The following is a 144,179-nucleotide window of genomic DNA, read 5'->3' as shown; positions in this document are numbered from 1 at the left end:
AAACCCTTTCCATGGCTTGGCCATAAGTCCTTATGGATACTGGATTTGACCCCAGACCTATCAAGGTCACATATTGCCTATTCATCCTTTTGTGCCTTTTTGCCTTTGTTAATTGTCACATAGATGATAAATGTACTCCATCAAACTAGTTACAACTTGTATCAGTAAACTTTGGAGAATTTTAGGAGCTCTTATGGTTTGGGGGATTTTAGTACTTCCTAGAATGTGCATTAGCTATTGTATTACTGTTTTTTATAAAGCTGTTACCTAGTACAAAATTATGTACAGTCACACTGTGGATCATAGCCATGTTAAAAGGGAATAGATCTCCTTTTTGAGTGAGAAACCTTTGTGTTGTTCCTCTGCTTGACTAACACAGTGTCTCATGGAATGTGCATTATGAATTTTTGATTTTTAATTTTATTATTAGTTTTCCTTTTATGTACAATAGGATATTTGAATTTTCTTTCCTCTATTATTTTTTGTACTTGTAGTACAAGCAACCAATTTTAATGATTTTCTGATTTTGCACTAATAGAAGTTTACAATATCCATTAGCCCTAATGTTAATGCATACCCAAAAGTTTTAGATTATAGAAACCTGCCCTTGATTGTTTAATATTATGGGATTTTAAATAATAATTGTGTCTGATTTGAGAAGGGATCATAAAAGAGCTATTGTACAGTGCCAAGAATCACAAGGTCAAGGAGACAAATCAATCCCAGTGGGATTGATGAGAATTTGTGCCAAGACAGAGGATTTGTTTTGGAGTTCAAGGAATCGACTATTTGACAATGTGAGATGCAGGATTTCCCCATGCCAGATTCAAAGTACCTCAGTTTGGCTGCCATTTCTGGTCCCCTATTCCTGTGAGTGAAGGTAAAATCAGACCAGAGAATACTTTTTCCCTTTTCCTTCAAAGTCTAATACCTTGTCTCTCTTTCATAATATGGCAATTTTCTGTAGTCCTGACTGCTAATTGCTGCAATGGTCCTACAAGCCTATGGGACATAAATCACTTAATTTGGCCCTGATTCTAGACCTGTTATGGGCTTATTCTTGCTTACTCAGAATTTTTACATACTATTTAATTTTTATTTTTTTCTTTTCTTCTATATGTTTTTGACTTATTATTAGCAATTGTCTCTTGTACCTCATAACTCAGTCATGTATCCTGGGGTGATTTGGATGTTGGTCCTCCTCAGAGGGGATTGTATTATTGTCCTATAATGCAGGGTTTGATATCTTTTAGAGAAATTTTAGGATAAGAAACTTGTTAACTCCCCAAATCAAGAAAGTGAACTCTTTGGAGAATGTACCATGAAGATGTCTGCATAAACCACATGCTGCACCAAAAGATCCAGAAGGAACTTTGGGATGTAGTGAATTCAACTGTAGGGGGTTGAATACATTTATTTTGAATGTAAAATCTTATGCCAAAGGGGATTGTCCCCTAATTGAGTTTTTTGTCAGTGTGCCTACCAATCATTTTTTGCTCTCTTTTTCTTTTATTTCATTTTTTCCACAAATTGTTGTAATTTACCCTTAAAAGCACAATATTGTATGTGCCTCTAGTTAGAGATCTTTAGATATATAAGTTGGTTATGTGTAATGTTTCATTGGGGAGACTAGGCATGTAAATCTGGGAGATTTCTACATGCTTATTTCCCAATGGAATCATGGGAGGAATCATGGGATGGAATTTTGCTCCCCAGGACTCTCTTACCCAGTATCCAATTTGCATCCCATTGGAATAAGATGAAAGATATATATATTGCTAATTTTAGCTTAATGAATAAATAACTTGGAGTTTTGTCTCAGAAACTGCTGACGGATATGTGTAGCACCTTCTCTGGGATGTTGCAAAGTGAGGGGGATGAGAAACTGAAAAAGATCTCTGTCAGTTGTTCTCTGGAAGTTTGGGAGTGGCTGTCATCTTGGGTTCTCTCTACTCGCTGCTGTTGGTTTGAACTAAAAGAAGATAAAATCCTGAGCATCTCAGTATTTTCTCTTTTGCCAATCTGGGAAGCACTAAGAAATTTACTTAGTGATTTATTACTGCTGTTGAAAGACTGTTTATTTCAAGAACAACACAGAATATCCTGTTTTTCTCTAGACTCTGAGTAAACTCAGAGCCCTGGCTCAGTTTGACTTAAAATCAGTCAACTGGCCTTATTGCTTTTGTAATTTGAAGACAGCCTTTAAGGAATAGACATATAAATTTATATAAGGATTTAGTTATCTTATTTAAATAGGATTTGGGGGATTATAGTCAGAATTAGGGAGTGACAGTATACCTTGGGTGAATTCCCAAGATAAGAAGATTTTCACCTTGCAGTGAAAGAAGGTGGATGGCTTAGGTATTTTCCTCTTAGTGTGAAGGAATCCTTGTTGAATATCCTTATGTCCTTTGATACTGCATATATATATATGCAGGCCCAGGAAGAAGTTCAAAGCTGAACTCCTCCTTCACTGGTACAAACTGAAGGTACTTTGTGTACAAACTAGCAGAATATCTAATCAGGTTTGTCCATAATTTTACAGGATCAAATCCAATTTTTACAGTCTTCACACTGAATGCAAATGTGTGCATACATATATAAGATAAAGTTCTGGTTGACACCACCTCTCTCTCTCTCTCTTCACATGATAGTGGCTACAGAATCTGGCTTTTAACCAGGAAGGAGAATTTAGTCATGTAGACTTATTTTTGTTGGATAATTGGGTTTTTATACTTCTGTTTATTTTCTATTCCTTCTACTTTAAGTGATTATTAATAAACTTTATAAAATTAATATTTGGAGTTATTGATATTGATTTAAATCTTACAAAAAGAAGCGACCAGCATGGTCTTCATTCATTATTTTCCTGGCTTTTGGAGAGATTGAGTCTGGAGATTCCTGGCATGTGGAGTGAGTGGCTGAGATCCCTGCTTTGGCTTGGAGGAGACTTTTTCTCTGGATCCTGCATCAGCTAGCTGGGTGAGTGACTGTGATTCTTTTCCTGGCTTCTGGAGGAGGCTGCATTGGTGGAAATCTGGTTGAAGACACCACTGGAATATCTGGCTGAGGATTCCCAGGAAACCCACCTGGAGATCGAACTTGGAGACACCCTGCTTGGGCTGAGCCTGGCTTCTCAGGAGGACTGGTAGGCTTATTAGAATCTGTCTATCTACATTTTTCCACTTTTCATTCTTTCCACCTCTAAGTAAATAAAGCTGGTAAAAGTCATTTTGACTTAAGCTATAATATTTTTAAATTGGCATCCACAATATTAGTTTAGAATTTTCATATTTAACATAAAACCTAAATTTAAAATCTTATATTAATTGGTGACTCTTGTCATTCATCCTTCTTTACAAAAACCAATGACAGTCTTTCAATTTGCCTAGCACTGCCCAAAGGAGGAGGGAAGGCAGTCACCTTTGAAGATGTGAGCTTACTCTAGTAAGTGACTCATGAACTCTCATACTTAATGGTAAGTAGGGGTACTTTAAGTTCCTGATTTGATTAGCTAAAAATAGACAAGGGGAGAGTTAATCCTATCTTCAAAATCCTCCCTATGATTCTTTGGGAGACTAGTCTCCCCAATGAATCATTTAACATAACTAGCTCATACCTATAAAGATCTTCTAGCTCAGTGATGGGCAACTTTTTGAGCTTGGTGTGTCAAAATTCTCCAAAAAAACAAACATAACTTAAGTGATGTGTCACTTAGAGAAAAAAACATAATTTCATGATATTTATAGTTTAACTGTATTTAATAAACCAAAATAGGTAAATTAATATAGGTAGAATTGTCATCTATAGTGCACAGAGTGTCTACCCTACACTACAGCAAATGTTTCATATTCAGCATGCATCCCCATACTTTTCTGTATGCAGCTAAATGAGGCCTCGTGTCATTGAAAAGGGCTATGCATGTCATAGGTTTGCCATCACCATTCTAGCTAAAAGTGGATACAATATTGCACTTTCTAAGAGGAAACTACAAAAGTTGGAGATAAGAGGGAAACAGAAGAAAGAGAGCAAAGCCAATGTTTTCTAGGCACATTGACAAAAAGCCAATTAGGGGACAGTCCTCTTTGGCAAAACAGTTTACATTCAGAATAAATGTGTTCAACCCCCTTCAGTTCAAACAATTACATCCCAAAGTTCATTCTGTATCTTCTGGTACAGTGTAGGTTTATTTATGGCACTTTCTACAAACAGCTCACTTTCTTGATTTGAGGAGTTAGCAAGCTTTTTTTCATCAAATTTCTCTCAAAAAAAATTAAATCTTGGATTTTACAAAAACTACACAGCCTGAAGCCCTTATATATCTCTTAGGGGAAAATCTCCTATGCAGACTTAGAACCACAATATCTTTCTCTTCTGACAGCTTTTTATCTCTACAATTGCCTGAGGACTCCCTGTTTCTAGTTCTAGTCCTCATCCCTGGCAATCAGGAGGCAGTAGCCCATCTTTCTGAAATTCCAGCAAACATCCCTGAATCTCTTCGGGCCTCCTCCTCTGCTAATAGAGGCCTTCTTAAGTTTGCAATTCCTATTACTATCAGGACATGGGTTGGATCCCCACCTTCCATTCTTCCATTCTTCAGTATTCCTTATCCAAGAAAGATATTAAGGAATATCTCTGATAATTGATATCATGCAATCCCATAAAACTCACCAAAAAACCCAAGCTTGTTCTAGATAGGAAGTTTCTTTATCATTTTATGCAGGATTTGCATGCAATTAATGCATGTTATTTCTAGGCATCCAGGATTGCCAAACCCTACAACTATTATCTCCTCAATCCCTTGTGAGGCTATATATTTTCAGTGGTAGATCTCTGTTCTGCTTTCTTTTTTATTGCTATACATATTAATCCTAGGAAAATATTTTCTCTCATCTAAAGAGCTTTATAGTGGACATAGACTAACCTGCCTCAGGTTATTTAGATAGCTCAAGTTTATTTTCTCAAATTTCCCAGCAGGATTGAGCCACCATAGTTTTTTGTAAATGCTACCCTATTTCAATATGTAGAAAATCTGCTTTTAGCAGCACAAGAAGTAGAAACATGCCAAAAGATAGCATATATATCCTCCTACAACCCCACCTGAGGGGCCATAAGGCTCCAATCAAAAAGACAGGTGGAACATTTTTATTTTATTTTAGTTGCTAGAAACCACTCTATTTCTCCAAAATGCACCCAAACCACTCAGCAACTCTGTTCTGTCCTCAAAGAACAGCTGAGAGAAATCCTTGGAACCACTAGATTCTATAGACAATGAATCCCATAAATCCCATGGAGTCATAGTGCATGATCCTTGTGATATATTGCTGTAGTCTTATTCATATTTTATTTAAAATTTTTGTATCTGTATTCATTAATGAAATTGGCCTATAATTTTCTTTCTCTGTTTTTGTTCTTCCTGGCTTTTTTCCTTTGTTGATTTGGGAAATTTATATTTTTGTAAGTATTCATCCATATCACTTATATTGTCAGGATAATTGTTATATAATTTGACAAAATAATGCCTAATAAGTGTTTCAATTTCCTCTTCTTTGGTGGAAAATTCACCCCTTTGATTTTTTATATTAGTAATTTGATTTTCTTCAATCCTTTTTATAATCTAATGCTTTTTAAACCATTGGTCTATTTTATTTGTTGTTGTTGTTTTATAAAATTAACTCCTAGTCATTTATTATTAGTTCAATGGTTCTCTTACTTTCTGTTTTAGTAATTTCTCTTTTGATTTTTACTGTTTCCAATTTAGTCTTTAATTGGGTATTCTTAATTTGTTCTTTTTCTAGTTTTTTAGTTGTGTGCCTAATTTATTGATCTGTTTTTGCTCTGTTTTATTGATATAAGCATGTGGAGATAAAAATTTTCCCCAAAGTATTGCATTAGCTGTATCCCATAAATTTTTATGTCTTATCTCCTTATTGTCATCCTCTTTAATGAAATTATTTATTATTTCTATAATTTGTTCTTTGACACATCACTTTTTTAGAATTAGATTATTTATTTCCAATTAATTTTTTATTTCTATTTCCATGGACATTTATTTTAATTTTTATTGAATAATGATCTGAAAATGATGAATTCATTATTTTTGCTTTTCTTCATTTGGTTATAAAATTTTTATGTTTTACTACATGGTCGTTTTTGGTGTAAGTCTCATATACTGCTGGAAAGAAAACATATACCTTCCTATTCCTATTCAATTTCCCCCCAAATCTAACTTTTCTAAAATTTCATTCATTTCCTTCACTTCTTTCTTGTTTATTTTTTGGTTCAATTTATCTAGATTTGAAAGGGGGAAATTTAAGCCCCTCATGATTATAGTTTATTGTATATTTCCTCCTAAATCTTATTTGAATTTTCCTTTAAAATTTTGGAGGTTATACCTTCCACTTCTGATTCAGTCTTTCCCAGGAACTGCTGATGGCTTGCAGTGCTCAGAGCACTGTGAGCTAACTTGAACTGGAACTCAGGGCCTAACTTCAGGTTTGGACCAGGGCTTTAGGCCTCACTCTGAACTTGTACAGTCCAAGAACACTATGGGCTGACTTAGGTAGGGGCTTGGGCAGAAGTTCCAGGCCTCACTCTCGGCTTACATAGGCCTTATGAGCAGACTATACCAGCCAGGCACCCCAAGGAACTGCTTTGCACTAGGGCTTAGGGCTTCACTGAAGTCCTGAGCTAGGACTTGTATGGGTGTGGGGGTACCATTGGCTTAGACAAACTCTTAGCGTCTCAAAGTTAGTTTGGGCCCAGGTTCAGAACCTGGAGCTGTAGATGTGGGGTTGGAGGGGCTTGCTATTGACTTTTGATGGTACACTTTGGTGCAGCCTTGCTGAGAGCCATGATGTCTTACTAAAGGTTGTGCTCCCCTTTCACTCCAGTGATACATACCCATAGCCTACCCTCAGCTGTCAGTTTGGGGAAGGTCTGAGGGTCTTAGGGGCCACCTCCTGCATAGCTAATTATTAATTAGAAATGTCTTGGGATATTTAAGGGAGAAGCTAAATAATGGGCTTCCAAACATGCATATACTTACCTGAGCAAGAATTTCTTATTTGTCTTATGACGGTTGAGGGTCATTTGACCATAATAGTGATTTTCTGACTGGTCTAATAAATTGAGAAATGCTTCCTCTCAAAAGTTTCAGTCCTTACAAGGGGAATCTTTCATTCCTGTCTGAAGGTATCAGGTATTGGCCCTTTTATGTCTTTCCTATTTGCCATTATTTTATTTATTTGTAAGAGTTTTGTTCCCAAATGGGGAATGCCTCATAATAGCTCTCTATCATCCCATCAATCATTTTTGACATCATGTTGAAAAATACCCAAACATCATAACCTCCGTGTAATGTATAGTCATCCTAATCAGGGTGATTCATTGGAAAAATCAAGACCCAGTTTCTCCAAGAAGCAAGAGGATTGTGAGAATTTATTTTTTATATACTCTATTATACTCTATTATTCCTATAAATGTCCTGGACAATAAAAGATCAAAATCAATTCCATTATATTAAGAAGAATTCCTTAAGTGGCTCCATTCAGTCTATATATGTTTGCATTTTCTTTGTTCTTAGGAATGTGGTCCTTCCACAGATTTTATCTAACAGGAAAGTTCTATAATGATACTTTTATAGTGTGTGTGTGTGTGTGTGTGTGTGTGTGTGTGTGTGTGTGTGTGTACACACATATATGTGAAAGGGAATTCCTTATTCTCTGTCTATTTTGAGTTAATACTGTTTTACAGTAAGAGAATTCACAAGTCATTTAATTTGAGAGTTCTACCCTTCTAACCCAATCAGTCAGAAAATTGTGAATCCTTTGATAGGAGTTGACACCTTCAGAGGGTGAGAAGTAGATTCCACAGACACTGCCTCTCTGGGCAGTGCCAGGCAATTTGGAAGATTAATAAGTGAGTCACAGAGGCCTTATGCTGGTGATAAGGCTATCAGGAAGATACTGCTGATTGTAAGGAGGGAGTGTTTGTACCCAGGCTGGACTTGAAACTTTTTTATTAATGTGTCAAGGAACCAACCCAGGCAACTGAGTATCCAAAGAAACCTCATTGCTTGCCACTAGGCTCCTTTAAGATATCTGGTAACCAGCCCCTCCCTGCTGAGGAAGCAGCTCCCTATTGGTTAATGACAGGCTGGCAGGAAGTGGATGTTGAGCTTCCTGCCCCTGAGCAATGGAGTTTGTTCCAACCCAAACTGCTCAGAATCCCTTCCTGTTGCCTATTCTCCTTGGCCTGTGATGGTAGGCAAATGACCACAGAATTCTCTGGTAAGGCTAAGGGGTTTATTGAATAACTGAGTAAGGGAACAAGGCAGTAGTAAGAGGGTCAGGAAATACAGATACTGAGATCTGATGGTGAAAGATTATCTGACTAGAGATCCTGATTGGATGGTCTTTGGTGCCCCAGGGAAAGCGGCCCTAAGCCAGAGTTATGTGGTTTCTGGTTGATGAATAAAGCTGTTTCTTGGACTAAATCTTGCTGTTGATGATAATTATATTATAGAGTTGCTCTAGAAGATAGATCCTAAAACCCTACACTAACCTAGGCCTAACTACAGGTTCTCACTCTCACCACCCAGGGCCCAAGGAGGGCGGGGTGGTGGTAAGAGGTAAGTAAGTAGTGTTGTGAGGAAGATTAGTTAGTAATTAAGTATTAAGGTTGACCTAGCAGGAAAGCTGGAGCATTCTATGATGGAATGAAGGAGGAGGAAGTGTGTGTGCCCTGAGAGAGAGACTCCTTTAGTGGTGGGCAAAAACTGTTGCCAGCCCAGGGAGATCTCAGACCCTGCTTCCTGATTTCCTTGTGATCCTGAGTGGAGGTGGATTTCCAGCAGGAGGAGAAGACCTACAGCAAGAGGAGAAGTTAATAAATTCTAGTACAAGGCCCAGGCATTTTATTCATCCCACATCTAATACCCTCTACTCAACCCATCCCAATGGATTTGGGAAGAGACTTAAAGATAAAATGGAGTCATCTCTCTGAGTTATAGAATCTGAGGATCTTGTTATCAATGTAAATTCTTATAAAAGCAAATACTAGTAGTAATAAGTTCATCTTCTATATTTGTTTCTCTTATCTTTATCTGGAATCAGGACTCAGTCAAGCTGTGTACTTAACATTCCAGGGTTGATAACAGAAGCCCTTAAGTTAACACTACCCTTATCTATCATTAGGCTTATATACAGTGAATTAATAACTGGGTTTACTTTTTCTAACATCATAGTAACAGACATTACCTAAAGGATTATATAAGATCTATTGATTTATAATAAATGAGATAAGAGAAATAAAAACAAGTTAATTCTTTCACATATATTGGGAATTGATGCTACTACATAAAACCAACATGGATTTCTGTATTTATTAGTAGTTAAGGGATAAGAACAGTTTTAAAGGAAAAATGGCAAACTATAAATCATCACATAAAAGCATATTCGTCATCACTAATGATAAAAAAATATAAATTCAAACAATTTTGAATTTTCATCTAACACTCAGCAAATTGACAAGGATGACAAAGTAAATAGAGTCATTCTATATTGGAAGTGCTGTGAGAAAACACTAATGCAGTTTTTGGAGCTGGAGATGCTTCTGAATATCCTAGATAGCAATTTTTGAATTATTTTAGTCAAATAACTTTAAATTTAAATTTTTTCTATTTAATCCAATGGTTCCACTACTTTGCTTTACTCCCATTAAGTCAATGAATAGAAACAAAGGCCTAATTTTTTTAATGAATATTGCTTTCTCCTCTAAGCCTTGCAAAAATTGTAATAAACAAGACTCAAAAATTGAGATGTGCAAGCATCTCTCCCCATATAACTGCAGAGGCCAGGGGCCCAAGGGTTTGAAAAATTGCAAATGAAGAATTTTTCTTTATTAATTGATTCTGATGAACTTTCCTTTCTCTTTTTAATTTTTCTAAAATATTTTTGTTATCAATGATTGCTCTCTGAAGAGTAAAGATAGATACCTGGAGGGAAATTTAGGCAAAACAAAAGAGAACATCAAAAATTCATTTAAAAATCAAGCAACAAGCATGCATTGTCTTTAACTTGTTCTAGGAATTGTGCTAAGTTCTGTAGATTTACATAAAGATTACAGTATGGGTTCTGTCCTCAAGCAGCTCATATTCTAAATTATAAGCTAACAATTCACATGAGACCAAAAGGAAGCCACTGTGGACATACAAAAAATATTTAGAGAAAATGGGAGGTAATGTCAGAAAGATGGCACTAGCAATGGAAGGTAGGGCAGGGAGGCCTCCTATAGGAGGCAGGAGTCTTTAAGGCCGAAATGGAAACCAAGAAGAAGAGGTGAGGAGGGATAACCTTCCAAGGAAGGGAGACAGAAATGAAGGTCAAGAATCAGAAGATGCAGTGTCATGAGTAGGGAACATCAAGAAAGCCCATGTTGCTGGATCATCAAATACTTTCATGAGAATAAAGTATAAAATTATGGAATGATGGAAAGAAGTCAAGCTGTAAAACACTTTAAAACTTTGTCTTTCATTTTCAATGTATTAATTGTAAGCTCTAATTTGACTTTGCACCAAATGATATATTTTCTGAGATTTATCTGAAATAATTTCTATTGTAATTTAATAGAGCATAATAATATTCAATCATAACTATTCCAACTATTCTATTCCAATCATTACAGTTATATTATATCCATTCCCCAGTTAAAGGACATTTTTCTAACTTCCAAGTATTTACTACCAGAAAAAAGCTGTTCTAATTATTTTTGTATATATAGATTTTTTTCCCTTTTTTTCTCTGATCTCTTTGTTTTAAATATCAAGCTTTATTATTGTTGGTTCAAAAGGGAGGTCCACTTTACATGCCTTTTATTAGGGGTAGTTCCAACTTGTTTTCTAGCATGGCTGAATCAATTCACAACTCAAACAGTACATTAGTGTCACAATTTCTCTACATTCATACTACCATTTTTCTTTTATATCATGTTAAACATTATTATAAACATCAAATTGTACATTGAAATTGTTTAAATTTGCATTTATCTAATTGATTGTGATCCACAATATTTTTTCACATGGCCATAGATAGCTATAATTTCTTGTTCAAAGAACTGCTTATTTATAGCCTTTGACTAAATATAATTTCTATTATTTTTATTAATTTTTATTAGTTTCCTTTGTTTTTGAAAAATAAGGCATTTATCAGGGGAAAAAATTAATATAATTTCCTCCTATTTCCTTCTTTCTTTCTAATATAATCATTTGAATTCTTTTGGGAGGTGACAAATCTTTTTTTATTTAATTTCATGAAATTAATATTACATTTTATTACATTTGATTTTCTCGTTCTCTGAATTGATCATAAATTCTTCCCTTTTTATGGATACAGCATGTAAAGTTTTCAATATCACCTTAATTTGCTTACATCACCTTAATGTTGAAATCATATACTAATTTTGAACTTACTTTACATGGTATGAGTTACTGATATAGAGCTGGTCACTGCCAAACAGTTTTCCAGTTTGCCCAGGAATTTTTCTCAGCTAAGAAGAGATCTTATTTTTTTTAAACCCTTAACTTTTGTGTATTGGCTCCTAAGTAGAAGGTAAGGGTGGGCAATGGGGGTCAAGTGACTTGCCCAGGGTCACACAGCTGGGAAGCGTCATAGGCCAGATTTGAACTTAGGACCTCCCATCTCTAGGCCTGACTCTCAATCCACTGAGCTACCCAGCTGCCCCCTATAAAAGGATTTAATTTAAAAAAAGATTAATAATTCAAGTATGGTTCCAGACTTTGGGGACAGATAAGGGAAATGTCAGGATCAGAGCCAAGAAATGTTTTTTTTAACATTTATTAATATTCATTTTTTAGAAAAGTGAACATGGTTACATGATTCATGCTCCTACTTTCCCCTTCACCCATCGCCCTCCCCCTGCCCCTGGCTGATGCTCATTTCCACTGGTTTTAACATGTGTCATTGATCAAGACCTATTTCCAAATTATTGATAGTTGCATTGCTGTGGTAGTTTCAAATCAAAATTCCCAATCATGTCTGCCTCAACCCATGTGTTCAAGCAGCTGCTTTTCTTCTGTGTTTCCACTCCTGCAGTTCTTCCTCTGAATGTGGGTAGCTTTCTTTTCCATAAATCCCTCAGAATTGTCCTGGGTCATTGCAATGCTGTTAGTACAGAAGTCCATTACATTCTATTTTACCACAGTTTATTGGTCTCTGTGTATAATGTTCTTCTGGCTCTGCTCCTTTCACTCTGCAACAATTCCTGGAGGTCTTTCCAGTTCACATGGAATTCCTCCAGTTTATTATTCCTTTGAGCACAATAGTATTCCATCACCAACATACACCACAATTTGTTCAGCCATTCCCCAATTGAAGGACATACCCTTGTTTTCCAGTTTTTTGCCACCACAAAGAGGGTGGCTATAAATATTTTCATACAAGTCTGTTTATCTATGACCTCTTTGGGGTACAATGCCAGCAATGGTATGGCTGGATCAAAGGGCAGGCATTCTTTTATCGCTCTTTGGGCATAGTTCCAAATTGCCATCCAGAATGGTTGGATCAGTTCACAACTCCACCAGCAGTGCATTAATGTTCCAATTTTGCCACATGTCCTCCAACATTCATTACTCTCCCCTTCTTTCATTTTAGCCAATATGCTAGGTGTGAGGTGGTATCTCAGAGTTGTTTTGATTTTCATTTCTCTAATTATTAGAGATTTAAAACACTTTCTTATGTGCTTATTGATACTTTTGATTTCTTTATCTGAAAATTTCCTATTCATGTCTCTTGCCCATTTATCAATTGGGGAATGGCTTGATTTTTTATACAATTGATTTAACTCCTTGTATATTTGAATAATTAGACCCCTGTCAGAGTTTTTCGTTATAAAGTTTTTTTTTCCCCAATTTGTTGTTTCCCTTCTGATTTTGGCTGCATTGTTTTTGTTTGTACAAAAGCTTTTTACTTTAATATAATCAAAACCATTTAATTTACATTTTGTAATTTTCTCTAACTCTTGCTTGGTTTTAAAATCTTTCCTTTCCCAGAGATCTGACAAGTATACTATTCTGTGTCCACTTAACTTATTTATAGTTTCCCTCTTTATATTCAGGTCATTCACCCATTCTGAATTTATCTTGGTGTAGGGTGTGAGATGTTGATCTAAACCTAATCTCTCCCATATTGTTTTCTAAATTTCCCAGCAGTTTTTGTCAAATAGTGGATTCATGTCCCAAAAGTTGGGCTCCTTGGGTTTATCATACACTGTCTTGCTGATGTCATTAACCCCAAGTCTATTCCACTGATCCTCCCTTCTTCTTAGCCAGTACCATATTGTTTTTATGACTGCTGCTTTATAGTATAGTTTAATACCTGGTACTGCTAGGCCCCCTTCCTTCACATTTTTTTTTCACTATTTCCCTTGATATTCTTGATCTTTTGTTATTCCAAATGAACTTTGTTATAGTTTTTCCTAATTCAGTAAAAAAGGTTTTTGGTGGTTTGATAGGTATGGTGCTAAATAGGTAAATTAATTTGGGTAGAATGGTCATTTTTATTAAAGAAATGTTTTTGTTAAAGAATTAGAGAAGAAACCAATGTTATTTTATTGAAGAGGTTGTATAAGGGAGGAATGTGTAAGAAGAATTTAAATGTAGGAGGGAGCTTGACCATGAAGGGCTTTGAGAAGAGTACATTGTGTTTGTTCCTGGAGACAAAAGGAAGCTACAAGAGTAGGGCGAGTCACATGATCTGTTGGTGAAATTTTAGAACATCTCTTAAGTGGCTAACTGAAGGATTGTTTGGAATGGGGCAAGACTTGAGATGGAAAGACCCAACATCACACTACTGCATTAATCTAGGAATGAGTTGATGATGGTCTCCACTAGACAGGTGGAAGTTTGAAAGGAAAGAAGTAAATATATTAAATAGATGTGGTTTAGGGGAAATGAAAAAACCCTGACAAGAGATTCAATATGAGAGAGTTAGAGATCATCAGGAATGCATGATAATGTCTATATTTTGAGGATGAGAAACTAAGATAATATTGTCCTCTACAGTAATAGTGAAGGTAGAGGAGATTAAAAGTTTCATTAGGAAAATGAAAGCATTTCATTTTTGTACACTTTCAAAATAAAAAATCTACTGGCCAACCAATTTCAGATATCTGGAAAGCAGTTGAAGATTTGAGACAGGAGATCAGGAGATATACAAAATCAGGATGAAAAGATCGGAAAATCATTAGCATAGAGAAGGTAATTAAATCCATGGGGACTAAGGAGGTGTCCAAGTGAAGTAATTGATAGAAGAAGAGAACAGTGATCAGGACAGAATGCTGGGAGAATCTATATTTAGAGAATAAGATTTGGATCCGAGTCCTTTAAAGGAGTCAGAAAATGATCAGAGAGGTAAAAGGAAACCTATGACATGGCATCCTGAAAACTTAGAAGAGAGTACCAAGTTGGAGAGAATGAACAACAGTGTCAGAAACTCTAGGGAGCTAATTGAGAATGAAGACTGGGATAAATCTAGTGGATTTGCAAACTAAAAGATCATTCTGAATTTTGGAGAGAGCATTTTTGGTGGAATGATAATATTGGAAGGTAAGTTGTAAGGGGTTCAGAAGAGAGTGAGCAGAGAAACAGTGGGATTACCTAGGTTTTATCTTTAGTCTCAATACCTGCTTTTGATTATTGTCTGACCTGTGGCTCTTTTTGAATTTATACTTCAGATAATAGGCTTCAATATTTGTTCTTTTCAAGTAATTTGTCTCCTGTGAAATCCTAGGAGTTTTCCTTCTCATTATTCTCTGTATTTTCTCTCTATGGTATATAGCTTTGAGGATATGCATACACAATCTCCTTTGTCCCATATTCTTTTCCATTGAAAATGTCTTTAATAAGGTTTTCAATATGCTTTGCAAATATATTCTTATTGTATTTTTCATCTGAGGCTATTTACTGCAACATATTTGGGACCAACCCAGTCCTGGTTTAGTCCTCAATTCTCCACAGTTGTGGGCCATAAATTCTCTTTATTAGTTTATTTTATGAAAATCAAATGACAACATGAAACCTCATGATGAATATTTTATAAACCATTTTGATCTTCCCTTAATAATGAGAACAATTCCTGGAATGCAACTAGGTTATGCAGGGGATAGTGTGTTCTGCCTGGTTTAAGGCAGACTTCTGTTCCTGATTTCATAAGAGACCTCAGAAACTTCTTTGTTTTGTGACCCTGGATAAATCACTTAATTATGCTTATTTCTATTTCCTATTTTGTAAAATGAACTGGAGGAGGAAATGTTAAACTACTACAGTATCTTCATCTATAAAACCCCAAATGGGTTCCTAATTGAAAAAAAAAAAAAAAAAACAAGAAATAAAGTCCAGAAATTGAGAATGCTTATCCTATCTTACAAAGAGTGAGTTTCTACTTGACAACTTGATTCAGGAGATTAAATTACCAGGACTGCAAGAGAAAGTACCTCTTCCTAGAGAGGATTAGAGAACACTTGCATAGGCATAAACTGACATGATATCTTGAAAATAAGGCTTTTACTGGATAAATGAAATGGAGTAAAAAGTGTATTAGATTAGTATCACACAAGCTTAAGGAAATCTCACACTTTTATCCCCCCCCAAAAGGTTTGTTCTTTAGAGGTAAATTCAGATTCATTGGAATTTTTCATGATCTACCAAATATAGAAAGGACTTAAAACTGAGAAAATAATTGTCTCTTCATGATCAATTAATCCTGCTTCTAACTTTTAGGAATATTCCATGAGTGGCTTTGATGTTCTTCAATGTTCCTTCCATTTGAAACATTTCAAGTCTGTATGCCCATATAGTCATTCTCTTTGTATTTATACTTCAGGGAGATAGAGGTCTTATATCTTTTCAATCTTTCAGTGAAGTGTGAAAGGGAATTCTTTATTCTCTGCCTATTTTGAGTTAATCTAAGGAACCCCTCCTTGACTCCTACTTAACACTTTGTTAGCCATCAAGTAAGATTATTCATAAGTCACTTATTTGGAGAGCTCCACCCTTTTAATCCAATCAATGAGAAACTCATGAATCCTTTCATAAGGGTTGACACCTTCAGAGGATGTGAGCTGGATCTCATACACACCACACCCTTAGACAGTGCCAGGCAATTTGAAAGCTGTGATTGACCCCTGTTAAGAGGGAAAGGGACAGGAAGTGATATGGAAAAAGGACTATAAAAATTCCTGAACATCTTTGACTAGGGTCTTAGGCCTGAATCTTGGGCTTGGAGGATCTTGGACTAGGACTGTGGCTTGGAGCTACAACTTAGAACTTCAACCTGTGACTCTGGCTCTTGGACTGCTTCTGGTAAAAATGCTTCTGGATCTTCTTCTTTGGAGCTTCACTTGGGTGAGTCAGAAGCTGATCCTCCTTTCCTGGCTTCTGGAGAGGATTTCCCCTCTTAGAGGAGGCCACATGGGTAGAACCCCTGTTTAATTCACCACTGGGTCCTCTGGCTGAGGATTAACAATCCCTCTGGGCTGACCTGGGGACCAGAGCAACATTTAGGGTAATAGGCTAGACATCTTCTCTACCCTGTTTTATATTTCTCTATTTTTACTCCTTCCACCTTTTTGAAAATAAAATTGCCAAAAGTCATTTTGGCTTGAGCTATAATATTTTTAAACAGGTGTCCACAGTATTATCATTAAATTCTCATATATTTAGTCAAACCCTAAATTTTAATTCCTTACAGAGCACAAACCTGGGAATTTGTTTATCAACACTGATCAGAAGAAAAGGGCTGAGTGTTGGATATCCCAGAGAGAGAAAGACTGAGGTTTGTATAATCCAAGTGACTGAGTATTTAAAATAGGACATATACAGCATAAAAATGGGACTGAATACATTAAACAAAACAAAGGTGCTCACTAGAAGCACAATTGCTTGAGTGGCTCTGGTTTCAGTGGATATTTTTATCGATCGACTATTATTATGAATATGATTGACATGCCTCTTATGTCTGTACAGTATTATAACCATGTAGACACTAGAACAAGTCATGAAACACAGAAACAAAGAATCATGGACAAATGCAAAGATTCTAAGTTTTACATAATTCTCGTTATTTATATCTAGGATCCTATATCCAGTGTTGCATCCATATTTACTGTCTGTGCTATTTGGGGGGTTAATTTGGAGGAAAAATATCATCACATTTAGAAGTAGATTGAATACCCAAAATAGAAGAATGCACTGAGTGATACATTTTGGTGCTCTGATTTTGAGCTGTGCCCATCTGGAGTTGTTGGGACTAATAGTGATGGCCTGGAAGGCACTCAAGAGACAGGTGCTATCTAGGGAGAGACCTCGACCTATTATCTGCCAATATGTTATGATTCTAATTCCCAGCTCTTCCAGTAAACATTTGACCCTCAAAATCCTTGTTGCACTGGGTATTCCCCCAAAGAGAAGAAATATAGCATTGGAAAAGGCCAAATGGGTGATAATTAGGTTTTTAGGTTTTGTCCTATGAGTAATGAGGAAATTATAGATGTTTAGGAATAGAATGACGCAGTTCCATAGAAATCCAACTCCAGTAACTTGCATGTATATAATTCCCATTATTTCACCATAAGTCATCATTCTCTATCTGTCTTGTGAAAATGATTTGCTGTCAAATTCAGTGTGACCTATAGAGAAACACAGGATATTATCTTCATTATTTACTAAAATCCCATTGAAATTCACTTACCTTCTGATCTCTCATATGAGCACCAAAAAGCTTCTCCAAAAGAAAGTAAAGTTTTACTACTGAACCACAAATGTCTCCTCTTTGATACATTTTTTTTAAAAATATATCATTTCCTCTTTACCAATGTGTGAATGTCCATGGATATGTAGAGTAATGGATATGGAGTCAGTAGGACTTGAGTTTAAATCCAGCCTCATTCACTTAAATAGTTATATAACTGATCATGTCACTTAAACCTAATTACCTCATTTTCCTTATCTGTAAAATGAGATGCAGCTGGAAATATCAAACCACTCCAAAGTCATTGCCAAGAAAACCTCTAATCAAATCACAAAGATTTGGACAGAAGTATCACATTAAATAAATATTCATGACACTTAGCTCCTCTGCTCTACACCTTTCTTTTTCTTCTTTCTTTTTACCTACAACTTTTTTATTTCTATCATCACTTTTTGTCTTTCATATACCTATAATACCTTTACTTGAACCCAATATATTCATTAGCTATGATAATATAACTTTTTAAAAAATACATTAATTTATTTTTGTTTTTATCATCAAAATTCCCCCAATATTTCTCCCACTAGAGCCAACCTATATTACAAATGAGGGAAAAAATAGCATCCTAAATTATGAATAAAAATTTTCAATAGTTATAATAAAACACCTTTGAACTTCCCACTGCTACAAAAGGTTAGAAGTATTTTTTATACTTCTTTTTTTTAAACCCTTGTACTTTGGTGTATTGTCTCATTGGTGGAAGATTGGTAAGGGTGGGCAATGGGGGTCAAGTGACTTGCCCAGGGTCACACAGCTGGGAAGTGGCTGAGACCGGGTTTGAACCTAGGACCTCCTGTCTCTAGGCCTGACTCTCACTCCACTGAGCTACCCAGCTGCCCCCTTTTTTATACTTCTTGATAAGAGACATGCTTATTTTGTTTGTATACACTTGCCTTCTGTCATTTTTAAAATTATTCTAATTTTTAAAATTATACATGTATATATTTTGCCAATTAAATGTAATATCAAATTTCCAACAAGTTTTTAAAAGTTTTATATTGGAAATTGTCTCTCCCTCTTCTTCCCTCCTCCTTCCCTATGGAGCTGACAGGCAATTCAGTCCAGTTTACATATGCACTATTACACAAAACACTTTCCTGTTATTCATTTTTGTAAGTGAAAAATCTTATAAAACCAAAACCTCAAAACATACACCCAAATAAATATGTGAAACATCATTTACTTCATCTGCAGTGCTACTCCAAGAGGTCTTTCTCTGGAGGTAGATAGCATTCTTTCTCATAAGTCTCTCAGAATTGTCCTGGATCATTGTATTGCTGATGTCATGTAAGGGATAAAATTTGGATAAAGAATTGTTTCTTCTTTTTCACACATTTCTTTCTAAATGGCTGCTTGATTCACTTCCCACATGACTTCTCCTCAAGCTATTGTCTTCTGTCTCTTCTCCATTTTTTCCTAAATTTATAGGAAAAAATATCTACTTCAACAGCAACTACTTCAGCATCATCTCCTTTCCTCATCCTTTTGACATGTGACTTCTGACCTTATCATTTAATTGAGACCTTCAGATTCAGGCAGCTTTCAAAAAACATTCAGGTGCTCCACAGCCAATAGGATGCATGCTTCTAATATAAGGAATGTCTTTACAACTTTCTCTAAGATTTAATGGCATAACATCCTGATTGGTAATGATAAGAAAAGTTAAAACAGTAAGTGCTAGAGTATATTTCAGAAAATAAGCACACTAATGATAATGAATATAATCAAAGTTTCATCAAAGAACAAGACTGATGAATCTGATTATCATTAATTTCATCTTTTCCAAGACAATTTGCATTTTTCAGGGGAATCCTTATTTCAAGAAGGCCTGAGAGGTAGTGTTTCCCCTGTGAGCTTGGAAAAATTGCTGCAATAATATTTTTCACATTTAAAGAATCTTTTGCTATTTTGATTTCCTTTGGAAATCTTTCCATCAGTCATTCATGGTATCTTTAGCTCTGTGCTTCCCTCCCCCATATGACCTATTTTTTGTACCATTGGATCTAAGCATAGGCATATTTTAGAGATATTTATAGTAAAATTACCCTTAATTATTCTAATATGCAGTTATCACAGAAGTAGAGGGGACAGTATAGAGTTGAAACATTAATCAAAGTAGTTGAGATGGGGAGGGTAAGAGAATATAGGCAAAGATAGAAAGATTTTGAAAGCAACAAACAAACTCAACGACAAAATGGATATGTGGAAAGCCACTACCAGAATGTAATTCCTGTGACAGATTTAGAATGACTGAACAATAAAGGAGCACTAAACACTGAGAGGTGGTGATAGACTGTTATCCACACGTATTTTAACATCCTAATCTTATACAGGGAGTTATTGAGAATGGATGAAAGGATAAATATTCTGGGAAAGGGAATGCAGTTAAAAAGTATTATCACAAGAACATCAGGTCTCAAGAAGAGTGAACAATTGGAAGAAGTGGAAGAGCAAAAGATAAAGTAAAATAACGTCATTACCTCTAGAGAAAGGTTTCTAAAGAGCTCAGTGGAAAGGCTGGAAGGGCTGTTCTTTGACACGACATGAAATTAAAACTCTTTTAGTTGTGAGAGGAAACATTTCTCTAGAATACCGATTCTAGTCATTTGAAGGTATATTAACTCCAGCATTTCATTAGCTGAAAACAATCTTTAGATATCTTCATGGGATGATTGATTATCAAATCCATTGTAACCTGTGAAGAAAACAGAGGATTATGATTGCTCTAAGCTCATGAATTGCCATTTTGATGGCCAATGATGCATCTTTCAGTGGGAGAATATGTTTTAATATCCTAGTGGACAGATTCAAAAGTTTTAAAAAACTTTAGTTTTTTTTTAAAAGTACATACCTCATCAAATTGCAGTGCTTAACAAAACTGTGTGTGTACTGGGATTCACCTTATTTTCAGTGAAATTATATACCCAACAGCTATCATCCTCCTTTCTATTGCTAACTGACTGTTCTTGCTGACTAATATATTGGGGCCTGAGTAATCAAATTATTTCTTATAGAAAGGCATTAAGGTTCTTTTTTATGATGAGGAGTTCTTATGTTGTCTTGGAATATTTGCTTTCTTTAGGTCCCCTCTTTCCTTTCTTTTACATACTGCCATGTTGTCCAGTCTCATTTGAAGAGCTATATTGGAAATTCAAGAAGAAGAAATAATAGTACTGCTATTCGATAGTGCACCAGGAATCCGGTGCTTTTTCTCAAGGTGTTTGGTTTTAGGTCTCAAAGACAAATGTAAAGTCTTTGTATATAGCTGTTTTTTCTACATCTTTCCCCTTTTCTTGTATAGAGGAAGATGGGGAGACCTATAGGCACAAATGCTAATATAATGGACTCTCAGGACATAAACTGCCTTCCTAACAACTCCTTTACATCCCTATTCTGCTATGTATAGAAGACATCCACTGGCACTAAGTCCTCTTGAATAAAAATGAGTTCTCAGATATTGGAAAGCCACGTGTCTTAATTTGTGTAAAGGAAAGTCATACACCTCAAGATGTATATGGTGGAAATAGATTCCCCAGTGGAATCTCAGAAGAGGATATATGGAACCTCACAACCATATCCCTTGTGGCTGAATTTTAAGTTGAGAAAGCCTACTGAGTAAAACAAGTTCAGAAGAGCTCTGTTGCAAATGATAGAATATTTCTCAGAAATCTTAATGATAGCAACAAAATGAAATCTCATTTTTTCCACTCCATTCCTATGATTCAGATGATTCTGATATTACTGTCAATCCTTTTTTCAATCGTTGTTCCTATTGCTATCCCTATCCTCATTTCCTCCAACCTACAAATATTTCACTCTACAGTTAACCAACTATTTCAAACCTTCCATATTGCTCTTTATAAAGGCCTGCTGGTTAGGTAACAAATTTACTTTGATTTTTAGTCTTTTGCTTTCCCAATTTTTCCAAATGTTTCCTCTTATTGAGACCTTGTTTTTTGAGATTAATAGTTTTTACCTGCATTCCATTTCACAGAATGTTTATCCTTTCATCCATTCTCACTAACTCCCTGTTTAAGATTAGGATGTTGAAATACTTGTGGATAACAGTCTATCACCATCTCTCAGTGTTTATGCTCTTTTATAGCTTAGTCTTTCCTAATCTGTTACAGGAATTAAATTCTGGTATTGGTTTTCTACATATCCATTTTCTCATTGAGTTTGTTTGTTGACATCAAAATCTTTCTCTCCTTGCCCACATTCTCTTACCATTCCCATCTCAACCCCTTTGATTAATGTTTCAACTCTATACTGTCCCCTTTTATAAATTCCCTATTGCCCTTTTTTTTATCACAAATCTTGCTCTATAAAACCTCAGCCATGAGTGACTTGCATCATCTTTTGCCTTTGATCTTACTTTTCACTTTCTGAAGTTGGATAAAATAATTTATATATTTCCTGGATCTGTTATATTTTCTATATTGTCAGCTGAGTCCTCATAAGGCAGTCCTATCCATTTGTAGATTTCTAATTAAACAATTATGTGCTCACTATTGCTAATTTTCAAAATATTCCTTCTCAAACTCCCATGGCTCTCCAATGGCCACCTTCTCACCTCAGAACTATGGACCATATATTGTGGGAAGTCAATAAGAGAATAGATAAAAATCTGAGACTCATCTTTTGATCCCTTTTGTGATCCACACCCTTTCTTGTTGAAAAGTATTGTGGCCTTATTGAAAAGCTTTAAGCTCTCAGCAAAGCAACAGTCAAGAGGTTAACATTCTTCCCCTTTGGTCATACATGCACCCAAGGCTTAAACCTTAGTTTAGTTGGGGCATTTGCCCCTGAAAAAAGTATTCTCAGACTTAGCTTGCTGATAATCACACAGCTGAAAGTCCAGCCTGGATCTTATCTTCACCTTGAAGTTTTTGAGTTTCTGTGTGTTGTCTCAACTCATTGCAATGTCTATGGAACTGTAAAACTCTCTCTGTGCTTGTGGGTGAAAGGGAGTTTGAATTTTCATATATAATAAACTTGTGACTCAATGGCAGTTCAGAGAAGCAGCTATGAGTTAACAGTCAAGATCCTCTCCCTTGTCCCATTTCTTATTAACTTAGCAGTCCTTATCAGATTATCAGAGATGATAGATAGTTCTAGACAATTGGTTCCTGATAACAGGAACCTTGGAATGCTGGATACAGGTAAAAATTTGCCCTCCCCCTCAGACAACTCCCAAATTAAGATGGTTTAGTTTCTGCCCAAAGAAGGGCAAGAAATCCAGAGTTTTCAGAACTCTCCCCTTAAGAGAAGACATTAGAAGCAAAAGAATAGATTAACAGGATGAGACACAGTGAATCAAAGGAAAGAAATATTTGTATTGATATAACTAAGCAAACCCTCAGGAAATGGGGAGTAAAAATAAGTGAAGAACAGCTCGCTAAGTTTCTTAATCTTATTAAAATTGTAGCCCATGGATTCTCTTAGAATTCTGGCAATGATATGAAAAATTATTATACTGAGCACAGATCAGAACAAGTGCCAGTAAAAATTTCATTGGCTGCTGAAAAAACAACTTTGTTACCTGGTCAGAATGCAGAGAATGAAATCTTTAAGGTTTCAGTATTAGAATCAAAGGAGAAAGTGGCTCATAGTAAATCAAAATAAGGTTTTAAAATCCGAATGAAAAAGCCACCAGCAGAGGACCCTCCTCCTCCTAAAAACCTCTCTTCAACAAAGGAAAGAGAGATAAAAGCAGAGGATCTTCTGCTGCTTGAAACTCCAACTTCTTAGCCACAGCCCCAGAATATAGGTTTTAAAAGAGCCCTAAAAATGCTCAGAAGGATGGAGACATGTCATTCTGGTTCACAGTTATTTTTAGAGCAGATGAATTGGATGATGATAAAGTAGCTCCCACATGGGAGCCTCTTCCCTACAAAGTGTTAAAAGAAATTAAGACAGCTTGTGCTTCATATGGTCCTGCTTCTCCCATACACTTTAAATTTGGTGAAGATTTGGGGGGACTTTGGATAACCCCCTTTGATTGGAGTCACGCAACAAGATATTCCCTTTCTGGAGGGGACTACCTTTTTTGGAAATTAGAATTTGATGAATTGGCAAAACAGAAGGTGACCATTAATAAAAAGCACTATATCAGAGTTACTAAAGAAATGTTACTTGGAAAAGATGAATGGGAATTACATGCTGATCAGATTAATTTACCTAGAGAAGCTCTAATTCAATGTACAAAGTGTACCTTAGAGGCATGGAAAAGAATTTCTGTAACTAAGAAACTGTTCACAGGTTTGGCCAACAATAGACAATGCCCAGAGGAAAGATATTCAGATTTTATAGAAAGTTTAAATCAGGAAGTAAAAAAAATATACCATTGATGAATATGCAATTCAGATAATAGTAAAAAAAAAATTTGCCTAAAACAACACCAATGAGATGTGTCAGAGCATGCTTCAAAATGTTAAAAAATCTGGGACTATTAAGGACTATGTGAAAGCTTGTGAGGACTTTACTCCAGCTTATAGGCAGGATATAGCCATTGCAGCAGCCCTGAAAGGAAAAACATATTCTGAAATAATTAAGGGCTTAAAGGATATACAAAGCTCTTGTTCCAATGCCCCTAACTCTTTTTGTCCCAGATGTGAGAAAGGTTATCACTGGAAGAAAAATTGTAATTCCAAATTCCATCGAAATGGTTACAGATTACCTGATAAGAGATTTCAATAGAAGATGGAAAGGAGGCCAACCACCTGCTCCACCAATGACCAAATTTAATCTAAAAATTCATCCTAGCTTAGCCAGTAGTCCTTTGCTAGAGTTAACCAATTTTCTGAATAATAAACTTTCTTTTTTCTCCAGATTTCTTTAGCAATGAAAGATGTGATTTATTTATCTGTGGATAGGATGTCTTATATTTGTTAGAGTATTCATGAAATTCCTGAGAAATATGTCTTTGAACAGTCTGTGTGTCTATATGTTGTGTTTATGTGTTTCTGATCTATTTGTAATTTAAGTTTTATGGTTTTGTTTGTCTGTGATCACAATGGAATTTTGGAGAAAATAAATTTCTCTCTTTCTCATTCATTCTGGAGGAATGGGAAAGACAGACAGAGGAATTTTAGAAATTCAGAAAAATAACATCTCTAATGGACTTCTGAGTGTTTTAAAATCTAAGAGAATTTAATTGATTAAAAGAAATCATATTCTCTGCTCTCGTTAAGGAGAGAATCAAGAAGATAATTTGTTGACATTTCTTCTTCCATTTCTTACTGGACATAAGAAAGGGAACAAAGAAATCATAAGATAAAAACAGGGGACATATTTGATCCCACCACCAAATTCTATCAACAGGTTAAATTCTGAGATATATGTTTAATCAAAATTACCAAGGATTTTACATGCAATCCAAGAAAAAAACTTATTCAGACAGAAAAAGCAATGATTCTGAACTGTGTACTGAAGTACAAAAGTGCAATTTAAAACTTTCTTAGCTGATCAGAAACATCAGTTTTGAATAGGTACTGATGGAATAGTATAAATTTATTGACTACTATTTAGAAAATGGAATTTCAGTTAATTTAAATGTGCACAAAATTTATATTGGAAAAGTTATCTATTGAGACTTTCAGTGTGTAAAGTATGGATTTAAATAATCACATTTGCCAAAAATGCTTATCAAACTGAATTTGAGGATTTTAAATTATAAGTGCAAAGTATATAAGGATACTAGTCCGTGATTTAAAAGAAATGTTTAATCAGGTATGTAAAATTGTCTTAAGGTAAAAAGAGGCAAAACTACAAGTTTTATTTGGCTTTCAGTAGGAATCTGAAAGAATAATTGTTATATGTAGGAAACACTGATAAGAGATTTTAATCAGGGACAATTTGGATGTAGTGAAGTTTAAATTAATATTCATTTAGAAGTGATAAATCATCAAAGTTTTAAAATAATCATGCAAATTTTATAAATGCAATAACTAAAGAGTTAAAGAGTACAGCTGGATGAGAGAAGTGGCTGCAGTCTTGGACACATTACAAAAGTAATTTAACCCCTTCTACACATACGAAGGAGAGACTCTGACTATAATTATTTCCAGAAACAGGGAAGAATAGTGATTATTGTAGCAACTTAAATCTAAGCTTTAAGGTACTAGATTCTAGTCAAATTATGTCTCCTATGTTCACTATATCACTAGTATTTAAAGGTTAATTGAATAGATAGTATTCTCATAATATTTTTGATTTGTAGGAATGCATTCAAATCCAGAATATAAAATTATAATAAAATGCATAACCCTCATAATAATTTGGTTTCATAGTTAATATGTACTCGATTGTGATGGTATTAATATTATTATAAGTTCTTTTACTTTGTAGTGATGTTGATGCAATTATTACTAACTAACAAACTTGTTAATATTATAACAGTGTAATTGAAGAATGCATTTAACTTTAAAAATTGATCATCTCAGTAATCCAAAAGGATCTGAAATAAGACTCTTATTTGCAAATGTAGGAATATTCCAAGATACCTGGTTGCCAATTGTGAAGTTTTATATCAATATCTGTGAAGAATAATTTATATCAAGATCAAAGCATGTAAATCTTACAAGTACAATAATTTAACTAGTCATAGAGGATAAAAAAAACTGCTACTGAGAAAAGGAATTTTCCTTACTTCTAAAAATTTAGAACTTCTAACACACTTATTAACCCCTTCCTTACATTAAATTTAGAACCTAAAGGAATAATTAGTGGTCTCATTGAATTTTGATGTGATGTTGCAGGCAAAGCTGATACAAATATTGGGTTTTAACAAAATTGTTATTGAATGTTATCAAAACAGGAACCTTACTTTGTGAAAACTGAAAACATAAGTTTAACTGTAAACTATGTGTAAAAGCTATTTGTTTAAAAATTGATCATTCCTATTTACTATAAAATATGATTTGTATTATGAAATAAAAGTTTAAAGTAAATTGACTATCACAATGAGTTAAGTGAATAACCAGCCCCTGCCTTAAATGTTGATAATCAGGATAACCTTAATGAAAACTTAATTCCAAGCTAAGTTGTTAACTCTTTTTCTGTATTACTGGAAAGAATTGCCAGATAATTTTTACATTGAGAAATTGTTAAAAGAAAATTTGTTCATCATATTTTGTAACATTATAATTTTTTATTGTGTATGTAAATCTTGGAAACCTTTCAAATGCTATTGGCAATAATTACTGTTTAAGGTAAAAGTCATTGGATTTGCAACTAATATTACTTATTTGTGGATTATTGATTTGGATTCACTATTCAAAAGAAAGTTATCACTGATAAATAATCCCTGACTCTTAACTGAAGTTAAACAATATTATACTCCTTTCCCTCCTTTTGCTATAATCAAAGCAAAGTTTATAAGTTTATTTTCCCTACATTTTTGCACATAAGACTTTGATATTTTACATTGCATTCACAAGTTATTTTTTTCTCTCTTTTATTTGGATTTTAAAAATTTTTTAATTTCTTTTTGCCGATTGATTCACACAACCCTAAAACTCAACCATGTATTCTTAACTGATCTGGATGTTAGTCTTAACCCTCTTCAGGGGAGAATGTATGTTTATAATCTGTAATGTAAAGTTCAAATTCTTTTGTGACTAATTTCAGGATAATAAGTTTTCCATCCCCATAGAATCCAGACAATGAACCTTTTTGGAGAAGCTTGCATAAACCTATGCTGCATCTAGAAGATCCAAAATGAATTTTGGGTGCAGTTGATTGAACTATAGGGAGTTGAATGCATTTGTTTTGAATGTATACTCATGCCAAAGGGGACTGCCCTATAATTGGCTTTTTGTCAATATACCTAGCAATCATTCTATCATTGGTTTTGTCCTCTTTTCCTTTCATCCCAAAATTTGGGTAACTTAAAAGTTTCCCTTGGCCCTCCTAAGACAAATTCACAGAGCCCAACAGGTGGATGCCCTTTTCAATTTAAACAAAAAGAGTGAATATTCAAATTCAAATTCAGCTACAATCCCTGCATTTAAAAAAAAAGAAGTTTCTGAGTTTCTGCATGTTGTCAAAACTCATTGCAATGTCTATAGAGCTGTAAAACTCTCTCTGTGCTTGTGGGTGAAAGGGAGTTTGAATTTTCATATATAATAAACTTGTAACTCTATGGCACTTCAGAGAAGCAATTAACAGTCAAGATCATCTCCTGTTACTTCCTTATTAACTAAGCAGTCCTTATCAGATTATGTGGAGATGATAGATAGATCTCTACAATATATCACTAAAATTGACAAGAATTATACCCCTTCCCCTTCTCTCATTTCAATACTTTGCCTCCTGCAATGTCTCCCATTTCATTCCTATTTCCTGTAATCAGGTGACTTTCTACTTGCCAATTCCCCTATATGTACAAGTGATGCCATTATATCCCCTGTTCTCCAGAAAAAAACATCCTCTCTATACTCTCTGCTCTCACTTTGTCTACTGACTTTTTTCTCTATATGGTACAAATAGATCTATATCTCTCCCATTCTCACAAAACACTCATGTGACCAATCCATCTGCTAAATAACCATATCTTTCCTCCATTTTGAGGTTAAATTTCTTCAGAAAGGTTTCTATAAGGGTTGTCCCCACTGTTTCATCTTTCTTTCTTCTTAACTCTCCAGAGTTTTTTATTCCTCCAAACTCTTTTCTCTAAATATATTTATAATGTTCAAATTGCCTAATCTAAAAGCCTTTTCTTAGTCCCATTCTTCGGACTTATGCATAACTTTTGACACTACTTATTACTATCTCTTTGATACTCTTTATTCTCTTGATTTTTATGTCACTATTCTTCATTCTCCTCCTACCTATATGATTTTTATTCTTCAGTCTCCTATACTGTGTCTTTTTCTCCCTTACTGTTTTGGGTGGTTGACTTATGTCTGCCAGTTCCCTTTCATTGTCTCCTTTACTTCTTTTGTTATTACTTCACATCATTAAGTTTATATCAATTACATCAATTTAAGTATCAACTCTATGCTGACTCTAAAATCTCTTCATCCCAACCGAACTTTTTCTGGATTTCTATTTTTCCATCTACAACTGATTACTTGATATCTCAAAATAAGTGAAATGCAGTTGAATTAAACTTAATATTTCTAAAATGTGACTAATTATCTCCCTCTGCAAAAGTCTCCCCTCTTCCAAATTCCTCATTTCCCTTGAAAATTGCCAACATGTTCCCAGTCTCTAAGGCTTGAAACCTGGGTCATCTTTGACTTATTGCTTTCCTTCTGTGCACACAATCCTCATATTCATTTTTCCTATATTCTATCTATTTCCTCTTTTTCTCCTTTGTTCCAAATGCTTTCATCTTTCTGTATAGCTTGGACCCTGAGGCAGGTCATCATTTCTTCATAGCCAGACATTGTCATAGGCTGCTGGTTAGTTTCCCTGACTTCATTCTCTTTCCACTCCACTCTATGTGCCACTCATCTGTCAAACTGCTTTTTCTCATATGTGGTTCTAAGTATTTCAACAGCCCTAATAATAAACTACACTTACTTCTTATTAAATTCACAATTAAAAAAAGAAATATTTGCAATCAAGTCCTTCCTAACATGGCCCTTTCCAGCATTACCAATCTTCTTAAACCTTATTCCCCAAGATATATTCTCTGATACAGTTGTCTTTTCACTGTATTTAAAACAAAATGTCGAGTCACTGTGTGGAACCTAGAAAGAGTCAGAATTAAAAATCCTGACCCCTGTGTGACATTATGGGCCCGATCCTTATATGATATTATGGGGAAATAGAATTATCCACTGGAATCCCAACCTTGCAGACCCCCAGTCTCCAGGGACTGACCTTATCTACCTCCAGTCTCAGGGGACTGACCTTATCTACCCTGAAGACCTTACCCTTCTCCCTTTGATCTCTTCCCCTCAGGAATTCACCTTATCTACCTTAGGACATTCCCCTTATCTACAAGATGTCCTAACCTAAGGACATTCTTCTACCCTGTTCCATTCTGACTAGTACTCCATAAAAACTCTAGCCCAGGTGCAGCTCAGGGTCACTCACCAACTTTAGGTGGGAGACCCTAGCTTGAGCTAGACAATAAAGTCCCTTTGCATATTGCATTGTTGGTTCAAGACTCATTTATTGGGATACTTCTCCGGGCATAACATATGGGGGCTCGTCCGGGATCCCACAAAAATAATTGAGTTCTGACCAGCAGTGGGACTAATTGGGAATTCCCCTAGGATCCTTGCTGCCGAGGCTGCTCGGGTCTGGTGGGCTCCAATCCATGGCTTGTGGCAGGGACGGGGGAAGAGGTCTTGGAGGTTCGTGGTGTAAGGCTAACTGGCTGGCTTGCCCTATGCTGAGCCAGAACACAGACAGACCCTTTGAAAATGTTCCTGGTAAAGCTGAAGGGAGAGGGGAGCTCTGTCAGAGGGTCTTGTAGGTTCGTGGGGTAAGGAAAAGCCTATTGCCAATCCAGAACCCTAACAGGCTCTCCAAGCATGTTCCCTTCGAAGGAAGAGAAAGGAGCTCTGCCAGGCACGGGTGTCTCGATGGGGGGAGACCTACAACTTGACTGGCCAGAAATTTAAAAAGGTACCTTGTGGGGCTGGAGTCCCCAGTATAAGCTTTGCCCCAGGATAAGATCCCCGAGATTTAAGGAGGAACTTGCAGGGGTTGTAGGCTCTTGCCCAGGGATAGGATCCCCAAGATTTAAGGAGGAACTTGCAGGGGTTGGAGACCCTTGCCTGGGGATAGGATCCCCGAGATTTAAGGAGGAACTTGCAGGGGTTGGAGGTCCTTGCCCGGGGATAGGGTCCCTGAGATTTGAAAAGGAACTTTCTGGTGTTGGAGGCCCTGGACCAGGGTGCTGGAGGCCCCCGGACAGGTACCTGGTGGGTTTGGAACCCCAGCTTGGTGGGTCGAGAGACCCCCTGGCAAGTTGAAATTATACCAATGGACACACTGGGAAAGAAGGTAGGTGGAAGGGTGAGTGAATATACAGTTGGGTGTTTATCTTGATTGTCTTTTGTCCTAATTGTCTAGTCTGCTTTGGATGGTTTTTGTCCACTTCCCTGATTAAACAAAGGAAGGGGAAAGAGTGTCAGATGCTTCTTCACAAAGGGGAATTTCTTGGCTATTCTGCAATCTCCCCATCTACATTTCAAACCTCCCAGACCTTAGTACTGGAGAGGCTGTGCCTGCTTTGGCAGCAGACTTAAAATCTGAATAGGAAGGGGATTTAAAAGTTCTTTTCTTAAGAAATCCAATCAGTCTTATGACCAGCTCACCTCCAAACTCCCACTGGGAGAAGATAGCAATTTTGTCACTGCAAATATTTCTTTTTAATCATGGATCCTAAAGCACTGTTTTTTTCCTTGTCACAAAGTTGTATGTTTCTGTTTACTATTGTCCTTGTCACAGTCTTGTCTCTATGTATTCTTAAATTGGACATTAAAAAAAAAAAGAAAGAAAGAAAGAAAAGGGGGGAGTTTGAAGATTGAACTTCCCACAGTCAAAAATCCTCAGCAGAGGACAAAAGCAAGTATCTGTTCAGTGACTTTTTCCTCTTTCTTCCTTTGGATGGGCCCTCAAAGGTGCGAAAAAGCATTTTTCACTTAAAATTTGATTTTAAGGGTTGAAGATTGCTAATGATTTTGATATGGTACATGTAATTTTATTTATTGTGGTAACTGTCAGTCAAATGAGAAATATTAACCAGATTCTGTTGAGCACAAAAAATCATTCTGTTGAGCACATTGTTAAGCCTTGGTTTCTACTTTGTAAATGTAAAAGTCATTCAGATAAAGTTGTAATGTTATTATTGAGAACTTATTCTAGAATTTAAACTTGGGATTTTTCAAATGAGATGTTCTTTTAATGTATGTGCTATCAGAACTAGCAACAAGTAATCATAAGACACCCAAGAAGTTTTTGTTTTTTTTTAAATGGTTAATCTATGCATGGGTTTTAATAATACAGGTACTAAGAATTGGGTATTTTGCAAAACATGGAATTTCTAAACAGTGTTGTTTTGACTAAGAGTTGTATGAATTGTTTTTAAAAATGTATACAGGGAGGCAGCTGGGTAGCTCAGTGGATTGAGAGCCAGGCCTAGAGACTGGGAGGTCCTAGACTCAAATCTGGCCACAGACACTTCCCAGCTATGTGACCCTGGGCAAGTCACTTGACCCCCATTGCCTACCCTTACCACTCTTCTGCCTGAGAGCCAATACACAGTACTGACTCCAAAAGGGAAGGTAAGGGTTTTTGGTTTTTGGGTTTTTTGTTTTGTTTTGTTTTGTTTTTAATGCGTATAGTGTATAAGAAGGAATCTGTGATCTAGAGATTAACATATATGCAGACTCAAATTGCTAGAAAATAATGATGAATGAATACAAAATATGTATGCATTTGAACTATAAAGAGAATTAAGTTTTCCACCTGAATAGGTTAAGGATATATGATGTGCAAACTGTATGAAATTAGCAAGGGAAATTTGACCAGCCCAGGATCTAATAGGGTTTGATATAAGGATTCCTGTTTTAAACAGAGGTTTGAAAGGAATAAGAGTGAATGCTTTGCAATTCAGTTGTTTACATAGTGAAAGATTACTAAAGGACTTGAAGTTATTTAGAAGCTGTGGAGTTCAAACTAAAATTCATAGAGAATAATTTCTTATGAAAGCTTTGATACATTCAAAATTTTAAATTGTGGTGATCTCATTTGTTAAAGAGAGATAAGAGACAAGATTTAAGTCATAAAAACCTAAATCAAGCCAGGCAGCCTTAGGGTAAATTGCTCACAAGCAAACAGGAAGGAAAGAGAGAAATACTTTTAATTGTTCCACTTTGATACTTAGGAACTGATATAGCAACACAGTACATAAGTAAGATCTTAAAGAGTTTAAAGATGAGTATATTTTAATTGTATACTTAAGAAGGTTTAAGGAGATGTTCAAGCAAGTAAAAGTTGATGGAAAAGGCACGTATATCTTGTAAAACAGGGTTTTTTTATTTTTAGCAGTATAGTTGTTATAAAGATGCAAATGGTGAGCCCCTGGGTTGGGGGTGGCAGGGAGGCTCTTCTCTGGAATGAGAGGGCTCCAGGTTTAGTTTAGAAGTGAGAAAGATTTATTGCTAAGATGGGATTGGTGGCCAGAGGGATAGCATGGGTGGAGCAGCCCTGGGGGGTTGTCCTCTGTGGCATGGCATGACAGCATGAGTGAAGCAACTGTCAGGGTTGCCCCCCATTCCCCCTTTTCAAAAGTGTGGACGTGACTCCTTGCACTCGGGCATTAGGTGAGTGGAGGATCTGTCTGGGATCCTCTGGTCTTAGGCTATCAAGGTGTGGCCGAAGGTGTATCTCTTTTGTTACAGGGGAAGGGAGTTTCCCTGTCCCTGGCATGCCTGGGTTGGGGGGTGCAGGGTCTCTGCCATCTTTGCACAAAGCCCATGTTAATCTCAAGAAGACTGTTTTCCATCCTTATCTATCCTCCCATCATAAGAAGTTTAAAAATATAATAGGTTTAAGTGTTTAAATTGATCATAAATGGGGGTTTTTTGGGGGGGGTTAAAAAAATATCACAAATGTTTTTTCATCTCAGTATATTAAAGTTGACTAACTTTATTATTATATTTGACTTCCTGGTTTTAAAAATAGATAAGCAGCCTGCTTGTCAAAAGGCTTGCTTTAAGGTTTACAGTGCTTAAAAGGTTTCAAATCTTGGAAATAGACCCTGTAATACTATACATGCTTTGTGATATTCCTTTAAATATGATTTTTACATAAATTGTTGCTAAAACATGTATTTTAAGTATTGTTTGAATGTAAGCAAAAGCTCATTGTCAACCTGACTGTACCATAGGTTTTGTTCACTCCTCAGTGGTTACCTCAGTTTACCAATTTGTACTATGAACTGAATCTTATAATTGATGAGCACTATGCTAAAGGTGCAGTGTCTCAATTCTTGGGAGTTATTGATTAGCATTTGAAGGGATACCAAATGGTATGTTTATTTTTGTGATGGTTACAGAAAGTCAGAGAAAGTGAAGAGGTATGTTGTGTTGGAACACAGAAGAAAGAGAGACTTGAATGTCCTGAATATGCAGATTCCTTATGGGTAAATGGAAGTTGTGCTCTGCTTTTAAGCAGAGGGTTTGAGGGAAAAAGAGAGAGGAAGAAGGAGAGAGGAGAGATGAAAGAGAACAGATAGTGAGGTGAAAAAGAATAGATAGATGTTCTACTCTTATAATTGGAACCTTGATCTAGGAATAATTTCTAAAATTAGTGTATATGGTGTTGGGAAAATCACAAATGATTCTGGAATTCTCTTGAAAGTTACACTGAAGAGATTCCTGTCTGAGTTGTCTTAGTCTTTCAGATGATCCAGGTACAGGAGACGATAATAGCCCTGATTTATATTTACTGTGGAGCTACTCAATCCAGCACTCCTGTTCCTTAATTCAGGTTTTGTGACCAAACTGTGATATGTTAATTATTGCCAAAATATGTAAGAATAACTGATTGATCAGCCTGGTAGAGATGTGAAAGGCTTGTTTGAGGGTATGGAAATTGTTTCAAGACTGCTGCTTAGCAGAAATTCTCTGAGCTGTAATGGGAAAGATTTGTCTTTAAGGAAGGAGAAGGCTTCTGGGATCCAATGATGATATATTGCAAAAGACAGAGAATGTTCTGTGATGGTTAGAGAGGCAATTCTAGGGCTCGACCTGGACTGGACCTCTTCTGACCATCTAGGCTACTAATCCTTGAGTGACACAAGGATGGCATGAGCCAGTGACAGCTTTGGCCTGTACATGGAGCCCCTCACTATGTGTCCCTTGGGACATGAGGAAAAGTTTTCCCCTCTGCCTTACCTTTTTGGAGAAAGTTCCCATAATCAGCACTTAATGCAAGTTGTAAATTAATGTTTCCATCTCCCCAAACAACCTATTAGGTTAATAATTGAAAATTATCAAATTGTTAGGGAACATACTTTGAGAAGTAGGTGAAGTTTAGTGATAGATGACTTGTAGCTTGCAGCCTTAATTTACCACAACTGAAGTTTGGATTTTGACCCTGGAAATAACCCAGGGCTTTCTGGATTTCCTCCAGAATCTGGGATAAAGAAATTTATCTGTAAAGTGTTGTTATACAAGTATTTATAGATGCCATATTAATGTGGGTTTTGCAAAAGGGTATTCTTTAATAGAAACATCACATGCCAACTCTGCAAACAACTTAGGGATCAAATTTCCTAAAAGGTTCAATTCCTGTCAGAGGATGACTTCTGGGGATAAAATCTGTTGGCTAAGATACCCAAATGTTAGTGTTTAATATCAGTTTCTATTGTGCTAATTTTCTCTCTTTGTATCTGGTGTCCTAGTTTTTGCCCCAGTCCTAAGGTTCTATCCTTCTACCTTAGGAATGGATGCTCTCCCTTGTGACAAGTCTGCCAGTCTGGGGAAACAGTCCCTGTTCTCCGAGCCTTCAGGACCCTGGCATTTGCTGCAGAGACACCCCTGAAGACCTTGTGCCCACAGCTCCTCCTCCTCCTGCTCCCCCTCTCAGAGATTCTACGCCCCTTATCAGCTTGAAGCAGCTACAGAAGATTGAAACCATCAGCCCTCTTCCCTTAGATGTTCAGAAGGGGAGGAGAGGGGAGACGGCATGGGACATTGTGGGACATTGTGCCCGGGAGACAGCATAGAACATTGTACTCCCATAGTGAAAAGGTTTTCAGGCAAACTATAGGCAAGAAAATTCCTTTGCTTCCACTATGATGGACTAGTGACCTTTGTCATAGATCATATCAACACTGTATAGCTTATAGTCCTTCAGCAACAGTACTGAGCTATCTCTCTGATACCGTCGGATTGTAATGACATTTAAGAATGATTTCTTTATGATACAACTCCAGAAGTGGGGAATGTGGAACCTAGAAAGAGTCAGAATTAAAAATCCTGATCCCTCTATGACATTATGGGCCCGATCCTTATATGACATTATGGGGAAATAGAATTATCCACTGGAATCCCAACCTTGCAGACCCCTAGTCTCCCAGGACTGACCTTATCTACCCTGAAGACCTTACCCTTCTCCCTTTGATCTCTTCCCCTCAGGAATTCACCTTATCTACCTTAGGGCATTCCCCTTATCTACAAGATGTCCTAACCTAAGGACATTCCTCTACCCTGTTCCATTCTGACTAGTACTCCATAAAAACTCTAGCCCATGTGCAGCTCAGGGTCACTCACCAACTTTAGGTGGGAGACCCTAGCTTGAGCTAGACAATAAAGTCCCTTTGCATATTGCATTGTTGGTTCAAGACTCATTTATTGGGATACTTCTCTGGGCATAACAACTGTCATCCATTTATTTTTAGAACCTATCTCCATTAAAAGGAATACTCCCAATCTCCATCACTGGATTTCTACTTTCTGGCTCTTCTAGCCTCATTTAAATCCTCTTTTCTATGAGAAGCATTTCTACCTCCCCCTTTAATTGTGGCATCTTCTCTCTGTTGATATTACCAATTGATAATTACCAGTTGAATAAGCAACCATTCTTTATGTTTTTCAGGGACAGCACCACAGAATCTTGTCTACCTCAGTGGAAATATCAAGACATATATGCCATCAATTGTGGAAATGAATTTTGAGTTAGAACAAATCATTACTTTTTTTTTTCACTTTTTTTTTGTAGTATGAAACTGAAGCTTAAATAAAGAATGGAATTTGCCAAAAGTAACTTAGCGAGTAAGTAGCAGACCCAGAATCTGAGCCTTGATTCTCTAACTCCAAAATTAGTATTTTTTCCATAGTAACTTAATGCTATGGGGGACAGCCTTTATTTTAAGAAGAGGAGAAGGCATTTAATTACTTGTATGCATATTGTTAAATACAACTGAGAGTAGGGAGGATCTTCTGGTAAGTTAAATGGGACGGGGATATATAGGAGGTACTAATGAAGACTCTGAGATTAAAATCAGTGACCTCCCCAGTTTGCATATTCAAGCATTCTCAAATGAAAGTCTAGAATTTTAAAATAGTATTTTTGCTTCACTTATCTTTTACCCCCCAAACTTCTCAGCTTTTGGTCACATTCTTTCTGGATACAGAAGACAGTGCTGAGCCACACTGGGTCACATGATTTCTTAACCTTGAATCTCTCAAATTCTCACACTTTAAAAATTATTTCCTTATACCATCTCCTTTTCCCGTAACTTTTCCCTTTTTGGTCAAAACCATGCTTTCTGGATTACTTCTCAATTATAAAAAAAAACCTAAATATTTGTTCTCTGTTATTATGTTCAAGTCTCTGCCTCTCATTCTGTCTCTGTTTCTTTCTCTCTGGGTCTCTTTCTCTCTAGGTCTCTAGGTTTTTATTTTTATCTTTTTTTTATCTTTGCACATAGCTGTTTGGATATTCTCTATCCCATTAGACTTTGTTTTTTCCTTTCTTTGTCTCTCCATATCTTACACAGAGAGTGGTCAATAGTTATTTGCCTAATGTTCTTTCTCACCAACTGAGTCATTCATTAAGCATACAACCATCAAATTAAAATTACTCTCCTGTTCTACCAACCTCTGGTCTATGTCTCATACTAAGGCATAGTCAGTCACTTACCAAGCTGGTCTCAGTCAATAAAGTAGAAAGCACAACTGTACCAGTCATTGTTTGAGGCTCTCTCTCTCTATATATATATATATACATATACATATACATATATATATATATGCATGATCATCTATATAACCTGTAGGGAAGGTCCAGGGTTACAATGATAATGACTGCCCTGTCTGAGCTCATTTCTCTTCAGGGCCCTAATTATTATGTCATCTGCAGAGAACTTAAACTGTAAGGGCTACCTGGGACTTGTCTAAAAGAAGCTTAACTTTTATCTCAAGTGTTTATGAGTGTCAACACAGACTTGCCTATTTAGAATCTTTAATGCAGCATCAATGAGCAGGTGAGGAACAACTTTATCTTGTCTGTAGGAAAATAGAGGAAGAAGTCAAATAAATGTCAGGCGGACCTCAGGGAGATGTAATGAGGACATGAATCAGTGGATTGGGATTCCAGGTGAGGTACTCCTTTGGTTATAGCTCAGGGGCCCTCATCAAATTGACACAATTGTGTCTGCTTGTTATACCTCTCTTTTTAGTCTCTCTGTTTTGTATTCATTTTACTACAGAAGGGATTTAAGGCCATGGTCAGCCCCAGGACAAACTGGAGCTGATAATACATTAAGAGCTGATGACCAGGGAAACTGGGTAGCTCAGTGGATTGAGAGCCAGGTCTTGAAATGGAAGGGCCTAGCTTCAAATCTGGTGTCAGATTTACTTCCTAGCTGTGTGATCTTGAGCAAGTACTTGACTCCAATTGCCTATCCCTTAACACTCTTCTGCCTTAGAATCTATACACACTTTTTATTCTAAGAAGGAAGGTAAGGGTTTAAAAAAAAGAATTGATGACCAATCCCGCTCAAGATTTTCTCATCTTCCATCTCTTATATAGGAGACCCAAGAATTGGGATAAAAATCAGGAAATACACATCAGGTTTTAGAGGCTGAACCTGTTCAAAATTCTCCTTCTCTTAACTCATTTTCCTGTATTAAGAGATTTCAATTTATTGGTTTATATTCCTATAAGCTACCTACCTTCCTAATTTCTTAATCTCTTTACTTCCCCTGACCTACTCTTTCACCCACCTCATGAAGGGATATTCCTAATATTGGTTGTTCCATCACATGAGTGTTCCACCTCCATGATCAAGACTACTGAATTTCCTTTGCTGGCCTACACTTTTCACATTTTATTTCACATTTTCTCTTATACATCCCATGCAATCAATTAGCCTTTTATTAGGCCCTTACTAAGTGCCAGCATGGCAGCTTGATGGTGCAGTGGAGAGTGTGCTAAGCTTTGAATCAGGATGATTTATGGTCTTGGTTCCAAATCTGGGATCACATACCTACTCTGACCCTGGAGAAGTTACTTTCCCCTGTTTTTCTCAGTTCCTCATTTATAACTAGGCAGGAGAGGCAAATGGCAAACCTTTGCAGTATCTTCATTTATTTATTTATTTGTTTGTTTAAAAACCCTTACCTTCTGTCTTGGAGCCAATACTGTGTATTGGCTCCAAGGAAGAAGAGTGGTAAGGGTAGGCAATGGGTATTAAGTGATTTGCCCAGGGTCACACAGCTAGACAGTGTCTGAGGTGTGATAATTAGATTAAGTCTACACTGCCAATCTTTATATTTAATCACCAAAGGGGAAAACACCTCCAATTTTGGGAGGTCTATAACCCACATGTGCTAGAGTGGATGATGAATCAGAATCAACTGACTGCCCCCTATGCAGTCCTAAGAGAAGCATCTGTTGTGATTGGACATGCAAACTAGGAGAGAGGCACAGGAAGTGATGCATGTTACCCCTTTAAAAAGAGAGCTCAGTCAGCTGGGTTTAGTCTTCTAACTCTTCTGGTCCATGGAGTAGTGGTGGCTGGGACACTGAGACCTTGGTGAGACTTCTATTAATATCTTCTTAGAACTACACATGGTGAGTGAAGAAAGCTGACTTCTTTAACCTCCCAGGAGATATTAGCCTCTGGGAGGCTCCCTCGATTGGGAGAAGCCCTTGTGGCTAAAGCCCTTGTTAATTGACTTTTAGACTCTGGCTGAGCTTCTGGAATCCTGCCTGAGTAAAGCCCAGACTTGAATACAAATCTCTTATTCTACCCTCTTGTCATCTCTCTACTTCCACTCTCTCCTATACATTTGTAAATAAACTTCCATGAAAGTCATTTTAACCTGAGGTTATTCTTAATTGGGAATTGATAATTGTTCTTTCCCCTGGTGACCAATCTTTAATATATTCAAACCAAAATCCCTTTTTGCCCCTTACAGAGGTCATATTTGAACCTAGGACCTCCCGTCTCTAGGTCTGGCTCTCAATCCACTGAGCTACCCAGATACCCCCTCTATAGTATCTTTAGAGGAAAACTCTAACTGAGGTTAAAAGAATTTTACATGACTGAAACAGATGAATTATAAGAACCAAAAAATGTGTACAGAAATGAGCTGAGTGTTATTATGAACCAAAAAAATAAAAATAATTTCTAATCCAATTTACACTCTGTTGGTGGAAGGTGAGAGATGCAGTGCATCCTGATGTAAATATATAGAAATAATCATGTTTGAAGAACAAGAAGAGAAATACAAGGTAGTGAGTCTGGTGACTGTCAATGGAGAGATAAGAAAAAGTATCACATAGTTGGACATATTTGAGCTATATTTTTAGTCAATGACTTGTAATTGTAAAAATAAGATCCTGGGAGACTTTTCAGGGTAAAAATCTGGCTTTATTGTGACAAAGAAATCAAAGGGCCAGAGGTCTGCAGGTTTCTCCCCAGTACAAAATCTGAGCCCCACTCCATTGACACTGACAGTTCTTTCAAGGCAAAAAAGAGGAACTTACAGAGGGGAAGTAAAGATTTAAATACTTAAAGAGGGATCACTCTTGATGTAAGCAATAGTGACTTTTAAGTCATGGATAGGTTAGAAGTCCTTTGACCTGGACTTCTTTAAAGGTCATTTGATACAATACATCGCAACCCCTACAAAGTCCTCTAAGGGTCCTTGGCCCCCATTTCTACCTGTAGCAGTGATGATGAATGTATGGCATAGGTGCCAAAGATGGCAAGCAGACTACACTCTGTTGGCATGTGGCTGGCTCTTCCCCACCCCACCAATTACTAGAAAGGCAGAGGGATTCAGATGAAGAGGTTCCCTCTACCTCTCCACCAAGTCTGAAATTTTTTCACATCTCTGACTCCCAATGGGAGTGCACAAGCAGAAGGTGGATGGCTCACAGCTGGAAGAACTGTCATTACCCACATGTGCCACAATTTGTTCAGCTATTCCCCAATTGATGGATATTGCTTTAGTTTTAAATTTTTAGATACTCTGAAAAGAGTAGCTTTAAGTAGTTTTGTTCAAGCTGATCATTTACAATTTATAAAAATCTCTTTGGGATATAAATACATACATATATATAGAGAGAGAGAGCAAGATTTATATATTTTTTCTCCTTTATTTTTCTTATAACAAAGCTTTGTTATTATTCTGTACATTTGTTAAATTCTGTACTTTGTTATAGTTCAGATTATATAAGCATGATCATTTTTTCTACAGTCATATTAGTAATTTTCATAGCAAATTAATATTTCACTATTTTTAAGTTCTATAGAGTTTAGCTATTTTACAATTAAAGATTTCCTTTTTGATTCAAAACTCTTTCCTATCACATTAAGAGCATCTTAATGGATTTTTTGGCAAATTGGGACTTTATTTTGTTTTAAGGTATAAATTCACTGTCCATATTTTCTCACACTTTATTTTTATTAAAACCTTTACTTTCTCTCTTAAAATCAATATTATGTATGACATACTTGTTCTAAGGCAGAAGAGTGGTAAGAGTTGATGAGGGTTAAGTGACTTGCCCAGGGTAACACAGGAAGGAAGAATTTGAGGCCAGATTTGAACCCTGGCCCTGCCATCCCTAGGAATGATTCTCAATCCAGTGAGACCTCTGGCTGCACCATCTTGTCACCCTTTTAAACCCTCTGACACTCAACCTTGGACCTCATTGTTCCACTGAAGCCATTTTCTCTGAATTATCATTGATCCCTTACATGCTATTTGTAATTGTTTTATCCAAAAACTCCCTTGCTGTACTTCTGTTGTTGTGAGGAGGATTAGTTAATTATTATTTTGGGTATCTTCACAGCAGAGTCCTGACACACTCTAGCAATGTTGCAGCTCTTCCAGGAACACTAGCTGTACTCTTTCAGGTGGGTAGATTCTGAGAGCTAACCCAGACAGCCCAAGTTAACCTGCAACTCAGATTGGAATTAATAGTCTCTACCAAAAAATCACCCACAAGTAGATGTCAGTCTTCCTTCAGGATCCCAGGGAATCAGGGTGCAAACTCCACTTCCTATGAGGTCTCCCAGGGTCAGTTACAACTTGTCCCAACCACCATGGAGTCCGTCCCAGAGAGAGAGACACACTTCCTCCTTCCCCATTCCATTTAGAATTCTCTAGCCCTTCCTGTTAGGTGTCCTAAATAATAATTAAGTAATACTCTTCACGACAGCCCTTATTACCTTCATGGCAAATAGACATGTGCCTTATGCAACACCCAATAATTCATTGAATTCCAATTGGGTTATCAATTCAAAGATATAAAGAAATATTTTTTTTAAGTTGGAAAAAATTGAAATAATATCCTGATAGTGTAGGTGATGCGACTTTGATTTTCTTTGCTAGGTAATAAATAGGTGGTATTATTAGAAGCAAGGAACTTGATAATTTATATTAACCAGTATGAAGAACAGCAAAAACAATAATGTAATTGTAGAATCCAATATCTTTCTTACTGGTCTCACCATGATAGATATTGAGGCAGAAAGATAGCCCAGAGCTTAGAGCTCTTGACTTGGAGAAATGAATATCTGATGACATGTGACACTGGACAAATTGTTTAACACCTGTATGCCTCAGTTTCTCCCTTAATGAATTGGGAATAATAATTATCTCTATTTCCCAAGGATGCTGTGAGGACAGCATTATTGGAAATTATTAGCAATAAGATATTTGATCATGTATATTAACCAGTAAATATAACAACAAAATCATAATATAATTATATAGCCTGGTCTATCTCTTAGCAGCTTGCCTGTGGTAAATTTAGAAGCAGAAATATGACCCAGGTTATAGAGCTCTTGACTTGAAATCCTGAACATCTGATAATGTTTGGCCCTGGACAAATCACTTAACATCTATATGTCTCAGTTTTCTTTTCTGTTAAGTGGGAATAATAATAATATCTACTTCCCAAAGATGCTATATGAATAAAAATATATATTTAAAGCATTTTGCAACCCTTTAAGTGCTATATAAATATTTTATTACTATTATTATTTCTACTACTATTTCTAATTTGGTTACTATTGCATATCGAGATGATTAATTTTATGTCTTTATATAGTCAAAAATTTCAAAATCTTTAACAGAGATTCAGTTTTTCTCCATTTCTGTAGAGGATACCTTTGTGCAAAGCAGAACCATTTAATTAAATATTATGGTAAAATTATTTTCAAGAGAATGACCCATGAACTTAAGACATACTCTTCCTTCAGAATAAATACAATAAGAGGAGAATGTGGGAATGTATGGGACTAAAATGATGATTCTACAAATGGGACATCCATGTGGGAATTCAAATCTCTACATGTATTTCAGTGACATGATCACTCTCTTAATAGGGCATTTCTGGGAGCCCATGGTTCTGCTGGGATGAAACCATATAACAACTGGTTGGAAATAGTCTTTGTTAGCACTCTTCTCTCTCCATTATAGGGTCTTTGTTTATTTCCTGGGAACAGATCTGACTGTGTGATACTCTTACTCATGAAAATATATTAGATTTCTTGTCTTCTTTTTCTTCAATATAAAGTCTCTTTAAATCACCTTTAACTCTTTCCTTTTTTTCTCTAATCTTGGACAAAGGAGAGTTTCCTTTTTTAGCAAGGTCTGTCCTTCTAAAATTATGTTTGATCTGATTCCCACATGTCTTCTTTGCAAGCTATTTTTCTCTATCTCTTCTCCCCATTTTATCTAAATTGATAAGAAAAACAACACTCTACTTCAATAGCACCTACCTGAACTTCTCCTTTTCTCAAACTTTGAAATGTAATTTCTGATCTTATCATTCAATTGACACTTTTTTTTCCTACAGCAACTTCAGGTTCTACAGCACAGTTACCTCTAAATCAGTGATGGGCAAACTACGAGCCCATGGGCCAGGTGTGGCCCCCTGAAATGTTCTATCTAGCCTGAAGGACATTATTCCTAATCTGATGGATACAATGAGTAGGATACAATAAAATGAAACTTTGAAAGAGTTGCCTTAGAAACAGACTGACAGATGAGCATTTCCTTTCCTTTGGACCCCTCTTTAAAAAGTTAGCCCTTCACTGTTCTAAATGAATCTTGGACAAAGGAGAGTTTCCTTTTTGAGCAAGGTCTGTCCTAAACCTATGTTTGATCTGATTTCCATGTGTCTTCTTTTCAAGCTATTTTTCTCTCTCTCTTCTTCCCTTTTCATCTGAATTGATAGGAAAAACAACAATCTACTTCAATAGCACCTACCTGAGTTTCTTTTCTTTTCTCATCCTTTGAAATGTGATTTTGGACCTTATCATTCAACTGACACTTTTTTTCCTACAACAACTTCAGGTTCTACAGCATGTTACCCCTGAATGAATTAGATGGAAAATGGAAATTACTTAACCACTCTATGTGTTAGCCAGTGACAGAACCACAGAATCTTTCCTACCTCAGGGTAAAGATTAAGGCATTACATCAAGAGTGGAAAGAAACATTTGAACCTAACTGGTTCAAATTGTTAATTTTTTAAAAAAAAACTTTTTGAGGTGATAAAAATGAAGCTTAAAGGAAGAATGACATTTGATCAATGAATCATGGGCATCAATTCACAGAGACAGAATCAGAGTGCAATTTCTCTACTTCCAAAGTAAGTATTTTTTCTGGAATAATGTTATGCTGCATGGAAAGACATTATTTATTTATTTATTCATTCATTCATGGATTCTTTTATTCATCCATTTACTTATTTAAAATTAAAAATAAAACCTCTTACCTCCCATCTTAGAATTAATACTGTGCATTAGTTCCAAAGCAAGAGTGATAAGGGCTAGAAAATGGGGGTTAAATTATTTGCCTAGGGTCACACAACAAGGAAGTGTCTGAAGTTAAATTTGAACCCCAGACCTCCAATCTTTAAGCCTGGATCTCAATCCACTGAATCACCCAGCTGCCCCCAATATTTTTTATAAGAGGACAAAGACCCTGCTTACCTAATATAAAGAACTTTTTTTTTAATTTGAGAAGATAATAAATCATATGTATGAATGATTTTAAACACAACTGGAAGAAGAGAGCATATAGGGGAAATGAAATGGTGATACATAGAAGGTAGAAATGAAGACTCAGAGACTAACATCACTGACCTCTAAGTTTACATAGAAATTGAATTCTGAAATGATGGGATCTAGATTATTGAATGTAGATAGAGTATTTGCATCACTTTTCTTTTACCCTTAAAACCTCTCAGCCTTTGTACACTTTCTTTCTGAATACAGAAGACAGTACTGAGCCACACTGGGTGAGAGGGTTTGTTGACCCTGAGTCACTCATATTCCCATACTTTAAAAATTACTTCCTCATGAATGCCTCCTTTTCCCTTAGCTTCCTTCCCTATTTGTCCAAAACCATGCTTTCTAGATAAATTTCCAGTTTTCCAAAATCTATTTGTTTTCTGGTAGTATACTCCATTCTTTGTGCCTCTACCTTTCTCTGGCCTTCTCTATATATTTCTGTTCCTATCTCTCTTTCCTCTTTGCACATAGCTGTTTAAATGTCCTCTAGTCTATCCCATTAGTCTTTGTTCTTTTCTTTCTTTTTCTCCTCACATTTAGCACAGAGTGGTAAACAGATATTTGCCTAATATTCTTTCTCACCAACTGAGTCATTCATTAAGCATTCAGTCAGACCTTTTCCTGGGCTCTAGGTATATAACCATCAAGTTTAAATTACTCTCCTGTTCTACCAGCATCTGTGTCTCATACTTAGGCAGAGTCAGTCACTTACCAGGCTAGTCTCAATCAGTATAGTAGAAAGCACAACTGCTCCAGTCATTGATTGAGGATATATATATATATATATGTATGTATGATCATTCATGTAACCTATTATATTCTTATTATTCACTTTTTAGACATGTCCTAACCTGGAATTTTTCTAGGCAAACATTCTGGATTGGTTTGCCAATTCTTTCTCCAGCTCATTTTACAGATGAGAAAACTGATTCAAATTTGGTTGAGTAACTTACACAGGGCCACAGAGATAGCAATTGTCTGAAGACAAATTTAAACTAAGGAAAAGGAGTCTTCCTGATTTCAGACCCCTCACTTTATCCATTATGACACCTTGCTTTATTCCATATATACTCATCATTAAAAAAAGGCATCACAATCTTCCCAGTCCCTCTTGCTCAAAATGCAGGAGTTATCACAGATAATTCACTATCTCTCACTTTTTCATATCCAATTTTTTGTCAATGCCTGTTGATTTTGCCTTTAAAACATCTCTTGAATATATCCACTTCTTTCCTGTGATATTGCCAACACTCCTGTGTAGTCCCTCAACACATCATGCTGAGATTATTACAATAGCCTATGGGTGGCTCTGTCTCAAGTTTTTTCCATTCCAACCCATCCACTATTTAGTCATTAAAGTGATTTTACAAAATCCAAAGTTTGATCATGTGTTATGAGAGGTAAAGGATCACTAGGGGCCTTGAGCTGGAAAAAGCCTACCAGGAAGTTGGAGTTGATTATTATGAAGGAGTAAGCAAACTCAGTTGGGAATGAACTTGGTTTAAGTTCAAATCCAAACCCAGAAAGCTGAGTGCCCAGTAAACCTCACTGCTAGGTACTAGGCTCATTTAAGAAGTCAGGCAGCTGGCCCCTCCCGGCTGAGGAATCTGCCTCTTATTGGATGATGGCAGGAAGAGGATGCTTGAGCTTCCTGCCCTCAGCAATGGAGTTTAGTTCAACCTTAACAGTTCAGAATTCCCTTCTTGTTGCCTGTCTTCCATAAGCTTTGGTAGTAAAGGAAATAACCACAGGATTCTCTGGTTAAAGGCTATGGGATTTATTGATAACTGGGGAAGGGACAAGGCAAAGGTAAGAGGGCTTAGTTTTGCTAAACTATTGGTATGGTTTGGCTGGCTGAAGCTGGCAAAGGTTCTAAGAAGGTCTTGGCTGCCTGAGGGCTGACAGCTCTCGGTCAGACCTAAGTGGTCTCTGGTCAAGAAATTGATCAGATCTACTGGCTAATTTAGTTGATGTTTATAATAGATATTGTTAAGCTGGTGTGAAGATTGGTCCTAAAACCCTACTCTAACCTATCCTAAAATTCCCACAATCCACCACCCTTCAACCAGGGTCCCAGGGAAAGGGGGGATAGTTGAGTGATCAGGATGAAGTCAGGGGAAAACAGAACCCAGGCTTGGGTTTCCAGAGGCTTTTATACTCTCAGTTCAACTGCCAGTTGGCACCTGGCACATGGCGCATGCCACCATCAACATTCTATCCAGGGCAACTAGCAGGATTGCCTAAGCCAAACATGGCAATGCTAAAACCTGCATTACACATGTCACTCTCTTTATTCTATAAATACCTGTGGCTTCACATTGGCTCCAAGAACAAATATCAGATGCTTTTATTGAGAGAGTCTCACAAAAAAAAAACGGATTTCTGGTCAAGACCAAAAGATCCAGAGCTGACTGAGAAGACCTCTGTAATGCCCAAAGAATTAGACAATTTTTTATACCAGTTTAAAAATAATTCAGGACAACGATAAAAAGTAGAGAGATGTGGATTTGTTGAAGCAATCAGGAAATTCTTCTCATTGGTAGAAGAAGTCACTTGATGGGTAAAGGAGGAGTGGTATAAAGACACAGTAGGCCCAAGAGTTGGAAAAAATTACAAAATGTACAATAAAGAATTTTGATTACATTAAAGTAAAAAGGTTTCATACAAACAAAACCAATTAAAAGGGAAGCAACAAATTGGGGGAAAATCCTTACAACAAAAACCTCTGACAAAGGTCTAATTATTCAAATTTATAAGGACCTAAATCAATAGTACAAAAAAATCAAGCCATTCCCCAATTGATAAATGGGCAAGGGCCATGAATAGGCAATCTTCAGATAAAGAAATCAAAACTATGAATAAGCACATGAGAAACTGTTCTAAATCTTTAATAATTAGAGAAATGCAAATTAAAACAATGCTGAGGTACCACCTCATACATAGCAGATTGGCTAAAATGACAGTTGGGGAGAGTAATGAATATTGGAGGGGATGTGGCAAAATTGGGTCATTAATGAATTGCTGGTGGAGTTGTGAATTGATCTAACCATTCTGGATAGCAATTTGGAACTATGCCCAAAGAGCACTAAAAGATTGCCTGCCATTTGATTCAGTCATACCACTGCTGGGTTTATACCCCAAAGAGATCATAAGGAAAAAGACTTGTACAAAAATATTTATAGTGTCTCTCTGTGATGGCAAAAAAACTGGAAAACGAGGGTATGCCCTTCAATTGGGGAATGGCTGAACAAATTGTGGTATCTGTTGTCATGGAATACTATTGTGTTCAAAGGAATAATAAATTGGAGGAATTCCATGTGAACTGGAATGACCTCCAGGAATTGATGCAGAGTGAAAGGAGCAGAACCAGGAGAACACTGTACACAGAGAAGGATACACTGTGGTAAAATTGAATGTAATGGACTTCTCTACTAGCAACAATGCTATGATACAGGACAACTCTGAGGGAATTATGAGAAATAGAGCTATTCACATTCAGAGGAAGAACTGTGGAAGTAAAAACACAGAAGAAAAGCAAGTGCCTGATCACATGGGTGGATGGGAAATATAATTAGGGATATTGACTCAAAATGAACACCATAATTCAAATATCAATGATATGGAAATTGGTCTTCATCAATGACACATGTAAAACCCAGTGGAATTGTGTCAGGGCTATGGGAGATGGTGGAAAGAGGGGAAGGATAGAACATTAATCCTATAACCATGGACAAATGTTATAAATTTAAAAATTAAATAAAATTTTAAAAAATAAAATAAATATTAATTAATCTTTATAAATATATAAAAATAATAAAAGGAATTGGAGGAAAAGTGGAGCCAAGATGAATGAGTACAGTTAAATTCTTCCATCATTTTCTACCAATTGGCTTTAAAAATAAACACCTCATTTCACATTTTAGAGGGTCAAAACCAACAAAAGGTCAGAATAAGACATTCTCCAGACTGACAACATAAAAAGTTGGCAGAAAAGGTCCATGGCACTGGTGTTAGGGACAACCTGGTGTATAGCATCAGCATCACTGGTGGACCTTGGATGTGGCTGCAACTGTGGGAAACACCAGGAGCTTTTCGATCTCTCAGTCCAGAAAACCTCAGGGGTTTGAATAACTGGTCAAAAAGATATTACAGGGGACCATTTGCTTGTATTGTATATACCTAGTGCTCTTTGGCAACCCTATTGCCTATGCACAGTTCCAAGGTGTAAAGGAGCACCTGTGTTTCTTCCCAAGATCAGGGGGCCCTAGTCTCAGATCCAAGGCAGAAAACAGCACTAGAACTTATGATTTTAAGAGAATAGGGGACCTAGGGGAAGCTATCTTCCACAGAAGATAAAATTACAGGTCTGGAGGTGAGATGACCTGAGTTCAAATCTGACCTCAGGCATTTCCTAGCTATGTGAACCTAGGCAAGTCACTAAACTACAATTGCCTAGCTCTTATCACAGTTCTGCCTTAGAATCAATATTTGTTATTGATTCTAAGAAAGAAGGTAAAAGTTTAAAAAGAAAGATTAGGGGACCAAGTTCCAGAACCAAAAGTACCATTAGTACTTGTGGTTGCAGGAAAACTGGACCTCTTCCAGAGCACAGACTGGAAAAACAGTGATGGCAGTTTGATGACAGTTGCTCTTACTCTATTATCTTAGTCAACGTTTCTATATAGGAAGCAATAAACACAGGTCTCACATAAAGGAAAACTTGAAAATCACAATAGACCAAATAATGATCAATGAATTGAGAAATTACAATAAGTTAATTTATCCATCTCAGAACTGCAAGAAAAGTCAGGCTAATCCCATGAGCAGTGGGAAGTGGAATGCCAAGAAAATCAATGACAGAACAAACAAACAAGCTGGCATGCCTATTATAACAAAAGACTGGCAAAAAATATATGTTCATTGCAAATATTCTCCCTCAAAAGCTCTAGGGTGATGAGACACTCATGGAATGGCTCAATAGTAGTGTTAGTGGCCAGTGTGGTCAGAATCAGTCTCAGAATGAACAACCTTGGACTCCAAGGTCTCTAGCACTTTGCCCTGATTTGCTATAGAAGTCCTGAAGATCCACTTCTCTGAACTCCAATGGTCTTAGAGGACTTCTTCCTAGGAGATAGAATTCAATGCAGAAATCCAATGGACCTGTGATAAACACTAACAGGGTTAACCTCCACCAAAAAAAAAAAAAAAAACATCAAATACATTGAATAATATGTTGGTACTGAAATAATGCTCAAGTAAAAGAACTGAGACTGGAGACATGTAAATTGACCTTTTCCAGAAAGAAACCTAGAGCTAGAAGCCTAAAAGAAAACTCCAAACTAGAAGAAAAGAATAATACCATAACAACTGCAAGCAAAAAGTGAAAGGAAGAAATGGATTTTTCAAAAAGATTCCATGAATACCTAAAAAAATGCAATGGAACAAAACGTAAATGAAAGGTAAAAAGAAAGAATTTGAAGGACAATAAATAGTTTAGAACTGCAAATGGCAAATATTAGCCAAATAGCAGTCTGTCATCATTGCTTTGTAAATGAATAGAAATTTTTCCTTCAAACAGGTAAAAACCACCAAATAGGGACTATGGAGTGTAAGCAAAAAAGAATGAGGACTCTACTCCAAGCTGGCAATGGTTGGTAATGATACACACAAGTCCCAGGAAAGAGAATCCCTGCTGTAGAAGTTGTACCAGCCCCAGATTAATAAATCCTAATTCTCCAGATTTAACCACTATGCATTACCTCCACAGCCCACCCACCATTCTGCTCCTGTTGACCCCTTGTCCAATTAGTAAATCTTTGATGTATACTCTTATTTTGAGGAAATGTTCAGCCATCCTCCCATTCTGTCATAGGTAGTTCTCATGCCTTTGAGTACTTCCTTTTTTCTCACACACACTCCAACTTTCCTTTAGGGTCATCTCCCCCCATGAGAATGTGATCTCCTTAACAGCAGGAACTGTCTTTATTTTTGCTTGTATATGTGTCCCTTGCACTTGGAATGATGTCTGACACAGGGAAAGCACTTTATAAATGATTACAGACTGAGCAGCATGGCCATAGCAAGAGATCAAAAGAATATAACTATCTCCAATGCGCTAGAGCTGCATCTTTACTGATCAGCTAGGAAATGTGCTTATGAAAGAACACAAACACAAAGGAAAGGAATCAACAAAAAATCATAGTGCTTCCAGGATTTGAAAGAAATCTTCTAGGTAGATGAAAGTGATGGTCTGAGCTATCATTGTGAATCTGGAAAGGAAATCTTTGATATGACATATCCAGAGGAAATTTCTAGTCCTCTTCTTGTTGGTCACCTGATTTAAAAAAAAATGATACTATTACTTTCAATAAAAATAATGATAAAACATCACAAAAATAATTTACTATAAATAAGTTTATTTCATGGTAAGATTGAGTAAATACCACGGTAGTAAGAAAAATTAGGAAAAAATATTACATTAAAAACAAAAATAATGAAAATTATATTGGAAAAAGTCTTTGATAAACTTCAGCATTTTAATTCTGTCAAAAGCATTATTAAATTAATCAAGTAAAGAAACATCTTATATATAATCAAAAAGAAGGATTCAATATTTTTTACAAAGGAAAAATATCAGTGCTTTCTCAGTACAAATGTTGGCAAAGCTATCCTTCTCCCCAATATTATTTGCCATAATTCTAAAAATTAAAGCCAAAAAAATAAGACAATAAAACTAAAGGCATAAACATTAAGGATGAAGGGGGGTAAAACCATCCATATTTTGATATAATAAAATAAGGCATTTAGTAAATAAACCTCAGAGAATCAGTAAAATATAATTATCAATAGCTTCAGTAAAGCAACAAGATATAAAGTTAATTTGAAAGGACCATTAGTTTGGCTCTATAGTACTACCAAAAAAAGGCAAAAATAATGGACATTCCACAGAAAATAACTTCTATTTTTAAAAACATATCAGTAAGATGAGATAGGTATAAGATTTAGGTAAATGCAAATACAGAGGAAATTAAAGTCAGAAGAGATGCTAATTTAATAGCCCAGTATTTGATAAATGTAAATACACAAATTTTATACAAATTAACTTTTTTAGAAGAACTGGTAAAACTATAATTATTTTGCATTGAAATGCTAAAAGTAGTTAAAAGCCATTAGAGTATGATATGATATGTTCCTATATTTCCCTCACCTTCATTTCTATCTCTCAGACTTCAGAGGAAACAAAAAAAAAGTTATAACAATTTTCTACATGCATCTCTCAACATTTACTCCCTTTTATTTTGGAGAAAAGCAACAGTAAGCGAAAGAGTAAGGAGATTTTAAAAAAGAATATATGGAAGATATAGAAAAGACCCACAAAAAAACCTCACAGTTATGGAAAAAAGACACCCCAAAGAAGTAAACAACTGTACCTCTTTGTTCAATTCAGTCTCAGCTATGAACAAAAGATGCTACTGAGGCCTGATGTAAATTCATCTTAAAACCCTGCCTTTTGCCATACATAGTAGGAAGAGGAAGTTTACTGAATTCTATAAGTACTGGACATGCAATTAGAAGGATGTGAGATTGAAGCCCACTTCTAATGCCTTCTCTCTGCTCCTAGAAAATCTGCTAACCTCTCTGAGGGGACCTTCAGATCCCTAATAAAGTCAGAGAAATTCCTAAATTATCATCAAAAACATAAATACTGCTACATAATGAGAGGAAATTTTTTCACAATAATCCTAAAATTATAAATTCCAATTTGTGAAATTTGCACATCAAAGGATACCCTTGCTGAGTCTGCTCAGATCTATATTGAAATCACAGCATTCAGATTTTCCAGTTCCCAGAAGAATTGGAAGAGAACAAGAAAGAAGAACAAGAGCAGAAAGAGCAAGAACAAGAAATTTTAAAAATGTAAGTTTGCAAAAGAATTCTCTCAATCAAGATGTTATTGTTATCCTAAAATACAAAATAACTTTATCATTCTTTTTTTAAACCCTCACTTTCCATCTTAGAATCAATATTGTGTATTGGTTACAAGTCAGAAGAACAGCGAGGACTAGGAAATGGTGGTCAAGTGCCTTGTCCAAAGTAAGACAGATAGGAATTGTCTTAGGTTGGATTTGAATCCAGGATTTCTGATTTCTAGATCTGACTCCTAAACCACATAGTTGCCCCCACAACTTCATCATTCTAATCTTGTCTAAAAAAACACTTCTTCAATTTGTCCTTCCCTTGTCCATACCAACCACAGCATCCAAGCCATACATCATAATTGATCTGACTAAAAGTAAATTGTGACTGTGAATTGCCATCGAGGCTAAGAGGAGATAGAAAAAGAAATTCTACTAAATTATTCTACTAAAACTATCTTCCAAATATATAATATCCTTGAAATGTGTAGCTTAGAAAAAAATCTTGAACCCTTTGACTCCATCTCCCAGAATTTTTTCCCTGTCCCAAAATTTCTTTTTCCATTTTTGTTTAAGTGCATCTTTATGTTACTGTTTCAGTAAGCTTCTCTGCCACTCTCTTCCACATGAGAGATTTGGATGAGCTCCCTCTTGACTCCAGCCTTTTTTAATATCCCTTTTTGCTTTAAGTTAAATTTAATAAATCTTATTAAATATAATGCTTGGAATATTTTTGGATATTAATTTTTTAATCTACAGGAATCTATCTGCCAATATGTACATGTACTTTATGAATATAATTGCAAAAATTCTTTACAGAATTGGACTAAAATATTTGGAAAAATATTCATAGCTCACAAGTAGACTATCATGACAGAAATGATAATACTATCAATTTAATGCAATTCTGTGATATACAAAGCAACCAAGGGATAATTTGGTAGAACTAGAAAAAATATAAATCTATTCATCTGGAGAAATAAAGTCATGAGACTCAATGAAAATAATGAGAAATCAAAGTGGGAAAGAAAGGTGCCTGGCAGTACAAGAATTCAAAATCTATTTTAGTAACAATAATGATTAGCATTTATATAGCATTCTAAGATTTTCAAAGTACTTTACAAACATTATCTCATTTTGTCCTTATAATGACACTAACAGAGAAGAGAGATTATTATCTACATTTTACACATGAGAAGACAGGCAGAGGTTGAGTGACCTGTCCAAAGTCACACCTGAGGGAGGATTTGAACTCGGGTTTTACATTTACATTTTATATTTACATTTACAACACATTATTCACTAATTGTCTAAAATCACCAATAGTCATCTAGCTACAAAGAAAACAGTCATCAAAAAGATTTGACATTGTTTGTAAACAGCCAGTTTATGAACAAGGAAATTAAAGCTATCAATAGCAATAGGAAAAATGCTCTGGATCATTAATAATAATAATTATTAACATCATTAATAATTAGATAAATGCAAATTAAAACCACATGTAGGTTCCTCTCCATACAAATCAGATTGGAAAAGATGATAAAGTAATAAAATTCCAGTGTTGTTTTAAAGAAATCAAAATAACCAAAGAAGTCCAAAAGGGGAGGGAAAATCTAGTTTATTTTTCCTTGGCCTGGCAGCAGCTATATGAAGTTCCTGCCCAGACTAGATAGACAAGTGCTTCCAGAGGTAAGAAAGAAGGCACCACCTGACACTGGTGGGGCGTAGCATCTGTAAAACAAAAGCCCTACCATAGCATATTGGCAGCAACATGGAATCTGAAGTAGAGTTGAGTAGCGGCTCTGTACTAGAGATGATAGAGTTATTAGATGTGCTTGCTTCTTCCTCTTGCCTCAGACCATCACAAAAACTACAGAGAAATGAGCAATCATTTTAAGGTAACTGCATGAGTAGCTGCACTGTTTGAGGGCTTCCCAAAGACTGGAAAAGATCCCCCTATCCCAAGTAAATCATAGATTGAGGGAAGCCCGACAACCACAGCCCTCCCTCCTGGAATATTAAGGCATCTCTGGGGACAACAAGCAAATCCAACATTCATGCCTGTGTTGAGCACAAAAAGGAATCAGTCCTAACGCTCAAGAAGTCTCCATTCCACTGGGCAGACTGCACTCAGGAAATCAAGCAATTCAAGAAAAAAGATGACTAGCTTACTCATTTAAATGAGTAACTGCTGTCCATATAAGGAGGTACTTGAAAAGTCATTGGCCTTGAGGTGCCCTTGAAATAAAAGGGCTAGTATGGGAGGACAGATTGATCCAAATGATGTTCTTAGAGATTCCTCTCTCCCAAAAAGCCACTTTCTGATGCTCTTTGCCATATCTGACAGGCAAGGTCTGGAGAATTGAAGGTCTGAACTGTGTGACAAAGTACTGGGCACCAGGATGTTTTTAGTTTTAAGACTATACCATAAAATGGAACTTCTTGCCATGCATATAAAGGACAAACACTGAAGCTACCCTGACTTAGCAGGATTCATTGACCATCCTTGTGGAAAGAGTCTCAATGTTTTCTAGGGAAAAGCATTTCTAAGTTTATCTCAAATGGCTTTGACTTCATAATAAGTAACTTCAAAATGTGAAGATTAAAATTAATAGGCAAAATACTAGATATTATATTTATAAATATTTTATAAATAATAAACTAACAAAAGAGACTAACTAAAAGGTACTAACCAGCTCACTCCCAGGAACCAAAGAGAAAGATGGAGGAGTTACAGCCAACTATAAAACAATAACATGACCATGTAAACATGGAGGCACAGGAGAGATTAAAGGGAATTCTGGGAAAACTAAGGGACTTATGGGAGATGAAGTCCAAGCTTCAAAATTTCCATTTATACAAAAAGAACAAAGAACAAACAAGAAGATAATGCATTTGGGAAAAGGAGAAAACCAGAATGGCATCCACTGAAGAAAATCTTGTCAGGAATCCCCAAAGCTTGGTTCAAGGATTTTGGGGTACCAGAAGTCAGATGTCCCTGCCTCCTTTTTTTGTGACATATTCTGAACCTCTCCTACCCTTCCCTCCATTAGGAGAGAAAAATTGTCTCTCCTAATGCTCCTTTGGACTCTCTAATTAACCTATAGTCATTGTTGACAAGCATTTACACCTGAGACAGAAATTAATTTCTTCCTAGTCTTCAAAAACATCCTAATTTCCAGGAGCCAATAATGTCAGTTTTCTAGCAGTTGACATGATAATTGTAGCTCTTGAAAGAGATGAGGTCAGATTCTGCTTTCCCTATAATTGCTGCCCTGGCAGTGCCCACCTTATGCATATTCACACTCCAGTGGACACAGCTCTAAATCCTGCCCTGGCATCAGAGAACAACGTGGTGAGTAACTGAATCTCTTAGCCTCAGAATAATGGATTGGAAGAGCCACTTCCTGGAGTAAGAAAGCAGGCATCTGGGTCTCTCAGTGGTGTACCCAGGGCAGGAATTCTAGGAAAGTTTTCTAAATATTGTTATGTCACTGGGACACAGAGAGGGCATTGCACTGGCTCTTTGAGTATAGTTAAGTCTTTTCTTCTCTTGGCTCTCTACCTATGCCTGTTCCCTACCCTTTTAGATATCAGAGGAAAATTGAGAGGTGGGGGAAGGGGAAAGTTCCCAGTGCTGGATATAGATCAGTGATTCCCAAAGTGGGTGCCACTGCCCCCTGGTGGGTGCTGCAGAGTTCCAGGGAAGTGGTGATGGCCACAGGTGCATTTGGGGGCAGTGAATAACTGTAAGAGGGCAGTGATAGTATGTGACTGGGGGCGCTAAGTAATATTTTTTTTTCTGGAAAGGGGGAGGTAGGCCAAAAAAGTTTTGGAACCACTGATATAGATGATGAGAAATTCAGCCTAAACCAAAGCCCCAGAAACATATTGAATCCCCCCAAAATTTTTTAAACTCTTACTTTCTGTCTTGGAATCAATGCTAAGTATTGGTTACAAGGCAGAAGAGTGGTGAGGGGTGGGCAATTGGAATTGAGTGATTTGCCCAGGGACATAGAACTAGAAAGTGCCTGAAACCAGATTTGAACCCAGGGCTTCCTATATTGAGGCCAGGTTCCAAAACCACTGAGGCAAATAGCTACTCTTGCCTGATAAAGGGAAGGGGCTGTAGTTACTGTTGAGCCCTAAACTATCTCCTTTCAGTTAAGAGAGAAGGAAAATGTCTATAAACCTCGCAGAAGAAGTTTGAGTTGATAAATCTATTCCTGCATTTAGAGATTGTTGGACCCAGATGTTGAGGTCTGGCCCAGTGGACCCAGATTTAGCCCCCATATATTGTACCTGAATTTTACCCAGATTCGGTCATGGCAGGAAGGATCACACTGACAATGTAATATGCAAGAAGAGGCTCATTCTTTACTAGCAAATATGCTAGGGTAGGTAAGCAGAGAAGGTGCCTGGCTGACCCCAAGGATTCTTCAGCCAGGGGTTTATATAGAAATGTTTGGGGAAGGGGGTTGGTACATACATCATCAAGGGGGATGTTAGGAAGCATCTGGTACCCATCCATTAAGGAGGTTTCAAGGTCAGGGGCTAGGAAGCATCTAGTAACTATCTATCAAGGGGGAGATAAGGAAGACAGTGCAGGGAAACATTTTAGGCTTATCATAGGGGGCAGATAAGGAAGCATTTATGTGTTTGGGAACCATCTGGGGCTGGGGGTTTCAGGAGACTGAACAAGGCAGGGGCCAGGAAGCAGCTTGCCCAGGCTAGAAATAGTTAGGTTGCCTGGCAGGCTGATTTTTAAGTCCCACAAGATAAATATAAAAAGCAAGACCCCTGGTTTCCCTTCCCACAGCCTTTAGTTTCTCGTCTTCCCATCACATAGCCCAGCACGGTTCCTTGTGAATCAATCATTCAATCAATAGGCAAATATTAGCCATCACTATATGCCAAGTATTAAATCTAATCTTCTCTTAGAACCAGAAAAGACTTTCTGGTTCTATTGACAACACACAAAGTGACCCTGAGAAGTCCATTCATTCCAATCAGTTCTCCCTTGTATGTGTCAGTGTGGACAATGGGGGAAGAAGGGAGGGGGAATAAGCACTTATTAAGTGACTGCTACATCCAGTGAATTGTGCTAAATATTTGAAAAATAATAATAGTATTCTTATTGTGTGTCTTTGGCCAGGATCTGTTTAATCTACCATAACTAGATGTTATAAGCATCCAAACTGAAACAGGCTAGGTTCACTGGGAGACCCTGGTAAGATGTTTTTGTATCTTCATTTGAAAATATTATTATATAATGCTGCCAAGGAATTCTCTAACTTGAAGCTCCTTAAACAGCAAAGGTGGTCACAAAATCTATTTAATCACATAGGATAAAGGACAACTCTGTGTAAATCCTGAGCAGGCTGCCTGGGATCTGCCAAAAGATGCTAATACTTAAAGGTGCTGACAGCAATCATGTTCCTGGAATTGATTAAAAAACATTTGTTGGTTCAGCCCTGTGATTTTATCAAAGTGGGGAGATCCCATTAAGGAAACTGCCTCTAGCAATGCAGATCAGCAACTTGTTCTGCAATTTGAAATTCTTAAGATTTGCCTGGAACACCAAGATACTAACTGACATGCTCTGAGAAGCACAACCTCTCCAGTGTCAGAGACTAGATCCAAACCCAAATCCTTCTGACTTTGACAGCCTTCTACCCACTCTGGCACACTGCTCAGCAATACCTACTTAGCAAAATAATTAACTTAAAACAGGAAGGAACCAGATAGTCAACTCCCCACCCCACCACATACACCCAACCAATGACTTCTGGTTACTTCCAGGACCCTGAGGGAGCCTAGTGTTGTCCATAGATCCTGGCACCTCAAAGTATTCTGAGATATTAATCCATGTGGATCATTATTTCCAAGGATCCAAGGTATCTCCCAACTCTCATTGCCCTTAACATACATACTTGGACTCAATTGAGATGGTACTAAAATACTGTTTAAATATTTTTCATTTGCCTTCTGGGCACATTTGGGAGCATTCATTCTGGGCTGTAGGACTTCTGCTTATTGGGCCATTTGATTGATTCTCTGTTATGTTCAGAGCTCTGGGATATGCACTAGCAGCAGGTACAAAGGTTTAGACTAGATCAGATGCCAAATCTCTGGAAGACATAATCCAATGGGAGGGAATGGGTAGGAGAGGCCTATGCAGACTATAAGTCTAATTTCAAATACAACAGGCAATGTAAAACACTAGAGTACACAAACTCATTACCATTCGTGATTGTAGCCAAGAAACAACTCAGCTCTTGAATAATTATAATGAATGAAAAAAAAAAGCTAACATTTATATAGTGCTTTATGCTTTTGAAAGGGCATTATCTATGTTTATTTATTTATCCTCACAACCTTGAGAGATGGGCACTATTTTCATCCCCATTTTACCAATGAGAGAAATGAGGTTGAGAGATTAAATGACTTGCCCAGGATCACACAACTAATCCATGTCTTAGGTAGGATTTGAAGACCATAAGTCTCTTCTGACTTCAGGCTAATCTTCACTCAATCACGAAAGTGATTTATAAACCTCGGGTCTACCCATATCACTCTCATCCCTATTCAATAAAGTCCAATAGTGCCTTATCACCTTAAAAATAAAAAAATCTTTTGTTTGGTATTCAATGTCCTTTATAAACTTTCTTGCCTCTCCCACACATTTCCAGTCTTCTTGTACTTTTTAATCCCTTATATATTCTTCATTCCAGCAAATCTGGCCTATTGGCAGGTCCTACAAAAAAAAAAAATCCATCTACATCAGCTCTGGGTATTCTCATTGAATGTCTCCCAGGACTTGAATATTCTATCTCTTGTTCTCTACCTCTTAGCTTCCCATGAGTCCCAGATCAAATTTCACCTTCTCCAGGACATCTTTCCCAGTATAAATATAAAAAATGATAAAGGCTACTATAATAATATAAATTAGTATTTTAATTAAAGCCATGCTGATAGATAAAGTCATTAGACCACTCCCCCCTAACCCAGGAGATTATAAACTCTTCTCTGCCTCAAGACGTAGGTGTCCCCACGCCCAAAGAACTGGAACCAGAAACCCGTTGGACCACGGGAATTGTAGTTTGATCATTTCCCCGTGTCCAGAAAATACATATATATATACTTAAAGATGACATCTCCCAAATTTCACTTTTACACCAGGCATCCTTGATTACAATACCTTCCCCCTGCTGATTGGCTCCAATTTTTCTTGTCTATAGTTTCTATACTGTGTGTGTGCATGTGTCTCCCTCCATTAATCCCTGAACTCCTTGTGATCAAGGACTGACTTTTGCCTTTCACTGAATCTCTAGAATACAGCAAACTGTAACTGTCTAACATATAATATATGCTTAATAAATGTGGATTAACTAGCTCACTAAAAATGTACTTTATAATTGCTATTTCTAAATTTCTTGAGCCAGTTTGGTTTAGCAATGGATAGAGCACTGAACTTGTATATAGGAAAACAAGGATTCAAACCTTACCTCAGACAATCCCTAAATTTGGGGGCCAAGGCGAATCACTTAATCTTTGTCTGTCTCAGTTTCCTCATCTATAAAATGAGGATAATAATAGCACAAGCATCTAAGGGTGTGAGGATCAAATAAAATATCATGTGTAAACTGTTTTGCAATCCTTAAAGCACTGAAATAAGAACTATTACAAATATTATTTGTTGTTCAGTAGTTCAGTCATTTCTAACTCTTCTTAGCCCCATGGTCCATAGTCATCCATTTCTTAGGATCCTTTTTAAGTTTTACTATTTATTCTAGATTCTTTTATCAGGCAATCAGAGGTTAAGTGGCTTGTTCAAGGTCACACAGCTAGGAAGTGTCTAAGGCTGCATGTGAACTCAAGTCTTCCTGATTCCAGATCCGATCTTCTTAATCATTGAGTCATCATTGGCTATTATTTTTATTACTACTCTATACATGTTATAGAATATATATATAACTAGATGCTATATACATATGTTATATTCATATATAATATATTTACATATTATATATATTACATAATATATATAATATAATTAGATGTTATATTTTTTGAGGTTTATATTGCCCAAAACATGGTCAATTTTTTGTATGGGTGCAATGAATAGCTGAGAAATATGTAAATTACATACTGTTTTCATTCATTAATTAAGTGATATATTACTAAAACAGAGAGTAAACAATTTAATAGAGGACTTGCTTAGTCAATTAATCATGTCTTAAATCCATCTGGAGTTTTCCTGGCAAAGATACTGGGGTAGTTTGTGATTTCCTTCTCTATCTAATTTTATAGATGAGGAAACTGAAAAAGAGTTAAGTGATTTACCCAGGGACATACAGCTAGTTAGTGTCTGTGGCCAGATTTGAACTCTGATTTTCTTGACTCTGGAACTTTCACTCTATCCACTACATCACTTAGCTGCCCTGATAAGTTGAATACATGTGTTATTCATATTGGAGTGGTACTACTTATCTAGGAATGTTTCCCTTTCCTTGACTTGAAGAGGAATAAATTGTGGAATTCTATTACAAAGTTCTTTCTTTAAAAGTCACATTGCCTTGCATTTCTCCACAGGTCACTTTGAATTTGAAAGCAAAGTTCTCCAAGACCCCCAAGGAATGGACTCTCATAAAGAAGGTCCAGAGACTATTTACTTAACCCTGCTTTTACTTGGAGTTCTAGGGAACATATTTCTTCTTTACCTACATAGCCCTAAAGTTTATCACTGGTCAGAGAAAAAAATACTCATTAGAATGATAATCATCAACTTGGCTTTAGCTCATATCCTAATGATTATTTTCAGAGGAATCCCTGTAATAATAAGTGTATGGGGGTGGAAATCTTTCTTGGCTGACTTAGTTGGTAAAATTTTAACTTACTTCATAACAGTGACCCGTGGTGTGTCCCTTTGCAGCACTTGCCTACTGAGTGTCTTCCAGGCTATCACCATCAGTCCCAACTGTCCCATGTGGGTAGAGGTCAAAATTAGGGCCCCCAAATGTATTGGTGCCTGCTCCTTGTTCTGCTGGATTTTCAATATTCTGATACATATCATTGTGGCTACAAATATAAATGACGTGAGGAACAGCAGTAAAGAAGGATGGAAGCTCGGGCACAACTCTTTTGACTTTCATACCTCAAATACTATAAAAATTCTAATTTGGAAGTCATTTTTTGATGCTCTCTTCTTGAGTCTCATGATCTGCACCAGTGCCTATATGGTGTTTTTCCTGTACAGACACAATAAGCGAATCCAACATATTCATAGCATCAGCCTCTCCCATAAAGCCTCCCCAGAGATCAGAGCCACCAAAGCCATCCTGATGCTGGTGGTCACATTTGTCTCCTTCAATACAGCCAGTTCCCCTTTCATCATCTATATAGTATCTACTGAGGCAATGAGGCACTGGGGGATACGTTTCACTGTTGCCCTATCTCTGTTTTATCCAATAGTTAGTCCCTTTATGCTGATGCAAATTGACACCCAGAGACCCAAATCTTCATGTGTTCTCTTAAATTTGAAAAGGTGCTGACAAAGAGAAACTTCTTGTTGATGAGAATTTGGGAGAAGAGTGGAAAGGAATTAGATGTGAAGGAGGATAAGACCGTCCACTTCTTTCCTTTCCAAGCTGCATGGTAAACTATGCTGCTTGTGATGTTACTTATGCTGGTGTAGGAATCTCTTCACCTTATAAGAACACTCAATAGAACACCCAAATTCTTACCTTTTCCTATAAAGAAGGCAACTTTTTTTCTGTCCTCCTGAATTCTCATGAAGGCACCACCAATCATGTAAGGCTTCAAAGATCAGAACAGTCCTCAGTTCCTCATTCACATTCATTTGCCAAATCTTGTTGATTCTACCTTTGGGACTTTTCTTATGCCATTCCCTTCCTTCCATATCAAAGCATTCATTCTAATTCAGGCCCTCATCATCCCTTAGTTGGAATATTAATTAGGAGACTTTTCTTATTTGTCTCCCTAACTATACACTCTCCCCCATTGAATTGGCCAAGCAACTTCCAAATTAATATCCACAGGTCATAGTCACTCCCCTGCTCAAAGAGCATCAGTGGTTCCCTACTGCATCCTTGGAAAAACCAAATTTCTTTAAATTTGAAATCTATGTTCTTTCTCAAGCTAACTCAAAAACTACTTTCTAGTCAATGCTATCCTTTGCCCTCATATACTCTGGGTCCTAACCAAACTGACCTGAATGCTTTTTGCCTTCCGATATTCAATTTTCTGCTCTTGTGTAGTGTCTCCCACAACTAAAACATACTCTCCTCTCAACTCTGCAGTACAACCTTCACAGCTTCCTACAAAGCAACACTCAGGTAACAAATTCCTCAAGAAGTTTCACTTGGGCAGAAAAAAAATTTGACATCACAAATTTTTATGTTTTCATATGTACACATGCATGCTCACATTAATAATTACTTTCCTTTTACTCTTTATAGATTTTGCATATATTCACTGTATAAATTTAATATTTCTTCACATTAGAATATAAGCACCTTGAGAAGAGGTTAAATGCATTTTTTTTGTCTTTACATCACCTAGGACGAGGCCAGAATCTGGAATAAAATAAGCCTTCAAAAAGCAAATATCAGGGGGCTTCCATGGGTGAAGCCAAGATAGAGAAATCAAGAAAGAATTCAACCAAACTCTCCCAATATTCTTCTCTAAATCTCCTTACAATAAAACCTCAAATTGAATTCTATAATGGCAGAACCAAAAAGTCAGAATGAGACATTCTTCCAACTCAAGACACCTAAAGAGGTTAGAAGGAAGAATTTGTGTCATGGGGATACCCAGAGCACACATGGATTAAGCACCAGTGAAGAGACTTTGTGATGGCTATAGAAGCAACAGCAGCTTGGGGAGCTGTCAAATCACAGATTGCAAAGAGACTTGGAAAATGGTGAGACAAAATTTAGAGGAGAACTCTGTTCCAACACTAGATGCAGGGCTAAATGCTGTTTGACAACTTCATTTCCTGCATCCTCTTGGGGTTTCAGTTCAACAGGTGGAGAAGAGCCCTTTAGTTTAAGAGGGAAAGGGGTCCCTTAGAAAAAATATTGCTTTCAGTCAAAAAGGATGAAGGACTCAGGGAAGTAATGTCACTTTCAGTCTCATGGGAGCAGGGAACATAATTATTTTTTTTGGATCTGAAAAATTTGAAAAATTAATTAATTTAGAATATTTTTCCATGGTTACATGACTCATGTTCTTTCCCTCCCCTCCTACTATCCCCCTCCTGGAGCCAATGAACAATTCCATTGGGTTTTACATGTAGCATTTATCAAAACCTATTTCCATATTATCAATATTTGCTACAGAGTGATCATTTAAAGTCAACATCCCCAATCATATCCCCATCAAACCATGTGATCAATCATATGTTTTTCTTCCACATTTCAACTCCCACAGTTCTTTCTCTGGATATGGATAGCATTCTTTTTCATAAGTCTCTCAGAATTGTCCTAGATCATTGTATTGCTGCTACAGAAGTCCATTACATTTGATTGTGCCACAGTGCATCCATCTCTGTGTATGTGGTTCTCCTGATTCTGCTTCTTTCACTCTGCATCAATTCCCTGGAGGTTGTTCCAGTTCACATGGAATTTCTCCAGTTCATTATTCCTTTCAGCACAATAGTATTCCATTACCAAGAGATACCACAATTTGTTCAGTGTATAAATGGAGATTCTGAACCTTGGACTTCATCTCCCCAAATTCCCTTTAATCTCTCCCACACCTCCACATTTGCATGGTCACATTTTTGTTTTATAAGTTCTATAGCTCCTCTCTCTCTCTTTTCTTCAGGAGCGTGGCTAAAGTTAGTTCAGCACCTTTTCACTCTACTTTTTTATGTTAATTTATTATTAAAAAACTTTATAAAATATAATATTTAGTTCTTGTATATTAATTTTAATCTCTATATCAGCCATTCCCCAATTGAAAGGCATCCCCTCATTTTCTAATTTTTTGCTACCACAAAGAGTGTGGCTATAAATATTTTTGTACAAGTCTTTTTCCTTATGATCTCTTTGGGATATAAACTCAGCAGTAGTATGGCTGGATCAAAAGGCATATAGTCTTTTAAAGCCCGTTGAGTATACAAGGAACCCAATTCTTAATAATGATTGCAATTCCTAGAGATCTGGGATTGTTCATGGAGAAATACCAGAGGTCTGTCCAGGAAAGCACTGACCACACTTTTCAAATTATAACACTTTAGAATCATCAAAAACTTCCAAGAAGTCCCTAGAATCAGCTATGAAAACAAAATTGTGAAAAAGCCAGAAGCTTGGAATAATGCCAATCACATGTACAGACACCAGAAACAGAGTTCAACTTTTTTTAGACTTTTTTTTACATGATTAATGTTTTTACTTTCCCTTTAACCCCCCCAATATCCAATGGGCATTTCCATTGGTTTTAACACGTATGATCAGTCAAGACTTATTCCATGTCCACATCAACGCATGTGTTCAAGCGGTTGTTTTACTTTTGTGTTTCTACTCCTGCAGTTCTTCCTCTGAATGTGGGTAGTTCAGTCAAGAAATAGACTGAAAAAATGAGCACACACACAAAAAAAAAAAAAAACAACAACCTGACCATACAAAATTACCACAGTGACAGGAAAGGTCAACATAAAATTAGAAAATAATAATGTCAAAATAGCTACAAGAAAATTCTTGAAGGGAGGTGGGGGAAATGTGAATTGGATACAAACACAACAAAGACTCATGAAAGAACTAAAAAATAATTTTCAAGTGTTAAGAAAAAATAGATAAGGAAATAAGAACTGAGGGAGCCACATAATTGACCATATCAATAATCAAACTAACAGAAATCACATGATTATCTCAATAGATACAGAAAAAGCATTCAACAAAATGCAGTGCCTATTCTCATGAAATACACTAGAAAGTATAAGAAAAGAAGAGCCTTTCAATCTAGGTCTTGGCTCCCTGTAGCCACCACCCCCCTCCTACAGCCACTCCAACTGCTCTTCCTCTTCTTGCTACTGCTCCTCCTCTTCTTCTCCTCCTCTTCTCCTCTCCCCAATGCCACTGAGTGAGGATCCACTGCCACACCTTTTTGGTCCCAGGAACCATGGCTTCTGGATTACTGTGAACAATGAAGTAATCAACGTTTTTAATGACAATAAAGTAAGGAAATATTCTACACAAGAAGAGAGCAAAAAAAGAAAGTATTTCTCTTCTGTTTAAGTGATGACAAAAAAAAATAATTGTAGATTAAGCAAAGCAGATCTTGGTGGGAGACACTGGTGATACTGTAGAGGACCTCTACACATCCTTTGTGAAGTTGCTACCTCTGAATGATTGCCAATATGCTTTGTATGATGCCATATAGGAGACAAAAGAGTCTAAGAAAGAAGATTCAGTATTTATATTCTGGGCTCCTGAATGTACACCTTTAAAAGATGATTTAAGCTAGTTGTAAACATGTGATTAAAAAAAACTTTACAGCTATTAAACTTTAGTGACAAGTAAATGACTTGGATAATATTAAGGATAATTCAATGCTTGGAGAGAAATTGGGAGGCAATATAGTAGCTTCACTTGAAGGAAGACCTTTATAAAATGCCAGTGATTAAATAAACAAAGAAATAACAATAATAAAATAAAATGACAGTGAAGTACCATCTGGAAATAGCTTCCATTTCTGCATCTCCATCATTTGGAATAGCATTAGGTTTTTGTTCCCTATCAAACTTTCCCAGAAAAATAAAGAAGATGTCATCAATTTAAGCGGCCTACCAATGATTATCATTAGACTGTTTCATCCTGGTAGCTTTACATAGAACCCAAAAAATGCCTTCATGGTACATTTTAGCCAAAAAAAAATTGGCATTATATGCATCCCTTGCAGAACTAAGATGAATAGAAGAGTCAATATGAATAACTTAGAAAAACTGCAAATGATTAGCCAACTGAATGCCTTGAAAGTATGATCCACTGAGCAGATGCTAAATTTCATTCAGTGTTACTTAGAGCTGCACTTGATTGCAGTTCCTGAAGTTCTTCTGCTTTGTACACATAATCTGTCTTTAACATGCCTATTGTGACATGGCAACATATATGTATATGTATATATGTATACATATATGCGTATGTATATGGTAACTATGCACTGAAAGGACTTTTACAAGTTTGTTCCTCTCAAAAAGGGATGCCAATGAAGTAGTCATAACTTTTACCAAATTACTGTAGTGCCTCAGTGCTCATTCCTGTTATCTACATATCTTCCTAAATGAAGTAGTAGTTAATGCCTTTTTATTTTCTATTGAAGGTACACTATAGAACAGGACTAGGAGTTCAGTGTTTGCCATGTGAATCTTACAGTACTAAAGATATTTCTTTTTAATTTAAACATTTATTAATATTCATTTTTAACATGGTTACATGATTCATGCTCCTACTTTCCCCTTCACCCCCCACGTTTCCCCCACCCATGGCCGACCCACATTTCTACTGGTTTTGTCATGTGTCCTTGATCAAGACCTATTTGCAAATTGTTGATAGTTGCATTGGTGTGGTAGTTTCGAGTCTACATCTCCAATCATGTCCACCCCAACTCATGCATTCAAGCAGTTGTTTTTCTTATGTTTCCTCTCCTGCAGTCCTTCCTCTGAATGTGGGTAGCGTTCTTTACCATAAATCCCTCAGAATTGTCCTGGGTCATTGCATTGCTGCTTGTACAGAAGTCCATTGCATTCAATTTTACCACAGTATATCAGTCTCTGTGTACAGTGTTCTTCTGGCTCTGCTCCTTTCACTGCATCAGTTCCTGGAGGTGTTTCCAGTTCACCTGGAACTCCTCCAGTTTATTATTCCTTTTAACACATTGTATTCCATCACCAGCATATATCATAATTTGTTCAGCCATTCCCCAATTGAAGGGCATACCCTCCTTTTCCAGTTTTTTGCCACCACAAAAAGTGCAGCTATAAATATTTTCGTACAAGTCTGTTTATTTATGATCTCCTTGGGGCACAAACCCAACAATGGTATGGCTGGATGAAAGGGCAGGCACTTTTTATAGCCCTTTAAGCATGATTCCAAATTGCCAGCCAGAATAGTTGGATCAGTTCACAACTCCACCAGCAATGCATTAATGTCCCAATTTTGCCACATCCCCTCCAGCATTCATTACTCTCCCCTTCTTTCATTTTAGCCAATCTGCTAGGTGTGAGGTGATACCTCAGGGTTGTTTTGATTTGCATTTCTCTAATTATTGGAGATTTAGAGCACTTTTTCATGTGCTTATTGATACTTTTGATTTCTTTATCTGAAAACTGCTTATTCATGTCTCTTGCCCATTTATCAATTGGGGAATGGCTTGATTTTTTATTCAATTGATTTAACTCCTTGGATATTTGAGCAATTAGACCCCTGTCAGAGTTTTTCATTATAAAGATTTTTTCCCAATTTGTTGTTTCCCTTCTGATTTTGACTACATTGTTTTTGTTTATACAAAAGCTTTTTAGTTTCATATAATCAAAACCATTTAATTTACATTTTGTAATTTTCTCTAACTCTTGCTTGGTTTTAAAGTCTTTCCTTTCCCAGAGATCTGACAAGTATACTATTCTGTGTTCATTTAACTTATTTATGGTTTCCCTCTTTATATTCAAGTCATTGACCCATTCTGAATTTATCTTGGTGTAGGGTGTGAGATGTTGATCTAAACCTAATCTCTCCCATATTGTTTTCCAAATTTCCCAGCAGTTTTTGTCAAATAGTGGATTCATGTCCCAAAAGTTGGACTCTTTGGGTTTATCATACACTGTCTTGCTGATGTCATTTACCCCAAGTCTATTGCACTGAACCTCCTCTCTGTCTCTTAGCCAGTACCATATTGTTTTGATGACTGCTGCTTTATAGTATAGTTTAATATCTGGTACTGCTAGGTCCCCTTCCTTCCCATTTTTTTTCATTATTTCCCTTGATATTCTTGATCTTTTGTTATTCCAAATGAATTTTGTTATAGTTTTTTTTTAATTCAGTAAAGAAGTTTTTTGGTAGTTTGATAGGTATGGTGATAAATAGGTAAATTAATTTGGGTAGAATGGTCATTTTTATTATGTTAGCTCGTCCTACCCATGAGCAATCAATGACTTTCCAATTGTTTAGATTCAGTTTTATTTGTTTGGAAAGTGTTTTGTAGTTGTTTTCATATAATTGCTGTGTTTGTTTTGGTAGATAGATTCCTAAGTATTTTATATCGTCTAGGGTGATTTTAAATGGTGTTTCTCTTTCTACTTCTTGCTGCTCTAATGTGTTGGAAATGTATAGAAATGCTGATGATTTATGTGCATTTATTTTGTATCCGGCAACTTTGCTAAAGTTGTTGATTATTTCTACAAGCTTCTTAGTTAATTCTCTAGGATTTTTTAAGTATACCATCATATCATCTGCAAAGAGTGATAGCTTAGTCTCTTCATTGCCTATTTTGATACCTTCAATTTCTTTTTCTTCTCTAATTGCTACTGCTAGTGTTTCTAGTACTATGTTGAATAATAGAGGTGATAATGGGCATCCTTGTTTTACTCCTGATCTTATTGGGAAGGCTTCTAATTTATCCCCATTGCATATGATGTTTGTTGATGGTTTTAGGTATATACTGTTTATTATTTTTAGGAGAGGTCCTTCTATTCCTATACTTTTCAGTGTTTTCAATAGGAATGGATGCTGTATTTTGTCAAAGGCTTTTTCAGCATCTATTGAGATAATCATGTGATTTTTGTTTGTTAGACTGTTGATATGGTCATTTATGTGGATGGTTTTCCTAATATTGAACCATCCTTGCATTCCTGGTATAAATTCCACCTGATCATGGTGGATGATCTTCTTAATTACTTGCTGGAGTCTCTTTGCTAGTATTCTATTTAAGATTTTTGCATCTATGTTCATTAGGGAGATTGGTCTGTAGTTTTCTTTCTCTGTTTTTTATCTCCCTGGCTTTGGAATCAGTACCATATTTGTGTCATAAAAGGAATTTGGTAGGACTCCTTCTTTGCTTATCATATCAAATAATTTGTATAGTATTGGGATGAGTTGCTCTTTGAATGTCTGATAGAATTCACTTGTGAATCCATAAGGCCCTGGAGATTTTTTCTTAGGGAGTTCTTTGATGGCTTGTTCAATTTCTTTTTCTGATATGGCATTATTTAGGTATTCTATTTCTTCTACTGTTAATCTAGGCAGTTTATATTTTTGTAAATATTCATCCATATCTCCTAAATTGTTATATTTATTGCCATATAATTGGGCGAAATAGTTTTTTATGATTGCCTTAATTTCCCCTTCATTAGAGGTGAGGTCTCACTTTTCATTTTTGATACTGTCAATTTGGTTTTCTTCTTTCCTTTTTTTAATTAGATTGACCAGTACTTTGTCTATTTTATCTGTTTTTTCAAAATACCAGCTTCTAGTCTTATTTATTAATTCAATAGTTCTTTTACTTTCAATTTTATTAATTTCTCCCTTGATTTTTAGTATTTCTAATTTAGTTTTCATCTGGGGATTTTTAATTTGCTTGCTTTCTAATTTTTTGAATTGCATGCCCAATTCATTAATCTCTGCCCTCCTTAATTTCTTAATATATGCACTCAAGGAAATAAATTTCCCCCGGAGTACTGCCTTGGCTGCATCCCACAGAGTTTGGTAGGATGTCCCTTCATTGTCATTCTCTTCAATGAAATTGTTGATTGTTTCTATGATTTCTTCTTTGACAAATTGGTTTTGGAGAATCATATTATTTAATTTCCAATTAGTTTTTTATTTGCCTGTCCAGGTGCCGTTGCTAATTATTATTTTTATTGCATTATGATCTGAGAAGGTTACATTTATTATTTCTGCTCTTTTGCATTTGTTTGCAATGATTCTATGCCCTATTACATGGTCAATCTTTGTGAATTACCATGTGCAGCTGAAAAGAAGGTGTATTCCTTTTTATCCCTATTTATCTTTCTCCACATATCAATTAAATCTAATTTTTCTAGGACTTCATTCACCTCTCTTACCTCTTTCTTATTTATTTTTTGGTTTGATTTATCTAGATCTGAAAGAGGAATATTTAGATCTCCCACTAGTATGGTTTTACTATCTATTTCCTTCTTGAGCTCTGCCAGTTTCTCCTTTATGAATTTGGATGCTATGCCACTTGGTGCATACATATTGAGCAGTGTTATTTCCTCATTGTTTATACTGCCTTTAATCAGGATGTAATGACCTTCCCTGTCTTTTTTAATCATATCTATTTTTACTTTGGCTTTGTCAGAAATCATAATAGCCACTCCTGCTTTTTTTTCCCATTTGACGCCCAAACGATTTTGCTCAAGCCCTGAACCTTAGACTTGTGTATGTCCACTCGCCTCACATGTGTTTCTTGTAGACAACATATGGTAGGATTTGGGTTTCTCATCCACTCTGCTATTTGCTTCCGTTTTATGAGCGAGTTCATCCCATTCACATTCAGAGTTATAATTATAAGTTGTTCATTTGCTGACATTTTTGTATCCTTCCCTATTCCTACCCCTTCTTCTTAAACTATTTCCTTTTAAACCCGTGGTTTGCTATTAAGCCACTATCCCTTATCCCCTCCTTTGATTAACTTCCCTTTCCACCCCCAACCTTATTATTCCCCTCTTTTTGTTTTTAACAGCCTAATGAATTTCCTCCCCCTTCTTCTCCCCTCCCTTTTTTGACCTCCCCATTCCCCTGCTCCCCTTGATTTATCCCTTCTGACTTTCTCAGTAGGGTTAGATAAGAGTTTTACATCCCAATGGATAGTATAGCTACTCTTCCCTCTCCGGGTTGATTACACTGAGAGTAAGGTTTAAATATTACCTCTTAATGCTCTCTTCCTCTCCTTCTTATAATAGTCCCCTCTCCTTCCCATGCCCTCTTTGTTTGTAATATAATATCCTATTTTTCTTATTCTTTCATTTCTCTTGGTGTCCCCTTCTATTCACCCCCCTCTTTTATACCCCTCATATCATCTTAGACCATTTAGTATTCCACCCTCCCTATGAATTATTCTTCTGATTACTATAATAGTGAATACTATGATAGTGAATAGAGTTCACTACAGAGAATTATACATAACATTTCTCCACATAGGAATACAGATAATTAGTTCTTACTGAGGCCCTTAAAAAGGCAAATTTAAAAATTATGAGTTTTCTTTCTTTCCCCTCTGTTTCTTATTTACCTTTTCATGTTTCTCTTGATTTTTGTGGTTGGATATCAAACTTTCCATTTAGCCCTGATCTTTTCTGTGAAAATACTTGGAAATCTTCAATTTTGTTGAATGCCCATACTTTCCCAGTTCTAAAGATATTTTGAATAATGTAGCTTAAATGGCAATTTCTGTATGAAAAGAGTCTTAAATGGAACATTGTTTTAAGAGATCAAACTCCACATGCCCACAAAATTGGCCATGTTGCAAGAAAACTTGTGGCTTATTACAAAAAAAAGAAAAGAAAAAAGAAAAGAAGGGCCATTCCTCAAATTAATAAACAGTATATATTTAAAGCCATCAGCAATTACAATCTGCAATGGGCACAAGTTCAAAGCCTTCCCAACAAGATCAGGAATGAAGCAAGAATGCCCACTATTACCACTATTATTTAATATTGTATTAGAAATGCTAGTGGTAGCAATTAGAGAAGAAAAAGAAATTGAAAGGATTAAAGTAAGCAATGAGGAAACTAAGTTATCCCTTTTTGCAGATGACATAATGATATACCTAGAGAATCTGAGAAAAATCAACTAAAAAGCTAGTAGAAATAATTAATAATTTTAGCCATTACAGAATACAAAATAAACCCACATAAATCATCAGCATTTCTAAATATTTCCAACGAAACCCAGAAGCAAGAGTTAGAAAGAAAAACTCCTTTTAAAATCACTCCAGACAATATAAAATATTTGAGAATCTATCTGCCGAGACAAACTCAGGAATTATATGAACATAACTACAAAACACTTTTCACATAAATAAAACTAGATCTAAACAATTGGAAAAATATTAATTGCTCATGAGTAGGATGAGCTAATATAATAAAAATGAAAATCCTACCTAAACTAATTTACTTAGTAAGTGTCAAAGCTATCAAACTACCAAAAAACTTTTTATAGAATTAGAAAAAAGTGTAACAAAGTTCATCTAGAAGCAAGAAAATCAAGGGAACTAATGAAAAAAATGTGAAGGATGGGGGCCCAGAAGTATCAGATCTTAAGCTGTACTACAAAACAATATGGTACTGGCTAAGAGATAGAAAGGTGGATCAATGGAATAGACATCTCAAGTGTTATATGGATACTGTTATAGGATAATGGGATAGCCCAAGGTCCTCTGATGGTATGAGGAGCTGAAACTGAGTGAGTGTGGGAATCCCTAGGTGACCACTAAGTTGTGATGGTGAACACCAAGAACCCCACAGGAATATTTGTGAATCAACTATACACCCAGCTCCAATAAAACAGTGTCCCAGGAATAAGTGATCAAATAAAAGACTGTGGGTTAGATAACACAGCTTCTTTGACTGCTTATCCTGGCTGCAAAATGACAGATAACACTAGTGACTGGGGCTTAACTTTAGTTAAAGTAATCCCTCTTCCTTCAGATACCCAAAGATATGTTTGATAATCCTTAGGGTAATGATGACATCCACCTCAGTAGGTTTCAAGATTTAATAACAACAGACTTAGGGCAAGGGACAGGGACTGAGGGAAAGAAGTGTGAGGGAAAGCTTGACTAAAGCTAATGATCAGGTGATTCTAATTGAAGGTAGTCAGGTTTGAGATTATCAGCTGGAGAGGTTTGTCCTCTCAGTTGCAACCCAGGCTCCTTAACCTGAACCAGATTGTTTGATGGTATTTATATTGCTTATTCCTTGATTATGATTGATTAGGATGTATAGTACAGATTGACACAGAAGTTGAGGTAATGATTAGAACTGGATGCAGGTATCCTGAGTTGATTTGGCCTACCTCAATTCCCAATTAACCTCCCACCAAAAATCCTTTCTCCAAACTGAGAGAGCTTTTGGTTCAAAATTCTGCTCTTATAGTCTGCCAGCAACTGCCTCTCCCATGCTGGCTCATGGCAAGCTTCGTTGGTTCCAAGTTCTAAACTGCTAAGTGTCAATCATTCTGCTCTCCATTTTGCATAGCAGAAATGATATTACAGAAGCTACTGTCTGATAAACCCAAAGATCCCGACTTTTGGAACAAGAACTCACTATTTGACAAAAACTGCTGGGAAAATTGGAAAACAGTATGGAAAAAATTGGGTTTAGATCAACATCTTACACAAAGATAAATTTAAAATTGTTAAATGAGCTATATATAAAGAGTAAAATGACAAATAAACTAGGTGGACACAGAATGGTATACCTGTAAGATATATGGGAAAAGAAGGAATTTAAGACCAAGCAAGAGATAGAGAACATTACAAAATATAAAATTAATAATTTTAATTATATTAAATTAAAAAGGTTTTGTACAAAAGACAATGCAACCAAAATTAAAGGGGAAACAACAAACTGGAGAAAAGAAATTTATGACAAAATACTCTGACAAAGGTATAATTTCCAAAATATATAAGGAACCATGTCAAATGTACAAAAAATTCAAGCCATTCCCCAATTGACAAATGGTTAAAGAGTATGAATAGGCAGTTTTCAGATGAAGAAATCAAAACTATCAATAATCACATGAAAAAGTGTTCTAAATCTCTTCTAATTGGAGAAGTGCAAATCAAAACAGCTCTGAAGTACCACCTCACATTTAGCAGATTAGCCAATATGAAAGTAAAGGAAAATAAAAAAAGTTGGAAGGGATATGACAAAATTGGGACCAAAATACACTATTGGTTGTGATGAGATTAAATCTACCCTGCCTATCTTTACATTTAATCACTGTGATAATGAGATTAAATCTACCCTCCAAGTGCTTAGATTTAATCACCAAAAGTGAGAATATCTCCAATTTTGGGAGGTCCACAACCCAAATGTGTTACAATGAGTGCCCCCTAGGCACTTTTACTGACATTTAGCAGTATATGCTTGTTAATATCCTGACAAAAAACATTTCTCTCAGCAAGCAAAAAAATAAAAAAAAAATCTCTTTTCAGCTCCCTGCAAATGTTCCTTTGGAAATTCTCATTAACTAATATTTATTGTCAACAGAGATTTTCATCTTAGTCAAAAGTTCATTCCTCAGTCAGACACATCTCAAATTCCCCTTGTAGTTAATTGTTTCTTTTGCAGACAGTGACATAATGATGATAGCTCTTGGGGGAAATGAGCTCAGACTCTGTTGTCCCTATAACTCCAGCCCCAGATATGCCCACTACACAGAGGTACAGGTTTCTGCAGCTCCATCTCCTGCTGTGACAGCAGAGAGCAGTCTGGTGAGTGATACTGGTAGGTCTTCCTCTCAGAGTCAGGGATTGGTAAAGAAACCCTTCCAGGAGTCAAAGATGCATCACTGAGTGTTGGAATCAGGTAGAAAAGATGCCTAAGTAGAAGAGTGATATTTTGAGGACAAAGGAAGGAAATTCTGCTGATTCTAGGTCCATCCTGGCTGGGCTTGGGACTCAAAAGACACTCAGATTCTCTTCTCCCTTCTTTTAGTTCCTCTTCACCCCACTCTACATCAGTGTCATCATCCAATATGATGCAGTACTCTGCTGTATATTTTAGTAGAATGAAGAGATAGAGAACACATGTTTGGCATGAACTCTCTTTCTTTTTATGTTAATTTATTTTTTTATTTAGAATAGTTTTCCATAGTTACTTGATTCATGATTCACTCCCTCTTTTCTCCCCAATCCAGGAACTGATGAGCAATTGCACTGTTTTTTACATGTATGATTGTTCAAAACCGATTTCCATATTATTAATGTTTGCAGTAGAGTGATCTTTTAATAACAAAACCCTAATCATATCCCTATCAAACTAAATAATCGATCATATGTTTTTCTTCTGCGATGAACTCTCTTCTCCAGCATCTTCTGTATGTCAGTGTGGCACCATAAACTGTCAGCTTGCTATTTATTCAAGGCCTTTTAGGCTTTAAAGATGTCCCCTCCAAATCTCCAGTTTTCTTTTCTGCCCCTACCCAAGAATCTCCCTGGCTCCTATACATTTAATGACAGTCAAAAAGTAATAATGTGTTTCCTTTGATATTCTACAAATGTCTCTTTAGAAAAATGACTAAAAACAATGGGAAGAGCCCTTCTGGGGAAGTCAGAGAACATAGGACCAAAGGTTTGTCTTGAACTGGGGGCAAGTCAATTTCACATTTTGCCTTAATTTCCTCACTGTAAAAAAATCTGACAAGATACTAGGACAGATCATTTTCCTGATGAAGTAAAGAATCAAGTTTGGGGTTATTGCTTTTTTCTATTTTTAACTCAGGCTTCTTGAGCAACACAGATTATTGCTCTGCAACTCACCATGTCTGCCAAATTCTCCCTATTCAGTTAGGAGTTTATAGGGGCAGAAACCCATGTATACAAATCATCTTTTCTCTATGGTCTATTCAACATGCCATAGCCAGAAGGTATGGAAACAGACATAGAATTAGACTAAATTGTTTGTTCATATAATAAGAATTATTAGGATTAGAGAATACTATTCTAATATTCCATTCTATAAAGAATAATATCCTAAGAATAGAATGATCAGAATATCTATGGAATAAAAAAACAGCAACACATCTTTATTTGAAAACATTGTTATCTTTCATTTCAATGTGTGTGGAGGTTAAGTGGTATTTTTTCTAATTCTGAATCCTCTTAACATCACAGATTATCAAGAAAGAAAAGAAGAAAAGAACTAAATAAGTATTTATTAAACATCAACTATATGGCAGGTATTTTGATTATAAGTACTTTATTGATATTATCTCATTTGATCTTCAGAACAACTCTACAACAAAAGTACTTTTATTATCCTTGTGTACAAGTGAGGAAAATGAAGTGAGCAGAAGTTGAGTAACTAGCTCAGGACCCAAACCCACAGAAAACTAAATATAAGAGGGTGAATTTGAATTCAGATCTTCCCAACTCTAAGCATTACACTGTCTCTAATTACATTGAAAAATAAGGTGTATAGAATTCTTCAAAAAATTATGACCACATTTTTAATAGAAATGGAAAAAGAACAAGGTAAGTGGCATAGTATCCCAAGATGCTAAAATTTAGAACATGTAAATTGCATGTCTAGTCCTTTGGTTGATAGAAATTAGACATGTTCGCTTCCTAGTTTTATTGACCTGAGTTTGTGATTTCATGGGCTCAAGAAATTCTTAGTGTAGAAATACCCTCTCCCTATTTAGATCAGTCATTTTCCAGCATCTGGGAGTTGCCTAGAACTCTGAGAGGGTAAGTGCATCACCCAGAGTCACAAAAACAAGACTTGACCCTAGATTGAATTAACACCAAGGACAATCCTCAATTATTGTTTTTGCTAGATTATCTCTCAACACCTAGGTGGTAGGAACAACTACTAGAAACAGAAATTACTAGCTAAGTTGTCTCCTTCCCAACCAGCATGCCTTCTATTTTTTTAATTGTTAATATTTAAAATATTTTTCCATGTTTACATATTTCATTTTATTTCCCTTCCCTGTTCCCTCCCAGATCCAATAAGCATTTCCAGTGGGTTATACAAATGTTATCACTTGTACTTACTTCCATATTATTCATTTTTCCATACACATTGTAACAAGCAATGTTTACATGGTAAAAAGGAAATGATTAACACAGACCTTAAGTGATCACAATATAATCTGCCATACATCAGTGATTTATCAAGTGTATTTTGTGCAGGAGTCTGAGAGATGGAGGGAGTCTGAGAGATAGAGAGATACAACACAAGTGTCTACCTGGGTTTCTAGGGGTAGTGAACACAAGCATAATCTAGATGCAGAAGGAGAGAAAGGAGGGGGAATGTGGCTGGGGACTTTCTACTCTATGTGCCTAAGCCTTGCAGTGGGTCTTTGGACTTAAGTGTCTCAGTCACCTACACCACCTAACTGCTATGCCTCCTTTGATATCTTCTTATCTATATACCTTACACATCTATATTCTTACACTTGTGTTCATCATGGAAATTTTCCTCTTGTATAATGCTATTGGGAAATTCTCACTGAAAAATTATATTCTCCTGTGTTTTTCCCCAGTTCATTTAGAATCAGACCACAAAGCCCTCAAGACCCCCAAGAAATGACATCTCATAAAGAAGGCCTGGAGATTGTCTACTTGATGGTACTTCTGTTTGGAGTCCTGGAGAACATATTCCTTCTTTATCTATATAGCCTTAATTTTATCACTGGTCACAGAAAAAGACCTATAAATCTGGTAATCATCAATTTGGCCTTTGCTCATATTTTGATGATACTTTTCAGAGGTATCCCCATGATAATAAATAATTGGGGATGGAGACTTTTCCTAGATGACACAATGGGTAAAATCTTAACTTACATTATAAGAGTGACTCGGGGCATTTCTCTTTGCAACACCTGTCTTCTGAGTGTCTTCCAGGCCATCACCATCAGTCCCAGCAATGTAAAGTGGACAAAGATCAAAAAGAGAGCACCAAAGTATATTCTTCTTTGCTGCCTCCTGAGTGGGATTTTCAACTTTCTGCTGAATATTATTGGGCCTCTGAATATGAGTAGTTTCAGGAATTGCACTGAGGAAAGATGGAGGATTGGACATATTTTTTTTGGCTTTCATGCCATAAATGTCATAAAAATTTTAATTTGGGAGTCAGTGGTTGATGCTCTGTTTCTGAGTCTCATGATCTGGTCAAGTAGCTATATGGTGCTTGTCCTGCACAGACACAACCAGCAAGTCCAACATATTCACAATATCAGCCTCTCCCCTAGAACCTTCCCTGAGATCAGAGCCACAAAAGCCATCCTGATGCTGGTGGTCACCTTTGTCTGCTTTAACTCAGCCAGTTCCTCTTTTATAATTTATATTTCTTTTGCTAGAATAACCAGACACTGGGCACTACGTTTCACTGTTGTACTTTCATTGTTTTATCCAATAGTCAGCCCTTTGATGCTGATCAGCATTGATACCCAGATACCCAAGTCTTTTGGTATTCTTTTAGCTTTGAAGATATCCTTTTAGTGAGGACTCTCTAGTTGGGATGTACTACTGAGGAAAAAGGAAAGAATTGAGCATAAAGGAGAAGAGACCAGTGTATAAACAGCATCACAAAATTGGCTCAAAATGGATAAACAACCTAAATATAAAAGGCCACATCATTTTTGAAAAGCTGGATGACAATGAGAGAAGGAACTTTTCATAACTATGAACAAAAGGAAGAATTCTTAGCAAAACAAGAGACAGAGTTAATCACAGAAAACAAAATATTTCAATCATATTTGAATTAAATTCAAAACTTTTCCATGAAAAAAAATAAATAAAAATTAATGAGACCCTTAAGACTCTAAATTCAAATTTGTTGGTGGGGGGGAGGATTTATACCAAATGTCATTGAGTTTGATATCTAACATATTTAGGGAACTGAAATAATTATATAAAAACAACATATTTTTCTGTGTTGATTAGTGGTCAAAGGATAATGTAAAAATGAGATTCTGGGTTCATCATTTCTCTGTGACTTAGTACATGGTTTGTTTGTTTTTTTGTAAAAACAATGTATACTGAGTAATATCCATATTTTTCATATTTTCTCCTGTAGAGAAATCATGTGTTTCAGCTCTTAAATTCCCAACCATTTCTTCAGTCTTACAATTTTTTTTCATTTATCTTGCTCTTAACATTTTTCTAGTTCTAAACAGATGAACATTTCTATCCCTAAGAGTCTTTACTAACAAAAAACTTAGAATGAATGAACTGAACATAAAATTTTAATTATAAAATCATGAAGTACAAAATAAGCACAATGGAGAAATCCTGAAAATGTCAGAAATAAATCAAAAATAGAAAACTAAAAGCTACAAAATTTATAAATGAAACTAAAAAACTAATAGCTGGCATTTACATTGTGCCTACTATGTACCAGGCATTGTGTGAAATACTTTACAAATATTATGTGATTTGATCCTCACAACAACCCTGAGAAGAGAACCCTGCTATTATTATCCCCATTCTACATTTGAGGAACTGAGGAAAGCTGAGATTAAAGGATGTGATTATAGTCACACAGATATTGTACATCTGAAGTTGAATTTGAACTTAAATCTCACTAATTCCAGACACAACATGCCAAGAATAATTTTCAAAAATAAGTTCCTACTGAAAAAGTAATGAAACCCTTAGAAAACTCCGGTGACTTTACAAAGAATATAATCAAGATAAAAAGTCACTTTTCTATATAGCAATAACAAAATCAAGGAGAAAGTCATGAAAGGAAAACTCAATTCAAAATAGTTGCATAATGGAAAAAATTCTTGTGACAAACTGTCAAAATGAACTAAAGAGGTATAAATACAGTTACAGAACACCCATTTCAAAAATAAAAGATGACCCATAATCAGAGACATATTCAATGTTGAGGATTATGTTATTCCAATGTATAATGAAAATTATAATACTAGCAAAATTAATTTACAAATTTAGTTTTATGCCAATTTTACTATGATGGCAATATTTTATAAAATGGGACAAGATAATAAAATCTCTTTGGAGAAACAAAATACCTAGAATCTCAAAGAAAATACAACATATGATAATGAAAAAAGTATAGGTGCTCCAATACTAAGATTATACTATGAAACTGTAATTATCAATGTCATTTTAAAATAAAAGAGAAAGTTGTTCAATGGAATCATATGGATAAATCAGAATAAAAAACAAATTGACCTAATAATATGCTAATCAGTAAATCCAAGAATATGAACTACTCGGTGATGAACTTCCTTTTAGGTTAAATGGCTAAAAAAACTTGAGGGTACATGACAGAAATTAGGTTTATAATAAAACCAAATATCACATTCCATGATGACCTCAAAGTAAACACTTGGCATGAATATTAATTATTCTAACAGAAAAAATAGAAGAGATGAAGTTAAGTTGTCTTTCATTGTTCATGGCTGAGAGGTAAATTCTTAAACAAGGCATAGAAATTTTCAATAGAAAAAATAAATTCAGTTACGTCACAAACATATATATATACATATATATACATATACATATATACATATATACATATATATACATGTATATACACATATACATGTGTATATATATATATATATAGTAGGATAAGCTAGATAGACAACAAAGAAAGGTAGGGGAAAAGCCCCTTTCAAACATTTAAATGGAAAAGGCTATGAACAAAAATTCTCAAAAGAATTACCAACTACCAACTACTAAAATTAATATGAAAGATGTGGCAAATCACTTATAATAAGAGAAAAAAACTTAAAACAACTTTGAGATTTTACTTCAATTCCAAAATGTTGACAAGATAAATAAAGATGGAATTACCTAATGTTTGAGGAGGTGTAAAAAAGCAAACACAATATTGTTGGTAGAGTTGTGGAAATGGTCTAACAATCTGAAGCATAATTTGGAATTATGAGAAACAAGTAAATGAATTAATTTTACTCTCCCTTTTACCAAGAGACATCTCTTAAGGATTTATCCCAATGAGATCAATAACAAAAAGAAAAGTGTCATATACAGCACATCAGAATATTTATATCTGGTAAATCTTGAAGCAATAAGGAATGGAAACAAACTCAATGCCCAACAATTAGACAACGGCTAAACAAAGTATATGTGTATGTATGTACAGGTACATATACATACATGCATATGCAGGAATATTTTAAATATAATGGAATATTACTAAACTCTTAGAAATTTTAAATATAATTATGACACAGAAATGTGGCAAACACATAAAAAGTAAGCAAATTAAAGTAAGAAGAATCAGGAGAGCCAAATGACCCCAAAATTGTAAATAGAAAAAAAATAGCATTGATAGGAATTGAAATTAAGTTCTGTGAAATAATCATGACAAAGATTGCTCACAAAACATAGATTTACAAAGACATTTCCAATATTTCATTTAGGAAGTGAGAACTATGAGTACATAATATACTAAATATAGGTTTTGGGGAAATTTTCCATAGTTTTGCCGAATTTTTTTTTAAACCCTTGTACTTTGGTGAATTGTCTCATAGGTGGAAGAGTGGTAAGGGTGGGCAATGGGGGTCAAGTGACCTGCCCAGGGTCACACAGCTGGGAAGACCTCCTGTCTCTAGGCCTGACTCTCACTCCACTGAGCCACCCAGCTGCCCCCAGTTTTGCCGAATTTTTAATTTTTTTTTATTTTTTGCTACAAGAGTTAACTTTCTGAAAAGGAAAATGAGAAATATATTTGAAAAGATAAGTGATCTAAAAATAAAAATCAATCATTTAGAGGAGGAATTGAAGTAAATGAAGAATAACTAGCTATTGGGAAGACATTCAGTGCTCTAGGTTAGGCCATCTCGTGATACAAAATTTTCATACTAGCTAAAATAATTTATAGATTTGGTGCTAGTCCATTTAATCCATGAAGGGGGCACTATGTTGAGCTAGAAAAACACTGTAAAGTAGTAAAATCACATAGAGAAGCACAAGATTTAGAATCTAGAGGGAAAATACTCACAAAAAATAGGAATGGAGATTAGATACCATTTTTAGAATTCAAATCATAGTATAAAGCTATAATCAACACTGCTTTGCACTAACTGAATGTAGAAAAGCATTTCAGAGGACCAATATTGAAGATTAAATGTCTGTAACCCCTCCCTTTTCTCTCTCCTCTCCCGCTTTTGTTCGATAAACTTGTCTTTACTCAAACTATACTTTTCCTCTTCTTCAAGTGATTATTAATAAAACTTATGAAATATAATATTTGGAGTTATTGGATATTAATTTTAATCTTATATTTCTGGCAACCACCAAAGTTGGAAAAAAAATTCTCAATGTTTTTGTTTTTGTTTTTGTTTTTTAAGAAAACCTTTGAATAAAGAATACAGAATAGATAAATTCTGCAAAGTCCAGCTTCTCTCCTGCTGCTTCTGGTTCCCCTGCAGCTTGCTCCCGCCAGGTTTGTTGTTGTTGTTGTTGTTGTTTGCTTGTTTGTTTTTTGCTGGCCACCCCAACTGCCTGCCTGCTTTCCATTTTGGTTTGGGTGACTTAGCCTGAGGCTCCTTGCCTAAAGGGATAAGCCCAGGCCTCCAGAGTACTGTTGATTCCCCCCATGTTCCTATGAGGAGGGTGAGATCTAAATCCCTTTTTCCCTTGTTTGCTGCAGCTTCCCAAGCCAAGTTTTTTTTCAAGAGCACCCCTTCTACACTGCCCACTCCCAACCCCATCTAGCTTCTAAGCTGATTTTTAAGCTTACCTGGGAGGTTTTCACACTCCTGACTGTGGGGGTGGGGACTGAGGTATCATGGAGCCATTGGTTTTACCCCTATGGAGGGGGAACAGACAGAACTCTTCTCCCAAACATTCCTTGTGAAACTTTTACTCATAGGCATTAAATACTAGGGTAGCACCACCTACAGAAAGGAAGTAGAGATAGCAAGCATGGCCCAGTTTCCTGCCTATCTCAAACAGCTTCCATTTCCAGAGCTCATGCAGCTTACAGGTTTAGGGTGTCTTTTCTTAATTCTGTTCCTGTGGGTTCTTGTACTGATTGGATACCTAGCAGTTGACAGCTTGAGTAATCTCAAGATTTAGAGGGGAGATTCATCTCCCTATACCTCCTTGTCATTTTGGCTGGCTTAGTCTCTGCAACACATCCGATATGGGATTCTTCCACTCTATGCCCAGTGCGAGTATGGGGAACCCAAGAAGTGTGACCAAAGGAATCTAAATGAATGATGATACTTGGGAAAGGAAGGAACCTTAATCAGTCTGGAGGAGTCTGAGGTTTTCAGCCAGATCTCCAACTTCAAGTTCAAAGGTAAAAGAATTGGTCACAGGAAGTTCTTGTCACTTTTAAAAACCATTCCTTTCGTAACTTCCTTTGCCTTCCTTCCACTTTATGTGGAACAATTATAGCTATATTTTTCCTTAGGACTGCCCATTTTTAGATTTAATCACCAGAAGCATATACACTCCACTTGTCCCTAAGTGGGGGAGGTCTGTGACCCATGTATGCAATAGTGGGTGATGAATCAGAATTGAGTAACTAGAAGCAAGAAAATCAAGGAAACTAATGAAAAAAATGTGAAGGATGGGGGCCCAGAAGTATCAGATCTTAAGCTGTACTACAAAACAATATGGTACTGGCTAAGAGATAGAAAGGTGGATCAATGGAATAGACATCTCAAGTGTTATATGGATACTGTTATAGGATAATGGGATAGCCCAAGGTCCTCTGATGGTATGAGGAGCTGAAACTAAGTGAGTGTGGGAATCCCTAGGTGACCACTAAGTTGTGATGGTGAACACCAAGAACCCCACAGGAATATTTGTGAATCAACTATACACCCAGCTCCAATATAACAGTGTCCCAGGAATAAGTGATCAAATAAAAGACTGTGGGTTAGATAACATAGCTTCTTTGACTGCTTATCCTGGCTGCAAAATGACAGATAACTCTAGTGACTGGGGCTTAACTTTAGTTAGAGTAATCCCTCTTCCTTCAGATACCCAAAGATATGTTTGATAATCCTTAGGGTAATGATGACATCCACCTCAGTAGGTTTCAAGATTTAATAACAACAGACTTAGGGCAAGGGACAGGGACTGAGGGAAAGAAGTGTGAGGGAAAGCTTGACTAAAGCTAATGATCAGGTGATTCTAATTGAAGGTAGTCAGGTTTGAGATTATCAGCTGGAGAGGTTTGTCCTCTCAGTTGCAACCCAGGCTCCTTAACCTGAACCAGATTGTTTGATGGTATTTATATTGGTTATTCCTTGATGATCATTTGAAAAGAATGAATAACACAGCTTTACACAGAAGTTGAAGGTAGTGGTAGTGATTAGAACTGGTTGCAGGTATCATGAGTTGATTTGGCTTACCCCAATCCCAACCAACCTCCCACCATAAATTGCTTCTCCAAATTGAGAGCTTCTTGTTCAAAATTCTGCTTTTTATAGTCAACCAGTAACTGACTCTCCTTTGCTGGCTCATGGCAACCTTGGTTGTTTCCAAGTTCTAAACTGCTAAGTGTCATTCATCCTGCTCTCCATTTTGCATAGCAGAAATGATATTACACTTCACATGTAAGGATAGGATTTGTGAAAGGGGGATGGTACAAAAGGAGCCAGAGAAGAAGTGTCTGACAGTTGGTGACAGTTACTGACATTTGAGACCAAAGAGGATTTTGGGAAATTCTTTGGAGGAGGAAAGAGGAGGAAAAGAGTTCTGGCAGAGGACGTCCCAGCTTGGATCCTTTCCTGAAGGCTTCCTGAAGATCTTTCTTTGGATATAGAAACCCTGATTCCCTGGTCAAAGTTTCCATCTCACACAGCAAGACTTCAATAATTCAATTCGAAAAGTGTTTGGACTACATTTTGAGAACAATCTCTTAGTCTCCTTCTCCCATTACCCAACCTTGCTGAGAGACCCTTTCCAGTCTAACTTAAAATTATAGAAAAGGATAGAAACAGTGAAATAGAAATAGAAGGAGAAGGGGAAGGGGAGAAGTTTAGAAGTGGGAACCATTGGGTTTCCCACCTAACTGACAGACCCCATAGAAATAGAGAAGAGGGCACCCCAAAATCCCTTTGCCCTTCACCCCTTTCCCCAACCCCTGAGTTGCAAATAATAAAAGACATTCATTAGTCAGATAGCATTTCCAGAGTGCCTGAGAGACAACAAGGGAGAGGGGAACCACAGCTTAGTCTGGCTGCCTCCATCTTGGAGCCAGACCACCATCTGTGAAGTTGACTGACCTCGGGGGAGGTTTGTGTGAACACCACCCTCATTCAAAATCGGACATGGGTACTATATACCTCATCTTATAGGGAAGCCTTGCCTCCAACTCCTGTGGGGTGGCATGACCATCCAGGTCACCCAGTTTTGGGGTGACACCCCCTCAAAGTCTCCTAGTATATTTGATGTGAAGGGAGAGCTAGAAGAGAGTCTCACTTGATAGACTTTCTCTCTCTCCCCTCTATCATAAAACCAGTCACTGGCTCTCATTATTCTTACACACATCACCTGGTACAGGAGACCTAGGGACTGAATATCTGAACATCCTTATTCTTGGGCAAAGATGATAGAATGGAAACATTGGCCTATAGTATCCCATATATAGAAGTTACAGAACTCATATTCAGACCATAATCCATCAATACCATTGCTGCAATCCCACCATCCTGTCAATAAGAAAATTTTACGTTATTGTGCCCAGTCTTTTTTGCTATAGGAACATAATCAATCTGGAATATACAAAGTAGTACAACAAAGGAACCTACTTGGCCCTTATAAAAATGACAGTGATTCCTATAAGAGATCAGCAGGATCCCCAGAAGCCCAGGACAAGGCTCTTTAAAAAACATTACACAAGAATCCCAGACTTATTCTTTCTTATTTGTGTTAATTGGAACAGTTTCAAAGATGTTAAGAAGAGGTGATTTTTTTCTACTTTTGATGTAAGTATTTAGACCATAGAAACTGGCAAATTCTACTAATTATTGTTTGATTTATCATTATATTGTTTATCTAGGCTTAGGAAAGAAGTGGAGAAAACCTGAAAGAGTGCCAGAAGCACATTTTTTTTCCAGAGCATTATTTGTTTTCACATTTAGGAGCACAGTCTTGCCATGATCTTAACAAAATTAAACTTTTATTTTTCCTCTCAACAAGCATAGGGAAAGTCTCTTTTGAGATCTTACAAATACTCCTTTGGAGATTCTCATTAATCAATACTTTTTGTTGACAGGAATTTTCACCTGAGACAAAAACTTGTTTCTTATTCAGAGACCCCCCCAAATTACCCCTGTAATGAATTGTTTCTTTTGTAGACAGTGAGATGATGATAATAGCTCTTGTGGGAAATGAGCTCAGACTCTGCTGATTCTATAACTCCAGCCCTGATAAGTCACCACACAAATAGGCACCAATTTCTGCAGTTCTGTTCCTTGTGCTGACAACAGAGAACAAGCTGGTAAGTGATTCTGGGTGATCTCAGCCTCAAAAACAGAGGTTTTCAGAGAACCCCTTCCAGAATTCAGAGACTAGGATTCTGGGTCTCTGAGTGTTGGAATAAGTTAGAAAAGATGGCCAAATAGGAATGGTGATTTTGGGGGGCACAGGAAAGTTATTGTGCCTGTTCTAGGTCCATCTCAGCTGGGTTGGAAGCTCAAGATACTTATGTTCTCTTCTCTCTTCCTTTAGTTCATTATCATCCTTTCTTCATTACTGTCTTCACAAACTATGATACAACACTCTCATATGTATTTTGGTAGGATGAAGAGACGAGACGGAGAGCTCATGTCTAGCAAGAGGCATACTCACTTTCTTTTCCAGAATTTGATCTATGTCAATGTGGCAACTATAAAGGGCCAGATTGTTGTGGACGCAGGGCCTTTGAGACTTCATAAATATCTCCTCCATATCCTTCTGTTTTCCTCTCTCCCTATCCATAACCCTCTCTACCTCCTAGGTATTTAATGACAATTACAGAGTAATATTGTTTCCTTTTGTTAATTTGGAAATAACACAGAAGTACTAAAGTAGTCAGAATTACTGTTGAAAGCTATTCTACAGCTCCAGGAATCTGATACAGATGGCTTAGGTGAGAAAGGAGAAAGCTGAAGATGATCTGTCTGTCAGCTCATGGCTGCTGCAGCTCTTGACAGGGAGCCACAACCAGAACCTGGCTCAACAAACTTTTACAGGGTGTACACCCTGGGAGTCTGGGGACAGTATCACTGGGAGTGACACTGCACTAGATAACAACACCAAAGGACAAAAGAAATTGGGGTACTTATATGCCATTTCGAGGGACAGGGAAAGATGATTGACATTACCATGGCTATAAGGAAATGGAGTGTTCAAACTAAACTGAGAGGCTTGGGAAAGAAACCATAGCCAGAAGTAAGGGAATGGACTACTTACTAAAAAGGGTGTTTCCTGCCCAGGTGTGGGTCTTCTTGGGAAAGGATCTCTGATACAATGGGGGAAACTTCTATTTAGCATTTGCTGAAGCCTTCCAGCTCCACCTAAACCAGTATTATCATTTACTTTAAGGTCTATTGTTCAATTTGACTAGCAAATGGGAAAGTTCTCTCAGGGCATATTCTAATGGGAACAGGGATGAACTTGGGGTCTCCAGCTTACAAGTTAATCCTAAAACTTGGGGTTCTCTTAGATTCCATGTGGACACCCTTATATTCAGAAAATTTCACTCTATAAAGATAACAAAACACAGATGCTATCTTTCTGTCTGTCTCTCTGTCTATCCAGGCAGTGGCTATCTAGGCATCCTAGGTTAATGGGAAGAGCCTGTCATGGGAAGTCATAGAACCTGGAATCAAAGGCTTATCTCTAAACTGTTGGTAAGTTGGTTGCACATTCTGTACCTCAATTTTTTTGCTATAAAAATATCTGTCTTGAGATCCCTAAGTACATTTCTGATGGAGTAAGGGCTATGTTTTGGGAGTTTTGTTTTATTAATTTTATTTAGTGTTTTTTCTCCCTGGTTCCTTAGACAATACATAGATTGTGCCTTGGCAATTCACCACACTGCCCAAATTGTCCCTGCACAGAGTTGGGAGCTTCTGGGAGCACAAACCTATGGATCCAAATTGCCTTGGTATTTTCCTACAGTCTGCTCAACCTTCCATAACCTGTGGGGACAGGGGAGGAAAAGGAGTACCTACTGACTTAGAATTAACTATCTGTTTCATGAAATAATATTAGAGTGTGGATTTAAAAAGTCAGTCATCCATATCTTTGTTTGAAAACACCCTTCTCTTTTATTTCAATGTATTTGCAGATTTAGGGGTAATAAAGGACAGGATTTATTTCAAATGCTAGTTTCTTGAAGAGTACAAACTTTCAAGGAAGAAAGGAGGTTAGAAGGAAGAAAGTATTTCTTATCTGTCTACTATGTGCCAGTTTGGTCCACACCACAACCCTAGTATATAATGTACTATAGTTATGCTCATTTTGTGGATGTGGAAACTGAGACTAACAGAAGTTAAGTGATTTGTCCAAGGTCATATAGCTAGTCAACGTCTGAGGTGGGGTCTAAACTCCAGTTCCACCACCCTATTCACTGTACCATCTACATGCTTTTAGAAGCAATTGAAGTGGGGTACTACATAACATGAGTCCAGATACCCAGAAATCAAATAATTGGAACCATTATTTATTGATTAAAAAAGAAAATTAAAAAAACTTCCAGCTGGGACAGCCTACCCTAATGGAAGCTATACATACTCACATTATAAGGCAGCTTAAATAGTTTACAAGCTACAAGGCTATCCAGGTTCTTATTTGTCAAGAAGTCTCATCACAAACATAGGTAGTGATAAGTAGATATCACTCAGATCATTCAGGGGATATTTACTTTTCACATGTACCTAAACACTCATCCTAGTTAGCTTATATCTTTACCTTGCATTCCATCCTGACCTATTTGTTTGTACTTAAACACTCACCCAAAGTTAGCTATGTCCCTTTGTTGTCCATAGGGGAATTAGAAATTGAAAATAGAAAGGTCACAATTCACTGTGTTTCTCCTCAGGTTATTTTGGATCAGACAGAAAAGCTCTCCAAGACCCCCAGCTAATGAGTTCTCAGAAAGAAAGACTAGAGATTGTCTACTTCATTCTGCTTTTGTTTGGAGTCCTGGGAAATACATTCCTTCTTTCTCTCCATGCCCTTAAATTCATCACTGAGCACAGGAAAAGACTCATGAGCCTGATAATAATCAATATGGCCTTTGCTCATGTCTTGATGATTCTTTTCAGGGGCATTCACCTAATAATAAACAATTGGAGACAGACATCTTTACTAGATGACGCAATTGGTAAAATCTTTATTTACTTCATAAGAGTGACCCGAGGTGTTTCTCTTTCCAGCACCTGCCTCTTGGGTATCTTTCAGGCACTCACCATCAGTCCTAGAAGCCTTAATATCAAAACTAGAGCCCAAAAGTATATTCTTCTCTGCTGTGTCCTGAGCTGGATTTTCAATCTTCTTTTTGATATTACTTTGCCTCTGAATATGAATAGCCCAAGGAACAGCAGTAAAGAAAGATGGAGGATTGGGCATATTTCTTTTGACTTGCGTGCCATAAGTATAAAAATTTTAACTTTTGAGTCAATTGTTAATGCTCTGTTTGTGGCTCTTATGATCTGTTCCAGTGGTTATATGATGTTTGTCCTGTATAGACACAACCAGCAAGTCCAACACATTCACAACATCAAACTCTCCGCTAAGACCTCACCTGAGATCAGAGCCACCAAAGCCATACTGATGATGGTGACCACCTTTGTCTCTGTTAATTCAGCCAGTTCTCCTTTTGTAATTTATGAAGCTTCTACTAAAGAAACTAGACACTGGGCTTTACTTTTCACTGTACTGCTTTCTTTGTTTTATCCCATAGTTAGCCCTTTCATGCTGATCATCATGGACACCAAGATATCCAAGTCTTTTTGTTTTCTTTTAGGTTTCAATAAGTCCTTTCATAAAGGACATCCTTGCTGAGAAGAACTGCACATGAAGTGGGATTTTATCAACAACTAAAATAACATCACAAAATTAGTTCAAAATGGATAAGCAACTTAAATAGAAAAGGTCACATCAAAAAATTAGATGATAGTGTGAGAAGGAGCTTTTCAAAACTGTGGACCAAGGAAGAATTGTTATAAAAATGAGAGAGAGTTAGTCATAAATCAAAAACACTTGTAATCATGAAAATAAATATAACATGTAATAATTATAATGGCTACTTGTACTATTTATAAATTGATTTTGTTAAATAATATTAGTAAAAAAATTGTTGTGATCTCTGTTTATAAAATTAACTCTTAAGTCACAGGGATGATAGTAGCTTTTAACAATTTAATTTAATATAAATATAGTAAAAGAAAGAAATAAGGAAGGAAGTAGACAATTATTTCCTAGTCTACCACCCTACAGTCTGATTCATAGAATTTCAGCTCGTTCCTCTACAAGGTTCCAATCTCCATGTGGAAGTCTCTTCAGAACAAAGTCTTACCAGCCCATAAGGGTGTCTTCCACCTGAGCCACCAATGTCCAATGGAGCAGAAGAATCAATCCCAGAAAACTCACACCAAAGACCTTGATCTTCTCTACAGTCTCATATTTTATAACCCTTTTCTCCACCTCCCTTCCTGTCTCTCTGAGCTGGTCTATCTCATCTCAGAAACCAATCAAAATCTCTCTGAACTGGACCCGTAATCCTTACTTCCAGGTCATGTTCCTAGGGCTCTTAACCTGTGACCTCTGGAGCATTCCAGCCACATTAATGAGATGGGTCTGAAGAGAAGAAAGTTCACAACCCTAGGAAGAAGGAGTTCCCTTTTCACACACTTTTTCCCAAAAGAATTCGATAAAAATAGATTAAGAAAAGTAGCACTTGTTGGTTCAGTTACAGCAAATATAATTATTAAGCCTGATATCCAACATACACAGAGAACTGATATAATTATATAAAACTGGTGCAGCAAGGTGGCATAGTGAATAGAGGACCTGATCTGGATTCAGGAAGATCTGAGTTCAAATCTAGGTTCAAACACTTACTGTGTGACCCTGAGTAAGTCATTTAATGCTGTTTCCCTCTGATCTTCATTTGTAAAATTAGTTGGAGAATGAAATGGCAAACCACTACAGGACCTTTGCCAAGAAAATCCCAAATAGAAACACAAAGAGTTAGACATGACTGAAATGCTTCAACAAGATATAAAAACAACATTCATTCCTTCATTGATAATTGGTCAAAGAATAGAAACAAAGGGCTAATTGAAAAATTAATATTACTTCCTCCCCTAAAAATTTGTAAAATTATAAGAAACAAGAATATCTAAAAAAAAGATGAGGGGGGCAACTGGGTAGCTCAGTGGAGTGAGAGTCAGGCCTAGAGACAGGAGGTCCTAGGTTCAAACCCGGCCTCAGCCACTTACCAGCTGTGTGACCCTGGGCAAGTCACTTGACCCCCATTGCCCACCCTTACCGCTCTTCCACCTATGAGACAATACACCGAAGTACAAGGGTTTAAAAAAAAAAAGATGAGGAAGCAACTTTTCTTACATGATTACAAAGGCTGAGAGTGCATAAGCATAAAATACTAGATAAAATTTTTCTTTATTAATTAATTTTGATAAGCATTCATTCCCTTCCTGGCATTTGGAGAGATTGGTTCTGGGCATTCCTTTCCTGGCTTCTGGAAAGATTGGCTGCAGAGATACCTGCTTTGGCTTTGGAGGAGACTGCATTGGTGAAACCCTGACTGAAGATAGCACCAGGACTTCTGGCTTGGAAAGATTCCTGCCTTGGTGGCTCTGTGAGGAGACCCTCTCTGCTTGTTGGCCCTTCAGTTGGACACTCCCTTCAGTGTGAGTTCTGTGGAGAGACTCTTCCTTGGATCCTGCATTGGCTTTTTGGTGAGTGACTTGGACTTCCACATGGAGCGAGCTGAATTTCATCAGATCAGCACTTAGGGTAGGCTAGGCAACTCCTTCCTTCCTTCCTTTCTATATTTCATACTTCAACTCTTTCTCTTCCTCTTTATAAATAAAAGCTGCTAAGAGGTTTTTTTCTGGTTTAGGGATAATATTTTGAATTTGATGACCATAACATTAAATGTATAGCTTTCTTATTTAGTCAAGACCCCAATTTAACCCTTCCAGAGGTATGCAATCAAAGAAAAGGGAATGGGGAGTAGAATGTGGAATACTTCCTCACATAAAAGGGACACTCAAGGAAGAGCTTTCCCACAGGATATTGTTTATGAAATAACTTCACATGAGAACATTATCAGGATTCCATTACAAATGTAAACAAATTGAGAAAGAATGACAGCTAATCTATTCTGCATAATTTAAGGAAAGGGAGGCCTGGTACTTTCATATAATTTGATTTAAAAAGAAAAAAAAATCTAATTTCTATTAAAAAATTAAAAAAGTGAATTAACCACCAGTGAGATGAAAATTAAAGCAATTGTTTTATTTTATCCAATTATTTTCCAACAATAAGTAAAATGAATGAATATTTACATAAATATAAATAGCTCAGATTAATAGAAAAGGAAAGAATATTTAAACCATCTCAACTTAGAAAGGGAAAGTGAACAAATCATCAGTGGATTTCCCAAGGAAACAATCCACAAGGCTAGATGGATTCATAAATTATGGAGGAGTCTAGGGCAAATTAGGCCCACTGAGGAAAAGCAACCAGAAAAGACATGCCTGTAAGTTTGAGATTCTTGGCAAGGCCAGTCTCATAACAACAGCAGTTCTCAAGGCTGAAACTCAGATAAAAAAGAAATTTCTCCCCCAGAATGGTTATCATCAAAACTTGGGTCATTCCTCATTTTGAAAAGCAAAGAAGTCTTTGTAATATCATAACTGTAAGTACCAGGCCTTCCTTTCCCTAAGTTACTCAGAATATATTAGCTGTCACTCTTTTGCAATTTGTTTACACTTGTAATGGATTCCTGGTAATGTTCTTCTGTGAAGTTATTTCATAACCAATATCCTTTGGGAAAGTAACACACACACACACCCCAATAATGATGTAATGCTTAGTATTTTGCTCTCTATAAAAGTCTTTCTTTTTGGCACAATAAATGGAGTTCATGGAGACCATGCCTCCCAGGCTTGCCCTTGTTTTATCTCTATTATCTATCTATCTATCTATCTATCTATCTATCTCTATCTCTCTGCTTTCTCTCTCAACATCAGAACCCTGGCTCTCTACAATAAATGAATTTTATTAAACATTTAAAAGATAATCAATTCTAATATTATATAAATTATTTAGAAAAATAGACAAAAGAGAAGTCTTTCCAAATTCCTTTTATGATACAATTATGGCACTGATACCTAAGCTAGGAATAGCAAAAGCAAAAGCTAAAAAACAAAATTAAATAGTCATCCCTCACTATATTGCAGTGCACTTATTATGGCTTTACTGCATTGTGGGTTTTAAAAAAAATATATCTAATTCTGTATTGCAGAATTTTTGCTATATCACAGGATTCTGTGGATTAATACCATACTGTGCTCAATAGAAATACAGTACACCACTACCACTTGTGCAAGTTTGCCAAAGTGAGAATGCACATGGCACACTATTGGCTGATGGAATAAAAAGTGAACAACCACAGTGCTGTGTTCTATATCCTGGACACTCATTGGCTCAGTGACTGTAGCATTGACCTATTTGCTCTCCTGCACTGTGTCCATATGTTCAGAAAGTGTTTAAGAGCATAAAAAGTGTTTATAAGAGTGTGGAAAAGGTTTATAGGAGAGTGGGAATGGTTTATAAAGCCTTTATATATATATATATAGTAAGGGTTAAACTTAAGTTATGTGAAATAACATGGTCACCTGTGTTATTTTATCTCAAGTGAGAACTTTATTTACAAAATATAGGAGGGAAAATGAAGTAGATAAATGTGAGAAAGGTTAGAGAAAATATCTATACTAGTCCTCAGCCAGAAGGGCCAGTAGTAACTACGAGGCTTCCTCCAAGACAGAAGCTAGTCTTTTAGGAAACTAGGAAAGTAGTCAGCCCTTTTCATTCACCCAACAAAGTAATCCAGGAGTCAGAAACCAAGTTGATGCCACAATCCAAGTCACAGTCTCCAGTGAAGTTCCCTCAAAGACTATCTCCAGGAGACACTCTACTAGACTTAACTTCACCAGACTCAGCCCAGGGATTTCGTGGTTTTTATGGTGGTTTCCTGTTTCTGCCCCCCTTCACAAGGGCCAGTCACAGTTTTTGAATTGTCCAGCCCTGCTCAAGGCAGTGTCTGTGGGATTGAGTTGCCACCTCTAAAGGTGTTAATTATTCACACCTTTCTGAGTTGTCATCCAGTTTGTATTCTCATGTTATTGAGTTAGCACATGGGTTGCAGTCTTTCTTTTGGAGGTGCAAACTCCTGTAGTAAATTTCCCTTATTTTAGGGTTAAGTATGGATGTATTTGCTTTTGCTGATTAATTCAAAAACAGACAAAGGAGAATTAATCCTGTCCTCACAATCTAGTGAGGTACTAAGTAGGGGCATTTAAGTTATTGTTTTAGAATAGACAAAGAGAACCAGGAATTTCCTTTCACAATATAAATAATAAAATAAATATAACACCACTATTTTTCAGATTTTCAGCTATCACAGGGGTCTCTAGAACATAACTCCCATGATAGGTGAGGGATCACTGTACACCACTTTCCCTAATGAATTTTTTAATTTTTATTCAAAGATTTTATTTTCCCAATTACATGTAGTAAAAATTTTCAACATCTTTTCCAAAATTATAAGATCCAGATTATGTCTCCCTCCCTTCTATCTTTCTTCCCAAAGATGGTAAGCAATTTGATTGTGGTTATACAAATATTATCACGCAAAACATATTTCCCTAATGGTTATTGTTGTAAGAGAATACTCATTTCAAGCCAAAACCCTAAAAACAAAACCATAAACTAAAGTGAAAAACAATCTCCTTTAATCTACATCTGAATCCAATAGTTCTTTTCTCTGGAGGTAGATTGCATTTTTTGTCAAAAATCCTTCAGAATTGTCTAAAATAATTGTGGGAGGGGAGAGAGAGAGAGAGAGAGGGGGGGGGGGTACAAATAGGTCCTTTCCCCTTTTTTTATGATCTCTTTGGCATACAGATCCATGAGTGGTTTTCCAAGATCAGTGGGTTTGCACAGTTTTTAGCCATTTGGGCATAATTCCAAATTGCCCTCCAGAATGATTGGACCAATTCCCAACACCACCAAATCCCAAAGGCCCCAGTTTTGCCATAGCCCCTCCAACATTTATCACTTTCATTTTCTATTAATACTGACCAATCTGATAGGTGAGGTGGTACCTCAGAGTTGTTTTGATTTGCAATTATCTAATCAAGAGTGATTTACATAATTTTATATGATTATTGACAGCTTTGATTTCTTTATTTGAAAATAGCTTGTTCATATCCTTGGACCTTTTGTCAACTAGAGAATGACTTGTATTCTTACAAATATGACTTAGTTCTTTGTGAATTTGAGAAACTAGACCTTTATCAGAGAAATTTGTTGTACAAAATTTTCCCCATTTGTTTCTCTCTTCTAATCTTGGTTACATTGCTTTTGTTTGTAAAAAGCTTTTTAATTTAATACAATCAAAATTATTTATTTTACATCTTGTAATGATCTCTAACTCTTGTTTGGTTATAAATTATTCCTTTCTCCAAGATTTGCAAGATAAACTATTCTATATTCCCCTTCTGGGGACAAAAAAAATAGAAATTGATGTGATGCCTTTCAATTGAGTAATGGCTGAACAAGTTATGGTACATGATTATGATGGAATACTATTGTGCTATAATAAATGATTATCAGAATGCTTTCAGAAAAACCCAGAAATTTTTATATGAACAAAAGAAACAACAAACAGGAAAAGTGAATAGCAAAGTGAAATGAGCAGAATCAGAACATTATACACAATAACAGCAATATTGTATTATGATCAAAACTGTGAATGATTTAGCTATTCTCACAAAACAATGATCCAAAAAAGTCCAAAGGATAAATGATGAAAAATGCTCCTCCACAGAAAATACTGATACTGTCTCAATGAAGATCAAAGTATAGTTTCTTGTCTGTTTTTTATCTGTGTTTTCTTCCACAAAGTGATTTATATGGAAATATATTTTGTATGTGTGTAATTATAATCTGTTACCTAAAAAAATGCAATTCCCACCACCCCACTCTCCTCATGTTATGTGCTGATGTAGGGAAGATATAAATTTGGTGTAGCCCCAACTCTCACTCTCTTGTCTTCCTGTTGAGGTTTTGGTGGAGCAGGCTTTTTAAATTTTTAAGATTTTAAACAGGCAAAGAGAACTTAGTCATGTGGTCTTAATTTTGTTAAGTAATTAGTTTTTTTACTTCTATTTCCTTTTTATTTCTTCTACTTCAAGTGATTATTAATAAATTTTATAAAATTAATACTTGGAGTTGCTGGATATTAATTTAAATACTACACATGAACACATATGTATAATTTATTTCAAATTACTTATTATCTCAGGGCACAGAAAGGGGAAGGAGGGAATTTGGGGCTCAAAATTTCAAAATAAATAATGTTATTTGTTTTAATTGGCAAAAATAAAAAATATTTAAAACTTTTTTTTCTTAAACCCATTTTGATTTTTTTTTAAAAAAAAAGAATATACTTTACAATGGAATTTTCCACCATGAGCCTGAGAGAAATGAACCCTGGCACAATCCTAACTGAGCAAGACTGACCATCTTTTTGGAAAAATTCCATTATCCTAAAGAAAAGCATTTCTAAGTTTTATATCAAATTTCTTTGCCTTGAAAAGGATATCTTCACTCTTCCTTCTCCTTTTTCACCTCTCCCTCCTCTTCCTCCTCTTTCTTTTCCTCCTCCTTCTTCTCTTCTTCATCCTTACCATCACCATCACTATCATCTTCCTTCTCATTCTCCTTTTGCTCCTGCTCCTGCTGCTGCTGCTTCTCCCCCATTCCCTTGGAGCAGACCATCCTGGTGCCTCTTTTATGAAGCAGAAGCTGAGGAGACCCCAGAACTCACCTTGGCTGATGAGAAACCAAAGGAAGGAGTCAAGACTGAAAAAAAGGACCACATTCATTCAGAGATGTCAGGGCAAGATGGTTCCGTGGTGCCATTTAAGATTACAAGGCACACACCACTTAGTAACCTAATGAAAGCCTCTTGTGAATGACAGCATTTGGCAATGAGGCAGATCAGATTCTTATTTGATGGGCAGCCAACCAATGAAACTGATGCACTTGCTCCACTGGCAATGGATAATGAAGATACAATTGATGCATTCCAGCAGCAGACAGGAGGCATTTACTAAAAAGAGAACCTGTGACTCTACTCCAGAACTGTGTTCCCAAGAAGAACAATATATTCACTATTAGAAAACCAAGATCTGGTACCTCCACATCCTGACTACTACAGTAGGGTATTCTCACTTCTTTGATTCTTTTATCTATTCCTGTATTGTACATAAAGTAACTGGTGTATGTGCACAGGCATAATGCATTGTTTTGTTTTTAACTAAATGGTCAACAGTATGTTTTGATCAACATCAAATGGAGATGGGGAGGGGAAAAGACAAACCCGTTCTGTGTACATAACCCTTTTCCCCATTAGTGGCAGCTCATTCAGCATTTTTTTAATATATATTCCAGTAAGTTACTTTTCTCTCACTGTTTAACAGCAACAACAAAACCCACAAAAAATCCTTGCATACCTTGTTTGACTGGATAAAACCAAAGATGATTTTTATCACTTTTTTGTATGTAGCTGTTCCATGGAGGGCAATCTCTGTCTCTCCGTAGGAATAAATTACTCTAAAGAAAATGATACTAGAGAATTTTCCTTCAAGTCAAACATCTTGTTGTTTAAATAAACTTCTTGTTTAAAAAAAAAAAAGAAAAGAGATATCCTCAAAAGAACACAGAAGTGTACCACAAGGTAACACAATTGAAACAGGAGGGATTCTCAATGGCATCCATAATAGATCTTATCAGGAACCCCAAAGACTTGGTTAAAGGGTCCTCAGGTAGCAGGTTTCAGATGTCCCTGCCTCCAGTGTCTCTAGGACCCTTGCTGACTCTCAACTTCTCCTCACTAATTAGAAAGAGAAAGGGTATCTCTTCCAGCAGATTAAAATACTCCTTTGGAGATTTTAATTAAACTATGCTCATTGTTGATAGAGATTTGCACCTGAGACAAAAGTTAATTTCTTCCCCTTCTTATTCAGAAACATCCCATTTCCCCTGAACCAATAATGTCACTTTTCTAGCAAATGGCATGATAATTACATCTCTTAGGGAAGATGAGGTCACACTCAACTTTCCCTATAATTTTCTGCCCTGGCAGTGCCCACCTCATGCATATATTCACACATCAATTGGCACAGCACTATCCCCTGCCATGAAAACAGAGAATAACATGGTGAGTAACTGAAGGTCTCTCAGACTCAGAGACATGGATTGGTAAAGTCCCTTCTAGAACTAGGAGAGCAAGCTTCTGGGTCTGTGGGTGGTCTGGAAAGGGCAGAATTCCAGGGAAGTTGCCTAAAGATAGTTATGTCATTGGGACACAGGAAGGCTATTTTACCTACACTGGGGAATAGTTAGTCTCTTCCTCTATTATCTCCCTGCTCTGTGCCCTACTCTTCTAGACTATATCAGAGGACTATGTTTGGAGTGAGGAAAGAGAATATTCTCAGTGCTGGATCCAGCTGATGAGGGATTCTGCTGTAAAAGCAGTCTCAGAAATCTACTGAGTTCCAGCCAATTATTGCCTCAAGATCTTGATGATGGAATGGAGCTGAAGTTACTGAGTGGGACTCCAGCCAAAGGAATAGTAGCTCCTGACCTCTAATTTAGCTCCTTCCAATTAAGTGAGAAGGTAATATGTCTATAGACCTCACAGACAAAGCTCAAGATCATGCCTGTTTTCCCATGTTTTGAGGTAAATTTGGTGGCAAGACCTTTGGTTTCTGCTCCCACAGCCCTATATAAGTCACAGTGGACCACAAAGGGAAAAAAAGAGAGGGAATAAGTGCTTAATAAGTCCATACTATGCTCTAGGAACTGTGCTAAGCATTTTACAAATAATATTAGGATTAGTGTAATCTGTATTTGCCCAAGATCTATTCAATCTTCCATATCCACATGCTATGGGAGTCTCACCTGGAGCAGGCAAGGTTAGCTGGGAGAGATCCTGGCTAAGAGGTCATGGTGAAACATCATTGTATCTTCATTTGAAAATGCAAGTATCCCTTCCATGTTGCTGGAGTTAGATATCTAAAGTCCCTGCGATCTGAAAACGCCATATAGAAATTTTTGGCCCTTCCTTCGTATCATTGAAGAAATCGGAATTTTTCCTTTTTCATTTTTATGGGATATTTACAATAACTTATTGCAGTATTTGGCTCAAGTGTCTGGTCATAGGCTATACAGTGTCTAATCTTTTTCTGTATCATCTGCTGGCCTTCACATGTTATCTGTGGCTTCCACAAACCACCCCCTAAAATTCCCATTTCTTATGCTAACCCACAATATATCAAAACTGCCATGGGGAAAGTCATGATGTGGAATAGTACCTGTATTCTTATATGATAGTGCCAAGGAATTTTCTTATTCTAAGCACCTTAAGCAGCAAATCAGGTGACAAAAACTGTTTAACCATATGTCATAAAGCACAATTCTGTGTAACTTCTGAGCAGGATGATTGGAGCCTGCCACATGATGCTAATATTTAAAGGTGCTGACAACAATCATATTCCTTAAGTAGATTTTTTTAAACCCTCACCTTCCATCTTGGAGTCAATACTGTGTATTGGCTCCAAGGCAGAAGAGGGGTAAGGGTAGGAAATGGGGGTCAAGTGACTTGCCCAGGGTCACACAGCTGGGAAGTGCCTGAGGTCAGATTTGAACCTAGGATGTACTTTCTCTAGGTCTGGCTCTCAATCCACTGAGCTACCCAGCTGCCCCCTCCTTAAGTAGATTTTTAAAAAATGTATTGGTAGAATCCTTTCATTTTATACAAGTGGGATTGCATTAAAATTTTAACAAAAAAGGAAACTAACACAGATAACTGTGTAAACGAACATTTTTTAGCAGAAGCATGCTACCTATCAATAAATGGATCAGTGGCTTGTTCATTCATGTCAAAGATCCCAAGTAGACTGGCTTCCCTTTTTTAGAGGATTTTGGGGAATAAAGTACAAAGAGCAGAGTGACATAGATAATATCATACAAAATGATTAGTTCAGAGCTAAGGGCCAGGGACTGGCATGATTATTTGGAAGTTTGGCAACTGGGGCTAGCAAAAGCTTTCCTTATTTGCCCATGAAACCAAGAAGCATTCAACTGTTGGAGTTCAAGTGGAAGATAACTGCTCATATTTTTGGACAGCAAACCAGACATCCTTGAAGGACAGCTGGGAGCTAAAGAGATTGGCCCACTTCTCTTTCTCACACCATCCTCAAGGTTAGTAAAATCCCTTCAGGTCAGAGAGCAGGATTGCTAAATTCAACCCATTAGAGACTAGATAATTCTGAACTGAGTTTAGAACAAAGAACTGTGACTTAAGTAACTACAGGAAAATAAAGCAATACGTGGCAAAAATCAAATCCTTGTGAATAGGATTAATAATAAAATGACATAGGATCACTTATAATCTTCTCAGTGGGGGAATTCCAGTAAGAAAATAGCCTCCCTCAATGTAGATCAGCAACTGTTCTATAATTTACTTAAGATCTGCCTGGAACACTGAGACATTAACTGGCATACCCAGAGGAACACAATCTGTTGTATGTCCAAGACAAACCTGAACCCAAGTCCTTCTGACTCAAATGACGGCCCTGTATCTACTCTAACACACTCCGTAGAGATATTTACTTAGCAAAAATTATTACTTAAAATAAGAAGCTTCCCCCATCTCACACCCAACCCTCAACTGACAATTTCTGTAGCCTGGTCCTTCCAACAAACCTGAAAGTGCCTTGTCTTGGCCTTAGATATGGGTGCTTCTGAAAACATTCTGAGACAGTCTACATGCAACATTATTTGCAAGAACCCAAGATCTCTCCCTAGCCTCACTCTTCCCCCCCACCCACCCACCTCATCATACACACTCTGGCTCAATTGTACTTGAATTAAAATATTGATTTAATATTTTCATTTACCTCTCCTGGGCATATTTGGGAGTAATCACACAGGACAACAGATCTCCAGCTTATTGGGTCAGTTGACTGATTATTACTATTATTATACTCTTTTTTGTTCTATATTGTGTTCAAAGCCCTGGGCTATCCACTAGGGGAAGGTACAAAGATTTAGATCATATAAGGTCCAAGCAATCCTAAAGATAAAAGCAGCTAATTGGGAGGGGCATGAGGAAGAGACTTATGGGAACCACACTCCAATATCAAATACAAGAGACAATATAAGTAATAGGGGCACACAAACTCAGTGTTACATGTGATCTCAGGGAAGAAATAGCTCAGTTCTTGAATACATAATGGCTGACAATGGCTAGCATTTACATAGTTTTGTATGGTTTGGGAAGTATTTTACCTATGTTAACTCATTTTATCCTCAAACCCTGAAAGGTAGCCATTATTGTCATCCTCATTTTACAAATAAGAAAATTGAGGCAAAGAGAGGTTAAGTGACTTGCCTTCAGTCACACAGCTAGTCTGTGTCTGAGGCAGAATTTGAAGCACCACAAGTCCTTTCTGAATTGAGGCAATCTCCACTCAGCCACCAAATTAATTTTTCTAAACCTCAAGTCTACCCATGATAAACCCATCTGTACTCCATGCATTCCAGAACTCCCTATCATCTTTGATTCAAATTCAATGTCCTTTTTAACCTAGCACCCTCCCCCCAACATTTCCAATATTTTTTTAATTTTATATGCCCTCATATAATCTTCAATTCAATGAGTATTATTATCATTCTATAAATGAGACATTATAGTTTATGAACCTTTTATTATCCCCCCCAAATTGCTGCTTTTTTTGCGATTAACAAGTCTTGATTTTTCTCCATCTCACCTAACCCCATTAAAGAAAAGAAAAAATATATTTAATAAGCATAATTAAGTGAAAAAATTCCCATATTGGACAGGGACAATCCAAGTTCCTTGTGGGAAGGATGTAATGATCATGACCTAAGAGCAAAAGATATGCTGTGCAGACAGCTGGGAAGTGGTATATTACTAAAATCAACAGTAAATCATTAATAAATATTTGTGAGTTGATAAAGTGAATTTCTTGTTCTTGTGTAGTTGCATACTTGTATCTGAAACTTTCCAACCCCATTTAGAATTTTCTTAGCAAATATAATGAAGTAGTTTGCCATTTCCTTCTCTAGATCTAAGGCAAACAAGGTTAAGTGATTTGCCAAGTGTTATAAGTAAACTGAAGCTGCTATTGATACAGCTACAGCTGATATATTGAACTGTTATACACATGGTGGATTGAAGACCTGATGCAGTCTAATACAACTAATTTATTGTGGAGGAGAGGTATAAAAAGGAAAACAGGAGGTAAGAATAGGAATTAGTTATAAGGTAGGGAATCTATTAATCTCTAATAATAAAATTGTCTAGATAACTCAAGCCCCCAAAACTGACTTCTCACGGAACTTCTTCTTGTCCACCAACGTGGACCTGCACTGATCTATACTCTCTGATTAAAGATGAAATTCTATCTTACTATCTTATCCTAAGCTAAATTATAAAACCTTAAATTGATATGAATTCTTTATATTCAAACATCTTCTTAAAATAATATATTAAATCAACCTTCAAATATAGCTGTCAGTTTCTCTCTCTCTTCAGAAGTGAGAGAAGAAGCAGTTCTTCTCACAGTTAGTCTCCCTTCACTCAAATCGAAACTGTTACCTAGTTACAAAAACTGCTCTTCAGCTCTCCCTGTGGCTCAGAGGGGGAAAGCTCTCAGTAAACACTGTTCAGTGTATATCTCACTCAAATAAAAAGTTTCTAAAGTCATTAAAATCTTCTTTTTCTGTCAGAGAAAGACCCAGTCACTTGTTCTCGAGAGGAAGTCCAAGAAACAGGCTCAGAACTCTCCAACTGCTTCTCTTTTATCTAAACTTCTTAAAGAGACCCCTGCAAATTCTGTGTCTTCCCTCTTAAAGGGGACAACATAAAAGTGGAAAACCATTTCTCTTACTTGAAACCTGTTCTTAATGACAGCTAAATAAATTCTTATTACAACACAAGGGTCAAGAAGCTAGCAAGTATCTAAGGCCAGATTTGAACTCAGATTTTCCTGACTCCAGAACCATCACTCTACTCTCTGTATCACCTAGCTGCCCTGAAAATTTGAATATGTGCCTCATAAATATTAGAGTATTTCCTATAGGGGAAGGTATGCCATTTCTCATTTAAAAAGATGATTAGGATATGTAATTTTATTTGGAAATCCTCATTCTGGAAAAGTCAAATTCCCCTGGATTTCTCCACAGGTCACTTTTGATTTGACAGCAAAACACTCCAAGATCTCAAGAAATGAGCTCTCATAAAGAAGGCCTAGAGATTTTCTACTTGACCCTGCTTTTGTTTGGAATCCTAGGAAATATGTTTCTTTTCTATCTACAGAGCCTTAAGTTCATTACTGACCACAGAAAAAGAGTCATTAACCTGATAATCATCAATTTGGCTTTAGCTCATACTCTAATGATCATTTTCAGAGGAATCCCCATAATAATAGATGTGTGGGGATGGAAATCTTTCCTGGCTGACATGACTGGTAAAATCATAACCTACCTCATAACAGTGACCCGAGGTGTTTCCCTAAGCAGCACCTGTCTCCTGAGTGTCTACCAGGCTATCACCATCAGTCCCAATAGTCTCATGTGGACAGAAATCAAAACTAGGGCCCCCAAATATATTATTCCCTGCTCTTTATTCTGCTGGTTTTTCAATATTCTGTTAGATGTCATTTTGGCTGCAAATGTCAGTAGTCCAAAGAATAGCAGTAAAGAAAGATGGAAGATTGGTCATAGCTCTTTCAACTTACATTCTATAAATACTATAAAAATTCTCGTTTTGAAATCCATCATTGATGTCCTATTTGTGGGTCTCATGATCTGCTCCAGTGGCTATATGGTGTTTGTCCTTCATAGACACAACAAGCAAGTCCAACACATTCGCAACATCACCGGCTCCCTCAGAAAATCCCCTGAGACCAGAGCCACCAAAGCCATCCTGATGTTGGTGATCACCTTTGTCTGCTTTAACTCAACCAGTTCCCGTTTCATCATTTATTTGGCTTCTGCTGAGGCAACTAAGCACTGGAGTCTACGTTTCACTGTTGTCCTCTCTCTGTTTTATCCAGTAGTCAGCCCCTTTATGCTGATCAGCATTGACACACAGACCCACTGGTCTTTACATTTTCTCTTAAGTTTGAAAAGGTTCTCCCAGGAAAAACTTTCTGGTTGAAGAGAATTGTTGGAGAGAATGGAAACAAACTGGGCACAAAAGAGGATCAGACCATTCACGCCTTTCCTCTCCAGACTGAATAGTAGATTTTTCCATTGGACTTTTCCCTACCTTGGCCAAGAATCTCTTCATCCTAGAAGCATGTTAAATATATCCCCCTTTTTTCTCCCCCCCAAAATATTACCTTTCCTATAAAACCTACACCTTTGTTTTTCTTCCTGAATTCTCATGTCACCCCCAATCACATAAGGTTTTGAAGCTCAAAACCATCCTAAATTCTTCATTCACACTCACCTCCTATATATGTCATTTGTCAAGTTTTGCTAATTCTTCATGCTGTCCCCTTCCTTCCAAACCCAAGGCCCCCATTCTAATGGAGACTCTCATCACCTCTTAGCTGGACATCCTTCTTATTTGTCTCTCTGACTCTAATAATTGGCCAAACAGCTGAAAAGTTAATATTTCTAAGACATAGTCCTGACAACATGACTCCCCAGCTCACAAAGCATTGGCACTTCCTTTCTGCATGCTAAATTTAAAAAAATAGATTCTTCTAAATTTGAACTCTACATTCCTTCTCAAGCTGATTCCAATCCCACATTCCAATCAAATCCCCTATCATTTGCCCTCACATATTCCAGGTCCTAACCAAACTGGCCTGAATGCATTTTACCTTGTAAGATATTCAATTTCCTGCTCTTAAATAGTGTCCCCCATAGAAGAACCTCTACAGATTCCCACTAAGTAAACGTCAAGCTCCACATCCTAAAAGAAAGTTTTCCTGAGTATGAGAAAGTTGTGTATTTTGACAGATTGTCACACTTTTACATGCACACATGCATGCACACACACACAACTACTTTGCACTTGCTCTATATAAATTTCTAATATATTCATCTCTGTTAATTTGGTTTTTCTCCACAGTAGAATGTAAGTTCCTTGAGAGGAGATTAAATGTCTTTTTTTGGTCCCTGTATCACTTGGGACTAGGCCAGAGTCTGGTATAAAGTAAATCCCCAAAAGTGAATACTGATGGGAATTATAGGAGTAGAGACAAGATGGTGAAACAGAGGGAACATTCAGTTGAAAGTTCCAACATTCCCCTCCAAACAAATTAAAAATAACACTTCCAGTAAAATTCTGGGGTGACAGAGCCAACAAAATGTCAGGGCAAGACATTCTTCTTGCCCAAGACAACTTGGGAAATTAGAAAGAGGAATATTTGACATGGGGGTAAAGTTTCTCCTGGAGAACACCAGTGGCCAAACCACGTGTGACTATAGAAGCAATAGCAACTTTGGGAGCTTTCAAGTCACACGTGGAAAGGAAACTTGGAAACTCATCAAAAAATCCTACTTCTACTGCTGGATGCAGAACCAGATGCTATTTGGCAGTTTCATTGCTCATACCCACTTCTGAGTCATAGTTCAAAGATGGAGAGGAGCACTCTTGGCCAAAAGGGATTAGGGACCCTGAGGAACAGTGCCACTAGGGATCAAAATTGGTCAAGGACCCAAATGAGTATTTCTTTTAGGCACAAAGGCAGAAGGATCCCTAAAGAAAAGTATCACCTCCTTTCCCAAAGGAACTAGGATTCTGAGGAGCTAGTATCAGTTGTAGTCCCAAGGGACCAGGGACCATTCATTGGTAAGGACCACTGCATAGTCCAGAAGATCAGTGACCTCACCTCTTCCCATATCACCCTAACTTGGAAGCACAAAAAACTGATGAATCCCCAGAACTCACCCTTAAGACAACTGTAAAAATACTAGAAGCTTGTGACAATGCCAGTCCCATATACACCCTGTGAACAGAGTCCAACTTCAATGTAAAGTTCAGAGTCATGAAGTAGATGGGAAAAAAATGAGCAAACATCAACAACAACAAAGAACTTGACCGTAAAAATATACTATGGTGACATGAAAGATCCTGACAAAAAGTCAAAAGAAGACAATTCGCTGTTGTTCAGTTGACACTTCATGACCCCATTTGGGGTTTTCTTGGCAAAGATACTGAAGTCATTTGCAATATCATTCTCCAGATCATTTTCATATGAGGAAACTGAGGCAAACATAGTTAAATGTCTTGCCCAGGGGCACATAGCTAAATGATATCTGAGGCCAGATTTCAATTCAAGAAAATGAATCTTTTGACTCCATATACAGCACTTTGTGGTATTATCTAGCTGCTGTTTAATTACTATTGTTTAAAAAAGTTTAAGATCTGGTTATGACCCATTTTCTTTCTACCTTTTTCATAATTAACTTTGAGATTCATGATATATCTTTTCTTGAATATGAATTTCATTATTTTTTCCAGTTCTAAAAAATATTCTTGAGGGAATTCAATTAGTATAGCACTGAATAAGTAGATAAATTTAGGTAGTATTGCCACTTTTTCTAACCTACACATGAGCAAAAATTCCTTCTTAGCTCTGCTTCTACCTATTTGGACTTTGCCACCATAACTTAAGCTATTTTCTAATTCTAGGAGATCTGTTATGTTGACTTCCTTTTATTAGTAAGTTCATCTTCTGCCTTCCAGTTTGGGGGAGAAAATAGGTCAGCTATTGTTTAGTCACTTCTTGGCTCTGCTTGTGACACCCCAGATTTTCACTAACCGAGTTCCCATGAGGACATCTGCCTCACACAGACACATATAAACACACACTTTTTGAGCTCTCTTTTTTATGTTGTCTTCATTCATTTGAATCAAGGTTTCTTGAAAACAGACTTTTTTGCTTGTGTATTCATTTCCAATGCTTACCCCAGTGACTGGCATATAGCAAATGCTTAATAAATGCTTCCCGACTTCCTTCTAAAATTGATTTGAAAAGAAAAAGTTTGGTGTCACAGGCTAGATAAACGAGAATCTTATACTCCATAACTCAAAAGTGTTTGATTATTGAAGGTTATAAGTGATTATAAGAGGAGATTATAAATGATTCGAGGAATTATTCAAAATTTTTCAAGTTTCAGAAAAAACTAAAAAGCAATTTGAAAAGAACTTAGGTTAAATCAAATCAAATTGTATATCATTATCTTGTACTATTTACTCTAAAAAGATCAAAATAACTATGAAACCTTAACATGAAAGGTAAAACTATAAAAATTAGAAGAAAACATGTGGAGTAGAAGGGGAATAAGACAAGGGAGGTAGGTAATAGAAGGGAAACAAAATAAGGCATATTTTTATAAGAGCAAAACATTTGTGATGAGGGGTAGAGTGAAAGGAGAGAGAGACAGCAGGATCAAAAGGAGAAAATAAGATGGAGGGGAATAAACAGTTGGTAATAATAACTGTAAATGTGAACAGGATGAACTCACCCATATTAAGAGAGAATTTATTACTACAAGAACTTTTTTGCATTTAAGATGAAAAGGAGCAATAACATTTTTCAGTAAGAGACCCCACTGCTGTGCCACTTGGCAGTTGGTGATGGTTAAAAGGGTGTGGCTGGCTGTGGTTAGTAAGTTGCAGACCATTAGAAAGGGAGGTTTTTTTTTTTTTATCTCTGGGTCCCCTGGAGAAAGGAGTTTGTGACTTTCTCTCCCTGGGACAGGGAGGAGACTGAAAAATGGATTAAGACCTAAACAGCCTTATTGATTGTTGATTAACTTGGGTAGATAAGGTAGATAGATAGTGGTTATATTATTAGATAGTAAGAATAGTAGAGTAGGCAAGGGCTTTGGCCTAGCAAAAGATACTTCCCTCTAAGGCAGAGAGATTTGGGGGGGGGGGGTTTTAAGGAATTTAGTTAGGACTGGGATCTTGGGTATAGTTATAAGCTATTATAAGATTACTTTCACTTTCCTCCTTCCTATTTCCTATCCATATTTTTCTATTAATAAACTAACTGTTTTGCATTTAATAAACTGCACTGGCTTTTGTTCAAACTCCTACCCCAAAAATTTAACCCTCCACACCCATAAAACAGAAACAGAGAGCAAAGTGAATTTAAAATCAGAATCCTAAAATATGCTGTTTACAAGAAACACATTTGAGACATGGAGACACACCTAGAGTAAAAGCAGAGGGCTAGAATAGAATTTATTGTGCTTCGTTTGAAGTAAAAAAAAAAAAAAAGCAGAAGTAGCAATCATACTCTTAGACAAAGCTAACATGAAAATAGATGTAATTAAAAGAAACAAGGGGTGGGCAGCTGAGTTGCTCAGTGGATTAAGAGTCAGGCCTAGAGACAGGAGGTCTGAGGTTCAAATCTGGCCTCAGACACTTCCCAGCTGGGTGACCCTGGGCAAGTCACTTGACCCCCACTGCACACCCTTACCACTGTTCCATCTATAAGCCAATATACAGAAGTTAAGTGTTTAAAAATAAAAATAAAAATAAAAAATAAAAGAAACAAGGAAGGAAATTACATCTTGTTAAAAGTTACTGCAGACACTGAAGTAATATCAATACTAAACCTATATACATCAAGGATAGCCTCCACATTTTTAAAGGACAAATTAAATGAGCTTCAGGAAGAAACATAGTAAAACTATGGGCAGTAGTGGAAGGAACTCAGCCAAATATTCTCCAGTCTCAATGTGAAAGGGCAGAACCCAATGTGATGCAGTGCAAATGGCATCTGAATGAAATAGCTACAAACCTCCCCAAAACAGGCAAACCAGGCCATTTCTGTAGTGTACTCAATATAGTATTGAGACAACTGAGTTAACTCCAGACATAGATCACAATACGCCTTGGAACAGAATTCCTCCATTCCAGGAACATAGCTAAGCGTTAGCTTATAGGCAAAGTCAGGAACACTCTTTACAAAAAAATGAGAAAAAGAAAAAGGCACTTGAAAACTATTTCAGCAACAGAGATGACCAAAATTCAAGCTCAGATGAGGAAAGCAATACAAAAATGAAAATTTTTGAATGCTCAAAGGCAAATGTGAAAGGATGTCAGACCCAAAATGAATTACTAGAAGAGCTCAAAAAAGGTTTAAAAAATAATGACAGAAAATATTAGAAAAGAAAATGATAGAAAAAGTGAACAGCTTAGAACAAAAATTTACTGAAGAAAACAACTTCCTAAAAAATACAAAACCACAAACAGTAAAATAACTCTCTAAAAAAATAAACATAAAACCTCAAAAGAAGAAAATGGCTCCCTAAAAATTAGAATTAGACAAATGGAAGTTAATGACTCCATAAGATGGCAGAAAACAATAAAAACAAATTCAAAAGAATGAAAATTAGAAGAAAATCTGAACTATCTTACTGGAAAAATAACTGACTTAGAAAATAGAGCTAAGAGAGATAGCCTCAAAATCACTGGACTGCCTGTAAGTCATATATTTTTTAAAAAGAGCCTAGACACCATATTGCAAGGAATTATCATGATAAATTGACCTGATGTTCTTGAACAAGAGGGAAAAATAAAAATTGAAAGAATCCAGCAATCATTTCCTGAAAGAGAACCCAAATTTAAAAATCCCAGGACTATTATAGCAAAATACCCAAATTCCTAGGCAAAAAAGAAAATAGTGCAAACAGTCAGAAAAATTTCAAATCTTGTGGAGCAACAGTCATAATTACACAAGACCTGGAAGCATCTGTCTTAAAAGACCAGAAGGCATTGAATATGATATTCCACAAGGCAAAGAATCAATGACTACAACAAAGAATTATATACCCAGTGAAACTAAGCATGATACTTCATGGGAAGAAATGCACACTTAATGAAATAGAGGACTTCCAGGCATTCTTGACAAAATGACCAGAGCTGAAGAGAAAATCCAATTCAATACTCCTGGGAAACATAAAAGGGAAAATCTCAAGGAACTCAATGGTGTTAAACTAAGAAAGTGATTCGAAAGAGTATTTAAAATATCTATGTAATAGAGATATTTGAGATACTTAAGATACTTAAAACAATCATGGAGAACAATGGGGTTAAGCTAATTTATGTTCCTACATAAGGAGGTGATAACTAAGATGCTTAAGGTATCTAAGATATTTGAAGTACCTAAGGTAGATAAAATATTTAGGATGCTTAAATAAATGAAGATACTCAATACTTTATCATTTTAGGGCACAGAATAGAAGCATTCATAGACTGAGAGCAAGGCATGAGTTGAATAAAATGAGATGATATTCAAAAAGCAAAATCAAGGGATAAAAAAGAGTATACACTAGAAAAGGAGAAAAGTAGATAAAGCTAGGGATAAATTATCTCACATGAGAAGACCTATAAGAATCAATACTGAAATAGGGGAATGGGGGATTCAGGAATACTTGCTATGATAGTTACACACTTAACATAGCCAGGGAAACCAATTAAATATTTGTGAGTCCTTTTGAGTTATAATGAGACAGTAGGAAGCAACATAAAAGGATTTTAATAATAAAATAAGGTAGGGCAAGTGGGAAATGGGGCAAACTACTCTTAACTGCTATAGGAGGGAAGATACAGAGATTTAGGTGGTCCAGGAAATCAGGGCAGGGGAGATAAAACTTACACTACACTATACTAGACTAAATACAAGCTTGACAGGTTTTGGGGATCTCACTGCTTGCTCCAATGATGTTCTTTGCTGTCCCAGGGTCCAGGATGTTGGTACAGTCCACTACCTCCACTAGGTCACTCCAATAGGCTGTCACAGACCTGGAGGTCCACCCTCCAAATCCAGACCTATTTTGTAGTTCCCCAAGTGGGGTTTATTCAGTGAGATCAGGGCACAAGCTCCTCTACCAGTGGCAAACTCCCAAGTGTCCCAGAGTTCAAAAGCTCTGTGCCCTTTCTGTCACATTCCAAAAGCCTGTAGAATGTTCAACTCAAGCTTGCATTTTCCAATATACTTTTCTAAATTTTATACTTACCTACCTTACTTTATTCCTTATTACAATACTGAGGGGGAAGTGGGGGAAAGGGGTATCAGGCGATGCTTGAATCTTACTTGCATCAGAATTGGCAAAAAGCAAGAATATACATACAGGTATAGCAACCTATCTTACTTTATAGGGAGACAAGAAATGAAGGGATCAGGGGAAAGGAGGGACAGACAAAAAAAAGGGTGAACTCAGGGAGGCAGTAGCCAGATGCAAAAACATTTGTGAATGAGGAAAAGCTATAAGATGAGGAAGAGAAGGGGAAATGGGGGAAATAAAATGGAGGGGAAACATAGTCATCATAACTGGGAATGTGAATGGAATGAACTCACCAATAAAATGGAAGAGGATAGCGAAGTAGATGAAAAGTCAGAGTCCCAAAATATGTTGTCTATAAGAAATACATTTAAAGCATGGAGATACACACAGAGTAAGGAACTAGAGCAGACTATATTAAATTTAAGTTAAAGTTTCAAAAAGTAGGAATAATAATTATGATTGACAAAGCAATGGTGAAAATCAATCTAATTAAAAGAGATAAGGAAAGAAATTTATATTTTTATAAAAAGAACCATAGATGATGAAGCAATATCAGTATTAAACCGTTATACACCAAATAGTATAACATGAGTTAAAAGTTGAAATAAACAATAAAACTATATTAATAAGGAACATTAAACTTCCTCTTTCAGAATTAGATAAACTAAACCAAAAGATAAACAGGAAAGAAATTAAAGAGTGAATAGAACAGATAAGTTTAGATAGATAAGATTAGATAGATCCCTGGAGAAAACTGAAAGGAAATAGAAAGGGTTGTACCTTTTTCTCAGCAGTAAATGGCACCTTCACAAAAAAAAAATCCCAAAAAACTTATAATATAATAGGAAAAAAAGCCTCACAATCAAATGCAGAAAAGTAGAAATATTGAATTCATCCTTTGCAGACCATAATACTATAAAGATCATACTCAACAAAGAGATGGAATAAGAAAAGACCAAGAATTAGTTGGAAATGAAATAATCTTGTCCTAAAGAATAAGTGAGGCATAGAACAAATCATAGAAATAACCAACAATTTCACTAAAGAGAATGACCTCAAGGAGACAACATAACCAAAATTTTGGGGATGCAACCAGAGGAGAACTTAGAGGAAAATCTCTATCTCAAAATACTTGCATCAATAAAATAGAAAAAGAATAAATTGATGAATTAGGGATGCAACTACAATAAAAATTTTAATCCCCAACTAAACATTAAATTAAAAATCCTAAAAATCAAAAGAGATGAATACAACTTAATTCAACTAATAAATAAGACAAAAATCTGGTTTAATGATAAAAACAATAAAGTAGATAAATCATGATTTATTTGATGAGAAAAAGAAGTGATGAATTCACAACCAATGAAGAGGAAATTAAAGTCATCAGTAGTTATTTTGCCCAACTAAATGCCAATAAAAGGAATCAAACAAAATATCATAATCCACCATGACCTCAAAATGGATCTTTGGTCTGAATATTAACAATTATGGCATTAAAAAATAGAAGAGATGCAAATAAAAAATCTTTCAATGTCTATGGTTAAGTGGTAAATTCTTAAACAATAATGAATAGAGAATATTAAAAGATAAAATAGTTCATTTTGCTTACATGAAATTTAGTGATTTGTGCATGGAAAAGCTAAGAAGGGAAATGGTAAAGTGGGGGGAAATCAGTTTCAAATATCTCAATTATTGTTTTACCATACAAGCTATATAGGCAACAAATAAAACATAAAAAGCCATTTTCAAACATATAAATGAGTAAATAATGGGGGGGAGATCTCAAAAGAATTATGAACTGGTAATATTCATAGGAAAGAATGTGACAAATCACTAATAATAAGAGAAATAAAAACTAAAATGACTTTGAGACTTTACTTCAAATCCAAAAAATTGACAAAAATGACCAAAGATGGAACTATATAAATGTTTTAGAAGTTTTAGAAAAACAGACCTATAAACACATTGTTCAGAGAGTTGTAAAATGGTTAATCACTCTGCAATACAATTTTGAATTATGAGAAGCAAATAACTGAAATTATTATACCCCTTTACCTGGAAGTCCCACCCTTAGCCATAAGCCCTACTGATACCAATGACAAATAATAAAGACCTCTTATTAATATCTTTTCATCAAAATATTTATATCAGAATCTCTTGTTAACGCAAAGTACTGGAAACAAAGTCTATGCCCTTCAATAGGAGAATAATTAAACAAATAGAATATATAAATATAATGGAACATAAACTAAGTGATGATAAATGAAATGTTTAAATATAATAGAATATTACTAAGATGTAAGATATCATGAATATACACAAATATGAGAAAACATGTGAAATGATTCAAAATAAAAGGGAAAGAACCAGGAAAGCAAATATTACCACAAAACTTAAATTAGAAAGAACAACATCTGTACAAAGCAGAGATGTGAGAATATATTTCTCCCTACTTCTAAAGAAGTAGGGGATGATGAAGAACATACTAAATAGAATATTAGATGACAGCAGGGGGAATATGTTGCATAGTTTTGCTGAATTTTTTTCATTTTTATTCTTTGTTACCAATCATAACTTTCTGAAAGTGGGTAGAGTGAGGGATACATTGGAAAATGTAGGAAAAAATGTAAAGATATTAATAAATTTTAAAGATAAATTTAAATGAATGATGACAAATTATTGGAAAGACAGGCATTGTTCTAGGTGAGGCCATGGCAATACATTAAAAAAATGATTATGTTACCTAAATTAATTTACAAGTTTTTTGCCTTACCACCAAGAGAGCATTGTATAGAGTTAGATAAAAAAAATAATAAATGGTAGTAAAATTCCATGTAGAAAAACAAGGACCAGAATCTCAAGAGAAATGTTGACAAAAAAATATGAATGGAGAGCAAAAAGCATTGAAAATAGCACTTTCAAATCTCAAATCATATTTCAGAACTCAAATCATAAAGCTACAATCATCACCATTAGTTGGCAGTAAATAAACACAGAAAATGATTTCAGAGGAATAGTGCAATCCTCAATCAAATACTATCCATTAGACATTTGAAACTGTGTATCTGTCCTGGAGGCATCTCAAACTCAATTTGTCTAAAATTGAACTCATTATTTAAACTTTTTAAAAAATTTCCTTCATGTCCAAAACATGGATTACCACCATCCGTTCAGTCTCCCAGGTTTATAACCTCTGCATGATTCTGAATTTCCTTGTCCCATATATCCATTCAGTTGTCAAACATTACATTTCACATCCATAATATCTCTAACATCTAATTCTTTCAGTCAGAAACTGGTTGCTACCTCTTTTAAGTTAAAATACTCATCACTCCTTTCCTAAATCTTTGCAATACCCTCCTAAATCTCTCTGCCTCAATCCTCATCCCTTCAGGTCTTCCTATATAGTCACCTAAGTGATTTTCCTTATTAAGGGCAAATATGACTATATGACTTCTCTACTTCCTTATTGACTTCTCTATTCAATGCACATTGCTTCCTACTGTCCATAGGATACAATATCAAGTCCTCTGTTTAGCTTTTAAAGTCCTATATAACTAGGCCTCAATCTATCTTCCTGACCTAATTAGATATTATTACCCCTCAGTCCAGTGATGGGCAAACTATGGCCTGCAGGCCAGATGCAGCCCCCTGAAATATTCTGTCCTGTCACACGACATTATTCCTAATCTGAAGAATACAGTGAGTAGGATATAATACAATGAAACTTCAAAAGAGTTGCCTTAGAAACAGACCGACAGATGAGCATTTCCTTTCCTTTAGCCCCCTCTTTAAAAAGTTTGCCCAATCACTGCCTCAGTCCTTTCTGCTCCTTTCTTTCTTCTGTAAAGGGAGCAGCAGATCTGTCTAGGCTCTACCCTCCTTCCTCACTTCAGTTAGTTTGCTTTTGGCATAAGGATAATCAGATGGCTTTCAGGTCCACATGGACCCTTCCTCTACTATTTTATGGCATTTACATCAGATCAAAAATGATCAATACAATCAAAATAGATTCCCTACTTATGAAAGTCCCTAATATTCAGACAGAGATTTGGTTCTCTGCCCAGACTTATGATGTGTATTTCTACTTCTGGCTTCTTTATATTTGAAGCAAAATCTGAATGCAGAAAATATTTAGACAAATAAAGCAAATAGTATTATTATGGCTATTACAAAACATATGTAGGGAAGGGAAGTTAAGGAATGAATTGAAATTCTGAAATGTCCAACAATCCTTGCAAAGGAAATTACAACCCATGGCTTCAGTTTGAATTCCTTTTTCCTATATCTCTAAATGGCCCACCTTGACATTTCTCTCCTCTGTAAGCTCAGCTCATTCAGCTCTCAGAATTTAAATTCTTAATTCCTCCCCTATTTTACAGTCTACATGTGGTTTGCCTTTTTTGATTCTAAGGAATGATTCAATTCTTCATTCTGTTTCAAATATTGTGATAGCATAAATCATTTTCCAACTGGAAAAGGCATGCTTCTCCAATCTACAAATACCAGAATGCTAGCCAGTTTTCACACACATGTTATAAAAGGTATTTCTATAATATTAGAATGAAACTAAATGCAAAACAATATTGGTGGGGGCAGCTGGGTAGCTCAATGGATTGAGAGCCAGGCCTAGAGACGGGAGGTCCTAGGTTCAAATCTGGCCTCAGACACTTCCCAGCTGGGTGACCCTGGGCAAGTCACTTGACCCCCATTGCCTACCCTTACCACTCTTCCACCTATAAGTCAATACACAGAAGTTAAGGGTTTAAAATTTAAAAAAATAATAAAAAAAACAATATTGGTAATTCATTGGACTCAGGGGTGATATTGACCATCTTTGGTCTGTAAATGAACTGAAACGGGAGAGATGCTCTTCAAACAAAAGATATAGAAGATCCATGAGGGGATAAAAAATAGCCTTATCCATGTTGTGAATGTGGAAATCATGTCATCTCAAAATCATATCATGATTGACCTCAAATTACCTAGTACACAAGTACCTGGTGTCTTTGTTTCCAAGAATGGAAACACTGAGCTTCAGTACTCCATGTATGGAAGCTTTTAAACATACTCAGGTCATAATCCATTAGTACCTTTGATCTCATTCCATCATCTTGTCAATAAGAGAAGTTTAAGTTATTGTTCCCAAAATATTTGCCATAGGAATAGAGTTAAGCTTGGATACACAGAGTGGTCCAACAAGGGAACCTAATTAGCCTTTACAAAAACAAGCAGCATTTCCTACAGAAGAGATCACCAGGAACCCCCAAAATACAGGGATAATGCCCTTCACTCATCATCTCACAAGTATCCTAGCCTCCTCTTCCTTGGTAGGGGTTTACTGGACCCAGCTAACATCTACTCAGGAGAGCTGATTGTTAAACTTTCAATATGAGCATTTACATATGAGAAATTGGCAAATTCGACAAATCAGAGTTTGATTTATCATTTTCTTTGTCTAGAGACGTAGGAAAGGCAGTTATATGCCTGAAGGAATATAGCACTGAGCACTGAGCCTAACATCAGGAAGACCTAATTTCAAATCTGACCTCAGATCTTTCTTTACATATTGTGTGCCTTTGGGCAACTCACTTCACCTCATTTTGACTAAGTGGCTCAGTAGATAGAACATTGGGCTAGATCCAGGAAGACTTGACTGTGTTCAAACACAGATTTAGGCACTTACAAGCTATGTGACATTGCTCAAATTACTTGCCTTGGGGGAGCTGGGGAGCTCAGTGGATTGAGAGCCAGGCCTAGAGATGGGAGATCCTAGGTTCAGATTTGACCTCAGACACTTCCCAGCTGTGTGACCCTGGCAAAGTCACTTGACCCCCATTGCCTAGCCCTTACCACTCTTCTGCCTTGGAGCCAATACACAGTATTGACTCCAAGATGGAAGGTATGGATTTAAAAAAAAAAAGAAAGAAAGAAATCACTTGCCTTAATACACTAGCTAAATATATAGCAAACCACTCCAGTAGCTTTGCCCAAAAAAAAATATCCCATGAACAGTATGGCTTACAGGTACTCAAAGAATTAGACATAACTTATAAAAAACAACCAGACTTGGGAAAGTGATGGAGAAATGTTAAGAATGCAGATTAAACTTAAACTGTGCCCAGGGTAGATTTTTTCCCAAAGCACTGATTGTGAAACATTTAGCAATACATCCATTCCATCATGTCTATGACAAAATTAAATTTATACTCCTCCTTTCAACATGCAGAAAAAGTCTCTTCTCAGCCACTGACAAATGCTCCTTTGGAGATGATCATTAATCAGATTATTATTGACAGGTATTTTCAGTTGAAGCAAAAGTTTATTCAGAAACACCTCGAATCCCATGCAGACCAGATGTTCCTTTTCCAGCCAGTGACAGGATAATAATAGCTCTGGGGAGAAATGAGCTCAGAGACTCTGCTTCCCTTATAACACCAGCCCAAGGCATGCCCCAACCATGCCAAAAAACAAAGATTTCTTCAGTTCTCTCCCCTGTGATGGCAAAAGAGAACACAGTCCGGTGAGTAATATTGGATGGCCTTAATCTTAGAAGCAGAGATCAGTATAAAATCCCTTCCACGAAGCTTCTTGTCCTCTGAATGCTGGGATCGTGTAGAAAAGATGGGTAAATAGGAAATACGATTTGAGGAGCCCCTTCTTGGTCTATCTAGGCTGGTTCAGGACTGAAGACACCCAGGTTTTCTTCTCTATTTCCTTACTTCATTCTCACCACATTCTTCATCACTGTCTCTACTCAATATAATATTGCACTCTGCTATGTATTTTGATAGGATGAAAAGAAATGAAGAGCACATCTAGCAAGAGGTGTATCCACTTTCCCAGCATCTTCTATATGTTAATGTGGAATTCATAAAGTGCCAGTTTGCTGTGAATTCAGGGCCTTTACGGCTTCCTAGACGTCTCTTCCATATTCCTTTCTGTTTTCCTCTCTGCCCCTGCCTTCCCTGGTTCCTAGACCATTAGAAAGTCATAATGTATTTCCTCTTCTATTCTCCAAATTTCTCTTTATAAAGAGGGCAAAACATGCTTTCTGTTTGTCTTTCTCACTCTGTCCAGGCAGTGGCTATCTAAGCATTCTGGGCTTATGGGAAAAGCCTTTTATGTGAAGTCAGAGAACCTGGATCTAGATTTGTTTCTAAATTGACTAGACAAGTCAATTTCACACTCTGTGCCTCAATCTTCTCACTGTAAAAAATACCTGACTTGAGACCCTCAGGACAAGTTGCTCCTCTGATAGAGAAAGGACGATGTTTGGGCAGGGATTGCTTCGTAAATTTTATTTCATTTTTTTCTCCTCTGGTGCCTTGGACAATACATAGATTGATCCTGTGCAATTCACCACACATATCAAATATTCCCTGCACAGACAGGAGCTTCTAGGGGCACAAATGTAAGAATCCAAATTATCTCAGTATTTTCCTGTGGTCTACTCAATCCTCCAGAGCCAATGGAAAATGTATGGAATTAAACCAGGTTGGTTGATTCACATAATAATAATTTTAAATGCTTATAGACAAAAATTGAACACCACCATATCCTTGTTTAAAAAATATTTTCAGAGGCAGCCGTGTGGCTCAGCAGATTGGGAACCAGGCCTAGAGATGGGAGGTCCTAGGTTCAAATCTGGCCTCAGACACTTCCCAGCTGGGTGACCCTGGGCAAGTCACTTGACCCCCATTGCCCACCCTTACCACTCTTCTGCCTTGGAACCAATACAGAGTATTGATTCCAAGATGGAAGGTAAGGGTTTTTATTTTTAAATAAAAAATAAAATAAAATAAAAATGTTGTTTTCTTTTGTTTCAATGTGTTTGGAGATTATGTAGTAACATAAGGCAGGATTTTTTCTAATTCTAAAATCACTTGAATAGCACAATCTTTCAAGGAAGAAAAGAAGGAAAGAAAAAGAATTCTTTACTCAAAGCGGACTACATGAATAAGTATTGTACTAAGCACCTTACAGATATTATCTCATTTAGTCTTCAGGACAATGTTGAGGCATATGTGCTATTATTATCTTCATTTTACAGATGAGGAAACTGAGGCAAGCAGAAGTTAAGTGACTTGCTCAGCATCTCACAATTAATAAGGGTCTCAGGCTAGATTTGAACTGAGGTCTTCTTGCACTGGGTCTAGTACTCTAACTCTGACTCTTCCTCTAAGGAGGTCACCTTAAAAAAATCTTTTATATAGAATTCTTCAAAAAAAATAACTGTCATTTGTTAAAAATACCATAACAAGGACCATGTGGCTCGCAACATCCAGTTGGCAAGAATAATTAAAACAGGAAATAACTGTCTGAGTTGTGCCCTTCTTCCATCAGAACTCCTTACTGGGCCCCATCCTTCCCCTTGCAATAACTTCACTTTATTCCTAGGCCTCTTCAATCACTGACCAAGCTTCATTATTGTTGTTATTAGCCACACTGGTTACTGGGGATAACAGCTGCTCCCTTTCTCTTCCCCCTGCTTTTGGTTGGAATTCTTCAGCTAAGGAGTTGAGAAAGGTGGATGTGGAATTTCCTAAACAGCTGCTATCATCCGGCAACTCAGTGGGTTGCTTCTTTAAAGTCAAGTCTTTGCCAAAGTACTGATTTGTTTTCTCTTTAACCTCAATCTGTGACACTGTATCTGAAGCAAGTGAATGGGATAGAATTTTGGCATTTAATTCCCCCGAAGTTACTAAATGTGTTCCTTTCTGGAAACATTGTAAATCCTCACCATAATGTTCTTTATCAGAGTTGCCCCATTGTTTTATACTTGGAATAAAGAGAGGAGTTTGAAGTTTTGATGACTTTGAACAAAATTGCAAAGTTTTTTGATGCAAGCTTTTGCAAGTGCTTATATGATCCTTATGCTTCTCATTCAATATTTCTGTTATGGGATGAGAAAGCTGATCTCTTATATAGTTATCCTTACTATTGCCATATATTTCTCTGAGTATTTGCATTATTTCTTCCCATTATTGGTTATCTACCACAGACATATCTTGATATTCTGTGTAGCTTGCTTTAGACACCTGTTTTGTTTTGCCCAGTATTTCAATATTATTTTTCCCACTCAGGCTACACACTCTCACACCCAAATTATAATGATTAGACCTTTTTAAATTAGGAACCTTAATTCATAATGACTTTGGCTTCATTCCCATCTGTATGTACCTTTCTATTTCTTCTAGGGATGGGGATTGGCTAAATTTCTTGCATGCATTGTTACAGCACGAACCATCATGTTTGCTTTCCTCACTTCTCTTTGTATCATTATTGTTTCTGGACCATGTTGTGTTGTAATAGGTCCTTCTCATACCTCTGTCTCTTTGATTATAATTGTCATTTTTGGAAAAATCAATTGGTTGCCTAAATCTACAAAATTTTAAAATATGACCTGGACGTCCACAAAGAAAACACTGTCAGGAAAATGATTTTGGTCTTTGGGTGTTAATTGTAGGTTGCCTATATTGATTTTGGCTCCTACTGGTTTGGAGGGCAAAATTTTTTTATTTCCTCCAATTCTTTTTCTCTTTTGGTGTGTTTCAATTGCCTTCTCCAATCAGCTATGATTTTATCCTTGCCTGAGTCAGTTTGTCTTGCTATCCTTGCTTCCTTTTGCTTTGAATCATGGATATAGGATGCGTGTTGTCTTACATCCTCCAGTGGCAGTGATTCCCACTGTGGACAGTTTTGCCTAAAGTAATTTTGTATTGGGATTGATGTTCCCTTTACAAATTGCCTACGGATATGATCTATGGTGTCTTGGGCATGTGTATCATGTAATCCCAGGATTGTATCTGCTGCCTCGATTACTCTATCAAGGAAACTGCTAGGATGTTCCCCTTCTCCCTGTCTTAATTTCTCAAATTTTTGCCATGAAATTGATCTTTTTCCATGGATTCTCATTGCTTCTAATAGATCAGTTCTACATTGGATCAGGTACCTAAGGTTGGCATATAGGATAAAATCTAAATCTTGATGGACTAATGGCCAGGCTGTTAAATTTGGATTTGTCCTCATTTAGTTTAGGAATTTTTCCTTTTCTGAGGAAGAGTAAAATTCCCCTAAAAGAAATTCCACGTCATTGAAACTGGAATTAAATAGCGTGAACACCCTCTTTAATTCTTTTATGCTTTTGAAAGGTTTTTCAAAATACTTGGGAAAGCGTCTCTTTAGCACTTCCATGTCACTTGGGGTGAATGCTTTATATGTTTTCATGTGTACCACCCCTTCCCCAGGCTGCACAATGGTTCTATCTATGATTGGTAAAAGAGAGACTATGGAATTTGCGGATGTTTGGTTGTTATTGGGCTTTGATTTGTTAGAGGTATTATTTCCCAGGTATTTGGACTCCACAATCCCTAGCTGGAGAATTGTGTGCTTGTCCAGTTCCTTTCCTTCCCTTATCTGTTTTAGTACTTGGAATAGTAGTTTGATTATCTACTAGTTCCCCAGAATCAGTATCTTTCTTTTGTGAAGTAATTGAGTTAAACCATTGCCACAGGTGAGAGAAAACTTTTTTCGAGACCATAAGGAATTGCCAGATTGTTAGGATTATGGCTATGGCTGTTGGGATGAAGCAAATACATTCAGCCAGGGTCAGAGCACACCATTTATAATAATCATAGATATTCAGTAGTTCTTGCATGAAATTAGGGACCCTTATAAACCAAAAATCCACCATACCCTGCATTAGGGCTGAAGAAATCATCAAGATGCTAGATAGGATGAATGTCATCCTAGCCAGTTTCATTTTGGTTGGATCAGATAGATTTTAGGTAGTTTGCTAACTTTGCTTGCCATGCTTTATTATATAGCTTAAAATCTGGTACCTCTTTTCTCACATTTTTTTCATTAATTTCCTGGATATTCTTAACTTTCCACTTTTCAAAGTGAATTTGTTATTTTCTAGCTCAATAAAATAATTTTTTGGTAATTTGATTGCATCAAATAAGTAAAATAAGTTATGATTGTCTTTTTCATTATGTTAGCTCTGCCCATCCATGAACAATTAATATTTTTTAGTTATTTATCTCAGACTTTATGTAAAACATGTTTTATAATTATGGTCATGTAATTTCTGGGTTTGTTTTGTCAGATATTTTTTATTTTTTTTATTTTTCTAGTTTTTCTAATTGCAGTCTCAATTAATTGGTCTGTTTTTTCTCCATTTTATTTACATAAGGATTTAGAGATATAAAGCTTCCTCCAGTTACTGCTTTTGCTCTGTCCAATAGGTTTTGGTATGTTGTCTCATTATTATCATTGTTTTTAATAAAATTATTTATTGTTTCTGTGACTTGTTTTTTAATCCACTCATTTTTAAGATTAACATATTTCTTCTCCAATTAATTTCCATGGTACCTTATTAACTATAATAGCTATTATATTGTGTTATGAAAAGGAATCATGGAATATTCCTGCTTTTTGGCATTTAACTCTGAGGTTTTTAAGCTTTAATATCTGAAAAGTTTTTAAAGGTCCCATATATCACTGAGAAAAATATATATTCCTTTCTATTCCCATTTAGTTTTCTCAAGATATTTATCATACCTAGCTTATCAAATATATGATCAAAACTTATTAAAGCCAACTTCTTGGCTTCTTTCTTATCTATTTTTTGGTTAGACTTATCTAGTTCTGAGAGGGAAAAGTTGAAGTCCCACACTCTGAATAAGTCACATTCCACTGTTTCTCCTCAGGTCACTTTGCATATCACAGGAAAACTCTTCAAGATCCCCAAGGAATGAACTCTCCTAAAGAAGGCCTTGAGACTGTCTACTTATTGCTGCTTTTCTTTGGCATCCTGGGGAACATGTCCCTTCTTTGTCTACACAGTCTTAAATTTATCACTGGTCATAGGAAAAGACATATAAGCTTGATAATCACCAACATGGCTTTTGCCCATGTTTTGATGATTCTTTTCAGAGGCATCCCTCGAATGATATCCATATGGGGATGGAGATCTTTGCTAGATGAACTAATGGGCAAATTCATTACTTATCTAACAAGAATGACACGAGGTGTTTCTCTTTGCAACACCTGCCTCCTGAGTGTCTTCCAAGCACTCACTATCAGTCCTAACAGCCTTAAGATAAAAACTAGAGCCCAAAATTATATTCTTCTCTGCTGTGCCCTGAGCTGGATTTTCAATCTTCTTCTTGATATTACTGTGCCTCTGAATATAAATAATTCAAGGAACAGCAGCAAAGAAAGATGGAGGATTGGACATGTTTCTTTTAACTTAAATTCAATAAATATTATAAAAATTTTAACTTGGAAGTCAGTTGTTGATGCTCTATTTGTGGCTCTAATGATCTGTTCCAGTGGCTATATGGTGTCTGTCCTATACAGACACAACCAGCAAGTCCAACACATTCACAACATCAGCCTCTCCCCCAGGACCTCACCTGAGACCAGAGCAACCAAAATTATCCTCATGCTGGTGATCACCTTTGTCTGCTTTAATTCAGCAAGTTCTCCTTTTGTAATTTATGTCACTTCTGATAGGGTAAGTAGACCCTGGGCACTACACTTCACTGTCACACTTTCCTTGTTTTATCCAATAGTCAGCCCTTTTATGCTGCTAAGCATTGACACCAGATGTCCAGGTCTTTTGGGACACTGTTAGGTTTGAAGAGGTCCTTTCAGGAAAGACTTTCTGAGTAAGAAGAATTACTAGGGGAAATGTAAAGAGTTAGGAATAGAGTAGGATTAGGTGAACAATTTTTAAAATATCATTAAATTAGTTTTTTAAAAATTAGTAACCTGAATATAAAAGCTCAGATCATGAAAAAAATTGAGGGCAATGGGAAGAGAGACTGTTCCCAACTGTGGGCTAAGGTTGAAAAAAAAGAGAGACTTGATCATAAAAACAAAACCAAAAAAATCAATCATGTTTGAATTAAATTGCAAAATTTTTCTCAAATAAAGAGTAATTTATAAGGTGGGGTATTAATAGCAATTATTGATTTTGATATCCAATATACATAGGAAATTGGTACAACTACATAAAACCAATATGCATTTTTACAATGATCAGTGGTCAAGGCACAGAAATAAACAGTATTTTAAAAAAGAATAACTAACAATAAATAACCATGTAAAAACATATTCTGAATGACTAATGGTAAAAGAAATATAAATTCAAACAATTCTGAGGTTTCATTATACTTAGCAAATTACCAGGGTGACAAAGTATACAAAAAGTCCATGCAAGATGTGCTGTGCACACAAATGCAATATCTGGAGCTAGGAATACTTCCAACCATCCTAGATATGAACTTCAGAATTATTTTAGACAAATGACTTAAAACTTTATCTCTTTAACTCAGTGATCCCACTTCTCTGACTTTATTTCCATAAAGTCAAAGAATGTAAACAAAGGATAAATTGAAAAATAAATGTTTCTTTCTCTCCCGAAAACTTGCAAAATTTTTATGATTAAGACTGTCTCAAAAAAAAAAAAAGAGGTGATGACACAGAACAGGGATTTATGGTAAAGAACACTACCCACATTCAGAGGAAGGACTGCAGGAGAGGAATCATATATGAAAAACAAATGCTTGAACACACGGGCTGAAGAGGACATGATTGGGGATGTGGACTCGAAAATACCACACCAATGCAACTAACAACAATTTGGAAATAGGTCTTGAGCAAGGACACATGATAAAACCAGTGGAAATGTGCATTGGTCATGGGTGGGGGGAGTGCGGGGGGGAGGGGAAAGTAGGAGCATGAATCATGTAACCATGTTAAAAATGAATATTAATAAATGATTAAAAATTTTTTAAAAAGAGGTGACTAATCATCTCTTCCTACAACATTTCACAATCCAATGGACCACAGGTATAAAATATTGTATAGAATTTTCCTTTATTGTTAGTTTTAATGAATTTTCTTCTTCCTCTTTTTTGTTTTACCAAAGAAATCTCTTTCTTATGAAGAATTGATCTCGGGGAAGGGGTAGGAACAGAGATACAGAGGGAAATTTAGGCAACATAAAGACAAAAGATAACAGCAAAATTTCATTTAAAATATAACCAATAAAAAAGCATTTATTAAATCCTTAATCTGTCCTAGGAACTGTGCTAAGTTCTAGGAATACCAAGAAAGTTAAAGTATGGTTCTTGCCCTCAAGCAACTCACATTCCAAATAAGGTAGATGACAAACAAACCACTATATACACACAAAAAAATTGTAGTGAAAATAGGAAGTAGTATCAGAGAGATGGCACTAGCAATAGAGGGAAGGGGAGAAAGAAGGCCTCTCAGAAGAGGTAGGATTTGAGCTTAGTCTTTAAGAAAGTCATGGAAGCCAGGAGGAAGAGGTGAAGATAAAAAGCATTGCTGGAAAGAGAAATGGCAGTGAAGGTGAAGAGTTAAGAGATGGAAGATAACACATAATGAATATCATGAAAGTCAGTGCTGCTGTATCATTGAGTACTTTGACAAGAATAAGTATAAAAAATTGAATTATTGGAAGGAGCATGTTGTGAAGTACTATAAAACTTTTTCTTTTGTTTCTGAATACTATTAATAGTAAATTGAAATGACTTGGATCAGATAGATTTTTCAATTAGCAAAGGAAATTCTATTGCTTTTTGTTTCTTTTCTTTAAAAAAGCATGCTCAAATACATAATTAATCAATTTGTCTCTTATAGACTTCTGTACTCTCTCTATAAAAAGTCAAGGAAAAATGTTATTTTGTCTGGAAAGTAATAGGGGGAAGAGACAGAGCCAAGATGGTGAAGTACAGGCAACCAAACTACCCAACTAAATTCTCCCAGCATTCTTCACCAAATGACATTAATATTTTAAAGAAAGTTTTGGAATGTCATAATCAACAACAGAATGAGACATTTTTGCATGCTAAGGAAAAATCAGAGGTTAAGAGATGTCTATGATATTGGTAAAAGATGAACAAAAAATACAAAAGAAAATAACAACTTAAAAACAGAATTGACCTAATGGTAAAAGACACACAAATATGTACTTAAATTGGTTGTATGACAGATGCATAGTTGTGATCCACAATCTGGAATGGTTTAATGTGGCCCATGTGGAAGATGAGGAGGGATAAGGAACTTCACTGTTAAAGTCTGAAGCTGCTATCATCCAGATATCTTATATTTCTCCCTAGGTCACTTTGGAACAGAGCATGGTGTCTAAGGAATTATTTCTCAGAATAAAGTCCTAGGAATTGTGTGCCTGAATCATACTTTATTTGGAGTTCTAAAAAACATAATTCTCCTTTACTTCCACAGTTTTAAATTCTTCACTAGTCACAGGATAAAACCGATGTCTGATAGTTATCCACTTGGCTTTTGTCAACACTGTAATGATCTTTTCAAGGGAATCTCAAGAATTTTAGAGATTAAAAACTTGAAATTCTCCCTGGATTTCACTGGAGGTAAATCATAACTTAGCTGATAGGAGTGACCTGAGGCCTCTTCCTTTTCAGCACCTGACTCATGAGTGCTTCCAAGCCATCACTCTATCTTCCCTATAATTCCATATGGGAAGAGCTCAAGTCTAAGACCCTAAAGGGCATCATTCCTTCTTGGGTCTCCTGCTGGTTTTTCAATCTGCTGGTAGATGTCACTTTGCCTGTATATGACTGGCCTAAAGAACAGATATAAAATAATATGGAACTTTGGGTATAGTTATTGTGATTTGCATAGCATAAATACCACAAAAACTGTTATCTGGAAGTCTGTTGTGACGCCATGTTCATAGGTATTATGACCTGTTCACGTGGCTACATGGTGCTTGTTTTCTAGAAGCACCACCAAAAAGTATAGTGTATCCAGATCAACAACTTCTTTCCCAGAGTTCCCTCTGAGACCAGAGCTATCAAAGTCATCCTGATGCTTGTGATCACTTTTGACATCCTGAATGCAGTCAGTTTCACTTCAACTATATAGCTTCTCACATCATATCTAGGTCCTGGGTAAAAAAAAAAAATGTCACTATCTCTCCTTGTGTTAACCAGTAGTCAGTCCCTTTATGCTAACTAACATTGGCATCCAAATTCCTGGATCCTACTATGCTCTGAGAGATGAAAAACCTCCATCAAGAAAAGCCTCCTGGGGCAGCTGGGTAGCTCAGTGGATTGAGAGCCGGGCCTAGAGACGGGAGGTCCTAGGTTCAGATCCGGCCTCAGACACTTCCCAGCTGTGTGGCCCTGGGCAAGTCACTTGACCCCCATTGCCTACCCTTACCACTCTTCCACCTATAAGTCAATACACAGAAGTTAAGGGTTTAAAAAATTAAAAAAAAAAAAAAATTAAAAAAAAAAAAAAAAAAAGAAAAGCCTCCTATCTGAAAAAAAGAACTGCTAGGAAAACTATCAATCACTTTTGCAGAAATCAAATTTACATTGTATAGCATCTATAACAATAAACTCTAAATGGACAATTGACCTTAATTATTATTTAAATATTTAAGCATCATTTTTAAAAGGCCTCATTATCCAAAATTTGGAGCATTACACTCTTTTAAGTTAATCCATATACCCTTCTTTCCATAATTTTCTCTAATATGATGTATATGTTTTAAAATCACCATAGAGAATAAGAGAGGAGGTAACTTTTATAACTATAAAATAGGGGAGAATTCATAACCATATAAAAGATAAATGTACTCATAAAATTATATTCTTTTTCATTTATATAAAGTTTTCCATGAAAACAATCTTGGAAGACATAATAAAAAAAGCAACATGGTATAGTGAGTAGAATCCCAGTTTGGAATCAGAAAGATCTGTATTCAAATCTTGCTTCTGACACTAGTTATATGACTCTGGGGAAATTATTTTGTCCTTCTATGCCTTTTTCCTCATCTTTAAAAAAGAATAGATTAGCCTCAAAAGCCTTTTAAGATCTCTTCTAGCTTTAAAATTATGATTCCGAGGTCCTAAGACCTTAGGAAGGGAGGAAAGTGCAAGATATATAGGAAATCTTTACTATTATATAGCCATTCCTTAATAGACAATGTGATCGGTGGACATGAATGTCCCCAAAATGTTATTGGAGGTTATGTGCAAAGTTGGGACACCAATGCATTGCTGGTGGAGTTGTGAATTGACCTGACCATTATGGGGGGCAATTTAGAATTATACCTAAAGCACCTTAAAATAATGCATGCTCTTTGATCTAACAATATTACTACTGTTTTTATATCCAAAAGAGATTTTTTTAATGGGCAAGGACCTATTTGTACAAAAATATTCATAGTTGTACTCTTTGTGGTAGCAAAAAATTGGAAAATGATAGGATGTCCCTCAATTGGGGAATGGCTGAACAAATTGTGGTATATGATGGTGATAGAATACTCTTGTGCGTCAGGAAATGATGAAATGATGGACTTCCATAAGAACTGGAAAGACCTATATGAACTAATGTGAAGTGAAATAAACTGAAAAAGGAGAACATTATACAGAGAAACTGTAGCATTGTGGGACAATCAAATGTAATTGATTTTGCTACTAATATCAATGCCATGATCCAGGACAATTCTGTGGGACTTAAGAATGCACATCTAGAGAAAGAACTGTGGAAGTATAAATCCAGAAGAACATATGTGATTTATCACTTGTTTATATGAGTATGTGATTTGGGATTTTAGTTTTGAAGGATTGTACAAAAATAAATAATATGGAAATGGGTTCAAATAATAATGTATATGTATACCACAGTGGAATTGCTTGTCAACTCCAGGACGGTGAAAACATGAATCATGTAACCATATCAAAAATTTTAATAAATTAATTAATTTTAAAAAGAAATCATCAGGGGAAAAAAGGATCTTGAATCTCAAAGCCTTGCCATCTTCTCTGCTACTACTCCTACTTAAGTATTTCCTTACACTTCCATCTGCCTAGAATTAAACATGAATATGAACCTTCCTACCTGTATTGTCTCCTTCTATTGAATATAAACTCCTTGAGAGCAGAGACCATCTCAATTTTCTATTTGTGTCTTCAGAACTTAGCACAGTATTTGCCACTTACTGAGAGTACAATAAACACTTCTATCTTCATTCCATATTAATTGTTTCGGACTCTTTTTCTAGAGTACCTTCAAGTATGGGCCTGTTTACAAAGACCCTCCCTCAAGTTTCCCATCTCTTTCTCTTGTTTCGTATTTTTTTCTTATCCTACCCAGTTTCTTTACCTCCTTTTTAATTGTAGACTCTACCTCAACAATTCTATGGGAAGACAATGCTGAAGTATTTCTGCTTATATAACAAACATTCATCTCTGACACCAAAGAAGTGTGAGTAGATCTAGCAAGAAATATTGTAGGATGGATGCTATGTTAACAGAATCCTCCAGCCATAACCACTGTTGTCAAAAAAGTAAGGTAATCTTTGAGCAGGTCTCAGAGGCAATTTGGGTAGTGAGGATGGATAAAGGGGAAATAGGTGATTATAAGGTGATTGGAAGAGGAATGAAGATAAGGGAAGGTATATAGGAAATAAGGGAAATGGAGTACGTAGAAGGGCAGCTCAAACAGGTTAATTCACTGAGACTTGAGACAGAGGATACAAGGAGGAATTAGGCTAGTAAGAAATATTTAGATCAAGGCTGGGGTTTTTCTCTTGTTAGTTTCTAAAGTCCCTTGAGGGAGGAATTGAAAAGGTTCCTCCCTGCCAGTGAAACTGATGGCTGCAGGAAGTCTCGGTTAAGGACTTCCTGCCAATATGGATGACCCTGGTTCCCTCAAGAAATAAAAGAAATGGATTTCTTCCCTCTTTAGCCCTTGCCTTAATCTTCAATACAATGATTCACCAGAGGCTTTGAGTAGGTAACAAAGGGGATTTATTAATGTCAGGTTAATCAGAGGGAAAGAGGTTCAGGTTTTTCTAACTGCTGCTAGGGAGAGGGCTGATGGTAGGGGATGGGTTGCAGGAGAGGTTTAGACTGAGAGAGCCTGCTCTCCCAGTCAGGAAGATTTGATTGTCCTAAAGTTAAGTATTTATCAAATCACTAAACTAGGGGTTATTTATTTGAGGATGTCCTACTTGCCTACAGAAACTAAATCCACAATGTTCAATCACCAAGCCTTCCCTTCCTCCCAGGGCCGAAAAGGAAATTCAGGGGAAAAGGGGGGATGTAAATGAAGAGAGATCAGGGAGAGGTCCAGAGAAATCAGATAGGTCTAAATTTCCTCAAGACAAAATAAGCACAGGCCAAGGCCGAAGCTAAAAGGCCAAAGCCAAGCCGAAAAGCCGAAGCCGACTGGCTGAGCCAAAGGCCAAGAACCAAAAGCCTCCAGCCAAAGCAAAAGCCAGAAGGCAAAAGCACTGTCAGTTGAAACTTCACCTCTATTGATAGCTTCAAGCTTGAACTGACTTTCTGAAGATTCTAAGACCTCTAGCTGACTTTCTGTGACCTTTTGAAATTACAGAAGCAAAAAGTTTCTGTTAGCCACCTTGCATTACACAACAAACCACAATTATTTTTTAAATTTAAATTTGTTACATTAAAATACCAAGGTAACTCCTTTCCTCCCTCCTGTCTCTCCATTAGAGAAGGCATCATTTGACACATAATAATAAAATGAACCCAGAATTGGAAGTTGGTAGAAGAGAGAGAGATTGAGAGAGGTCTGCATGGTAACTCTCTCCTCTCCACTTTCCTGGGGCCAAAAATTCAGTGTGGGGATTTTAAGGGAGTATCACCCCAATACTGGGTAACCTAATTGGTCATGCCACCTCTCAAGAGTTGAGGGCAAGGCTTCCCTACAAGAGGAGGTAGGTGGTACCCCAATCCAATCTTGAAGTTCAGGGCTCACTCAAGCCTCCCCCAAGGTCAGCTGACTACACAGCAGGTGGTTTGGCTCAAAGATGGAGGCTGCCAGTCCAAGCTGTGGCTTCCCCTCTCCCTTGTTGTCTCTCAGGCACTCAAGAATGCTATCCAGCTGCTAAATGGCTTTTATTTTTCTCAAATCAGGGATTGAGGAAAGGGGTGGAGGGCAGAGGGATTTGGGGGTTCCCTCTTCACTAATCCTATGGGGTCCATCACTTAGGCAGGAACCAAGGCAGTTCCAACTCCTAAGCTTCTCCCCCCACTTCCCCTTCTATTTCTATTTCTATATCTATTTCCTTTCCTATAATTGTAAGTTTGTCTGAAAGGGTCTCTCAGCAAGGACAGGTAATGAGTGAGGGAGTCTAAAAGGTTTCTCCCAGTGGAGTCCAAAATCTTAGTTGACAGGATGGATGTAATCTTGAAGAATGAGTTGTGTTGCAATGGCTATGATCATGGAATCAGGGTTTCAATTTCCAAGAGAAAGATCCTCAAGAAGGCCTCTGGATGGATCAGAGCTGGGTTTTCTGCCTCCTCTCTCTTCCCAGTCCCCCAGCCCTCAGACCACTCTTCTCCCTCCTCCTGGGAGAAATTCCCAGAATCTCCTGCTGGTTTCAACTGCTAACAACTCTCTTCTCCTCCTTTGGTCCCATCTCCTCTCCACAAAATTCCATCCTTACAGACAAAAATGTATGTGTATATATAGAACAATATATTGCTTATTTATATTTATCAGTTCTTTCTTTGAAGGTGGACACAAGTTATTTTTCAAACAACATTTCTTTTATTCTATATGATGTTCTCTTGATTCTGTTCATTTCACTCTTCATAACTTCATGTAGGTCTTTGTAGATAATGAATCCCAAGCTCTATGCCCTAAATAGATATAGAGTTTAAGCCCACAATAAATAGTCTTATATTAAGTTGTAGAATAATAGTGGAGTCAGGTGCCAGGTTTGACCCTGTCTGCCTTGGTAAGATCACAGCCCACCAAGTTAAACTAAGCAGTTCAGGTCAAATGCTGGAAAATCCTTTTTGAGACTTCTTCAGGTGTTACATTCAAGTCAAGGAATAAATAAATATCCAGAAACTAGCTGATCTCTCTCAGGAAATGTGGGAAAGTCACTAAGAGGTCAGAGCTGGGTTTAGGAGATGTTTTTCTCTCCAAAGTTCAAACCCAACTCCTGGATAGCAATTATCTTCTCCAGAATTCCAATTCAGGGCTCTGAGAACTTCTCCTTCATTTCTTGTTTCCTCAACAAAAAGCTCCCTTCCTTCCATCAACTCTGGTTCAATATTTTCTTCTTAAATTCCCCCTAACAGAAGGGACCCAAGCAGAGAAGATCAGGAATAGCTTTCTTTGTATCAGAATGGAAGGGAAGCCACTGTATGGGAGACTACAATGAAAAGTTCATAAAGGTAACCAAAGGAGAGTTTCATAGTGAAGTTGATTCTGTGATGTCCTGAATAGGCCAACAGGAGACCCAGAATATAGACATGGGGGCCTCATTCATCAGCTCTCAGGGACCCTGAACCCACTACTCTCTGTGATCTCAGTGATCTTACATTATCTTCCTTCCTTCTAAATAAGCAAAGGAAAGTTTCTTTCTTAGTTGCTCATAATTACTCATTTGGAGACTATAATTAATCAGTAGTCATTGTGGATGAAAATTTGCACCTGGGACAAAAGTTTGCTGCTTCTTCTGACACATCCCAGGTTCCCTCTGCAGACAGTGTCACCCTTCCTGAAAGTGACATGATAATCAAAACTCAGGGGGAGATGAGATCAAACATGGTAAAACTTATAACTCCAACCTTGGTCATTTTCCACTTATAGATGCCCATACTCTGATTGTCACAGCTCCATACCCTTTCTGGGCGGCAGAAATCAGCCAGGTGAGTAACTTAGCCTCAGAAACAGAGATTAATAGAGAGTCTTTTCTGGGAGAAAGAAATTAGGATTTCAGGTCTCTTAAGTGTTGAGGTTTGGGAAAGTGCCTAAATAGGAATAATTGGGCTTCTAGAACATAGGAGGAATATTGCACCCAAGGTGAAGGCTGGGCTAGATCTCAGCCTCAGTAGGGTTTTTGCTCAGGGTCCATCTAGGTTGGATCAAATTATATAGTGTTGGACCTCTTTGGAACTTGGAGGGAGCACTTCCTGTGAGGAGTTAACTGACTTATCTGAGGAGAAGCTGTTGGACCTGACAGTTGAGGCCCTCAGACTAGCTTTCCAGATTCCCACTACATTCTATCTAGGGAACCACCAGATGCTGAGGGATTCTAATGGCCACCTCAGGAGCATGATGGGGCCTAGTCAATAATATTCTATCATGATGAGTAGAAGGAGCCATAATCACTCAACCTGAATGCAGTCAAAGATCAAGATTTTCTGTGCTCTAATTCAGCCTCTATTAATTAGGAGAGATGTCTGAAAAAAGTGGATCATAACACTTTTAGGTATGGTAAGTTGATACTTTCAGTGTCTCTGTCTGGTCAGGCTGATAGGCCCAAGATGGTAGGCCTCAGACCTGAAACTTTGAACAAAACAATCTGACTATTATTGTTATATAATAAAAGGGTTTAATATAATAAATATAAACAAGGAAAGGGAATGGGAAGGAGGGCCAAGGAAATCCCTAGCACTGTAATACTATTACTCCTACCACAATAAATAATAGATTTGCATGAATCTGGCTTCTTTTGCTTCAGGCTATCTGACACCCTATGTTGATTGTCTCTGTTCCCAAAAATCCCTGTCTAGCTTCCCTGACTATGGCCTCTCCAAAAGTCTGGGTGAATGGAAGAATAGTTCAGATTGGCTTGATAGGGTGGTGACTGTATGATAGCCAAGAGGCTGTAAGTCTTTTTTAAACAGACAGGCACAGTCTCTCTGGTTGGCTTGGCTCACAGGAACAGCAATAAAATGCCAATAGGCAGGTCAAGGACAAAGAGGTAGAAATAGATGGTTCCCTAGATAGAGTATCTAGCGGGAATCTGGAAAGCTAGTCTGAGGGCCTCAACCGTCAGGTCCAACAGCTTCTCCTCAGATAAGTCAGTTAACTCCTCACAGGAAGTGCTCCCTCCAAGTTCCAAAGAGAACAAAGAGAACTCCTCTCTCCTCCAGGCTTCAAGTCCTCTATTTATTCATTCCTGACACTCTTTTTGGAACTCTTTCCTTGAGTTCCATCCATAAGCTCTATGAGCCACTTAATTTGCACCCTGTATCCTTTGCAAACTTTCCTTCCTGTTCTCTATTTTAATATGTCCTATGGCTCTTTGACCCACAGGGTAACCCCACAGCCATAATTTTCTATAATTTGAAGGTAAAAATGGTATTCAACATTTATTTTCTAATGTCAACTCCCTTTTTTCCTTCCTTCCCTACTCTACCTCCTAGACCTCTTGATGTTTTGGTGGCATGAGGACATCAGGCTGAGAATCCCTAAGGAGAGAAGTAAATTTGTAAAAATGCTTCAGACAGAACAGGCACAACTCTTTTTCTGTCCCAGAATCCACAACCTGCCAAATGTCAATTTGGCATCAATATACAAGCTCCCAGTTTGTTCTAACTGCAGTATCTCTAGGTCCTTCATTCCAGTCTCCATCCCTGCCCAGGTCCTCCTTGATCTTAGCTGCATCCTCCTGTCACACAATAAGATTATGCAGCTTCCTATATTTTGATCAATTATTTCTTACATAAAGGTAAAGCAGACTACATCCATGTACCTGTGACAGTGTGACTAAGCATTCAGAGTGATGTCATAGAAAGAACTCTCAATCTGGAGGCAAAGGACCAGGTTCCAAACTCTAGCTTTACTACTCCTTGCCTGTGTGACCTTGGAGACAAAGGGGAAGTTCTCTCCCTCTGAACTTCAGTTTCTCCATTGTATGGCAATTAGACTGGATAATTGCCAAGGTTACTTCCAACTCAATTTGTCACCCCTTCCAGGGAAAGGACACGAGTTTTGAATTTGATTCCTAGAACAATATGGAGATAAACTGTAACCAATTCACCCCCCACCAATCAGTTTTTTTCTGACTGGATAGTGATAGACCCCCCTGTCTGCAAATTATCTGAGAGTCTTCTCAGGGTGTATTCAATCCTCTAGCCAGAGAGCATGGGAACATGCCCAAAGGGAGATCCATTTGGGTAAGAGAGGAAGCAGCAAAAAAATGAACAAATAAGTCACTCTCTCTCTTTTAAAATGTCATTCTGTTCCTTTTCAATGTATTTTAAAGTTAAGGACTCTTACAACCATGGATTTTTCTAACTCTGATTCCCTTAAATGGAACACAATGATACAAAAACCAATGGCAATGGAAGCAATCTTGTCCTAATGATGCTGCTTAAAACATTGTGTAATTGCAATTTCCAAAAACCTCAATTTTTAAAGAGCTAGAGCTAAAAAAAAAATAGTGGAGTCAAATGTACCTAAAAGCAATAACAGTCCTGGGAAATTCACTCAACAAAAAGGAAGTGGGCATAATTCCTCAAAATTAATGAACATCATATATTAGCATAGCCCTAACAAGGACAGTGTGGATCAAGTTTTTACCCTAAGATGCTCAAATTAGAGATGTTAATAGCACTTCTATTATTCTTCTCAGTAGAGAAAAGATTTGGGGGGAAGGCAATGTTAGTGAAAATAGCGAATTGAGATCAGATTGATTCCCTTCATTTTAAGGGGTAAGAGAATTCAATGTGAGTTTTAACTCTAATGGTTGATGGAAAAGGCAAAAAGCAAAAAAAGAGGTACCAATGCAACTTCCATGTGGTTCAAAGAAGGAAACATTGCTGAGTTCTTGAGTAATTGGGTTTTCAAAGCCCTTGGCTGACAATCACCTTTGGCTTTAAAAGACTTGGCATTCAAAGTTTCCTTTCTGTTTACTGATGATTAAATAAGGAATATAATGGAGGAAATCTGATTGCTTTAAGAGCTGAGGAATTTATTTGGAAAAGTCATGTGCTCACTCTTAGCATAAGCAGAAGGCAGGAAAGGATCAAAATCTCTATAGTAGAAGAAAGCTTATGTGGCACCTTTAACTTCAAATGTCAGCAGCTGGTATATAAACTTCTCTTGTAAAAAGAGAAAAAGAATAAGATATAGCCCACAGAGCTTTTCTCTGGGATTATATGGACTAGGCTCGTTCCTGGAGGTTGCACCAAAAATATCAACATCACTTTGGCTCACTTTTGACCCCAAATTGACTTTATTCTGGAGAAATTACTCAATGTAGCTGTTGGTGAGCTCATTATATTGTGAATAAATGAATTCCCCAGATCCTATACAAGCACCATAGATTATAATAGTATCAAGTATGGTATAGTGTTTCGCTGGGGGTCTGTAATTTCAAATACCAGTGAGTATCACGTAATATCTGTAGGAAACCAAACCCTAACTCTTATGAGGTTATAAGAATGATGAACTGATTTTTAAAAAATTTTCATTAGGAGAAACTTACCAGGTAACACAACAATATATTGGGAGAGAACAGTGAAATATCCTTCTTATAATGGAGCTCCTATATCTGAACTCAACTCTCCAAGGCAGAGTACTGAGGGACCATTGCCTCTCTTACTATGCTCACTGTTTCTTCTCTAGCAGAGCCCAAGATCATATTAACTTTCTTGACATCCACAAAACTCTGTCATCTCATATTGAACTTTTTTTAGTCCAAAAAATCCTCAAATATCTTTAAATGACTCTTGTGAAGCTTATTTTTAAGCCAAGTATGAGAATGTGTGTTTATTCCTCATTCAATTTAATCTTGGGAGATTTGGGCTAAAATTCTAGCCATTTACATGAAACTGATATTTTTTTATTTTAAATTTTTTATTTTTAGAAAAATTTTCCATGGTTACATTATTGATGTTTTCACTTTACCTTTCACCCCTTCAAACCCCCCCACCTCAACCCCCCTCAGTAGCTAATTTGCATTTCCACTGGTGTTAACCTGTGTGGTCAGTCAAGACTTATTTACATATTATTGATAGTTGCTTTGGTGTGGTCATTTAGTGTCTACATCCCCAATCATGTCCTCATCAGCCCAAGTGTTCAAGCAGTTGTTTTTCTTCTGTGTTTCCACTCCTGTAGTTCTTCCTCTGAATGTGGGTAGCATTCTTTTCCATAAATCCCTCAGAACTGTCTTGGGTCATTGCATTGCTCATAGTAATGATGTCCATTACATTGAATTTTACCACAGTGTATCAGTCTCTGTGTACAATGTTCTTCTGGCTCTGCTCCTTTCACTCTGTATCAATTCCTGGAGGTCTTTCCAGTTCACATGGAATTCCTGCAGTTTATTATTCCTTTGAACACAATAGTATTCGATCACCAACATATACCACAATTTGTTCAGCCATTCCCCAATTGAAGGGCATACCCTTTCAGTTTTTTTGCCACCACAAAGAGCACAGCTATAAATATTTTTGTTCAAGTCTGTTTATCTATGATCTCTTTGGGGTACAATCCCAGCAATGGTATGGCTGGATCAAAGGGCAGGCATTCTTTTATCGCTCCTTGGGCATAGTTCCAAATTGCCATCCAGAATGGTTGGATCAGTTCACAACTCCACCAGCAGTGCATTAACATCCCAATTTTGCCACACCCCCTCCAACATTCATTACTCTCCCCTGCTATCATTTTAGCCAATCTGCTAGGTATGAGGTGGTACCTCAGAGTTGTTTTCATTTGCATTTCTCTAATTATTAGAGATTTAGAATACTTTCTCATGTGCTTATTGATACAAAATTCCACTATTTGACAAAAACTGCTGGGAAAATTGGAAAATAATATGGGAGGGATTAGATTTAGATCAACATCTCATACCCTACACCAAGATAAATTCAGAATGGGTGAAATACTTGAATATAAAGAAGGAAACTGTAAGTAAATTAGGTGAACACAGAATAGTATACTTGTCAGATCTCTGGGAAAGGAAAGATTTTAAAACCAAGCAAGAGTTAGAAAATATTACAAAATGTAAAATAAATAATTTTGATTATATTAAATTAAAAAGGTTTTGTACAAACAAAAACAATGCAATGAAAATCAGAAGGGAAACAACAAACTGGGAAAAATCTTTATAATAAAAAATTCTGACAGAGGCCTAATTACTCAATTTCACAAGGAACTAACTCAATTGTCTAAAAAAGTCAAGCCATTCCCCAATTGAAAAATGGGCAAGGGAAATGAATAGGCAATTTTCAGATAAAGAAAATGATATTTTAAAAAAACTGTTAAATAGCAGTGGTCCACAGGGAGATCACTAGACGAGCTCACTGAAGTGCTCCCTCCATGCTGAGATCAATCCATTAATCACTATGCATTATGTTGCATTATATGATAAATTCCAAAGCCACTTGACCATATTTTAGTCTAACCTCAAAGTCTACACAAGGATAACATACGAGCCTTTGTGAATTGTTTATCACTTCCCAAGGAAATAATATTTATGGCATTAATCTGAATGATCCATCACTAAGCTGTATGTTGTAAGTCTAAGCTGTTATTATTCTTATATGGAAAGTATATTCAGCAAATGTCTCATGGACACTGGAATCTGACTTCTTATCTGAGATGGTTTACTGATCCTCATCTAATAGGTAAGGATAGGTGAGATCTTACTTAAAAATTCTGGGTCTGGAATAGTCAAAATCTATTGTGTTTCTTGACAGGTCATTCCAAATCAAACACCAAAGCTGCCTAAAATATCTGAGGAATGATTTCTCACGATGAAGTCTTGGGAATTATCTGCCTGAATCTTATTGCTCTTGGAATCCTGGGGAACTCTTTCCTCCTTTACCTATATGGCCATAAATCTATCACTGGTCATAGAATAAAACCTATGAACATGATTGTCATTCACATTGCCTTTTCTAATTCCATGTTGATTCTCTTTGGAGGAGTCCCTAAGATAATGCAGATCTGGGTGTTTAAATCTTTCCTAGTTTGTTCTGAGGTTAAAATCATAACTTACCTGATAAGAATGGCCCGGGGCCTTTCCCTTTGTAGCTCATGCCTCCTCAGTGTCTCCCAGGCAATCACCATCAGTCCCTATAGTCCCATGTGGGCAGGGCTCAAAGCCAGAGCCCCAAAATGCACTCTCCCCTGCTGTCTCTTTTGCTGGGTTCTCAATTTACTGATAGCAATCTTCATTCCTATGTATGTGACCTGCCCAAAAAATAGCAGCAAAGAGAGGGGGAATATTTGGTATAGCTCTTTGGACTTACATGCCATAAATACTATAAAAATTGCAATCTGGAAGTCTGTTTATGATGGTCTATTTGTGGGTCTCCTGACCATTACCAGCAGCTACATGATGCTCATCTTATATAGACACCACCGAAGGGTCCAGTACATTCACCAAACAAACATGTCCCTCAGGACTTCCCCAGAGGTCAGAGCCACCAAAGCCATTCTGATACTGATGATCTCATTTGTCTGCTTTACCACAATCAGTTCCCCTTTTAGTGTTTATATGATATATTCTGAAGAAACTAAACACTGGGTGATACATGGCATCATCATTCTGTCCCTGTGTCATCCTGCAGTAAGCCCCTTTATACTGATCAGTAGTGACACTCAGATCACCTGGGCCTGCCATGCCTTCTGAGGGATGCAAAGCTCCCACTCTCCTTAACTTTTTGCAGATGGCATCAAGTTCCTTTGAGACTTCCCATAAGGGGTGGGAAAGAGTTGACCCTTCTCCATCTCTGCATCATGGCAAGTAGTATAGGGAAACTCATTCAGATTAGCTTCACCTGGATCCCCAAACTATCTCTTCTTCTTCTCTATTTGTTCTTTCCTACTCATAAGTGAATGGCCATCTAACCCGCGATGGATAGATTCAGGCTTAAAGGTGACTTTGTTTTCTTAAGAGGTCTAGATGTCCCACAGAACCAAATGACAGTAAGGGGAAAGTCTCCAGCAACAATGCTATGCTCTTAGATAACATGGCAACCGACAAGAGGATTGTTCCAAAATCAGGCAAATTACCAATTGTCATGTACCATGTGTTGTTCAGACAATTCTGAGCTAAAGGGAAATATAAAATGCCTAACAGCAATCTCAAACATTGTTTTATGTGTAGATGGCTTTAAGTATCATTTTCCTAGTCCACTGTTAATTTATTTAATGTCTTATTGTCAATATGCCCTTGTGAGCATCTTTTATATTTTTGCATTTCTTTTCTGGATGGGAAATAAATATCTATCCCATATCTTATTCTTATTGTTTATTGAGCATCTTTCTAGTCTCCCTTTTTGGAAAAACCCTAGAAGTCATCCTAATCCTAAATTATGCAAAGTTTCTCAAGGAGGCGCCATTAGCAAATAGGAAAGTATGAAAAGACAGCCTCACTTTCCTTAAATTAGACAGGTTACCCCATGACTGAAGATGGCTAGTTTGCAAGTATAGATCCAGAGCAGAAGGGTATCTTAGAGAGAAGGAGTGGGTACAGGAGTTCAACCCCTATGAGGCCATCAGTGGTCCACCATTAGACAAGAAGAGAGTCAGTTTTGAATCAGTAGGATCCTGCTGAGTGGCTTCCCTCTTAGTTCTATCAACATGGCCTTCCCTAATCATTACAGTCAACTATAGGCTCAATGTTTTGTTTAGCTGTGAATAACAATATTCCCAAGGTAGATGGAAGCAGGCACATCCTTAACAAATACTTCTGTCCTTCGATCTTTGGGGATGCCACCACATAGCCTCCCCTCAGCATCAATTACCAGAGAACCAAAGAGAAAGTCACTGTAGATAGGGAATCTTCATCATGGTCTTCAGTACCGGGCTACCTACAGTAATCATTACCTAAGGTTGAAGAAAGAAATAAATGAGACACTAAAGGAATTTTGCACACTTTCAAAGACTAACACAGTACCTGCCACAGTGTAATTGATTAATCAATGTTTGATGTCTTAATTGACTTCTGGGGCTGCAGAACTGAGTACTTAGCCTGACCTCAAGTAAAATCCAGCAGATGCTGACAAATTAAAAAGCCCAGACTTAGCAACTACCACAACTAATGCTCTCCTCTGACACATCAGGATTGGCTTATTAATACACTGAATTGTATGAGAGAGGGAAGACACATTAGCATCCTTACTTCCAAGAATATAGATGTGCATGGATGGATGGATGAGCTGATGGTTGAACAAAAATATTAATTAAGCACTTACTATTGCTAATTGGGACAACTAGGTGGACCAGTGGGGAAGCTGGACGGCATGCTGGATAGAGGATCAGGCCTGGAATCAGGAAGATTCATCTTCCTCAGTTCAAATCTGGCCTCTGACATTTATTATCTATGTGACCCTAGGCAAGTCACTTAAGCCTGTTAGCCTCAGTTCCTCATCTGTAAAATGAGCTGGAGAAGAAAATGACAAACCAATCCAGTATCTTTGCCAAGAAAACCCTCAATGGGTTCATGAATCATCAGGTACAAGTAAAAATAACTGAGTAACAACAAAGTGTTCTAATCGCTGACAATATAGATAAAAATGCCAGACAGGTTTTGGAACCTCTGCCTTTGATTACCACCCCAGCTTGGCTAGGGAGATAAATGTTGAGGCCACCTTGAGGAATGTAGACCATCCATCTCTACCATAGAATTAGCAACCTGTGGGAGCACAGCTAAGCTTCTAACAGGGAAAGGGGGAATAAGGGAACACACCTGGGCTTTACAGAGAGGAAAATTTGGAGATACTCGGGGTTTAGCAGCTCATCCAAAATTCCAGAATAAATGGATAGGGGACCTTACTCATTAACTCCCAGAGTTAATGTCACCCCCCTCCTCTTTCTTAGTAACTGACCTTTGCCTCCCTTTGTGTCATATTGAACTCTCTGTCACTCATGGAGGCATCTATGGAATTTCTAATCTAATCAATCAATTGTTGTTGGGAATTTTCACCCCAGGAAAAGTTTATTTCTTCTTCAGACAATCTCAGATTATCTTTGTACTTTGGGTATTTTTCAAGGAGGTAACGTGATAATCATAGCTCAGGAGGGGGAGATGAGCTCAGATTCACCAGCCCCTATTACTAGATCTTCACCACCTCACAGAGAGAGGCAGACAGACAGAGACAGAAAGACAGACAGACAGACAGAGACAGACAGAGAGACAGACAGAGAGACAGAGAAGACAGAGACAGAGAAGACAGAGACAGAGAGACAGAGACAGAGACAGAGAGACAGAGAGAGAGGGGGAGGGATGGAGGGAGGAATGCAGGGAGAAAGAGACTCTACTCTGGGCAAGTTCACTTAACCCCAATTACCTAACCCTTGTTGCTCTTCTCTCTTAGAATTGGTACTAAAACAGAAGGTAAGGGGGGGCACAAGATTATCTGTAAATTTTATTCAACACTGCTGTGCATTAATGGAAATTAGCTAGAAAGGAATTCCCCAATTATTATGCAATACTAATACATGATTGTGTGTACCAAAGGTGATTAGTACATGTATGGACACATACACAAATTCTCTTTGTACACAGAGTACTTTCCAAGGAGGTGACTTGATAATAATAGCTCTGGAGGGGGTGATGATCTCAGACTCACCTGCCCCAATTACTATAGCCCTCATCATAACACACACACACAGAGAGAGAGAGAGAGAGAGAGAGAGAGAGAGAGAGAGAGAGAGAGATTTACCATTGGGACAACATAGGTGCCCTTCAATCAAATGGAAGAAATCAGTTACTCAAAAATAATATATTTGTTGTTTATTATCTGCCAGCACTGGGATAAGCACTGGGGATACCAAAAAAAGGGAAAGGTGAGTCTTCACTCTCAATAAGCTCATAGTGGTAAATACTGGGCATAACCTAAGTGCCAAAGCCAGAGGGTTAATTTTCACTGAATATCAAGGGCCTTTTTTTCCTTTATCCAACTTGAGATTAGGGGATCCAAAACGTCATTCTTTGTCAAAGACAAGGATGTGATGTCTCTTTTAGAGGTGCTATTGTATACTTGTCTTTCTGTGGACTATTATCTAAATGTATTCCAGGCCCTTCCTTCTTTATCCTGTTCCTTATGCACAATATTATTCCATAACCATCATATGCTATGATTTGTTCAGTCACTCTCCAATTGAAGGACATCTCCTCAATGTCCAATTCTTTGATACCACAAAAAAGGCTGCTACTGTTTTTTGTAGGCCCTTTCCCCATTTTTAAAACCCCTTGGGGATACAGACGGAGAGCAATATTGCTGGATTAAAAGGTATGATGATTTTTTTAGCCTGAGAGAGAGAGAGAGAGAGAGAGAGAGAGAGTGTCACAGCTCAACCCTCAGTCCTAGGATACAGACTAGACTGGCAAATGACATATCTTAGTTTCTAAGATTAAAACTGAGTATAACGTCTCTTCCAGAGGGTGTTTAGGTCTTTCTTTTGGTCTCTTATTTCTGGCAATGGGGCAGGAATCTTGGGAACGGTACCTAAATAAGGATGGTGAAGTTTAGGCTGGAATCCTGACTAGGC

At 36.7% G+C, this 144,179-nt stretch overlaps 5 protein-coding genes and 4 pseudogenes across 5 annotated transcripts; 8 read left to right on the top strand and 1 right to left on the bottom strand.

Annotated features, from left to right (window-relative positions):
* Positions 1-16,738: 16,738 nt before the first annotated feature.
* On the bottom strand, positions 16,739-17,656 carry LOC123252597 (vomeronasal type-1 receptor 1-like). Its single transcript, XM_044681872.1, has one exon. It carries the CDS (start codon positions 17,654-17,656, stop codon positions 16,739-16,741), a length of 918 nt encoding a protein of 305 aa, XP_044537807.1.
* A 38,429-nt stretch (positions 17,657-56,085) lies between these two features.
* On the top strand, positions 56,086-62,311 carry LOC123252596 (vomeronasal type-1 receptor 1-like). Its single transcript, XM_044681871.1, has 2 exons — positions 56,086-56,112; positions 61,353-62,311. The coding sequence occupies exon 2, from the start codon at positions 61,397-61,399 to the stop codon at positions 62,309-62,311; it is 915 nt and encodes a 304-aa protein (XP_044537806.1). The 5' UTR covers positions 56,086-56,112; positions 61,353-61,396.
* A 3,543-nt stretch (positions 62,312-65,854) lies between these two features.
* On the top strand, positions 65,855-66,393 carry LOC123252595 (annotated as a pseudogene).
* An 8,661-nt stretch (positions 66,394-75,054) lies between these two features.
* Positions 75,055-78,971, top strand: LOC123252593 (annotated as a pseudogene).
* A 7,850-nt stretch (positions 78,972-86,821) lies between these two features.
* Positions 86,822-90,482, top strand: LOC123253105 (annotated as a pseudogene).
* A 6,722-nt stretch (positions 90,483-97,204) lies between these two features.
* Positions 97,205-97,852, top strand: LOC123252592 (annotated as a pseudogene).
* A 6,166-nt stretch (positions 97,853-104,018) lies between these two features.
* On the top strand, positions 104,019-104,988 carry LOC123252591 (vomeronasal type-1 receptor 3-like). The gene has a single exon (XM_044681870.1). It carries the CDS (start codon positions 104,056-104,058, stop codon positions 104,986-104,988), a length of 933 nt encoding a protein of 310 aa, XP_044537805.1. The 5' UTR covers positions 104,019-104,055.
* An 18,639-nt stretch (positions 104,989-123,627) lies between these two features.
* On the top strand, positions 123,628-124,512 carry LOC123253042 (vomeronasal type-1 receptor 1-like). Its single transcript, XM_044682321.1, has one exon. It carries the CDS (start codon positions 123,628-123,630, stop codon positions 124,510-124,512), a length of 885 nt encoding a protein of 294 aa, XP_044538256.1.
* A 14,907-nt stretch (positions 124,513-139,419) lies between these two features.
* Positions 139,420-140,313, top strand: LOC123251930 (vomeronasal type-1 receptor 3-like). Its single transcript, XM_044681271.1, has one exon. It carries the CDS (start codon positions 139,420-139,422, stop codon positions 140,311-140,313), a length of 894 nt encoding a protein of 297 aa, XP_044537206.1.
* Positions 140,314-144,179: the final 3,866 nt, after the last annotated feature.

This window comes from Gracilinanus agilis, chromosome 6, assembly GCF_016433145.1.
Source record: "Gracilinanus agilis isolate LMUSP501 chromosome 6, AgileGrace, whole genome shotgun sequence".
In the NCBI taxonomy this organism is placed as follows: Eukaryota; Metazoa; Chordata; class Mammalia; order Didelphimorphia; family Didelphidae; genus Gracilinanus; species Gracilinanus agilis.
The sequence above is the reverse complement of the archived record's forward strand: the minus strand, read 5'-3'. Positions and strand labels throughout refer to the sequence as shown.

What these genes read in the sequence shown, in the direction of transcription:
- LOC123252597 (XM_044681872.1), bottom strand. Translation starts at nt 17,656, where the DNA reads ATGATGACTTATGGTGAAATAATGGGAATTATATACATGCAAGTTACT.
- LOC123252596 (XM_044681871.1), top strand. Translation starts at nt 61,397, where the DNA reads ATGGACTCTCATAAAGAAGGTCCAGAGACTATTTACTTAACCCTGCTT.
- LOC123252591 (XM_044681870.1), top strand. Translation starts at nt 104,056, where the DNA reads ATGAGCTCTCATAAAGAAGGCCTAGAGATTTTCTACTTGACCCTGCTT.
- LOC123253042 (XM_044682321.1), top strand. Translation starts at nt 123,628, where the DNA reads ATGAACTCTCCTAAAGAAGGCCTTGAGACTGTCTACTTATTGCTGCTT.
- LOC123251930 (XM_044681271.1), top strand. Translation starts at nt 139,420, where the DNA reads ATGATTTCTCACGATGAAGTCTTGGGAATTATCTGCCTGAATCTTATT.